At 41.6% G+C, this 144,179-nt stretch overlaps 4 protein-coding genes across 4 annotated transcripts in view; all 4 read right to left on the bottom strand.

Moving 5' to 3' along the window:
- Nucleotides 1-8,918: 8,918 nt before the first annotated feature.
- DCAF7 (DDB1 and CUL4 associated factor 7) lies at nt 8,919-41,805 on the bottom strand. Its single transcript, XM_020997312.2, has 7 exons — nt 41,397-41,805; nt 22,792-22,950; nt 21,492-21,603; nt 18,444-18,562; nt 13,156-13,365; nt 11,388-11,505; nt 8,919-9,570 (listed from the first exon to the last, which is right to left on the bottom strand). Exons 1-7 carry the CDS (start codon nt 41,532-41,534, stop codon nt 9,398-9,400), a joined length of 1,029 nt encoding a protein of 342 aa, XP_020852971.1. The 5' UTR covers nt 41,535-41,805; the 3' UTR covers nt 8,919-9,397.
- Nucleotides 41,806-41,900: 95 nt separating this feature from the next.
- Nucleotides 41,901-88,719, bottom strand: KCNH6 (potassium voltage-gated channel subfamily H member 6). Its single transcript, XM_078155747.1, is given in 14 exon segments — nt 41,901-42,068; nt 51,566-51,800; nt 53,168-53,348; nt 53,512-53,793; nt 57,918-58,115; nt 61,678-61,769; nt 61,771-61,928; nt 64,244-64,443; nt 66,360-66,759; nt 71,626-72,051; nt 76,404-76,615; nt 76,895-77,056; nt 87,670-87,900; nt 88,644-88,719. Coding segments are annotated over 14 exon segments (3,021 nt in total).
- Nucleotides 88,720-95,355: 6,636 nt separating this feature from the next.
- LOC110215742 (angiotensin-converting enzyme-like protein Ace3) lies at nt 95,356-119,330 on the bottom strand. The gene is given in 13 exon segments (XM_020997473.1): nt 95,356-96,156; nt 97,590-97,783; nt 105,281-105,403; nt 106,218-106,316; nt 108,614-108,758; nt 109,692-109,915; nt 111,503-111,675; nt 111,848-111,978; nt 115,683-115,826; nt 116,620-116,707; nt 117,361-117,519; nt 118,525-118,691; nt 119,205-119,330. Coding segments are annotated over 13 exon segments (2,127 nt in total). The 5' UTR covers nt 119,308-119,330; the 3' UTR covers nt 95,356-95,779.
- Nucleotides 119,331-130,406: 11,076 nt separating this feature from the next.
- Nucleotides 130,407-144,179, bottom strand: part of LOC110215741 (angiotensin-converting enzyme-like) — a 38,120-nt gene continuing 24,347 nt past the window's right edge. The window contains 6 exon segments of the mRNA XM_020997471.2: nt 130,407-135,572; nt 136,519-136,706; nt 137,673-137,795; nt 142,623-142,721; nt 143,053-143,197; nt 143,632-143,855. Of these exon segments, the coding sequence (XP_020853130.1) occupies nt 135,358-135,572; nt 136,519-136,706; nt 137,673-137,795; nt 142,623-142,721; nt 143,053-143,197; nt 143,632-143,855 (994 nt within the window). The 3' untranslated portion in view covers nt 130,407-135,357.

Genomic DNA, 144,179 nt, shown 5'->3' on the forward strand with positions numbered 1-144,179 from the left:
CATATCCCACTGTAGTTCAGAACTCTCGAGCTCAAATGATCCACCAGTCTCAGTCTCCCTGGTAGCAGGGATTACAAGCACCATCATGATTAGTATTTCCTCCACCTTATGAAGGATAAAATTTATCATTAAGGCAAGTCCAGAAGTTATATACTGTTTCCTATCCACCATGCTTTCTCTCTGATTCCTAGATATTTGCACATAAGAATACCTTAGTAATAAAAATGAAAGAGAAAGCCAACATAGCCACTGATATTTTACAAAAACAGAAAACAAAAAATAAAGAATAGTTCAAGCAGTTTCCTTTCCACAGTGTCTCTCAATTTTTTTTTTTCATTTAAGGAAATAGAGCCTTGGAGAGATTTACCTCAACCAGGGATTATAAATAAGACTTAAGAACTAAAATGAGTTTCTAACCAAAAGTTAAATCATAGTTGAACTGAGAGCTCCAGGCAAAGCAGTTAAGTTTGGAGAGAAGTTTAACATTTAGTAGTTACCAGAATAATTCAGAAGAGAAGCAATTTAAGAGTTCTCAAGCTAAATCTGATCTCAGTCATTGGTTGAGAGGAGTGTGATGAGAAGACTGCAGAAACCTTATATATTGGCTGATAATGCTAATTGAAGATAATGGTAACCCTCCTGCTTACTAACCACAGCACCTCCAGTAAACCCATATTAGAGCTGCAGGTGGCTTGTGAGATAGTACCTCCACAAAGGACTATAGTCGAGGGGCAAGAGAAAGCTGAAAGAGCAAAGAGCTATAGCCTCTTCTTAGCAGGGGTGAGAATTATTAACCACAGCATTCCCAATTCCAAGGCCTAGGGATGATGGAGGTGTATGAAAGAGCTCTAAACACAGCATTAATGGAAGTTATTAGAGGGTACTGGGTGACCCAGAAAATAGCCAATGTTAATGACCAGCTGAAATAGGAAGCCCCCTATTATGGAACAACAGAAAGCAACACTTGGCAGAAAAAAGCATCATTATCACAGAAGACCCAGGCAGCTTTTCAGTATTGGAGGTGTGAGTTGCCCTTATTACACTCCCTCACATATGAATGCCATGGAATAACGTGGTTCTTTAGGTATTAGTGACAGCTCTGAGGTCAAATTTGCCCCTCTGCTTTAGGACCTACAGTTCATCTTGCTTGTTGCCTAAATTTGAGGCATCTGTGTATAGCAGAGGCAGGTTAGGCCCTCGATATACTAAAAGTTTCTTTCTTGTATTAGAAGAAATGAAGATATACATAAATACAAGCTATTACTACAATGGCTAACCCTCCCCCAGTTGGAGGTGGCGGGAAGTCAGCCCAAGCAGGTCACAGGGACCAAGAGACCTCTATTTAAGGAGCTTTCACTGAGTAATACATGTGATTTCCATTTAAGGAGGTTTCCATAACAAGGTCCTAGGGAAACTTACCTTACTTTGGCCATTCTACTAACTTAATTGGCTATAGTATGCTATGAATGTGTTCCCTCTCTTTAAGTCCTTACTCATAAACCCTCTTCATGGCATATAGCCCACAAGGCCTTCTAGAAAGAGCCTATTATTCAGCAGTTGCTCCCCATTTATGCCTAGTAGCTTCAGGTGTTCTCTCCTAATTCAGCAATGCTTTCCACCTCCATCTTTCAGAGAGAAAGGCATTTTTATTTAAGGTACATAAAGTTAATTTATATTTGTACTGGGACACTTGTGGTCACTGCAGGGAAAGTGAGATGTGAGCATAAAGATGTAGATATATGTTTATTTTACTGTCACAGATAAAGTAAGATGGACTGCCCTGTCCCATCCATAATCAGAAAATGGATTTTTCCCCCATGTTAATATTTTGTTTTCAACTGTATTAGCGCCAATAGCCAACATTCGATACATATCAGAAAAGAAATATCCTACTCTTCCTTAAAAATCATGGTCTAGCAACACTTAGATGACCATGTGCACACCTCAAGAAAAACAGGAAGAAGTCAAAGAAGGCCCATCAAGGGACATCATCATCCAAAAGGATAAAGAGAAATTAACCTGAAAGGGCAGTCTTCAGAGCAGTTTCCAGGAATCTATGCTTGGCTCTGTCTTGTTTAACATTTTTATCAAAGGCTTAAATAAAGGCATGGCTTATCAAATTTACAGATGAAATAAATCTGGTAAGTACAGTTAACACCCTGGATGCCAAGGGTCATGATTTTAAAAGTTCTCGACAAACTAGAATGTTGGGCCAAATCTAATCAACATGAAACTCAATACGGATAAATGTAAAGTCTTACATTGGGTTTTAAATTTTCGCTTTTGCCAGGGTGGTAGCACACACCTTTAAATCCCTTCTCCTGGGGAGACTGAGGCTGGTGGATCACTTGAGTTCTGAGATGTAGTGGGGCAAAAACCAACTGAATATATGAATTAAGTCCAGCACCTATATAGTGAGTCTGTGGAGAGCCACCAAGCTGTCTAAGCAAACGCTCATGTCAAAAACAGCAGGTTAAAAGCACTCATGCCAATCAGTTGTGAGTGGCCCTCACCGCAAGCTGGGGCAAGGCAAGAAGATCTAGTTTCCAAAAAAATAAAAATAAAAATAAATTACTTCAAGTACAAAATAGGTATGGCATAATTAGGCAAAAGTATATATGAAAAAGATCTGTGATTTAGTGGACTACAAGCTTGGTATGTATTAACAGTGTGATATGGCAACTAATCTTGGGCTGCATTGAGAGGCACAGTTTCTAGGAATAAGGAGTTATAGTCATCCTCCTACCCCCCCACCCCAAGTCTAGCACTTGATAAATCTGGTTTGGAAAAGGGAGGTCGGTCTTCTTCTGGACTTGTAATTCCTAATTACATCACTATACCCAATCTATTACAGCAGATTATTGCCAGGTCTAGAAGACTGAGACCTAATCTCAACTTGTCCCCTCAGACTAAGGCTTCATGAATTAATTATCTACCAAAGAATGGCTTTGGTGTCAAAGAAAGAAAGCTTGAATGCAGGTATGAATTGATCACAAGAAGAAATGCAATTAATCTACAAATGTTCAAGTTTTATTACAAAGTATGAAAGGCAGATAAAACTGTACTTCTTACAGAGGTGGCTGAAACTTAGAATAAAAAGGTCAGAAATATGAATAACCTACTGAAGATACAGAAAATTATGAAGTATTATAAAGAGGTGCAACACTGCAGTGTAAAGTACCTTCAAAACTGCCTAAAATGTATGGAATTTCAGTAATGTGGTTCCATTGTGGAGTGTTAAAATTGGTTATCACAAAATCCTGTATCTGATCAATCCCTGTAAAAAAACAATGTTTTGATAAGTGAACATTACGGGGGAGATGGAGCAAGCTTCCTTTCTCCCCTGACCACAGTGTGCCACAAAGACTACACTACAGTTTAAGCTATAAAATATAAATAAGTACATAAAAAAAAGTATGCAGACACACTAGACTAAAAGGGAAAGAAGTCCAGTTGCTATTGCTAAGCCTACTTCAGAGAACAAGAAATCTGCATTTTCTGTATAGAGGTTTGTATAGTCATGCTACAAATTCACACTCTGGGAAAATGAAAAGGGTCATCTCACAAAAGGGTTATATGGCATAAAAGAATACAAAGAAACCAAAGTAAATGTCTCCTTGACTAAAATAACTCAAAGCTTCAGCTCAACAAGTTTAATTAACATACTATACAACACTAGCAACTCAAGGAGAAAAATTTCTTTTAAATAATGTATCATGAGTTCATATTCACCAGGTTTTCCCAAAAGATATTCTATTCATCACTTCTGTATTACCCACCATGACAGCTTTTCTCTTTGTTTTTTAGTGTCTTCTCATTCTGTTGTTCTGCATTAGTCTAAGTCAGTCTCTCTCTCTCTCTCTCTCTCAGAGGGCACCTGTATGGTTCGTTATTTAAAGATCATGCCCAGGAAGCAATCTAAAGGCCCATAACCCCATCCTTTGTGGCTGCAATGCCCTAATGAAGCCCAGCATCAAACTTTATAGTGGCTAGGGGAAAAGGGAAAGGAAACATATACGGATAGAGACAGGGTATCATTGTGCTATTTTTACTGCAGAAAGACAACAGTTTGGACTGGTCAAAGTCAGTCAAGGAGGTAGCTGGCAAGGGAAGGCAAAGAGCCTCCTGTTTATTTCATTGACTATTGCTCTAAACAGGCTTTCTCCCAGGAAAAGTCTACTTTAAGTATATATCCCATTAACATTCCCCTTCCCGACAATACCAAAGAGTCAATGCAGAGAAAATTAGCTCTACTTTCTAAAACTTTCTCCAAAGATCCTTCAAACCACGTATCCCTAGAAAAAGATGCCACATGCTATATTTTCAAAATAACAAGGCATAAAGACTAAAGGGGTAGTGGTATTAGACTGGTCCCTCCAGAGTGTGCTTAATACTACAATACCCACTCACTAATTTATTTCTTCCCTGACAACAAGAAAGAAGTTACTAGAAGATCCTAGAGAAGGAAACTGTACACATGTACAGGGATGGGTTGATAGGAGAAGGGGTAAAAAGGAAGAAATGAGAGATAAATTATGCAATAGTGCACAATGTCTCCTCTCCATGATGGAGGGAAGCCATGGTTTGGGGAAAGGTAAATAGAGGTTTACTCACTAAATGTCACCTCTAAGTCAGTATATTCTACTCAAAGGCAAGGCTTCCAAGAGCTAAAGGTCAACAAAACTGACTAGAACAGCAGGAGTGGAGTACCCATCACCTCCATGTAGACATCAAGATATCTAGAGGATTTTAAAAAAAAACCTGAAAATTGGTCCATTCTAGTCATTTTTTCTCTTAAATTCCTCTCATATCAATATATATACACATGTACTCTGGTAATCTCTAATACTCTGAAGACCCCTTACAATAATTAAAACAATCTCTGGGACTATTCTACTCTGTTCCTTCCCAAGGTTTGTTCCCAAAACTTCTGAAAGCTAAGAATTTAATGGAAAAAACTGCCACCAAGACAACACATACTACCCCTTTAAGCCCTATGCTTGAAGGAAAGTAACTTTTGAGTATAAGTGATCAGATTCTCTACCTAATTTCTAAATTTGTAGAAACAATGAAAAGTCTTGAAGGATTTGTGTTTGTTTCTATTCATTACCTGCTTCTCTGGCCAGATCTGAAACTTTGCTCAGTGATGGATCAGGAACAACATAAAAAAATCTCAGCCCAGAGTTGATTTCATTCCTCACCATAATAATCGAGAAGAAATAGACTTCAGACAAGAGTCATTTATGGGAGAAGCTAACTGGTGCTCTGGAGAATGGAGCATTACAACTGGAAGTCATTCCCCAGAAGGACTGCTTTCTTCGTTGACCTAACAACATATTTCAAAATTGGGTGGGCCCAAAGCTAACTAGCTCATTTTTCCTGGTTGAAAACTACCAACTTGTGTGGCCAAATGAAGTCAATATAAATCTGCTTATTTTGATACTGCAGAAGGTCCCTCTTTCTTATTGTCCTTCCTAAGAACAAAACATTGGCCTAGTCCTGTTCATAGAGCATGTTAACTAAAAAATAAGACAGAGTATTTCTACTGCTAAGGTTACAGGTTACAAAAAATCCTAGGTTTTATTAGCAATAGCATCAGATCTGGTAAACTTAGAGCAGATATTTATGTTTTGAGACTACGATGACTACAACAGGAGAGTATAAAATCTAGGCAGAAGTACAGTAAAAAACTAAACATGTAAGAGTGCAACCTACTGAGCTGAACTAATTTTAGGCCATGGAGCTGCTATAAAATAAATTCTGTGGTTTCTGTTATACAGATACACAAAGGGGTGGGGAAAAAATCAGCTGTTGAAGGAAAGGTCCAACTTTATTGAGTTAGAAGGAAAATAGGAGGATAAGATATAATTGAGGGTGTCACTGAATACACATAGATGGAAGAATCCAGCTAATGAGACCACTAGGAGCTACTGATTTTGGGGTGGGGTGGAGTGCAGCCTCAGATGAAAAGTTTTAAATTCTAATTGCAAAGTCAAAGCAGATTTCTGCAGGCCAGAAAGAGTAAACCCATCTGCCTAGTTATGATATCTGTTATGTGTATCTTTCCCAGGTAGTTTTATGTTGGCTGTTGTTAGGAGTTCTTTGGGAAGTCTGATAGAAGATGTTTTAAAAACACAATTAACAGGCTGTATGGAAAAGGTTGCTTAGACTCCAGCAAAAATTGCATCACTACTGTTACAGGAAAGTTTGGTTGACTTACTGGCTAATTGCTTCACAGAATCTAATAAAGGGACTGAGATAAGATACCGGTAGTGTGATGAAACTTTTTAGTCTGTATCAGGCTCTAATAACTGAAATTAATCCACACTAAGGATATACAGCTTTTAGGTAAACTGGCTTTCCACACTGCCAAAAAGAAATAAAATAAAAATAGTGCTTTAATGTCTACCCTCCCTGGCAAAAAGTCTACAGACATTTAGATTTTGCTTATTTGGAAAAAATAAGATGTTTTCATTACATACAGGGTGTCCCAAAAGTCTTCATGCATTTTTAAGCTACTAAAGCTTTTTAAATGAACTAAGTCTTTTAGGATACTGTATATTTTGGGAACAGGAGAGAATGGATACAAAAAAAGAGAAGAAAAGTGTTCTTTCAAACAGGAGGGAAGGAAGCCAGACCTGAGAGAGGCATGTTTGTAAGGCCAAGAGAGACTCCCAATATCAGCCAAATGGTGATACACTGGAGCAAGAAGGAACTCTGGGTGGTGTAGAAAAAGTGGGCCACAATGGTAGGAAGACTGGAAGGACAGCAAAAACTGAATGATGAATATTCTAGGTTAGAGCAAGAATAATGAGAGTGGAAGACAAAATATCAATAAAAATAATTCTTGATTTAAAAAGTTTAATTACCTTTGTTCAAATATATTCCTTGTTATTAATTTTTAACCTATGTTTCTTTTAGCTTCTAGTTACCACCAAACTTCTCATCAATAATTCTAGGTATAAGTTGAGGTAGGATAAAGAATCTTAATCCAGAGCTCAGCTAAGTCAGATACCTTCTTTCCCTGTTTTTAACACAATCATGCAGCAGACACCTTACAATACTGAGTTCCATTTCAGTCATATTCCCATTGGAAGGTAGTAACTTTAACCTCCAAGACTGGACAACACAAAGCAACCAACATCAGTCAGGATTCAAGGTCTTAAGTAAAACCTGACTTCATCATCATCATTAAAAAATTACATGTTAGGTGTAAAAAGGATTTTGGGAAGAATTGTTTACTCCAAACTCACAGATGATCTGAACACAAACCTAGAAATAAATGTGGAAAAGAATTTCATGTTACAAAGAACCACAAAGTCAGGAATTAAATATGACTTTGGGGAGAGTAGTACTGTACAATACCCAGAACTCAAAGGAATCGTCCTTTTAACAAGTCTATCTGTAATAAAGAAAATTAACTATGCCCTTCACATCACATACATAACTATTAAGACTCTCTAAGTGTCCTATAGAGCACAGTAAGCTGTTTAATTTCTCAGCAGCAAGTGATGACAGAATAGCAGGAGTGGATGAGAACTGAAAAGTTCAAATACTGACTACTATTTCCAGATAGCAGTCTGTGGGTTAACTCCTCTAACTCTTTTCTGAAGTTCTCCAAAACCTCTGAAACAAATCCATTCCCAGGAATCATTCAACAGGAGAGCTCCACACAATCCTCACTCTATGGCACAAACTCAATGGCTAAAAACCAACACTTGCAGCTTACAAACCATAACACTTCCCACATGTTCAGCAGGGAGGGGGAGGACATTTTCGGATAAGATTCTTTTAAATAGTCACTTACTATATGTTTAATAGGAATGTATATGTAAGAGCCTTTATCAGATTGCATGCCATCTTGGGGAGGGAGGGGGAGAAAATTTAAAACTTAAAAGCTTATGGAAGTGATTGTTGAAAACTAAAAATAAATTAGTTAATAAAAAAAATAGTCACTTTCTTAGTGGGCTGGGACTTTTAAGTGTGCAATGGACTAATTAGGTATCTTATAGGGGACCTTATTCATGGATTAAAGTGAAGGACCATGGTTATTCTCAAGAAGGAACTTCATCTCCTGTAGGATTCAGTCTCCAAAGCTGTCAACACACCATATTATATGCCACATTAAATCAAACAAAAAGAAACAATTAAATCTGACTTAGAGATTATTTTTGCCAATCAAACAAGGCAGAAAATGGAAAGCTTTGGGGTATGTGTCCTGGCAGGAAACAACATTATGACACTAATGGAATTCAGTGAAACTTTCCAAACTGGAAAATTACCCCAAGCTTAGTTTTTTTGTTGTTGTTATTGTTTTACTGACATTCCCCAGAGAGCAGAGGTGTGAAACACACAGCCAGTGACCTAGATGCCCTAAACCACATTAAAATGTAATTGGGAAATATTTAACAAAGCAAATAAAAATACAACAAAACACAAATAACATTACATCTTAAAACTAAGTCCATGTGCTGCCCTCAGAGATCCTTATGCAGAGATTAGTAGTCTCCATTTCTAATTAAGTTTGACACCACAGTCTTACAGGATGGGCTCCAGACAGACAGCCTATCTGCCTAAGCCCTAGTACCATTTCTTTAAGTACCAGATAAGACATGGTGAAAGCAGTACTTCAATTTGCAACATAAAACCGTACATAATCTTTTGTGGAAGCAGGTATCCCTGGCTCAGGCAGAGCCAAGTTAAGACAAAAGTGTGACAATTCAGATCAACAAGTTTGTTCAGGCCAGATTCATACAGCTCAGGAAATGACCCAACAAAGCATGGAAGCTCAAAGCACATCAGGCCCAGTTGGGGACCCTGCAAGGCACAGGGCAGAGCAGAAACAGAAAGGACTCAATAACAAAGGAAGAATTAGGAAGAGAAAATTCATTTCATAAAAACTCAGTCAACAGATTAAAAAAAATACAAACTTGAAATGTATTAAAGACAGCAAATGACAAAAGGAGAGACTCCTTCAAAATCTGATATTTTCTTTCCATTTAAGAGCTAACAAGCGAACTGGATTTGCTGCCTCAGGCAGCTGACAGATACAGATATATGCAGTAGATTAACACAAACACAGCTAATGCTTATAATGCTCATTAACACAACAGCTGACAAACAAATATACAGAAATTTTTAATTGAGAAAACAAGGGAGAATAGGGGAGAATAAGAAACCCAACCTCAGAGGCCAAGGAGGCTCCACACATTACTGCGTTCTGAGTCCAGCACAGGCAATGGGGAGACGGGCAAGAAACTCCTAGAGCAGCTTCTGGGAACAGTGGATGCAAAGCAACAAAAGACATACTGGCCACTGGAAACTTGTTCTTACTTTGGGGATAGGGGTGGGGCAGAAAACATAGTCCCTGCCTCTTCGGCATGGACTCCCAACAGCATTAAACTCTCAGTATCTCCAGACAGTTGTTGTAGCAGATGGCTATCCAGTCAGGCTGAGTTGATGCCCACTGTACATTGTTGATTTCACCTTCTGCCGTATAGGCTAAGATAGGGTCCTCAATGGCTCGGGGCATTTGCTGGATATCCCAGATGAGAGCCTGATGGTCATCCGCTAAGACAAGTAAAAACAATAAATTGAGTCAAAACTCAGGCAAGACACAAAGATATTATAGCCATTGTTTCCCAATGAATTAGAATGCGTTCCTCCCAGACCAATTTCAGGAACTCAAGGCAAAAGACATTAGTATTGAGCCCCTTCTCAGAAAAGACCTGTGGACTTCAGGACTACTTGCTTCCTAAGTTTCACCAGAGCATGCCAGATTGGGAAACCCTTTTCAGATTCAAGGGTGACCTAAGAAAACTCGAACTAAAACTTTTTAACTAAAGTGCTGTGGGTAATACTGAACTTTTTACCGAGGCAGTATGACAGATCTACCTCTTGACTCTGTGTGTAAGAAAAATCTGAGGGCTCTAAAAAATAATAAAGTTGGATTTTTTTGCAATTTATAGTAAGAATACCAGGACATAACACTAAATATTTCCCTAAGTCAAGCAAACTAATATTCTCATCTCACTGAAGGACCATACTACTGTCTGACAAGTTGCTCAAAGGGGAAAAGGCCCACAGACTTGCAAGAGAAAAGCACCCTTCCCAGACCCAGTAAAGAGGAGACATTCCTTGGAACCTTTTATTCTCCAAGAGTACTATCTACCTCATTCCAATTTTCAAAAAAAGACAGAATTACCAAAGGCAACTTGAAACATTTGTTACCTGACTTTGAAATCAAAAGTTAAAACACAAATCCTATAGAGGCAGCAAAAAATTGTTTCTAAGGATGTAAATGAAAAGATTACTGAAAGGCAGTAAATTCTAAGAAACTGAAAAACCCAGTAACAGTTTTGGAGAACAGATAAAGAAAAATACTTTCCTGCTCTCAATAGGAAGGCAAGAGCCCACTAGGGCAGTCTGTTTTCTATATTGTCAGAAACAGTCACTATATCAGATATTTTTGCTTACTTGTTTTCTTTGGGTTCAATTTGGCAGAGGGAGTATTTCTGGAAATGAATTATATAAAAACAAATGGCAGCAATACATTTCAATTGCTCCTATGTCCTATATGGCTCACATAAATATGAACTATTATTCTCTTAGAAGCAACATAATAGAGGGGGACAAAGTTTAATGGACTTTCACATTGTTGAAAATTCCACATAAAACATTACAGTGACATCTTTTACTTGGTAACTGAAGTGATGAGCTCACTACTACTGATGAGGAGAAACTATGCCAGAAAGGAAAATGATGAACAAAATTCTGAAGTTGAAACACCTGAATTCTGGAGTCAATACTTCCTCCAAAGGTAAGCTAACAAGTTAGCATTTTTAAAGGGGTAATCCTTCTGGCTTGGTAAATACCAAAGTAAGAAGTACAAAGTACATTCTACTACCCATCTAAGTCTATTCTGGGCCACAGTTAACATTCAGAGATCCACAATGGGTCAAACCTAAGAGAAATATTTTAGTTTGGTAGGGTCCCAAGTTAGTTTTTATATAGCCCCAAAGGAACCTCTGTCCTACTCTGACAGATATAAATGCCCAGGACAAACTATTTGCTACTTGTGTGGACTTGGGCAAGTGACTAAACCTTTCTGTGCCTTAGTTTTCTAAACTATGAAATAAGAGTGCTAGAGTAGTCTCTATCAATTCTAAATCTATGTTCTTATATGCTGAAATGATCTACTCTAAGTGTAAGATTCCAAAAAGAAGGCTTAGCCCCATTTTACAAGTGTGAGGAAAGTCCTGGTTAAGTTACTTTATATAACTTATGTAACTGAAACTCACTGTTTTATTCAGATAAATTACAGTTCCAAGGGAAAGAAAGACAGAAACTCTCTCACCCCTCCTCTTGCTTTCTCTCCACACGCTTACCTGCTGTACAGATGTGGCAAGATGAATGTGGGGCCCAGGCGATGCCATTGACACATGCTCGGTGGTTGTTTAACCTGGCAACAGGAGTGCAGGGAACTCGTACATCCAAAATTACCACCTGTAGGAAAAGGGCAAATAAATAATAGCATTAACTTCAGTGTGAAGAAATAATACAGAATACAAAAGGAAACATTTCTTTTTAAAACAGCTTTTCTACACACACACACGTGTGTGTGTGTGTGTGTGTGTGTGTATATGTATATATATATATATACATATATATATATATGTGTGTGTGTGTATTTTTTTTGGCAATTGGGGTTAAGTGACTTGCCCAGGGTCACACAGCTAGTAAGTGTCAAGTGTCTGAGGCTGGATTTGAACTCAGGTCCTCCTGACTCTAAGGCCGGAGCTCTATCCACTGCACTTTCTAGCTGGCCCTCATATTTTTCTGTATATATTTAAAAAATACTAGGTATTTGTGGGCTTCTGACCACTTAAAAAGGCTTCCAGAAGCAGCTGGAATGACAAGTGAAGAAGCACTAAGCAGGGGAAACAAGCAGCATACAGACAGTTCCCACTTCATGTAAATTCACATTTCGCAAATTCAACTTTACATAAAGAATTCAGAAAGAAACTCTCATTCCAAAAAAAAAAAATCTATGTTATCTTCACCTTGTAGAGCTGTGCTCTCTCTCTCTCTGTTCCTGCCCCTCAGCTGAGTGCTCCATTGGTCTCTCACCACCCCACCAAAAACAAAACAAAACAAAAAACAAAAAAACAAACTTCCAAGTGAAAGCAGAACAAACACATGGGGAGACTACCACTGGACTGAGGGCTTGGTTTGAGACCTTTGCCCCACTGCACCCAGCTGCCCAAGTGTCTGGCCCCTGTGCGTCAATCTATGGTTGGTACCATTTGTCCACCCCTGGCCTCTGCATATTGCCATCTTCTCCTGTATGTGTCCATTTCTGGTTCCCATGTATCTGCCCCCTGTGTGTTCTTCTCAGTTCCAGAAAGGTTCCCATGTGGCTGGTCCCAGCCCTTGTCTCCTGCTCTTGCTTCTCTGTTCCTGGTCCCCCACATGTCCTTGAACTGTGTACCAGCCCCCCCCCATGGGCATGAGACCCCCTTTTATGCTTTCTTCCCTTTGTCCTCTACATACATGGGCAAATTTGCATCACGTAAAAATCGTTTTATGTAGAGGTCTGTACAACAGTCCACTTGTAAGTGGACAAGTGCAGGATATTTGCTGTTACACACCCCATTTAGTTGCCTATAATAGGAATTATGTGCAAACTCAAGAGCTTAAGATACCAAAGTGTTGGTTTCTGCCAAAGGAGTCAAAAAAAGGAGCCAAAATTTTCACTTGCATTTAGACAATATGGAAGAAAATGGAAATCCTTTTTGTGGTGACATTAACATTATGCTATATGCAGCTGTTACTGCTTTATCTCATCTCTATCTGTAACTCATTTCTTTTTTCAAAGGACAGGATACAGAAAGGAAGGGTCATGTCTATTTCAGCTGGGTGAACAAAGAAGGTCCCTGGAAAAAAAAAAGAAAAATCTTTCCCAAATGACCACAAGCATACTTATCAGAATTATAGGGGAGGACAAGAAGAAGGGTTTTTTTGGCTGTAATTTCCAGTCCACAAAACAAGACGCAATGAGTTATTCTGAGTAGAAAATAAACTGAATTAGTGAGGCACAACTTCTGCCAACTTAACAGACTAATAAATAAGTTCTCACAAGGAAGAAGAACTCACCTCCATTCCATCCATGGCCATTGTGGCTAGATAGTTAGGGTCTTGCTTGTTCCAGCACAGACGCAGCAGGGGGTGATGCTGTGGATCTTCATAAATGATGGTACTGTGTTCCAGGTGGCGGAGATCAAACATACGCACAGAACCATCTGCACCCACTGAAGCAAACATGTCCCTGCCGCCCCCGGCCCGACTAAATGCAATGTCATAGACCTGCTCAGAGATAAGAAAAAACTGTCAGAATCAAGACTAGCTCTCTTTTTCTTCCAGCAGGGAAATCTGTAATTTCCAGGTCATCCAAGTACCAGCGGACCAACTCTGCTAGAGTTTTTGGCACAATAGAGGTAACCACTATGTAAACGGAGAGTGTGAAATAAGCTCTCCTGCTGTATGAGACATAAAGCCTAAGACTAATGACAGTCTACAGGCCACAGACCACTGCACCAGCACTTTCCTCCCTACCTCACCCCCCAACCAATTTACATAGCATAAATATTTTAAGCATTATTTTTCATACTTGGAACATAGTGGAATTGAGGGCATATAACTAGACTCTGCCTTGCTATTAGATTAACAAGCTTATACTATCGGAGGACTATAATCCCTCAATGGGTTTCACTTGTTTGGGCTCAGAAAAATAGTCCCAGGAAGTCCATGACTAAAACACAATAACAATATTAATACTGAGGATCACAGAATGAGATGGAGATGTAGTAGTCTCATCAGTTTAACAGCAGAAAAACTGGAAAAAAAAAAGAGTAATGAAGACTAATAACCATTCTAATTCTGTTGTGAAATCTCCAACAAAGAATCATTAACATGGAGGTGAAAGAAGCAGATTCAAATCGTTATTTTTTTAGGTGTTTCTACACTTGCAAATATATTTAAGAGTTTCATCTTTTCCTATGACACAGAATCCTTTATTTTAAATTGCGCCCATTATTCTTATTGTATGCTTATTCCACTACCCTGAAGGTGGAGGGGAAGGGGAGCACTTGAGTGATGCCCTTAGAAAACATAAAGAAGTCAGAGACATTGGTAAATTGAGGGAGGAAAAGCTTTATCAGTCATTGGCTCAACACTTAATAATCATCTGTGCTATGTATGTGAGCTGAGAGTTAGGAGCTGTCTCTAAGATCAGGAATAGGAAATTAGTGGGTGACTCAAAAGAGAGTGAATAAGGGATCCAAAATAAGAAGAAACAAAGAGTCTTCTTCTGGCTATTTAGTAGAGTTGACGTGATTGCACACAGACCAAGGGTAAAAGGTTGTGACTCACCTCAGAGGCCACATGGCCACTTGAGGTTAAAAAGCCAAGACCTAACTTAGAACAATGTGTGAAGTTTAGCTTTGCCAAAGGGTAGAACTGACCTGAATAAGTAGATAATGAATGTAATTCAGACAAACCAAGAAAGGAAGTAAGACAAGCATAAAACAAAGGTTAAAAATTTCAGGCGTCCTAAGCCATAGATAACCCCAGAAAAGTGTGAATATACATCCAAAGTCAGTAAAAGATGGCCTAAAGTGCAGGACAGGAATCTTTGGGAACGTATTAGGCAGCGTCATAATTAAGAAAGCCAAGAGGAGAACGAGCAAAAGCCAGGAAAGATGAGGAGTTAAAAGTACAGCCTGAAGCCACAATGTGGGGAGCTCCTGTCTTTAATTTAAAATTAGGAAACAGATACTTAGAGGAACTGAGGATGCTACCATATCTGCAAATAGGATCTGGGAAGAAATGAGGATATCACTTGATCTGAAATTTCAGTTGGTGCTAATCTAAATTATCCTGGACTAAAAGTTTTCAGATCCTTTCATTCCAACTACACAGAAATAAGGAATCAGATCTTTGACACTGCATCAATCACACAGATCTTTAGCTAGATCACGTGTTTTTAACCTTTTTTGGTATTGTAACAGCTAGCATTTATATAATACTTTAAGATTTCCAAGTGTTTTACCAATATTGTCCCATTTTATCCTTCCAACAACTCTGAAGTAGTTGCTATTATTACACCCATCATACAGATGAGAAAACTAGAGTGAACAAGACATTAAGTGCCTTGCCCAGGGTCACACAGCTAGTAAGTGTTTGAGGCTGGATTTGAACTCAGATTTTCCTGACTTCATGTCCTGCCCTCTATCCATTACACCACCTAGTTGCTACGGTAGTCTGGTGAACCCATGGACTCTTCAGCATAATGTTATTACATGCATAAAATAAAATATACAGTACAAAGGAAATCAATTTTTATCAAAATACAGTTATCAAAATATTTTTAAAATCTGCTTATGGACTCCAGGTTAAGAACTCCTGGGCTAGCTGTTAAAGATAGGACTAGAGAGAAAGACTAGACCTGTAATTCATTGGTATGGAGAAGTCCTATGTGAGGAAATTCCCTCAACAAATGCAGGCTGGCAACTTCTCTATCTCAGAAAATTGCCAAGGGCACTGAGAAGTTAAGTGACTTGCCCAGAATCACAGTCAGTGACAGAGGTAGGACTTGAACCTGGGTCTCTTGAATTCCGAGGAGCCCACTATTCACTTTCTCACATTTGTTTCAGATGTTAAAAGTTAGGGATCATAAATGTGCATTCTATAAATTAGCTCATGTCTCTGTTTTTGTATATATGTGGTTTTTTTTTGTTTGCCTTGCCTTACTTCCTAGTCTAATACTTCTGAAAAACCTTTTGTCTCAGCTCCATAAAAAGGAAAACACTGATTTTACAACAATTTAGTCAGGACTGAGGTCATGGGATTCAGTGCACCACTAAAAGTTTGAAGTAGATGTGAAAGAAGCAAAGAGAGCAGTTTCAGAGTCTGTGAAAAGCTAGAGGAACTGAGATGTTAACAGAACAAAGAACTAGAAGGGAAGTCTAGGAAATAGCTGTGGAAGAGCATGGAACAAAAAGCAGAGGAGGGAGGGGATCAGAAATGCAACACTGAGTACAACTATGTCACACAGTAAAAGAAGAAACAGACAGCCATATTCTACAATGTTAGAGGAAGAGTTAATAGCTAAGGAAAAAATAAAATCAGACATCAATTATGAGAACTGCACAATTATTGAAATGTTTGTTGATACTAACAGCTCAGTATCTGGATAAAATACATTAACTACCAGGAGAACACAAATTCAGAAGCTCTAGATCATGACACCTGACCATGCTCATTCCCAAGTGTTAGCCTAAGGCCAATGGCAAGAGAAGCTTGGTCAGCTGTAAGTCACTTCAACGCTGTGTTTCACCACAGTCACAAGAGAAGATACTCCAGTACAGGGTCTCCATCAGCCTTTATGACTTTAGCTGGGAAGCACTTTTACAAAAATCCAATTGGCAAGAAAGACCTAAAACCAAGATAAGAAGAGACCAAAGGTTCCCTGATTTTAACATGGGGGAAAAATAACAACCCCAAAGCTACCAGGAGGCTCAGATCAATTTCCTCAGAGCAACTACTCTCTAGTTTAACTTCTTCTAGGCCAGCAGTCCAAAGAGATCACTGCGGGCTATTGCTACATGATCAAGATAAAGAAATCTTTGCCTTGAGGCCCAGAAGCTTCTTTTCAGTCTTCTCAGCTGGGCAGACATCTTTAATTTAAACCCTGGGTAACCTGATAAAAGTTGAGTCATCTTACAACAAAAAGCTTACTATTAGAAGTTAGAGAGAGATATGGGCAGGGGAAAGACCAATGGCCTTGAAATCAAAAGACTTTCAGCTCAACCAGTTACATGACCTCATGTAAGTCACATCACCTTTGTAAGCCTGTCATTTATAAAATGAGGGGGACAAGCTGCTGATCTCTAAGGTCCCTTCCAACTCTTTTGACTAACTGGAGAAATATGAAAGGCTGGATTTTAATTAGTAGCCAGCAGCCAACTCCCCACAGTAACCAACAACCTAAAGTCTCTGCTTTGAGATTTAAAGCATAGCTCTTTAGAAGAGACATTTAATACCACCTTCTGGCAGCTTAAGATAAAGTGAGAAAGAAGAGCAAATGCTGTATGAGGAAATCAGAGTAGGCAAGTGAGCAGTCACAACAGTAAATATTTTAACTAACCCAGAAAAATGCTTGGATTTCAACAATTACTTTTGCCAAAAAGAGTTATCTCTGTCTCTACTCATACTGATACAGAAATGTCAAAATGGATTTAAGTCTGAACAGGAATAACAACTATTAAGCAAACAAAAGATCTATAAAAACTTATCTAGAGGGGGAAAAAAATCAATGGTTAAGGCTGGTCTGCCAAAAAATTATTTTTTGTCCAAATGCCAGGCTTTATTAAGTTGATTATTTCTATACCAAAGTTACTGAAGAATGATGCTTAAAATAAGGTAATAACATTTTAATCACAAGAGGTCTCAATCTGACTTTAATAAAGCAAAAAAACAAACAAAAAAACCCACAAAACACCTGTCTCAAAAATGCTGCAACTTCTTGCTTAAAGCAGTTACTTTAAAAGTTGTAGTTTTTATGGTTAATATGTTTAAGAAATATATCTGTGGGACATAGTGCCAAGGCTCCTCAACCTAGGACTACAGAAATGAAGGCTAGGGGAGCACAAATGAGCACTTTCTTGTAATTTACTACAAAAAGGGGTCAAAGTGAAGGCATAATGCTGGGGATAAGATGTTACTCCATATATGAAGTGATGGGGAGAGGAAAGAGGAAAGGGATATGCTCACTGTATTCAATAAAGTTTCTCCAGTTTAAATTACATGAGTTTTTGATTGGTGTGTATATATATATATTTTTTTCATTAATTTATTTTCAAATACTTTTTCAAAATATATTTTGATTCACCATCAAGGTCAAAAATTGATAAAGTATGCCCAGTCCCTGTACCTGCTTTTCTATGGCCTGTGAGCAAAGAATAGTTTTTACATCTTTTTTTAAAGGCAATTGGAGTTAAGTGACTTGCCCAGGTTCACACAGCTGGTAAGTGTCACGTGTCTGAGGTCACATTTGAACTCAGGTCTTCCTGACTGTGGGGCTGGTGCTCTAGCCACTTGAGCCACCTAGCTGCCCCATTTTTAAATAAAGTTTTATTATATTTTAAAATGTAAAAACCATTCTTAGCTCTTAGGTTATACAAAAAGGGAGGGCCCTGATCAAAAGCAATAAAACACAGAATCTTTTTTAAAATGGGTCTTATTTTTAATTTAATCAGGAAGGTAAAAAGTACAATATAATTAATTCCCACAAGCTGTAAAACAGATAATGGAAGAAATTTGACGTGCACAACAAAGCAAATACAAAGCTATAGAGAAAAAAGAAAAAGAAAGACAATTATCACCTCTTTATCATGTGCTATCAGCTGAGTCTTCACATGGCCAGATACCAGATTCACTCTCCCTAGAACCTGACCAGTCTCCAGACCCCAGATAGTGCAGGTTGTATCAATGCTTGAGGTACCTGAAACAACCAATATAAATCAGCTACTTGAGGTGAGACTATTTCATTCTAAGTTTTCTTTTCTTTACCTGACTAGCTCTGTAACAGCATTTATTCAAATATTTCTTGAGTTCCTCCTCAGTACAAATTACTGTGTTAGGCACTGAGAGGGATAATGTATAATACAGTACATGATAAAAATATTAATTCTTAATATAGCACTTTAAAAATTTGCAAAACACTTTCCTCACAACCACTCCGTAAGATATCGCAAGTATTTTTGGACCAGACCTTTGAATTCATTGGCATAAGGAACTTCCAGTGAAAGGAAACCCTCTAATAATGAAGATAAAACTGCTACATTATTCCTAGCAGCTAGGTAGGTGGTATAATGGATACAGAGTTGGACCTAGAGTCACGAAGACCTGAGTTCAAATCTCACCTCAGAAAGTTACTAGCTGTGTGACCCTGGGCAAGTCACTTAACTTCTGCCTGCCTCAGTGTCCTCAACTCTAATACACAGTTAATAATGTCACCTACTTCAAAAGGTTGTTGTGATGATCAAATAAGAAAATATAGCACAGCGTCTGGCACATAGGAGACATTTAATGTTCTTTCCCTCCCTACCCCAACTAATTTTATAGAGAAGGAAACTGAAGCACAGAGTGGTTAAATTAATTAAGTAAAATGATTAGTACATAGTCCCTGTATTCAATGAATTTAGAACCTAGTCAAAAAGATAAGACAAAACGTAAACACCTGAAAAACAATAAGGGGTCAAACAATATAATCCTGTATAGCTGCTCATCCTCACATAGCTATACTGTAAAGCACTTAGCAGAGTTCCTGGCACACAGAGGGTTATAGGTGCTTTCCCTCCCTGCTACTGAGATGCATCTCAGGCCCACAGTTAGAAAGAGGCTTGGGGGAAGGAGGGGGAGAAAAATTTAAAACTCAAAAGCTTATGGCAGTGATTGTTGATAAATCAAAATAAATCAATTTAAAAAAAGAAGAAATTCAAAACAGTATAGAAAGAAAATGCCACTCATTGGAAGATATTCACTGGAATTTGCTTTTCTAATTGAGCTGATCTACTGTTCCCTTTGAATAATCTATGGGAAAAAAGTGAAATGGATTAATAATATGGATAGTATTGTATGTGTCAGAACAATGTACAACTAACTTAAGAGAAATAATTTTATAAAGATTCCAGTATATTGTTAAAATAAATGATACTAATCATAAAAAAAAAGGAAACTGAGACTCAGACAGGCAAAGTGACTTACCCAAGGTCACATAGCTAGTAAGTGGCCACTTACCATCAAATCCATGTCCTCGGTTTTTTTTTTGCTATTTGAACTTCACTGAACTTGAGTGAAGCAACAAACATGGCATAAATTTATTTTTTCAAATATTGAAGGATAAGGAAAAAAAAAGTGGTGGCTGGATACAATATGCTATTTACACCATCACACTTAGATTCCTGAAGGAGCCATCTGTAGCCAATGACAGTCAGTTTGGGAATACAATTGAATCTTGATTTTCTTGAACTAACAGAAAGTGGGAAATATGGGGAGTTAGCTGACAACTAATCCAATCATCATCCAACTGTGTTCCATTGAACCCATATGTTCTATGCCTTGCATTTCAGGGTTCCATGAGGATATACTGAGGCCGGCAATATTTTTGCCTCTGAAATACTGAGTATGAATTGTTTGAATAAAAATATTCACAGTATTCATCATTTTTCAGGATGAAAATGCCCTTAATTTTCTTGACTCATTCTCATATTCCCATCTCTATTCCGAGGGTTTTCATAAAATATTAAGCTGAAAAGTAATTTAAGAATCATCTAGTATAGTCTCCTTTTTTAGAAAACTGAGTCAAAGAGAAGCAAACAACTTTCCTAGGTTTCTATAATCAGCACCAGGACTGGAATTCAAACTCACATCTTTTCACTCCAAATACAGTTTTTCATGTCACAGCTGTCTCTCAGGTATCAATATCCTCATTTTGTAGATGAGGAAATTGAGGCTCAGAAAGTTAAGTGTGTGACCAAAGTCACATGACTAATAAGTGACAGAGCCACAGCCCAATTTCAGGACTTCTGGTGCCTGAGCACTGTTCTTTCTCTACTATCACATACTAGTTCCGGAATGCCTATGTAGTAATGGAAAGAAAATGGGCCTTGGAGCCAAGAGTGACCAGAGATCGCACCTTGCTTGTGCTACTAATTAGCTTACGTCCTTAGACAAGTTGTTTAACCTCTCTACTCGATAATAATATCTGCCTCTCAAGGATCACAGATTTTTGTTGTTGAGTCATTTCAATCGTGTCCAACTCTGTGGTACCCCATTTGAGATTTTCTTGGAAGAGATAGTGGAGAGGCTTGCCATTTCCTTCTCCAGCTCATTTTACAGATGAGGAAACTGAGGCCAACAAGGTTAAATGACTTGCCCAGGGTCACACAGCTAGGAAGTGTCTGAGGCCACATATGAACTCAGGGAAACAAGTCTTGCTGATTCCAGCCCTCCACCTCCAACACATGCACTCTTTCTCAGGGGAAGTGAACAGATTGACTTGAAGAGATCAGGGGATATCTTTATGGAGGAGTCATGGCTTGAGCTGGACCTTAAAGACTGGATCAAACATGAGTAGGTGGAAGGACAGGCTGACGACAAACGTGGGGGACAGTAATGATACAGGTCGGCCTAGAGCAGAGAGTTCATGGAAGTTAGTTGCTGGCTAAGGTGGTGGGACAGATTATAGATGGCCTTGAAAGAGAGGCTGAGAACTTTAGATTTAATGGGGATAGACATAATCATTGTCATTGCTGTCACCATCATCATCATTTTAAAAAGAAAAAAAGAAAGAGGCTTGGTTTTTACAATTCAGAACACGAATTCTTCCTTTTTCTGTCACATGTGCTATAACACCTTACTTCTCTTACCTAAGAGATAAGGATCTACCTCATTCCAGTCAAAGGAGGTCAAGGGAGCACAGAAGTCAGAGTTCTTGTTATTGTTTAGCAAACACTCTAGTCTGGTCTCTGTTTCACCAACCTGCAGGCAACAATAAAAATTGCTAATAATAACCATTCACAGTATCACTTAACAGATGTATTCATTTTTTTAATTAAATTTTTTTTCAAATGAAAATTCACCTCTCCTTCCTACTTTCGTTCCCCCACACCCACTAAGAAAGCAAGAAAAACAAAAACCTTGTTACAAGTCATTCATAGTCAAACAAAAGAAATTCCTACATTGGTCATGTCAAAAAGAAAGGATGAAAGAAAGAGAAAAAAAGTCTCAATCTGTACTGTGAGCCTACCACTTCTGTATCAAGTAGGGAAACATGATTTCCCAAGTCCTCTGGAATCATGGTGGGTCACATGGTGTTAATCAGAGTTGCTAAATCTGTCAAAGCTATTTGTCTTTACGATATTTTTGTTATTCACAGAGTTCTATAAACCTTATATCTCACTAATAAACAATATGGAAAAAATAATTATGTCAAAGAAGGTGGCAATAAAACTCAAAGCTCCCAAGTCTCTTTCCAAAAAGGTCCCTCTTTCTCAATTTACCTAATGACTATTCAAGCTTTTAAAATCCCGTCCCCAATTTTCTTTAGAGTAGTAAGAGGTGAAAAGATCTTCCCATAATCTCAAAGCCAAACAATTCTGCTTGCATCTTCACTACTTAGTTGCCCTCTCTGCTATTCTGATGGCACAAGCTCTTCTATGCTGTGTACATACAAACAGATATAGTATTTTGTTTAACTTACTAAAAAAAAATTTGGTTGTAAAGAGAATAAAGGGCTCTAGACACACACACACATACATTTAACTCAGTAACCATCATTTTTATATAAGGTTACCTAAACTTGTAATTTTCACAGCTGCAGAAAACCAACACTTCTGAGAATGGAGTCTGGGTTGCTTAGAATCTCCTTGCCTTGGTTATTTTTACCCCAAGACATATTATGTGAACAGAGAGTCTTTGTCTCTCTGTTCACACAAACACTAGGGAAGCTACATAAAGACTTAGACAGTACTAGAAATACATGAGTAAAATAAACATAAAATAAACCTTTAACTTGAATTTTGAAACTTCCTGGGCTAGAGAAACTAAGCTTTCCATTTATTCCAGGTTATACTGACAAAGAAAACTAACTTCCCTCCCAGTCTCATGTCTCTGGGAAACCATGTTGCTATAAAGTCTAGGTTAGCTGTTAATCAATACCATACTTACCCTCCACACACGGAGATAGTCACCACTGGTTGCCAACAGATCTGGGTAGACTCCCTTTGTGTCAGGAATCCACATCAGCTTTGTGGTAGGGTAAGGATGGTCAAAAGTATTTCTGCAAATAAATTCGGAACTCTCCTCATCTAAACCTACAAGCTGGACCTGGAATACACAAAATTTGAGTAATATAATAATGTATTTGAGAAATAAAATAATGTTGGATTTCCCCCCCATGAACTAAGTCAGCCAGATGATGGTAGAGTACTGATACAACAAAGGTCCTGATAACCTTACTACTAACTGAGACTTGTAAAGAAAGTTATCTTGGTTATACAGCTATCTATATAGTTTTACATAGGTTTCTTTAAAAATGGAGCTTTTTATACAACATATGATGCAAAGGCAAACACTCATTCCAACTAAAGTTGAAAATGGACAGTGCAAGATAAAAAATGAGAAATTTCCCTCTGGTTTTGGCTCCACACTTTTCCGTGGAATGGATTTTGGTCACCATTCATTTACATGCTTTGCTATCAATTACTAAACTGGATCAGAGGGTTCTGCTACTTTGAACTGTCAAGAAACTGCCAAGAAGACCCTGTCAGATGGAATGGAGGTAATTCTTAGTAAGCAGCTATTATAAGACTGTTAAGTCCTTACTCTGCAAATAGGAGATTTTTTAAAAACTAACTTTCTTCCCTCTACTTCTGAGACTAAGCCACAAAAGCATTGCTCTTTCTCCCCATTTCTAATTTTGTATTCATTTGATAAGCCCAGGCTATTATTGAGTACTTACAGTGAGAGGGAATAGGAATGGGGATACAAAGACAGAGTCTAAGAACCAGTTTCTACCCTCAAAGAGTTTATAATATAGCTGAAAAGAAATAACAGAGTGAAGTTAAATAATGATAAACCATTTAGATTACAGCTCAATAAACAAGAAGAGCTGTCACAAGAAACAATATAGGCTTGACTGTCAAATGAACTGTACAAATGATAAATGCTATACCAGTGAGTTTCAAGGAGACAGAGGTCACTTTAGAGTGGGTGATGAAGAAGAGAGTAATTATTTCTTGATTCTTCAGATTGTAGAAAAGACTTCACAGGTCATTTAGCTCAATACTCCCCCCCATTTAAAGATGAAGAAATTGAGGCTCAGAGAGGAAAAGTGATTTGCCTAAGATTAAACAGGTAGTAATGTAACAGAGCGTGGGTTTAAACCCAATTCTAATGCCAAAATTAACTGTTCTATTATACCATGATGCTCTAACGGCAGTATGATTTGGAGAGGGTAACATGAAAAAGGAAGGTTTGGAAAGTAGGTGAACAACATGAACAAAAGTAGATATGAGAAAATTCAAGGCTTAATGAAGGTGAATAAACCTGTCTTGAAGGAGAAGTTTCATGTAAGAGATACAGCTGGCTAAGGAGTTGGGACTTTACCTATAGTCAAGTTAAATCAACAAGCATATATATTAAGTGCCCACCATGTGTCAAGCACTATGAAACCACTGAAGATTATTTTAATCTCCAAGCGTTATGACCAAAGAGAGGTTTTTGGAATACTATTCTGCAGTGGCAGTTGGAAGGGGAAACACTGAAGAATAATAAAGCATTTAGACTATTGTAACAGTTCAGAAATAAGGTATGAACTAGGAACTTGGTAACAGGAATATAAAGAGACACTGAAAAAGAAAAATTGTTATGATTTGATAAACCAAATGGGTACCCTTTGGTAATAAAACAGCAAGAAATTAATACTGAATATACGGAAAACTAAAGATGAAGCAGGGGAATTGGGAAGCAAGGGCTCAGGCAGAGCAGCAGCAGGACTCAGCTGGTCCTCAGACACAGATTTAGTGCACAAAGAAGCTTCTAGTACTAAGGTACAATACCAATTTCACAGGTTGGCACCAGTACAAAGAGAAGAGTTTGGGGGTTGGGGGGGGCTTAATAAAGCGAATGCTCTATTTCAGTGTGTGTATATATATATATATATATATATATATATATATATACACACACACACATACATATATGTGTGTGTGTGTGTGTGTGTGTGTGTGTGTGTGTGTGTGTGTGTGTGTGTGTGTATAGGCTAGGCAACAGAGTTAAGAGACTTGCCAAGGGTCACACAGTTAGTGAGTGTTATGTGTCTGAGATCGTATTTGAACTCAGGTCCTCCTGACTCCAGGGCCAATGCTCTTATCTACTGCACCACCTAGCTGCCCCTCCAGCAAATATTTTTTAAAAAATCAATTTCAACAAGGACTAGTTTCTTAGCTGCTAACATCACAGAGATATTAGCTCCCCATTCGTCAACAGCTCCTCATTTCAAATTCCTTAGCCTGGCATTCAAGGTTTTCTACAAATAATCTCAGACTTATCTTCCACTTCTGCTTCAGTCAAATTGATCCTTTAAGCGCCCCCCAAAAGGGTTCTCCCTTTCACCATGTCACCATATTTTCATGATTAGTCTCTGAACCTATCTAAATTCTACTCATCCCTTAAGTCTAAGCAGCTGTACTTATCCAGCTCCAAGAATATGACAGCAGATAACTCCCCCTACTGAATCTATAATACTGAAATATACCAATCATTTGGTAATTAATTATATACTACTTTGTGAAGTCTCTTATGGTCATTTTCCTCCCACATTTGTGACCTGTCTTCCTAGCTTTACTATAAGCTCCTTGAGAGGAACGAAAACATTTTCTTTTGGTTTTGTTTTGTTTTCATGTATTGCACCTAGCTGTAAATATCTGTTATTTTACATTTGGAAAAGTTTAGCTGCTTCAGCTGAAGAGAATTAATTGCTTCATGTACTAGATAAGTTAAGAACTAAGACATCCTTCAAGTTTGGAAAAGGCTGAGGAAATTAAAGTTTCAAGTTGGTAAGATCAACATGTAGATAGCTTAAATGTTCCACCTGGATTTACTGCCTTTATCCAAATTTCCTTTACAAATGCTGACTTAAAGTGGCCCAGGATTGACTGGTTTACACTTTTAGTTCCTCCTATTCATTTGTTAGGTAGTCTGTTTTTTATTTGGTACTTACACAGTAAGGAATGATTTAAAAAAAAAAAGACAACTTAAGACAAGACAATGAAAGCCACATGGCAGTTCCTAAGATATTTGGGAACCAGCTCATTCAACATGGAAGATGAATACCTAGAACATTCTAAAACTGGGGGAAGAGAATGTCATAAATGATGAATTGGGAACTATATTGTCTCCCTGACACTGTTTTTACTAGGTACTCCCCATGGTTAGAATATACTCTCTCCTCCCCTTTGCCTCTTAGAATCCCCTAGTTTTCCTCTAGATTCTCAGGTACTACCTTCTACATAAGGCTTTTCCTGCTCACCCCAAATGCCAGGCCCCCTCTGCCCCAAGGTTACCATATATTTGGTTTGTGTGTAATTGTATATACCTATATATGTCCTGATTGTCTCTTTCATTAGATCATAAGTTCTTTGCAGTTAGGGACTGTTTGCTTTTATCTTTGTATCCGTATCACTTTGTACCTGGATTATTTGGCAAATAATTAGTAATAAAGTGTCTGTCCTATAGTGTTTTATAAATGTTGAGTAAGAGCCAGGAAAACTGGGTTCAAGTGTAGCCCTTACCGCAACCTGGCTGAGCGACTATGGGCCAGTCACATGATCTCTCAGTGCCCCAGGCAGAGAAGGTTCACATATTTAATGGCAGAGGACTTCCTCACAGGGAGTTAGTTCCCTCTACCAATGAGACCTCTAGTACAGTCCCTTATTCTTATCCTTATAAACTCAACATGTCCATCTAACAGACTTTTTCTCCTTTTGTCAGAAGAGCAGCCAATCCACAGCACAAAGTACAACAAAACAAATTCAAATAAACATCAGTTTAAGTAAATAATTACTGAACAGAATGTTGGCAAAAATGAACAGTGTAACAGCTAGTTTCCCACAAGAGAATGACCCTTAAGCCTTGATTTTCAAAGTCTTGACTTTGAAAAAGACAGACAAAATTCTCAAGGAAATCTGAAACACATTAACCTTTGCCCCAGGTTAGCCCTTAGACTTTTGTAGCAAGAGGAAAGTGTGTGTCAGCTGGAAGCCTGGGAGAAGCTGGCAATTCAACTGCAGACTAACCACAAACAGATTCACAAGAGAGCAGTAGGAGTTAAAGCACATTCATTCAGCTCTATCCAAATTAAACCCAGGCTAGTGAACTCCCAGTGATCAACACTTCTCCATAAGCAGGAATCTTCTCTGCCCCCCAAATACTCTAGGAGTATGCACACGACCCTGGAGATTTTGTTCTCATTTCCAGTACCCTGAAGCATCCAAAAGCAGAATAGCTAGTCTTACAAAGGAGATTCAAATAATGTTAACTTTTAAGAGTTTATTAGAATAACTAAAGGTGAAGATACCACAGGGAAGAAAAACAAAAAGGATTAAAAAGTTCAATAACCAAACCAAAGATTGTACCTCTATAGAACATATTCTGTAATTAAGTCCCATGGAGTCAATTACCATCCTTATGCAAATGATCCTTGGATCCTACCTCTTTCCTGACTTCCAGTCTTGCATATCCAACTGCCTAGTGGACATCTCATGGACACCTTAAACTCAACAAGTCTAAAACTTAATTCATCTTTCTCTCAACCCCTCTTCTTTTTCTAACTTCCCTATTACTGTTGAGAGTACCACTATGTTCCAGTCACCCAGGCTGGCAACCTGAGTGTCATCCTCTATGCCTCACTCTCACTTACCACATCCAATCAACTGTCAATTTTTATCTTAACACTTCTTTTATGTGTTTCCTTCTCTCCTCTGACAATGGCACCACCCTGATGCAAGTCCCCATCATCTCATACCTAGACTATTGTAATAACCTTCTGGTTGGCCTCCCTCCCTCAACTGTCTCCAGTCCATCTGCCTCCGATCATCTGACAAATTAATCTTCCTAAAGCACAGGTCTGACTTTCCTATTCAATAAACTCTAGCAGCTCCCTATTACTTCTTAGATCAAATATAAAAATCATGTTTGGTTTTTAAAGCCCTTCATAATCCAATCCCTTCTTAGACCTTTGCAGTCTTTTAAAAATCATTTCCTACCACCTACTCTATGGCCCAGTAACACTGGTGTACTTGTTCTCACTCCATTTTCCAACATTCCATGCTGGGAACTCTTTCCCTCCTCATCTCTGCCTTCTTTCAAGTCCCACCTCAAGTCTCACCTTTTGCAAGAAGACTTTCCCAGTTCTCCTTAATGTTAGTGCCTTCCCTCTATGATTATCTCCAATTTATTCTGCAATGTTGTTTCTGTACATAATTGTTGTATGTTGTCTCTCCCACAAGACTGTGAACTCCCGGAGTGTAGGGTATTTTTTGCCTTACTTTGTATTCCCAGCACTTAAAACAGTGCCTGACACAAAGCAGGTGCTTAAAAAATGTTTGTTGACTTGATTTGACATTTAAAGAAAATTAAGGTCTTTTCCAGAAAGGTTCAGGTCAGATCCCACTATTTTCCCATATAAAAGAGTAACTTAATATAAGAGGCCCGAAGGACGGGTTTTGAATGCACCTACCCTTTTCAACAACTCCAGGTAAACTTTCATCTCTTTTATTATTAGTAATAATAACGACAACAATAGCTAGCATTTATATGACATGTGATTATATGGCACACATGATTTGCCCATTCAGCTAGAAGGTGTCTTAAGACAGGATTTGAACTCCAGTTTTATTGACTCCAAATCCAGTAGTCAACTACACCACCTGTGTTTCCTGAGAATTCTAATTTTGTAGGTACCTCCTGAATTGTGGGTGCTTCTTAAAAATTTACTAAGGCATCATATTCTCTGAAGCTAGAATAAGGAAACAGATGTAGAAGGTTTGATGACAAATGGTTATCTACCCTCACAGGATTGGTCTTTGGATATGTTCTCCCTTTCTCCTGCTGAAGCTTCAAATGATTTTAGAGTCTAAGGATAAATGTCAGAAATCTGACATTTTTCACATGCCAGCAGATTAAAGCAGATCAAAACAGATTAGTAAATCCATTAGAATCTTTGCAAACTTCTTAAGACAGAGACTGGAAATAAGTATCTACATATATATTATACATTCTGCCTTACAATTTTAAATATACATTATAAATTCTGCTCCCTTTTGGCAAATCTTCCTAATACAACACACTTTAAACTTTGCTTTCGTTTTCTTGAAGATGACCAATCAGTATTTATTAAATAGCACCTATTATGTGCTAGGTGCTGAGGGCAAAGACAAAACTGAAACAATCTCAGCCCTTGAAGATTTAGCCAGGAAATAAGGGAGCTGGGATATTGGGTAGACTCTGTGGTCACCTTATGAGAGGACATGAACTACAGTTGCACAGGATTATTGGGTATTAATTGATCACAACTGATAGCAACAGAAAGAATCCCTGCATCAAGGAGATCACAGATCCTTATAAATATCTGAGTCGTGGGAGGAGAAATTACACCTGAGCTACTTGACCCCAGGGGGGCAGAATGAAGACTAATGGAAGCAAGTTGCAAAAAGGCAGACTTAGGCTTGATGTCAGGAAAAACTTTCGTACAATTAGAGATACCTAAAGAAGGGGTAGGTTCAATTCAATTTACCAAATATTTATTAAGTGCCTCCTGTGTTCCAGGCCTGGGGTGGGGGTCAATGTTGGGACTATGAAGCCAAAAGAAAACAGTGCCTTCTACCAAGCAGCGTTACTTCTACTGGAATTCTTCAGGTAAAGACTGTGTAGCTACTAGTCAGGTATGTTACAGAGGGGATTTATTAAGTGCCTGCTATGTGCCAGGCTAAGAGCTTTTACAAATACCACAACTGGCCTCTGAGGTGCCTTTTAACCTTGTTATTTTCTAATTTCCTGAGTGAATCCCAGATATGGGAGACAAATGGAGTAAATGTAAGGAGTGTCATGTAGGAGAAAAGTAAGATCACTAGTGTGGCTAGACCACAGTGTGGGTGAACGGAAGAAAAGTATATGTAATAGGGATGGAAAGTTAAGATGGAGCCAAGTTGTAAAAAGTTTTAAATATCCAATAGAGTAGTTTTTTTTATTCCAGAGGCGTGAGGGAATCACCTGAGTTTATTGAGTAGGAAGGTGACATGGTTACATTTGTGCTTTAGGAAAACCACTCTGGCTGTTGAGTGAAGGATGGTGTGGAATGGAGAGACTGTTAGGAAGACCAATTAGGAGGCTACTGAAATAATCCAGGTGAGTGATGAAAAGGGCCTAAACAATGGTGATGGCTGAATGGAAAGGAGAGAACAGAGGAAGCAAGGGATGTTGTGGAGACAGAAATTACAAGATTTGATAACTAACTTGATATGTGGAGTGAGAGTGAGTAGTCAAGACTAACACTAGAGGGGCAGCTAGGTAGCGCAATGGACAGAGGACCAGCTCTGAAGTCAGGAGGGCCTGAGTCCAAATCCTGCCTCAGACCAAACACTTGACACTTATTACCTGTGTGACCCTGGGCAAGTCACTTAACCCCAATTGCCTTAAAATAAATAAAATAAAAGGCTAACACTAGGGTTTTGAACTTGGGTTACAAGGATAATGGTATGGCAAAAATAGGGAAGCTTACCGGACTGGGTTGTGGGATTGGGGGGCAGGAGAGGTAAAGGATTCTGTTTTCTACATGTTAAATTTGAGATGTCTACAGAATGATTAGCCTGATGAACAGAAGTACTCTTTCATCTGACTCAAAATTTTAGGATAAAATGGATGCCATCAACATTCTAAGCTCCATATTTGCAAGTGATGAGGAAAGAAGTCCACAGTAGTTTCACAGATATAAGGCTTTTCTTTTCCTCCATCTCCAGCCTCCAAATGTCCCAATTTCCTCATTCCTTCTTTTTCTAGCCAGTTAAGCAAATATATAGTTTATCTATTTGAAGGTTCACATTAAATTAACAATCTCCTTCTGTGTCTTCAAAGAAAGGAGGCCCTTGGAAACATCTAATTCTTTTTACTAATTTTTTTAAAAAGCACTAAAGGAATTCAGAGTTTGCCAAGCTATTACTTAGCATAGAGTAATTATTTTTAAACTAAAATAACCTGGTATTAGCATACCAGGATTCACCCTGTCCTCAGAGGTTAAAAAACCAAACGAAAACTAAAACCAAAGCCAAAAGAAACAAACAAAAAAAAACCCACAAAAAAGGCACATGATACTGACACAAAGACACTTCTTCCCCTAAATCAAATCTCTCTCTAGAAATAACTATTTATTTTAGTACTCTTGCCTCAGCTAAATAAACTCCAATGCTCACAATTCTGCAATGTACTATCACTTTTCAAATATTTCATGCCTATACAAAGATGTATTTCCTTCTAAGCTGAATGGATTGTAGTAAGTTTAAATACTGAAACAAGAATGTCTCAAGTGTTTCACTTAGTGCTCATTGCTCTTCAATTTTTAAACCATCAAAACACTCTCAAAAAAATTTTTATTTTCATAAGCACATGAAATCTGAGGCACCTTGGGACCACCCAAGCTATGTTTTTTATCTATGGAATCCTAAGGCTAAATTTAATGCCAACAGAACTGTGCAATATTAAATCCATTTGGAAGTAATTATTTTCTTCATCCAAAAAATTCTTTTTTTTTAATTAATTTATTTTGATTTATCAACAATCACTTCCATATGCTTTTGAGTTGAACATTTTTCTCCCTCTTCCTCCCCCCCACCCTCCCCAAGACAGCGCACAATCTGACCCTATATAGGCTTTACATTTACATACCCGTTAAACATATTTTCACATTAGTGAAGTTATAAGTAAAAATTAAAACCAATAGGAGGAACCATCAGAAAGATGAAACAAAACTCAACAGAAGGTAAAAATAAGTGAGAGCGATTCGACTTCCATAGTTCTTTCTTTGGATGTGGACAGCATTTTCCATCCTGAGGCCTCTGGAGATGTCTTAGATCCTTGTAATGCTGAGAAGGGTTCAGTTTAACAATATTAGTCATCGCATAACGTGGCTGTTACTGTGTACAAAGTCCTCTTGGTTCTGCTCACTTCACTCAGCATCAGACCATATAGGTCTTTCCAGGTTTTTCTGAAGTCAGCCTGTTCATCATTTCTTATAGCACAATAGTATTCCATTACATTCCTATACCACAACTTGCTCAGCCATTCCCCAATTGATGGGCATCCTCTCAATTTCCAATTCTTTGCCACCACAAAAAGAGCTGCTATGAATATTTTGGTACATGTGGGTCCTTTTCCCCTTTTTATGATCTCTTTGGGATATAACCCTAGAAGTGCTATTGCTGGATCAAAGGGTATGCACATTTTTGTAGCATCCACAAAATTCTAAGTAGACATTCTAGACAAGAGCTGTGAAGTACCAACTAGAAGTGAAATCAGGACAGTGCTAGGGGCAGTATACAGAAGATGATAACAAGATTTTAACAAAATTTATCATCTCTGCTTCTGTCTTTATGCTGTTGTTTTTCTTGCCTTTCTCTTTGCTCCTTCTGCAATCTGATCTTTGCTCAGTATAACATTAGACATCCTTTGATCCGTCTCCAGATTCAAGTTCTTCTCTATAAACTTTGTTCCACAGTTACTTACTTGATATTCTAGAAGAGTGAGGGGAAAAAAGCTTCCAAAACAAAAAGGTTCTGTAAAAATAATTTTATTCATTAAAAAATGTGTACACATATTAGACATTAGTTTGAGGAATATCAATGTTTGTCCAATGACCAAAAATTGACTTAAAAATGTGAAGTCTGGATGTGGTAAATTTCTCAGTTTCATTTTTGTGGCTTTCTTAAACTGACCTTGCAAATTAAGACATTCAGTTCAATTCAACAAACACATATTTCTTAATAGCCTACTATGAACACAGCATCATGCTAAATGGTAAGGGAGGTACAAGGTATGTGTGTGTATGCATGTAATATATACATACAGGCACATATATATGTGCATATATACACACACATATAATATGCACATGTGCACGTGCACACACACACACACACACACACACACACAACCATAATATCAAACAACACATGATAAGGACATAATAAAGGTACAAAGTACTATGTGAAGTCAAACATAAGGATCTCAAGTATGTTTTCTTGCAAATTGGAAAAAGTATATCTATCTATCCTGTCAACTGGATTCTAGTTTGATTATAATCAATGCTAACATGTAGGCTCTTTTTTTGTTGTTCTTTTTTTTTTTTAAGGCAATTGGGGTTAAGTGATTTGCCCAGGGTCACACAGCTAGTAAGTGTCAAGTGTTTGGTCTGAGGCTGGATTTGAACTCAGGTCCTCCTGACTTCAGGGCCGGTGCTCTATCCACTGCACCACCTAGCTGCCCCTCATGTAGGTTCTTAAATATATAAATTATACTCCAAAGAAATTAAATGGACATAACCTAAATTCAGTGTCAGTGGGGGTTCTGTAACTATTACACTTAAGACATCTCTTAAAAACTTCTAACAAGTTCTTTTCTCTCTCTTCTAACAGAGAACATCACTCTAATTTTCCTTACTGTCACGACCTCTAACTCAAAACCTCAACTATAAAATTATGAGACTATACTACCAGCTTCAAAATCTTACTGACTTACAGTGGAATTGACCAGACTATCTATAGAGATATGTCAGCTATCAATCACACTGGCAAAAAGCACCTCTCCAATGCACTTTGGATGATTCTACTTAAGAATAAATTTCAGCATATCACACCTCTGTTTCCTTGGCTCAGAGGCTCTGGTAGTGTTACCTCATGGCATGCCAGACAATGCTAAAGATTCATTTCTTGCTCAAATCACAGTATGTATGTCCACATGAACAAAGGTAAAGTGGGAAAACAACAAAGAAATTAGCAGTTTACCCAGAGAGCCCCAGGGCATATTCCTCTCTCCTCAGTCAGCCACAGGAGGAATTGTTATAAGAAGCATCATGTTTGTAGTCTAAATTTTAGCTCCATTTCCCACTGACTTTCCAGGGAGATCTTTCTGAGGTTGTCATAGTAAAGTCCCAAACACCTGAAAAAGGCACACATATGCTAAATGGCTTTCACCAGAAAAATTTTAAAAACTCAAAATATATATGCACTTGCTTACCAATTTCTCACCAAGTCTCTAAATGCAGGGAACACTGTTAAAGATCAAAGTCAAAGGCTGCCACAAATTTTAGGAAATAAAATGTCATAAAGCAGAGTAAAAAACAATAACAACAAAACTATGTGCTGCACCTGTAAAATATTCTTCTATTAAAATCCTCAGAGGAATTAGCAACAGGTAACTATTTACACAACACCAGGCAAAGGCTTAACTAGATTCACTGTCATATTTTTTGTTATAAAAGCACTGGTTCACCAACTATAACACCTCTCACTCACCTCAACTTTTCTTTAAAATGTTTAACTATAAAATTAGTAACTATTTAAAAATCAAGCAAAAATAAAATCATACACAAAGTCATAAAATCCAAATCACTTCAGCATTTCAAAAACCTCTAAAAATTCTAAACCTTGAGGTTCATAGAAAATAGATATTTTTCTACACTGAGAGAAAATAAGACAACTACCTTATTAAAAATGCCTTAAAATATAAATATGTAGCATCCTTTCTGGCATACCAATCTGGAGGATGGTAACAACTCCTAAGTTCCAGAATACTTTGTGAGTCTGTTACTCCTAAAAACCAGAGTTCATGAGCCCTCACACAGTCAGTCAGTAGACAATTAGATTGAAGGTATTTACTAAGATGGCACTGTAGCTACAAAATAGTTACTCCCCTAGTAAACCTAAGATAATCTCCCCTACAAATACAGTATTTTGGGGAAGTATGGGCACAAATTCAGGATATATGGTAGGTTAGATGGCTAAGGCAAACCACTGCTAAGGTACTACATGGCCTGAAGCTACTTTGTCTCCTTGTATGGCACTACTCCCCACGGATTTGATTTTCTCAGTAGCTTGACTCAATTGCCAGGCTATCTTCTCTGCTTCCTGAGCTGTTTTCTTGTTGCCTTTATTTGTATGGAGAGGGGATACCTCTATTCCCTGTCTCTAGTGGTCACTTTTCTGTGTCTCTCTCTGTAGAGTGTGTGACATTCTCTCTGCTAGATGTAGTATATTCTAGTAGGCCAATAGCACTGTCACAAAGTGGGACTGCTGATGGTGAGGTAGCAAGGAGAAATTCTCACCCCAAAGCAATTCTCTCAAAAGCCAGGTTTTTCCTGGACTACTTGTTTCTGCCTGAGCTAACTTTCAGAGTTGGTCTGTGCAGCTTTCTAAGAAGCCATCAAAGGCTAATGTTCATCCTACCAATGGCAATGACTTTTCCAATTCAACTAAGGACAACTCTTCTATACTTGGAAAAGAGATGACAGGGTATTGGTAGAGGTGTCTCTCTAGTCCAATCAAGAAAAAAACTTTTATAAAGGGTTAACAGGATGTTAATGTGTTTTTGTACTTCATTAATATATTAAAATCTTTTTACCTCTTATTTGTCTTTTGTTTTGTACTTGGATACGTTCAGCATATTTGCCCAAAGCCCCAAATCCGAATTTTTTCCCCAAGTCATTTGAGAGCTGAAGGCCTTTTGAATTTTTTCCCTAGTGCCTTGTACATAAAAGTTTTAGCCAAGTCCACATAACACAGTTCTCAAGTACTTTGGAAATTAACATCCCTCTAGGATGGAAGAGACCTACCTTCACTACTAATGATTATACTCACCTTCAAATTCATGGTTGCAATGGGCACAGTAATAGATTGCAGTACATTAGCATTCAGCTATTCAGAAGTTGGTTAAAAAAAAAACCAAACTAGTCTAACTTTAACCAGAAGCTGGTTAAAAAAACCAGTCTAACTTGTACAGTCTAGTATAAAACACTAGAAAAATGTTCAATTATATGCCAAAACAAAAGGAAACAAAAAAGATTTTTTTTTTCATTGAATTCCTCTAACACTAAGGTTAACACCAGGAGAGCAACTGGTAGAAAATTTCTCCAGTGGATTCCTGTAAACGTACAGAGGATTCAAATCCTGGAAAAATTCCCCATATATGTTCTCTGAGCTATCTTCCCAACTTGGCACTCACAGATTTGTAGTTTGGGTCTCCAGGAGGGTCACTGTGACTATTCTAAGTTTCTAGGTTGTTAGTACTCTTAGTAGGTTAGTACTCTTAAAATTATAGTTCACAAGCCCCCATCAGTGAGATTCCCCTTAAGAATAGACACAATTAGAACAAATCAAAGGCATTTACTAAGATGGTTCGGTAAGAGCAGCAGCCCCCTATAAACCTGGGGAATACTATCCCATAAATACAGTGTCTGTGGGAAGAATAGGCACAAACTTGGAGTATACTGGTAGTGAAGCACACAAGTAGAAAACACATGTGGCCAAGGCAGCTCACTCCTATGGTACTGCAGGGCCTTGATTCCCCTTTTCTCCTTATGGAATCCTTATGATACTTTCAACCTTGGTTCTAGTAGTATCTCTGCTAGTCAGGTAACTTGGCTGAATCCCCAGAATCGGCTCTTCTCCATGGTAGTCTCTTTTCTATGATGCCGGAGGGCATTCCTTCAAGTTGTTTTCTTATTGCTTTTCTGTGTCTGCCTGGAGATTGCTTGTCCCTGTTCCCTGCTGGATTTGATGTGTTCTACTAGGTAAAGCATCTCTATTTCAAAGTATCATAGGCAACAGGGAGGAGAGAGGGAAAAAATCTGCCTTTCCCAATCCCCCTACCCAGGCAACTTCTTTTAAGGTCTAGCTTCTTGTTCAGTTGCTAGTTCTGTCTGTATTGACTCCAGATCAGATGAATTCAGCCCTTTAAGGGCCACTAAGACTTTTCAGTTCAATCAAGAAAAACTTCATTAAACTCCATAAAAGGATGACAGGTTAGATAGGCAGTTTGATGCTCCCCTAATTTCACTTAAAAAAATCATTTCAAACTTCACAAAGCAAAAATATAAGTATTAATACTTTATCTCATTATCTGATGACTGCCCTGCGCTTTCTGTGATTACATTAATGTGAAAGTCAGAGACCAACTACTGCCCCCTCCCCCCACACATATAAGTAAAACTGAAGCTAACCCAGAAATTTAACTAAGCACCTTAGCTACTGGTACAGTCTGAAGCAATGTTATTAATGCATCTATAACATGAAAAAGAGAAGAAAATGGGTTTAAAATATAGCAAGAGATATTTAGATATAGCTAAAAGAGATTCTAGACTCCAAAAAGGGATTTAAGAGAGGTCAAGGAATTTACTTCCTCTAGGTCTTTAAAAGCACAGATTGCCTGGAATGGTAAAGGCATGTGTAAAGGATCTACAACTAGGTGGCAGCTAGGCGGTGAAGTGCCTGGCCTGGAGTCAGGGAAGACTCATCTTCCTGAGTTCAACTCTGGCCTCAGATACATACCAGCTGTGTGATCCTGCGCAAGTCACTTACCTGTTTGCCTCAGTTATCTAATTTGTAAAATGAGCTGCAGAAGAAAATGGTAAATCACTCCAGTATCTTTGCCAAGAAAACCCCAAAAGGAGGTCAAGGAAGAGCTGGACACAACAACAACAACAAAACAGCGACTGAAGACAACAAAGGAACTAAAACTGACTTGGGGACTTCTTGAGGTCCTTACCTGCCCTAAGATTCTGATTCTTTTCTGAAGGAAAAAAAAAGGAAAACAACAGAATTTCCTCCTCAGTTATTTATGGTCTTAATCTCATCTCTAGCAGTTAACATTTATGGTGGTGGAACCGGAATGCTCTTTGTTTCCCACTGTCACTTCTAATCTCCCTTTACTACCGTTACTAACAATTTCTCTTCTTAGTGGCACATTTCCCCTCCTTTCTCAACGAGCTCAGTACCTAGCTTGTAATGTGCCTCTCTACCCTAACTAATTTTCCCCCATTCTAGGAGACTTCAATCTATGTTAATGTTCCTTCCAATTCCTTAATCTACTCTCAACTCCCATGACCTTACTCCTCTGTTCTACCTCAGCTATACACAGAGATAATCACATATCTTTAATCTTACCACCATCCACGAGTGTACTGTTTCATGTTTAGGAACTCTGACCTTCCTTTGTCTGATCATAATTTTTTATCTTTCCATTTCTCCCGATGTCTCATTCCAAAACTTGTTCTTCAAACTCAAAATGATCTCCAATCCCTCAAAAATCTTTCAGGCCCACTGTGGAATCAGTTCAACTCTACACTATCCTCTACTCTTGAATCCCTTGCTCCCTTGTTCCATCACAAGTAAACCTTGCCAAAACCCAACAGTGAATTACTTTACTTTCTTCACTTCTTAATTTACTAACTGCTGAATGGAACTGGAGGAAATTATGAAAACTATGTACTCAGTCCACTATAAATTTATGCTAGCTAATTTCAGCAAGGCCTCACTAAAACAAAGCAATCCTACTACTCTTTCCTAACAGATTCCCTATCACATTCACCAAAGCCACTGTTCTAAATCTTTGCTACTCTTTACAAGTCACTCCCTCTCCCCACCCTCTCTGCTAAGGATCTCACCTCACAAATTACTAAAGACAAAAAATAAAACAAAAAACCCTCTTCTCTTCTAACAACCAACTCAAACGTATCCCTCATTATCTCCTCCCCTTCACTCCAATCTCTGATGAGATGGCCCTTATGTTTGTCAACGCCAACTCCTCTACACGTGGATGCATGCCATCCCCTCTCATCTTCTTCTCCAGCAGAATACCCCCACTATCACTCCCACTCTCTAATCTTCAATGTCTCCCTATCAACTGGCTCCTTCCCTGCTGCCTACAAACATGGACAAGTCACTCCCCCATCCTTAAAAACAAAACAAACAAAAAACCCCCAACAACCCTCACTAGATCCCACCATGCCTAAACAGCTACCATCCTTTATCTCTCCTGCTCCTTCTCAGCTAAACCTATTTGGAAAAGCTGTCTACAAATGGTGCCTCCACTTCCTCTCCTCTCACTTCTGAACTCTCTGCAACATGACTTCCAACCTTATTATTTAACTGAAACTGCCCCCTTCAAAGTTACCAATTATTGCTTCATTTCCAAATACAATTTCATCTTCTAGATACTCATCTTCTTAACCTTTTTGTGGCATTTGACATTACTGACAACTGTTCTCCCTCCTGGATACTCTTTTCTCTCTAGGTTTTCCTCTTACCTATATGACTGGTACCTCTACGTCTCTTTTTCTGGATTTTCACATTATGCCCACTAACTGCAGGTGTCTCCCAAGGACTTGTAACAAATCTTTTCTCTTTTCACTCCATACTCCCTCTCCTTTGATCTCAACTTCCATGGGTTCAATTATTTTATCTATGCAGATGATTCCTGCCTCTTGGCAGAGTTAGAATCACATTATCTCAGACTGCCTCTTGGACATCTCAAATTCAACATGTCCAAAACAAAATTCAATCCCTTTTCCCCCACCTTAGTTCAGGCTCTCATCAGCTCTTGCCTGCACAGTTGCAATAACAGCTTCTAATTATTCTCCCAGCAAGAAATCTGTCCCCACTCCTGTCCCATTCTCCACTTTCCTAAAGCATAGGTCTGGATCATTTTGCACCCCCCACCCCCAACTCCAGTGGTTTCCTGTTACCTCCAGGATCAAATATAAAGTCCTCTACTCTAATCTCCTTACTACATTTTATTCCCCTTCACAAACTCTATGATCTAGCCATACTGGTCTATTTGCTGTTCCTCTGTGTCTTTGGACTGGCTGTTCTCATTGCTTGACTAATTTAATCTCCATTACTGCTGTTGCACTAAACAGACATCAGAGATATTTACAGCATGTCCCAAAAGTCTTAATGCAGCCTTAAGTTCTAAACACTATCTTAAGCTTTAATAGCTTAATTAAGAGCTTAATCTAATAAACTATTAGAGCTTAACACTGCACTAAGACTTCTGGGACATCTGTATAAATTTAGGCTAACACCAAGTATAGAATGAATTTTTACTCTGCCCCACCTAGACAAGACCCTCTTCAGGAAGCAATTAAGTTAAAAGGTTACCCTGCCCCTGTCATCTATCATATCTCCTTTGTGATTAGGAGAGTAATTTCTTAAACTCTTTTATAATTTTCATTTTTTGCACATGATTAAAATTGAGCTTGATATGCCTATAGGATACATAGGAAATACTCCCCCAGTAGGTTGGGGGGGGGGAGTAGAGTTCAGAAGAAAAGGTAGGACTGCATAGTTCTGGGAATTTCTGAATCGAGAAGATACTTGAAGCCATAGAAGCTTGGCCATCAAGGAGAGAGTATAGATAGTTTAGAGAAAATGTCACAGGACAGGGCCCTGGTGGATACTTAAGCTGAGAAGAGCAAAGCTGGATAATGATCCAGCAAAGGAGACTTGAGAAATAACAGGCACGTAGTAAAAGAGCAGTGTTATGAAAGTACCCACAACAAGAAAAAGAGTCAAGAGTCAAAAGATATAGACTGGACATGGAGTGAAAAAAAGTCACAGAATCAAAAGATATAGACCAAAAAAAAGTCAATCAAAAGTTACCCTGGAGAGAGCACTGGGGTCATTAAGAAGTCAGATTACAGTAGGATGGTGAAAAAATTGAGGTAAGGAATGTGGAGGGTCCTTCCGAGCCTTTCCACAACGGAGGTAAAATATATATGTATGTATATAGCGTGTTCCAAAAGTTTTAGCGCACTTTTAAGTTGTATTTGCACGTTTATGAGTAATATTTGTCTCTTGCCCAGCAACAATTAGTGTACAGCAGCACTTTTCTTTGACCTGTGATTTCATTGGTACAGACAACTCTGATGTGGAAAGAAACTCCCTGCCCTGATGTTACTCTGTTACACACAGCCTTAGAGCTGCTGGGGCACTGAGAGCTTAAGAGCCTTGCCCATGAGCTCATGAAGCTCCCTCCACAGATGCTGCTCTAATTTATAGACTTTCAGAGCTATGTGGGGCACTGAAAGATTAAGTGACTTGCCCTTGACCACACGGCAGTATGCCAGGAACGGAATGTCGTTTTCCCCGCGTCTCTCTATTCACTATGCCAAGCTGCCCCTTCCCCTTCACAGAGCACTTATAAGAGCTTGTTGCAATAACCGTTCACCTCTCTAAAGCTCCTCTTCTAAAAAGTTGAGGATGGAGCCCCTAGTGACATCAAGAGTGGAAGGAGCCAGAAAGAGAATAAGAGGCCTTTACACAAAGCAAGTGATTTTACAGTCTTGTTTGAACCGCACAGGAACACCGAGAAGTTGGTACTACGGATATTATCCCCGGTTTACAGAGAGGAAAACTCAGGAAGGTGGGAAACTGAGGAAGGAGGGGAAGGAAAACTGAGGGAGAGGGAAACTGAGAAAGGAGAAGAAAACTCTGGAGGAGGCCGTCTAGAAGACAACGAAAAAGTCAGTTCGGTTTTTAAATCTTCAAAAACTCCCCCGCCCACTTCCCAGTCACCTACCCCAGGGGACCCCGGGGCAGGCCGAAGAAAAGGGGACGGGCGCAGCGCAGCAGGGGTGCGAGGCTCGAGGGGAGGGGCCAGCGCCGGTCAGTTCCCTTCCCTCCCCTCCCCCAACCCGGGGGTCTCGCGCCGCCGGGCCCCGCCCCCACCTTGTTGTTGTACTCCTCCACAAAACTGCCCAGCGCCAGACGGAAGCGCTTGTCGGGCCGCACGCTCCAGTTCATGGCGTAGACTGTCCATGGTGCCTCATACTTGTAGATCTCCTTCCGCTTTCCGTGCAGGGACATGGCGGCGGCAGCAGAGCCGCCCTCCGGGCCCGAAAAGCCGGAGCGGAGGACAGAGGCCGGGCCGGACCCAGCCGAGGAACTCGAGGGGGAGGTCTGGGGCGGGGGGCGGGGTAGGGATGTGGGACGGGAGGGAGGAGGGTAGGGTCAACAGGGACCGGTGGCGGGGGGAGGGAGAGAGCCCCGCCGCGACAGACAACGGCTCTTGTGCTCGACCCCCAGTTTCAAACCTGAGGCATTGACAACAACCACCTTCCGTTTGGGACGCTCCCCCGCCCTCAAGGAGCGGAAACCACGCGACCCTGTAAGAGCAGTAGCCGTTGGCGGTCTCACACGTCGTTTAGAACGGCCCTTTCCTTCTATTGGCTGTTAGTCCCATCGTTTCCGAGGTACTTCTTCCCATTGGCTGTACTCTTTGTCATTCCACCGAGTCTCTCTCCGCCTCCTTGGAGGAGGGGAAACAATTTTCATAACCCTGAAAATCCGTTGGCTGGTAGGGATGTCAATCAAAGAGATCCCCGAGCCTTCCAGGCTGGGCTGGAGGGGGAGGTGGGGTCTGAGGTTGAGGGACTAGCATTCACGAGACCTGCTTGAGCTAGTGCAGTTTACATCTAGAGGCTCAAGCTTTTTCAGGTACCTGTTCCCGGGAGAGGGGCCTCTAAGTGACTTACATTGGCCTCCTCTGTCTCTCTCTACCAGGAGACTGCAGGTCATGATATAGAGTTACTTAATAGTATACCACGTGGAACCCACAGCTCCACTACTTTTGTCTGACGTACCCTGCCTCCTTCTCTTTTAGGGCACACGTACCCTCCCCTCGCTCCCCATCCCCCGCCATTGCACATCTATTCCCTTTTTGCACAGCATTTCCCTACCTTCGAAGACATCCTATTTCCGTGAGCGTGACAAGTCAACCTTGTCTGATCTAGAAATGGTTGGAGAAGCTTTGTTAGACCATGTCCATCATCTGAAAAATAAGGGATAGATTAAAAAATTGGTATAGGAGCTCATCAAATAGTAATTACAAACTGTCAGTAACTTAACAGTTTCAGAGAACTTAGGCCCAGGGAGGTTACCTAACTTGCCCATCTGTAGCTAACAAGTATCAGACTCTAGGTCTCAGTTTCTTCATCTGTAAAATGGAGACGGGGGTGGGGGTTGGGGGGGTCGGGAAACAGTGACAGAAATAAGTATCCATATAGCACCTACTATGTGCTGGGAACTGTGCTTAGCACTTTACAGATATTAAGTCGTTTGATCCAATCAACAACTCTGCAAGGTACGTTACCCCATTTTACAATTGAGGAAACTGAGGCAAACAGGTAGATCACTTGCTCAGGATCACAGAGTTAGTGTTTGAAGCTTCATTCTAAATCAGTCCTTCTTGACTCCCAGCCCAATCCACTTTGCCATCTAGCTTTTTTGGGGGGGGAGGAGGTGGGGGGAGGAGGTGGGGGGAGGAACCAGGCAGAGGAAGGAGAGAGGGTGGATAAGATCAAGGTTTCTTTTCTTTTTTTTTTTTTAGGCAATTGGGGTTAAGTGACTTGCCCAGGGTCACACAGCTAGTGTTAAGTGTTTGGTCTGAGGTCGGATTTGAACTCAGGTTCTCCAGACTTCAGGGCTGATGCTCTATCCACTACGCCACCTAGCTGTCCCCAAGATCAAGGTTTCTTAACATGGGACCAGGAACATTTTTTTTTTTGAGATTTTGATAGAAGTTTTTCAATAGAATTGATTTACTTTTAATCTTTCTCTTTATGCATTTAAAAGCATTTTTCTGAGAAGTAATCTATAGTCTTCACCAGGCTGCCAAAGGTGCACAAAAAACCCCATTAAAAACCCCATGGGCTAGAATTGCCTCCAAAGGCCTTTCTAGCTTTAAATCTTGTGACCTATGATTTTTGGCTTTACCAAATGATTCATAGTTGGAGTCCCTTGAAAATGAGAACACTCTGTGTCCTGAATCTACTTATTTGACTAAGAGACTTGGGGTAGGTTAAGATGGGAACTGACCCAGAGTGTTAGAAGCCAGTGCTAATAGAAGACTAGTTAAAAGAGAAGACAAAGTAACTCTGAAAGGATATGTTTAATAGCACTTATTAACTGTGAGATTATGGGCAAGTTACCCCTCCTTGAACCTGAGGTAATTCTCTGAGGCTGTAAGTTATTGAGAGCTTGTAATTGCCATTGATGGGAGGCTTCCTATACCAATGAATTCACAAGTCTTTTAATCTATTGACCCTTTTTGTATAAAGATGAGACAGACTGGAATTGTGTGCACTTTCTTAATTTTAGTTGAAACACAATGATACAGAAATACCTTAACTCCTTTATTTTAAAATAAAATTTTCATTATGAACTTGATATCCATCAAACACAAACATTTCCATTTACTAATGACAAAAAAAGGATTGCATTTGACAGTGAATCTACCATGTAAAGCTTATCATTTCTGAAGTATGCATCCACTTTAGCATGGTAGTATGGGTCCCCCATACAACCACCCTTGTTGTATGGGTCTTCTTTTGAATTTTGTTCTATGTACTTTTTACATATTTCATTGAAGTTTTTCTTCCTTCCTATCCTTTTTATCTTCCTCCTTTCTTGCCTCAACATCCCCCCTCCAAAAAAAAAAAGCTATCCTTTGTAATAAATAAGTATAGCCATCAAAATAAATGAGTGCTATTGGTCCTGTCTGAAAATGTCTCATTTTGCATATATAGTCTATCATCTGTCTACTAAAAAATGGAATATGTGCTTCATTGTCAATTTTCTGGAACCACAATTGGCCCCTGCGTTATCAGAGTTCTTAAGTCTTTTAAAATTATCGTCTTTACACTGTTATAATTATTTTTCAATTATTGATTATAAAGAGCATAATAACCAAACTAGGATTTTATTTTAAAACTTGAGTTTGTTTCTTTGCTAAACCTCAGCAAAAGCACAGCAAGACAATAGGCAAACTATCTAAAGTGTGACCTTTTCCCTTCTACCTGCACCTCTTTTTCCATTAGAAGTCACCCATGGGAGGGCAGCTAGGTTGCACAGTGGATAAAGCACTGGCTCTGGAGTCAGGAGAACCTGAGTTCAAATCTGGCCTCAGACACATAACACTTTAACCCCAATGGCCCTCACCAAAAAAAGAAAAAAGTCACTCCTCTTCATATATCAAAAACCTTGGTCTCTTAGGTTTACATCAAAGTTCCTAGGCACACAATTTATTAACAGGATGATAAATAATAACATGGATATAAAATGATTATTTACAATATCTTAGCTCTCATTCCAAAGTTACCAATGATCTTAATTGCCAAATCCAATCCTTTATTCTTTGTGCCCTTTCTACAGCAATGACTCTATAGACCATCCTTTCTTCTTGGACATTCTCTCTGAGTTTCTGTGACATTGTTTTTTTTTTGTTGTTGTTCTCTTGCCTGCCTGACATGGAAGGTCCCTCTTTTCAGTAGCCTCTTCTAGAGCATGATTTATGTCATGCCCTCTAACTTTGGAGATAACCCCCATAACTGTCCTGGATCCTCTTCTCTTTTTTTCTCTATACTCTTAAAAAATTTCATTTATGGAATAAAACAAGCGTTTTTATAACAGTATAATAAAAAAAAGATTGCACATGAAACTGCAAATCTATTATGTACAACTTGCTATTCCTTTTAAATATAATAAACTTATCATGTAAATTTCTTTTTCTTTATACTTTTTTACTTGGTGACCTCATCTACATCCATGATCTAATGTTTTTTGATAAATTTTTATTGATATCTTTTGTTTTAATATTATCTACATTTCCCACTGTATCCCTCCGCTCCTCACACCTTCAACATCTGGTTGGTAAGAACCATCGCCTATAATAAAGAAGAAAAAAATCCAACAAACTAACCAACATTTTGTTTTCATTTTTGTTTTTTGGTGAGGCAATTGGGGTTAAGTGACTTGCTCAGGGTCACACAGCAAACTTACCAACATTTCAAAAAAGTTTGATATTATAAAATGTTACACACTCTGTCAAAGGTTTAATTGTCATCTCTATCCTAGATTCTCTCCTGAACTAGTCTTGCCTCACCAATTGCCTGTTGGCCATTTCAAAATGGATGTCCTCTGGTCATCTCAAACTCAACGTGTCCATAACCAAACTCATTTTCTTTTCTCCCTAAACCCACGTATCTTCTGAGCTTCCCTGTGTTTGTCAAGGGCACCATCATCCATTCTTACAATTTGTCAGTTTATTAACTTTGATGTTATCTTTTACTGTTCTCACTCATCCCACTTATCCAATAAGCTGGCAAAATTTGTCATTTTCCCACAATACTGTACAGCTTAGCCAAACTGTCCTTCTTATGGATACATGGTGTATTATCTCCCTTCTCTATGCCTTTACCTAGAATGCACTCCTTCCTCATCTCAGTCGATTGAAATTCCTGGTTTCCTTCAAGACCTATCTCACACTGCATTTTCTGCATGACGGTGTTCCTGATCATCTGAACTCCTAGTACCTTCTCCCGCAAGGCTACCTCTTACCAGGTTTGAATATACCTACAAATTTGCATCTTGTTCCCCCCCACAGTTTTAGAATGTAAGCTTCTTTAATAAAAAGGACTATCCACTTTTTTGCATTTCCAGCATCTAGCACAATGCCTGGCACATAGTAGGCACTTAATGAATGCTTATTAATTGATTGATTTCCTGTTCCTCTGCCAGTATTGAAGGAAAACTAGTATGTGGCGGGGGAGGGGGAAGGTGAGGGAGTTGGGGAGGGGGAGAGGTCCCAAAAAGAGAAAATCCTGCAAGACCCTCATTCCTATACAAAATTCACATTTCCCTAATCTCCTAGTCTTCAGGAGTGTGTGAGTTAAATTATTTTGTATCATCTTAATTTTAGTACCCTAGGGACAGAGCTCCAGTTGCCCCCACCCTAGTTACAGCTCTGCCATACACTCCTATTCCCAGGACTCTATAATGTGACTGCTCAGAATATGAATCTCTTACTACCTATTTAAGCTTGTCCTTTCCTCCACATTGTTAGGTTGTTTTTTTTTTTTAAAGATGATCTCAACTGATATGATTGTGGGGCTGAGTAAGTTACTAAGCTGGACAATCCATAGCTACACACACAACCCACACATACAATCCAGTATGAGTTTTGACGGATTTATTAGCTGCCTGAATGCCACAACTTTCCCAAAGGGGCAAGTGGCATTTCAGATCTATTAGAAAAGTCACTTTGGGACAAACATCAGAGGAGTGGAGACTGAGGAAAAGCCATTGTGAATGGATTGGAAGCTATGCCTTTCCAGGGAAGTGTTAACCATGGAAGGCAGCCTGAGTTTTCTAACCAGAGACAATTTTTTTCATGGTGGAAGTCACTCAGAACGTGTACAGTTAGTTCTAGTTGTGGGGGAAGGGTGGTGATCTCATCTCTCTTTCTGTATTCTGAATATCTGTCAGGGAAGACCAGAGAGCTTTTCTTTTCATCCGACTGATCCTCAAAAGCCTGGCCCTCCAAAGAATTGGAAATTGAGAGAATGCCCATCAATTGGGGGATGGCTGAGCAAGTTGTGGTATATGAATGTAATGGAATACTATTGTGCTATAAGAAATGATGAACAGGCTGACTTCAGAAAAACATGGAAAGACTTATATGATCTGATGCTGAGTGAAGTGAGCAGAACCAAGAGGACTTTGTACACAGTAACAGCCACGTTATGCGATGACTAATATTGTTAAACTGAACCCTTCTCAGCATAACAAGGATCTAAGACATCTCCAGAGGCCTCAGGATGGAAAATGCTGTCCACATCCAAAGAAAGAACTATGGAAGTTGAATCGCTATCACTTATTTTTACCTTTTGTTGAGTTTTGTTTCTTCTTTCTGATGGTTCCTCCTATTGGTTTTAATTTTTACTTACAACTTCACTAATGTGAAAATATGTTTAATAGGAATGAAAATGTAAAGCATGTATCAGATTGTGCGCTGTCTTGGGGAAGGTGGCGGAGAGGAAGAGGGAGAAAAATTTTCAACTCAAAAGCACATGGAAGTGATTGTTGATAAATCAAAATAAATTAATAAAATTTAAAAAAAAATAAAGAGAAACTGAGACCCAGAAAAAAAAAGCCTGGCCCTCAACAACAAGATGGTTCTTTCCTCTATCACTTGGTAACATTCTTTCTTTCCCCACATTGCAGGAGAACTCCTCTTCCATGATAGCATGATTTATGAAGATGGCTACTGAGAATATGGGAAAGATGTTGAGTGCTTGCCTTACTGTCATGAGACAAAGTTGCTTTGGGGTCATCTTAGATGTTACTTGGAAGCCATTTTTCTAGGGAAAATGGTCATTAGAGACCATGCTCTGGAGAGGTTAAGGGAGCCTCCCTCCAAGCCTTGGTGATGTCTTCCTGCTTTTCAAACCCCTATCCTGCATACATACATATACATATATAGGACACCCAGTCCTATCAGCAAGGGTTTCAGTTGTTATGGAAATCAGTGAGTCAGATTCCTAGGTAGATCAGCCATGCTGCTAAGCCAGATCTGAGGGGTGCTTCTGGAAGTCCAGCTGTTTGGGGGAAGGTCAAAGTATTCAAGGAGTGAGGGGAAGTGGGGACAACATCTGAATCCCTATACTCAATGCAGTCTCAGAGGGGGTGACTGAGGGGACAGAAGTTGGTCAGGATGCAGCTGCTCATAAAAGAGGGTCAGAGTATCATCTGATGCCACCAGAAGCTAAACGTCACTGGATGAAGAATCTCTTCATTTCTGAATATATTTTTCCAGGTCACTGTAGCTTGGAGTCTGGAAGGGGGAAAAAGAAAGTGTGAGTGATAGGTATCCTTCAGGTCATTCCAAGGAACAACAGGACTGGGTCTCCCCACTTTTGAAAGGACCTCCTGCTCCTACTTATGTGTCTACTTAGAAGTCTCTCAGAGGTCTACCTCTCCACATCCAGATGACATTACAGATTGCAGGAGTTGGTAGAAATGTCAAGAGATCCTCTAGTAAAACCTCCTATCTTTATTTATTTTTAAAATTAAATTTTTTCCAATAAACAAAAATACCTTTTTTTCCCCTTCCACTCCCCTCTATGGATTAAAAAAGAAAGAGAAACAAAACCCTTGTAACAATTATGCATAATCAAGCAAAACAAATTCTGGAAGCAGCAAGGTGACATGGTGGATAAAGCACCGGCTCTGGAGTCAGGACGACCTGAGTTCAAACCCCACCTTAGACACATGAAAAACTAACTAGCTGTGTGACTCTGGGCAAGTCACTTAACTCCAATTGCCTCACTAAAAAAATAAATAAATAAAAATTCTATCCTTGGACATATCTAAAAAAAGTCTCACGATCTGCACCCTCAGTCCATCACAGATCTTTGAAGAGGTGGGTAGTGTATTTCATCATTGGTGAAATCTTCCATCTTTAGGCTAGAGAATGTTAAACTAAGAATTCTTAACCTCAATTTTGTAACATTTCAGGATTTCTCTAATTATCTCAAGGAGTATTATAAAATTCCCTCTTCTCCCATGAGTTACGATGAACTTTCATTTAAAAATAAATATGCATAACACCCTGCTTACCTTATCAGACCTCTAAGTCTCTTCCTGCCCTAGGAAGTAGGAGGGAATATATGAACATATAAATCGAGGATTCAGTCTTTGCTGAACTCAAAACCTCAAATTATTCCAAATTTTTTCCTATTAAGTGCAATGCCTGTCTAGTCACTGGGCACACAACCTGAGGTGCCCTCTCCCTGCCCCAACCCTAAATTCAAAGGACAAGAGAAATAATAGACACAAAATGGAAGACACCTGGGACTTTTCCTTTGAGATCTATTTCCCAGAATTAAATAGCTCAGTTGATGAAGTGTTAGAAAGGTTGATTTCCAAAAACCAGGCGTGGAGGTCCTACCTCTTTTTCTTGTTTTTAGGCAATTGGGATGAAGTGACTTGCCCAGAGTCACACAGCTAGAAATTATGTGTCTGAGGCCAGATTTGAACTCAGGTCATCCTGACTCCAGAGCTGGTGCTCTATCCCCTGCACCACCTAGCTGCCCATTGCCCCTTTCTTATTAACATATACTGGCTCAAGGAAGCTTCTGCATGAATGGGAGGCTGGGTATTCCTCAGCAGCTTCCTTCTACCCACCCTTCACCTGCTCCATCCCTGCTAGTCTAACAATAGGACTTTTACATGGGGAAGAATATGTTACAGAAGCAAACCCACAAGATGGAATAGAGGTGTGACGAATGAGACAAACATTTTTAGACATGGTCAATGCACCGATTTGTTTTGCTTAACTACATTTAGTTGTTCTGAGGGAAGAGTGTGTGTGTGCCCATGAATTAGTGGGTAGTGAAAGAAATGAAATAAAAGAACATCAACATAATATTTATAATACACAAGAAAACAAACAAAAGGTCAGACAGACACAGATGGCGCAGTTTCTTACCATCTTGTTTAAAAAAACTAACATAATCAGAAGTTAGTCATTTCATACACAATCTTTTTTTTTTCTTTCTTCTGTATACAATTCTGTGAGCTCCTTGAGGGCAGGGTCTGTCTTTTGCTTTTTTTTTTTGTGATCTAAGCATTTAGCACAGTGCGAGGCACATAGCAGGTACTTACTAAGTACTAGTTGACTGACTACTGAAATATTGTTTGTTGGTGATTGTTAGTTTCACAATAAAAAAACAAGAAAAGAAAAAATCCAATAAAAGATTGGGAAACACTGATTTGTGTCCTGAAGATGTTCAAGTTTGGATCTCTTTTGCTAAAGCAAACCTAGAAGTATTTGATTTGTAGAATCTTCAGTCTCCTGCTACATGTTTTGTTAAGACCCCAAACCACCTCCCCTGGACCTCTTTTTAACACTCTGCCTTGGAGAGGTTTGTTGTTCAGTCATTTATAACTATTCATGACTATTCTTGGCAAAGATACTGGAGTGGTTTGCCATTTCCCTCTCCGGCTCATTTTACAAATGAGAAACCTGAGGCCAACAGGGTTAAAGGACTTGCCCAGGGTCACACAGCGAGTAAAGTATCTGAGGCTGAATTTGAATGCACGTCTTCCTGATTGGAGGCCCAGCACTCCATCCACTTTGCCACCTAGAAGAGGTTATCTCTATGTTAATAGTTTGCTGGTTCTATAGGGGCAGGGGCAGAGAAAGGAACAAAGGTGAAAACCTTAGAGAGAGAGAGAGAGAGAGAGAGAGAGAGAGAGAGAGAGAGAGAGAGAGAGAGAGAGAGAGAGGCAGGAGTCCAATCAAGTCTGCCAGGAGTGGAGATAAGGACTTATCAATAGCAAAAGACTTACTGACCGGCTTCCCCAACTTGAGGCAAGCAAAGTGCCAAGGGGCTGCTAAACTCAGTAATTCCTACAATTTGACACTGCTCTAATAGATCTTTCTGTTAATAATCTGTAACTTCTCGCCTGGACTAGGATTTGAGCTGTCCTCAACTTCCTTTGTTACCTTGTGAAAGGTGTCTCACCTGCCTAGGATAAACTCCTCTCTCCTAAAGGCATTGGATATGTTTGTGTGGGTGTGGGGGGAGGGCATTTCTTGACCTATGACCCCAAGGGCATTTACTTTGTCTTCTGGCTCTCTAGCCTACAGACTTTTGCTCCTCAGATGACCTATCTGGTTCCTCACTGGCAAGTCCCATCCCTGTCTCCAATTGGGGTTTTCCTATTCCTCACTGGAAAAGAATAAGAAGTCCTGAGTCTCTCTGCAGTACTCTCTGACCACAGTAATCAGAATCTAAGCTCTGGGACCCTGAACTAGTTAAGAAATGTTTTTTGCAACCTCTTCTGAATAATACTTGAGCTCCCACGCTCTTGCCCTACTTATAATATTAGTAGAATCTAGGACAGAGAGCAAAGCAAGAATCAGTGTCCGGGCCCAAGTTGCTCTGGGCCGCATGTATGTGTGTTAGTGTCATTGTAAATGGATTCTGATTGTGAGCGAGCAGTGGCCATCCTACCACAGCCACTGAGGAAGGGAAATGCTCTGCTCTGCTCACCTGTCCGGGGGGTGTGGGATCTTCTCTAGACAAAGAAACCTGCAGCTTCGTGGGTCCAGGGCCCTGAGCACCGCCAGCAGCAGCAGGGGTAGCAAGAGGAGGAGGTGGCAGAGGAAACAAGTCCACGGACTCTGAGGCTGGAGAGACAGGGTCGTAGGCAGGGGGTCCTTGGGACAGATGGTGGTGCAGGAGCTTCAGAATGATGCTGAGATCTGATGACATCTGAGATTCCAGCCTGCCGGAGAGATCCTGGAGGTCAGAATGGGGCAGACACCAGGGAGCAAAGCAGATTGGGAAGGATGGCTCTCTCTTCTCTTCCTTGAAGGCTATTCGCGACAGTTTTGCCTCTTAGCCTTCATACCAGCCACCATTGGCTCACTACTTATTATTGTCACTGCTCATTATTTATTATTCTCACTACTCTGCAATGCCTTAGCAGAACCCTGGCACCAGCAAGCTGGACCGCTTTTACCCCATGAAGGACTGTGGGGCTGACCATTCCCCTGGCTCTCTTTGGGGCTGTACTGAATGAAATCATATGGCTAATTATGTTTTAAGGTGTTTGGACTGGGAAATTTATAGGCGAAGGAAAGGTATATACATTCAGGCAATTATCTCTACTCCCTCCCCACCTGAGAAGGGTATTCTGCTGGTAGAGCCACCCTGGGCTTTCTAGCCAAACTACTACGTTTAACCCACACCTGCTGTCTTACTCCCGGATTCCTCCTTTTGTTTTGTTGTTTCCAGCTGCTGGGGGCTAAGGGCAGGACTGTCTTGCTGGCTTTTATATCCCTAGCACTTGGCACAGTGCCTGGCACACGCAGCCTAATAAATTCTTCTTTTATGTGTGCATGTATCTATGTGTATATGTACCTATCTATTGTTTAATCCAAGGGTTCTTAATATAATATCCATAGACCCCTTAGATTTCAGGGGATTAGGGAACTTGAATGGGTAAAAAAAATTACATCCTTATTTTTACTAACCTTTGTTTTGTTTTTTTTTGGTAAATCTATGTATTTTATTTTTATTTTTTAAATATTTATTTAATTTTAACTTAATGTTATTTATGCCTTTAAAAGCATCCTGGGATAGGGTCCCTAGGCTTTACCAGACTGACAAAGAAATCCATGACACAAAAAGGTTAAAACCCATTATATAATCTATACATCTACACAATTGTATAGTTCTAACAACTAAACAATGTAATAGGAATAGCATATAAAAGACTCCTGCACTGGGAGGGACTAGATGGCCCTCTAAAGTCCCATTTTTTTTTTTTGGTGAGGCAATTGGGGTTAAGTGACTTTCCTAGGGTCACTTAGTAAGTATCAACTGTCTGAGGCCAGATTTGAACTCAGGTCCTCCTGACTCCAAGGCTAGAGCTCTATTCACTGTGCTACCTTGCTGCTCCCCGAAGTCCCATTTTCAATTAAGATTCTATGGTTTGTCAATAAAAAGTGGTCATTGATCCATGAGATTCACCGTATCCCTGCTTGACCAATAGGAGGAGCTCTTGCAGCACTAATTCCAACGCCTATCTTTTAATTTCTTGCTCCCTCCTTGCTCCCTACTCAAAACATCCTGGAGTCAGCATCTCACCTGTTCAGCTGGGTCCTGAGACACTCCAACCTGGAGCCCAGATCTCTTGGCCAGCCATCCTGGCCTCCATCCTGGGGACTGTGCACCAGGGGTATGTGCTGGGAAGTCATGCGATGGAGAGCTGCAGCACGGTCAGCCCAGAATTCAAACACATCTTGGGTGCCGGGGAGCCTGGCTTTGGCTGTAAATGAGAAGAGGAAGCCAAGGGAAGGAGGCAGGGTCTGGCTTGATCTGACCAGTCAAGGCTAGTTTCTGCCTACCTAACCTTCTTCCTACTCCTCTCACTTTCCTCCCTCCCCTGCCATGATGAAACCAGTCTGGGAGAAGGCAGTAGAGTTACTCACCTGAGTACTTCCGGCTATTGCTGCCTGCCTGAGCTAGGGAATCCATTTTGGGATTGATGAGGTTAAGGCTGGCAGAGGAGAACTCTTCCTGGGAGCGAGGGTGGACCCTGGGTCTGGAGGAGTTGGAAGGGCTTGGAGGTCTGGTCTCAGGCTCACTGCTTAGGGAACTGGTCAAGGAGCTGCCACAGAACTCATCCCATGGGGCCTTGGCAGGGGACCCCTGCAGGTGGGCCAGTGGTGACTTCCTCAATGCTTTCGTGCCATCCAGCCCTGGAGAGATACCTAGAGAGAAAGGGGTTAAGGGAGAGGGCCATGGAAGTCCAAAGGAACTGAAGGGTTCAGAAATATGCTTATTCCCAACTTACTCTGAGTTTCTAACCCAGAGGGAAAAGGTTTCCACACCTTTACCACAGGTGTTTGTTATTGATGGAAAATAAGAATCAGGGGTTGAGTGACCAGGCTTTTAGAGGGCCCTTCTTCATGCTGGTTCCTTCAGGGTCAGGAGCATCAAGGAACAGAGGTTCTTATTCACTAAGGGAGAGAGAACCTCTCTGGTCCCTTCTAAGCTAACCCTCCCCCAAAAGAGAGGATGAGATTGAAAAACTCCTGGGAGGGGGAAGGGACTGGGGAACAACACTGACAGAGGCTGGGGGTGGGGAGAAGGGCTCTGCTTACCAAGCTTGCATCGTTTTAGAACAGATTGAGGAGACCTGGCCCAGTGGTAGGGGACCTCCTGGTCCTGGCTGGGTGGTGATCGGGAAATCCTGTCTACCTTGGGGGAACAAGAACTTTGTATAACAGGTAGCCAGATCACCTCCTCGATGGAGCCTTCCCTGATCACACTCCCACTGCCTTGTTAAGGGTTCTTGAGGTCCTCCAATTTCCTTGCAGTTACCTATCTTTGTATATGTTTTGTTCCCCTACCCCTAACTTCCAATACGATGTACTTGAGGGCAGGGATGTCTACTTTTGCCTTTGTATACCCAACCCTGATTACAATGTCTTATACATAGTAGGTGCTCTATAAATGTTTTGATTCTGTTCATTCCCTTCCTGATCCTTTCATGATTCCCATAGGAAACAGATTCTAAGTGAGAGATACACAGTTCAGAAGCCTAGAGTAGTGATTTCCAAAGTGGAGGACTGTAACATGAACTCAAACACCAATGTGAACCTTGAGTATTCTAATTAGGGATGGCCTAGTAAATGGTTAACAACTAGCTCTCCTTAAAAAGTGCATGGCATGACACACTTTTGAATATGCCAGGCACACTTGTAAATTTAGTCAGAATCATCATGGGAAGGAAACATTTATATAGCACCTACTATGTACCAGGTACTTGGCTAAGTGCTTTTACAAATATTACCTCTTTTGATCCTCACAGCAACCTTGCAAGGTAGGTGCTATTTTTATCCCCATTTAACAGTTGAGGAAATTGAGGCAAATAGAAATTAAGTGACTTGTAAGGGGAGCATGGCTGGCAAGCCTCCTCTGGAGACCTCTGTGATATATTTCATAGGATCCTGGGTCTCTCATCTCTGATAGTCTTTCTGATGATTTACTGGGAAATTCAGTGCTTTATAGAGAGTCTCTTCCAGAGAGAGGAAACTCTGCTCAGGGCTTTTAAGGGTATTAGAGAGGAACCCTAGTTCCAGCCTCTGTCTCTTCTCTGACTCTCACTGGGAGAACAGACCTAGTAGTCTATGAGATTTTGAGGATGGTGGCTGGTGGGGCCCTAGTTCCAATAGCAATGGATAAGGAAGCCTAGTTTCCATACCAAGGACAATATCAGTCAGGACTGGTCATCCTTGGTCAAGCCAGTGGGCTGACGAGGCCCTAGAATCAATATTCCATCCTGGCATGTGTCTTAAGGTACTTACTGCTCCAGGGTAGACCACTCTCTGTAGCAGTGGGGCCCAGAGTTATGATTCTTACCAAGTATCTGGTACATATATATGTATATATGAGTGTGTATACATATATGTATATATGCACACATATGTCTGTCTATATCTATCTATCCATCTATCTGTCTATCTATCTATCTATCTATCTATCTATCTATCTATCTATCTATCTATCTATCTATCTATCCAGCTTTTGTGATCATAGGGCTGGTGATGAGTCTGGGCCTGATGTCACTGGTTTTGGAGGAAGCAAGCCAAGAATTTCAACATGGTGGGTGGGGAGTTGGCGGCATGGTGGAGAATGGTCAAGCCCTCCAGGACACAAACTTGTAAAGAAGGCCCTGCCTGATTAGCACTGGCAGGTAGCCAGTCCAGATGTATTAGGGCCAAATTCTCCCAACTGTGGTTCGAAAAGATTTGTGAGTGTGTGTTCAGGGGAGAGGGATGGGCAGCAGAGAGAACAGGAGGGAACTGAATGTCTTAGAAGCAGGGTTATTATCCTTCAATCACACAGCCAGAGACAGAACTAGAAACTGAACTCAGGGGTCCTGGCACCACCACTACTTTGTCAGTCTGCCAAATAGCCTCCTAGCTTTACCAATGAGACTTTATGGTAGTGGCCTTAGAGATCATCTAGCTCCGGGGTCCTTAACCCTTTTGTGTCTTGGATCCCTTGGGCAACCTTTCCAGAATAAGGGTTTTTTTGTTTGTTTTTGAGGCAGTCGGGGTTAAGTGACTTGCCTAGGGACACACAGCTAGTAAGTAAGTGTCTGGGCCAGATCTGAACTCAGGTCCCCCTAACTGCTGCTCTATCCATTTGGCCACCTAGCTGCTCTCAGAATAAGTTTTTAAATGCATGAAATAAGATAATGTGATTACAAAGGAAGCTGATTATATTGAAATACAATTATCAAAGTGTACCTATTTTTAAAAACAAGTTTGTGGACCCCAGGTTTAGAACCCCTGATTTAGTCCAGCTCCCTCATTTTACAGATAAGAAAGTGAAGGCCCAGGAAAGGACAGCATAGTATATACAGTGCTTTGAACTAGGAGTTAGAGGACAGTGGTTCACTTCTCTGCTTATGCATAAGCCTGGTATGTAGGGACCCTCCTTGCCCTATATTAAATTTGCCCTCATCTGCAACATAAAACCCATGTGAATTTCTTCTTGGCTAATTCAGAATGTGTGAGCATTCAGACCCATTGCTAACTCCTTAGCAAGTCTTTAAATCCATGGGCTTCAGTTTCCTTATCTCTAAAATGCATGGGGTATGCTAGAATTCACACTTCTTCTTTTTTTTTTAGGCAATTGGGGCTAAGTGATTTGCCCAGGGTCACACAGCTAGTAAGTGTCAAGTGTTTGGTCTGAGGTTGCATTTGAACTCAGGTCCTCCTGACTTCAGGGCTGGTGCTCTATCCACTGCGCCACCTAGCTGCCCCTAGAATTTGCACTTCTTAAACTATAGGTCATGACCCATGGTTTAAGAAACACTGAAGGGGTCACGAGTGGAAAAAGTTTAGAAGACCTCTCAGGTCCCTTTTAGGTCAAGATGGATGGCCATAAGAAGTGATTAATCTCAGGTCACATAAGAAGCAACAGGGCCAAGATTTGGATCCAGGTCAAATTCAGTGTTCTTTCTGTGAAATATATCATGGTTTTCACACTGGGCTGAATTTTCTTCTCCTCTTGGACCCCCAGGGTAGTGGGAGTGGGGTGTCACTCACTTTTCTGAAGCCTTAGATTGGGAATTTTTAGTGTATAGTAACAGCATTAGTGGCCGTGTCAACTACACCATCTCAAACACTTGGTACCCCCAAACCAAACCAGCTGGAGAAACTCAGGCTCTCTGACATTATCTCCCTCTATTAAACACCTGCTTGGCAGGATAGATAGTCATCAACAAAGACCTTCTGAGATGAGTGCTCCAGGCCCATTTCAAAGGTGATGGATGGGCTATGGGAGCGGTAAACAGCCAGCCTGATGAGGTACCCATAATTAGGGTGGGGATACTAGAGTTTTGGCACAGCGTTAATCTAGGGGTTACTGACATTTGTTCTTCAACTGAGCTTACTTAGCACCTGGCTAGCAAGAATTATAAGTTAACCTAGAAGGCTACCAGAGGGTACCCCTACTCTACTTCCTCCTTTGGTACAGGTTTTTTCCCTTGAAATGACCTCATGTTATCCCAAGGTCTCTGTGTTTCTTCCCCTGCGCCCCTACTCCTCCCCACCCAACTGATGCAAGAGTTCAAGGGTGTCTATTCACCATGTATAGCTGGGTCCTAAAGTCTGAGGTCTTTCCCTGTGCCACACTCAACTGAATTGTCTGAAAAAGTTGGCTTGAATGTGTGTTTCATGCTTCTTGTCCCTGGATACCTTTTTGTAGTGCTTGCCCTGGGTGACCGAATTGTTAGGGGATTGCTTTGATGGGCTGCTGTGTTGACCTACTCTCTTAATATCCCTGCCTCGTGGTGTGCCTCCTGGGCAGTCCCTCTGACTCACATCATGCAGGTTGAAGGTGATCTCCAGTTTGCTCCAAAAGCTCTCAGAGAAGGCAGGGTACATTTCTAGCACCTCCAGCAGGTCTTCTCTTTGGATCTTGTGCAAGTCACAGTAGGTCAATGCCCGCACATCTGCATTAGACTTGCCTGGCTGGGTGTAGAGGCTGATGGGCTCCCCAAAGATGTCATTCTTTCCTGCTGGCCCAAGGTGAAAACAAGTGCTTGTGGGCAGGGACCTGGCATAGGTCCCTCCACTACCAAGATGTCACCCCCAGAGATAGATGTCCCTCCAGGTTACAAGCACTTCTTCCCCGATTTCCCTCCCAGTCTCTCTAACTTCTGACCCACCCTCTCCCAGGATTGTTGACAGACTGGGGAACTTGACCTAGTCCCAGTATGGCTCTTTTGGGGTGAATTCCGAGGAAAAAGCTGGGTGACTGACTGGAAGATACTTCTAGGCCCTCAGGGACCATAGAATCCTGAACACTAAGGGACAAGGCCTGTATCCCTTCTTTTTTCTCACCACATTACCCATTTTTATTCATACTGACCCAGCGCCGAGCATCCTCATGTTGTCCCCTCGCTGCCTATAGTACCTCAGTGAAGCCTGCTGACAATACCCAACAATTCAAATCCCAGCCCTTCAGTCCTATCAAGACCTACTCTTCTGTGTTCTCAGGGATCTGCTATCTGGGAAAATGGGTTGTAATAGACCCTTAACCTTTAAGGAGTGGGTGATTAATGGTGAAAATTCCAGGTCCTGGGGCAGGTCAATGGAGGAAATATTTGGGGGGAGAGGGAGACCTTAGAAATCTCCCAACTGTTTTCTGCTTGTATAGGCCTGGTAATTAGGAACACTCCTTATATCATATCAAATTTGCTCTTAGTTTCAAAACAGAATTATAGGACGATAGATTTAGTGTTAAAAGGAGCCCAGGAGGTCATCTAGTTCAACCTAGAGGAGGAAACAGAAGCCCCAAAGGGAGAAGCAACTTGCTAAAAATCCTCTATGGATTATTGTTTACCAACTCAGAATGTGTGACCATTCTAACACTGCCCTACCCCTCAGTCCCCTTTGCCTTTCCCACCCCAAGCCCCAGTTTGCTGCATCCTGTTCACCTCCCTCTTTCTCCTACTCAAGTGTCTGGAACAATCAGCTGGTTCCAGGCCAGACCTGGTGGTACTTCACTGGAAAAAGCAGTGGTAGTAAAGGGCCTTCTTTTTAATTTAAATGTCTGTGCATTTATTCCTCTTGAAAGAAGATAAGGGTTCTAGACTCATCCTTGGGGTGAACCCCTTGGGGGCAAGTTTCTGGCTTCATTAATGCGCCCTCTTCCCCACACCTCCAGGGAACTTTGAGGGGATTCCTGCATTGAGCTGCGGGCTGTAACAAATGCTTTCAACTTGGAAGATGCTAATTTATTTTAAGGTATTATTTTAGGGTATTAAAATTAATGCTTTGTTCCATATTTCATGTTTGGACACATCACAACCAGCATGTATATAACACTTTAAGGTTTGCAAGGCATTTTACCTATATTATGTCATTTGATTTTCACAACAACCTTGGGAGGTAGGTACTATTATTATTTTACAAATGGGGAAATTGAAGCTGAGAGGTATAAAAGTGACTTGTTCAGGGTCACATAGTTAGTGAGTGTCTGAGGTTGGATTTGAACTCAGGTCTTCCTGACTCCAGCTCTATCCACTGAGCTACCTAGCTGCCCTATATATATGTAAGTAGTCTTTCTGTCTACCTGGTTTGTATGTTTTCCTAGAGCAAAAAACTATGATATATATAATATATGTGTGTGTGTATATACATACACACACACATATAATCATAAATATATACATACAGTCATGCAAACATAATATAGTCAAGTCAAGCATATGCACATATATAGTCATGCATATATACAGTCAGGCACACATATATATGACCATGCATATATAAAACAGTCATGTATATGTACAAATAGTCACACATACATATAGTTATGCATACACAATATAGTCAGGCATACAGGAGACATAATACTGTCATACATACATGCATATACAATACAGTCATGAATACATAATACAGTAAGACATACATGCATGCATAAACATATACAATCATATATGCACCCATGTAGCCAAGCACACATATCTGCAGTAATGTGTACATACATATAGTTAGGCACACACATACACATACATACATGCATACATATGACAAACGTGGCACAAGGGAAAAGGCACTGATTGAATTCAAATCCTGCCTGTGCTGTTTATCTACGTGACCCTGGGAAAGGCACTTTGTTTCCCTAAGCCTTAATTTCCTCATTTGCAACATGGCCTCTGAAGACCCTTCCTGCTCTATATCGATGGTCTTATAATCTTACATCTTTATTTCCCCGCTTCCCTTCCTCCCCTCCCATTTCCAGTCCAGTGGAAAGAGCATTGGACAGACAAGGAGTCAGGAATCTTGATTCTAATCTTGGCTCTCAGACGACAAGAATTGTGTGGCTGCTTAAGGCACTGCACCTCTTGAGCCTCAGCTTCCTCGACTGTTAAAAAAACAAAAACAATAACCTTGAAACCTTCAGGGATCTGTGATTGCATCAGTATGAGCCCTTTCCCCATCAGTACAGATCACAACCTTTCTATGCTTCAGCAGATGGTCTTTGTAAGTGGCTGTGACCCAAAACCCTCATATCTGGGCAACTAATCTTTTGGGGATGATCTCTCACTGGGAAAAAAAGGAATGATAATATAATACCTTAAAGAACTATATAAACAGGACCTGTGATTATATGGGTGGCCTGGCAGACCAATACAGTATTCCATTTGAGGTAAGAAAGACCTGGATTCAAATCCCATCTTGGACATATACTATATACTGGGTTCAAATCCCATCTCCAACATATACTTGCTTTGGAGGTGAGCTTCTAGAATGACCTTGGACAAGTGATGTAAGCTTTCTGAGTCTGAAATAACTGGACTTACCTGTTAAGTCACAAATGCAATCATTTGGTAAAGTACCAAAATGTAGCACCTAGGACTTCAGAGGTAAATCCTAGAGGAGTTCCCAGTACCGACAAAGTCACTGGTTATTTGTGTGTTGTTTCTATGTACAATTGATATATAGAGAGGCAGCATGGCGTAAGGGATAGAGGAGCTATCAAGCATGAGCTGTCTCTATATAGGAACCCCTTCTGCAACATCTCTAACAAGTGGACATCCACCCTTTGTGTGAAGAGGGAGGAACCCCTAACTTTTGTTCCATTTTAGAGTTGGCTCTGATTTTTGGGAATTTTTCCCTTACATCAAATCTGCAATTCCCACCCATTGTTTTTAGTTCTGGCCTCTCAGGCCAAGCTAAACAAATCCAATTTCTCTTTCATACGGCAGATCTTCAAATATTTGAAGGTAGTTTTCATGTTCATACTTCACTCTTTTCTTCTTCAGGCTAACCACTCTCAGTTCCTTCTATTGATCTTTATACGATATAATTTCAAGGAGGATTTCAACTACTATAGAGGGAACCACCCAATATGACCTGTCTCTTCCCAGAGGAAACCCCAACATCTCTGACATATGTGATGCTGCCCCAAATGACAAAGTAATCTGGCCAGACACGGGCATGGGGCAGATGCCAGGACATGTTCTCTAGGAATGCATGAGCACGATGGGGGTACAAGAGTAAAAAGGGCCCCTCTTTCTCTTGGTTCACTGAGTTCCCTATCTTGGGCTGCCTAGCCCACCCCACCTAGAATGGCCACAACAATGTCCTCACGCAGAATCTCAATGGAGCCTCCGGAAATGAAGTAGAGTGTGGTCAGCACGTCCCCATAGTGCACCAGTGTCCCCTGGAGGTGCATGTGTGGTCTTGAACCTCATGGCTAAGGCACGAAGGCAGCCCTTGCTGGCACCCTGGAAAGCCTGGCAGTGTTGCAGCAGAGAGCGGTTCAGATGCAAGCATATGTCAGCCTGCAAGCACTCAGGAAAACCCTTCAGCACCTGAGGAATAGGGCAGGATGTAAAGGGGTAGGGGAGCAGAATCAGGGGCGACAGGAAAAGCGGGGTTAGGAAGAGCCTAATCTTTAGGGAAAGGTTCCCAGGAATGGAATTGGGCAACTTTTGGGGCCACTGCCAATCAGAGAAAGTCATTAGTCTTGAGGGAACCCTAAGGAGCGCTATATCAGGTGTCAGAATGGCTCCTAAAATAAAGACCTCATTAGCTCAGTTCTGGATTTTGGAATATTTTGGGGAAAAGACTAAACCAGACCCCTCAACAAAGGGAAGAGAGGGAAAGGAATTAGGGGAAAAAAAAGGGAAAGGAAGGATAGTAGAAATCCACATGGATTCCTTGATCAAACGCTGAGCTTTATGGCCACCTACTACCCTCCATCTCCACCCCTAGAAGAAAAGGTAAAAATATTAAGAATGGACACAGAATAGAATATTTTTTTTGTTGTTTTTGAAAGGGACCTTGCCATTGTTCAATCATTTCAGTTGTGCTGGACTCTTTATGATCCTGTTTGGGGTTTTCTTTGAAAAGATCCTAGAGTGGTTTGCCATTTCCTTCTCCAGCTCATCTTGCAGTTGAAGAAACTGAGGCAAATAGTGACTTGCTCAGGGTCGCACAGCTAGCAAGTGTCTGAGGCCAGATTTGAACTCAGGAAGATGAGTCTTCCTGACTTCAAGGCCAGCACTCCATCCACTGTACCACCTAGCTGCCCCCAAACTGTGGAGTATCCTATCACAAATAGGAGCAAAGAAGAAATAGGAATAGTTCTCTCCCTCACACCTTAGCTACCAGTTACTCACTTGTTTTCTCTTCTATCATGTTCATTCATTCATTATGCATCTACTGTGTGTGCAGAGCACTGCACAAGGCACCAGGGATGTGGGAGAGATAAAGTTAAGATCTTAACACACTACTCTTCTACCTTCTCCTTGCTCTTGTTCATTTACTCATTCAGGGGAAGAAAAGATTTTGCCTACCTTAAAAAGCTAAGTGGCTGCCTTTTTGGCCCTTAATTAAATGGAATCAAAACATTTCACACCTCCTAGCAAGTCTATTATGGTACTTCAGGGCATGTGACTCAAAGGATCCTTCCTTTTCTTTTAACTGCAAAACCTACCATCATCAGTGCTAGCCTGTTTGCACCTTCTCTCAACTCCTAATCTGGAAATTTGGGCAGCAAAGAAAATGGCCACTGGTGAAATAATTAGCTTGAGGTCATAAAGGCAATTAATAGCAGAGGTGGTACTTGAACTCAGGTCCTTTGAATCCAAATCCATCAGGTCTCTAAGACAGAGAACTCTGATGATGATGGTAATGCTGATAGCTCTTCTCTTCCTTGCTGGGTACCTGCCTGGGTTTGGGAAGCAAAGAGACTATATTTTCAAACTACCTAGAAAGGAGAGTCCAAAGATTCCATTCTGCCTAAAGGAGGAAAGAAACTCTCAGAACTATGAGATACATTTCTAGTTACCAGATTATCCCTAAAAATGCTATAAGCAAAATCTAGAGTTCTGGCCCCTGATCTGTGGCTTTTACCATGGTGCTGTTATTTTTGTACTCACTATGCTCTCCAAGCAAGCCCAAGTTAATACTTCCTCAGTTCCCTCTGGTAAGTTATGGCTGGGCTGAGGGTTTTGGGCCGTAAGCATAGCACTAAACAGGGTCAATATGTGGATTTAGTGTGCAACTGCAATTTCACTGGTGTAGAGAGCACCTGATAGGGCAACTCCCTTCTACCAATATAGACAAGTAATGTAACTTATAGCCTCAGAGAGTTATTGTACTAAGAGGTGAATTGCCAGGGTCACACAGCCAATGCGTCAGAGGCAGTACTAGACCCCAGGTTTTCCTAAGGTCAGCTCTCTACTAGATGTCTCTCACTATGTCCATATCACAACTAAAACCCAACCTTCAAGTAATAGTCAAAGTGAAGAAAAACAATTAGCAAATCTATGTATTGTACTTGTGTTTTGCCTTTTCTTCCTGATGGTAATATTTTTTTGTGTGTTTGTATTTTCACACCAAGGATCCTGGTTCAGCAAATGAACCATCATGTCCTAGCAGTAGGATAGTCAAGGAGCACTTATTGAAACAAACAAAAACCCATTTGAACAGATGTCTCAAAAAAAAAACTCCATTATGTGCTTACTAATTGTTCTTTCCTCATTTAGTTTAGACATCATTGTTTTTTAGCTACCACCATCATATTATATAGTCAGTATGCCTTGCCCTACACCCCACCTGAATACTTTCTTCATTTTCCTACCTTCCTACTGTACCTCACCATGTCCAGTTTCCAACTTACCGCATTCATATCAATACCATTTGTGTAGGACCAAGCATGCTGAAAATACTCCTCAAGGCGTTGGCGTAGTGGATTGGGGATCTGGTGGAATCGGATGAACTCCTTGACCCGAAGCATCTGGGTGTGATAGCGAGCAGTGCCGGAGTAGAGCCTTTGGATGATAGCAGACACATTGCCAAAGATACTGGCATACATGAGAGCTGAGGGGAGAAGCAGAGGGTGAACCCCCAATACACAGCAGTCTCAATATCCTGGGTTGTGAGGGATTGAGGGTGAGCTCCTAGACCCACTGAGGCACTTTTCCTTTAGGCCCTCTGCAACTTCAAATGACTCCTTCATGGCAGCACCATAAGTAGTTAATTTTGCACCCAAGGCAAAGAATATAATTTTGCCAACATTTTGCCTCCATAACCTAAAGGCATGTCTTGCTTGGGAAAGTGTAGACTTTCTACTGGGAAGCCTTTCCCAGCCCTTCTTTATTTTAGTGCCTTCCCTTGGTTAGTTATTTCACATTTATCCTATAGGTAGCTTGCTTTGTTTCTCCCTCCTCATTAGGTTGTAAAGGCAGGAATTGTCTTTTGCCTTTTTTTGTATCCCTAGTACTTAGTATAGTGCCTGGTACATAGTTGGCACTTTATAAATGTTATCTGATTGATTGATTTTTTTTTTACCTTGATTTTGTATGTCCCTCATCTTTGGGCATCTGAGACAAGTGCCTAAAGCCCTTATAATAGTCATGTTGCCCAGGTTTTCTGAAGCTATTTTTTTTAGGTTCCCAAAGAGTTTCCTTGGAGCCAGGTACTCTAAGGGCCCCATTCTCCCCAGGTTCTCATGAAGACTGAGGAATAAAAAGTCGAGGACCATCAAACACTTCGGTGAAACAAAAGACCTTATGGATTCCCTAACCTACCCATTTCCACTTGCTGCCTCTTAGCCCTCCAAAAACAACAAAAACAAAAAAAAAAACACCCCACCTTCCCCAAAGCATAGTAACTTTCCAAGGCACTTGAGAAGTTTTTGGCAGAAAATCACTATAAGTAATCAGTATTTCCTCTTCCCTCTCCTGTCCTCTCTCCTGGGACCTCCTGGACTAGACATATTTTGATTCAAGGAAAAAGGAAAACAAAAGGTGGAAAAAGATTTTCTTCCAATTGTGTACATTTTGTTCTTACCCTATTCAAAACTTCTTTTCCTGAAATTTTATCTTCAACTCTGCCAAACATGATATTGTAAATAAACCAAATTATACACAATAAGTTATAGGTGTTACATTTACAATCCAGATTAGAGGAGGTGGTGGTGGAGGATCCAACATACAAAATTATTTTTAAATAGTTAAAGGGCACAAACAAAAAGTATTGAGAGATCACATGATATAGTGGATAGAGGGCTAGTCTTTGTTCTGGGAAGACCTAGGTCAAGCCCTATGTCAGATATCTATTACCTATTTGATTATAGACAAGTCCCTTACTTCTTGGAGTGCCAATCAATCCTCTAAGACTTAGATGAGTTGCTGATCTGTATTGGTGGAAGTAATTTCCACATGCATCATATCAGAGGTACAGACCAAAAAAATACACATACTTCAATTTCCCCCTCCCCCCCCCCGACAAACTTCCAATTTCCCTCCGATATTTGCTGTTCCCCCTTAATTTGGGAAATGCTTACATCTCTATCCCAGACAATAGCACTCCTTAAGTTGTGCTTGGTAATATCTCACAGATCACTTTGAAGCCTCCTACCCCTCTTAACCCCCATCATACCACTGCCAGGGAAATTTTTTCTATTTTCAGGTCACCGTGGTCAGAAAAAAAGATCTCACAGAATACCCAGGACTATTATTTCAAATGCAAATAACCATAAAAGTAGAACTTGCCTGAATCAGTGGGAAGAATGAAGCTTTTTTTTTTTGAGATACCAGTGAGAACTCCATCTCAGAAACAAAGATATAGACACTGACATACTAGACATAGTCACTACCAGGGACCAATTTCAAAGATCTGCTTAACCAACATTGCCTAACCATCCCCAAGGGAGTAAGTGGGTAGAGGATGAGCAGAGGACAGGATGGAACAGGAGGGAAGAAGTCTTTGCCCCATTGGGAGCCCTCACTCACAGCCAATGAGCATGACGCAGATGGAGAAGATCTTCTCCGGGTTGGTGTTGGGGGATACATTGCCGAAGCCCACACTGGTGAGACTGCTGAAGGTGAAGTAGAGGGCAGTGACATACTTGTCTTTGATGGAAGGGCCTGAACCAAGATCACTGTCATTGTAGCGCTTGCCAATCTGGTCTCCCAGGTTGTCGAGCCATCCAATCTTGTGTTCCAGGTAGGGGCGCTCCACATTGCCAATAGCATACCAGATGCAGGCCAGCCAGTGGGCGATGAGGGCAAAGGTGCACATGAGGAGAAAGAGCACAGCGGCGCCATACTCTGAGTAGCGGTCTAGCTTCCGGGCCACTCGTACCAATCGCAGCAGCCTTGCTGTCTTTAGAAGCCCAATCAGTGTGGTAGTCTGGGAGAAAGGTAAAAGTGGAGGATAAAGGGCCCTGCTAACGGTGTTGGGCAAGCAGCCCAGGGAAACAATACAGGCATTCACTCATTCCCTCCTTCACTCATTCACTCACTTAATTTCAACAGTACATTGTTCAAACACCTGCTATTTGCAAAGCACTGTTTAGGACATTGGGGAGCCAGAGATGAAAACTGACACAGTCCTTGTGCTCAAATGACTTACACTCTACTAGAGATAATAACATATCAACACAAATAAATAGGATACTAGGTAGAATAGATAGGGGACAAGCCAAGCTAGGAAAAGTGCCAAGAGAAATGTGAGGAGGCAAAGGGAGAGATGACCTTCACCCAGGGAGGGGAGTGGAGGGGATCACAGAGGGGCTGATGGAGGAGGTGAGAGATGAGTCAGGCCTTCAAGGAAGACAGGTGGCGTTCCACAGATGGAATTGAGCAGGAGAGTCTATTCTAGACATAGGGACTACTTAAACAAAGGAGCAGGATGAGACTGGAATGGAGAGTATTTCAGTATGGGTAGAATAGAGGCTATGTGAAGGGGAGTGATGTAAGATAAGGCTGGACAGGTAGGCTGGAGCCAGGCTATGAAACAGCTGAATGACTGGAGAAAGAGTTTAAACTTTATCTGATAAGTACTCATTCATTCATTAATTCATTTGCTGATTCATTCATTTATTCACTTATTTATTCACTCCTTCAACAGCTGCTAGCCACTGACTCAGTAAACAAGAATTCAAGTGGCATATTTCATATACTCAACTCTGTATTAAGCACATGAGAGGACATGAAGGAAGGGAAGGGAAAGGGAAGAAACTAAGCATTTATTAAGTGCCTGCTATGTGCTAGTCACCGTCCTAAGTGCTTTACAAATATTATCTCATTTGACTCTCATGACAACCCTGGGAGGCAGGTGCTTATTATTGTTCCCATTTTATAGTTAAGGAAACTGAGGCAGGCAGAGATTAAGTAACTTGCCTACGGACACACAGCTCATAAGCTCATCTGAGGCCAGATTGGATCTGGGATCTTCCTAGGTCCAGGCCCAGTACCACCTAGTTGCTATATCTTGTTATTGTTTACTCATTTAGTCACATCTGACCCTTTGTTACCCTGTATGGGGTTTTCTCGGCAAGTGGATTAAGGCAAACAGAGATTAAACAAATTGCCCAGGATCACACAGCTAGTGAATTTCTGAAGCCAGATTTGAACTCAGGTCTTCTTCTTCTTCTTCTTCTTCTTCTTCTTCTTCTTCTTCTTCTTCTTCTTCTTCTTCTTCTTCTTCTTCTTCTTCTTCTTCTTCTTCTTCTTCTTCTTCTTCTTCTTCTTCTTTTGGCTAGGCAATGGATTTAATGACTTGCCCAGGGTCACACAGCTAGTAAGCATCAAGTGCCTGAGGTCACATTTGAACTCAGGTCCTCCTAACTCCGGGGCTGGTGTTCTATCCACTGCGCCATCTAGCTGCCCCTTGAACTCAGGTCTTCTTGACTCCAGGCTCAGAGCTCTACCCACTGAGCCACCTAGCTGCTTTGGCTGCTACATCTACCACCAAGGAAATTGTAATTTAGTTGGGGGAGATGAAACAGAAATGATAGAAACTGTCTCTCTTCAGTCTTTTCATTCATAACTGACTCTTTGTGACCCTGTATGGGGTTTTCTTGGCAAAGGTACTAGAGTGCTTTGCCATTTCCTTCTCCAGATAGAAACTATAAGAAGAGTTACAATGCAACAGATGAGATTGTAAATAATAATGTGCTTATGTTAGTGCTGGGATGTAGCAAGACATAGTAAATTAGAGAGTGGGACTTGAAGTCTTGTATTCAAATCCTGCCCTGGACACTTGATCACTTATCGATCAAGTTACAGCTATGTTGTGATCCGAACAGCTTATATGCAACTGTTAGGGTTTAAAGGGCACAGAGTAGAGGTTTAATCAGAGTGAGGCAGTTTGGGAACACTTTTCAGAGAAGGTGAGTTCCAAACTTGTGGTTTTCCTTCCTAGGTCACAGAGGGAGTATGGTTTAAGAGGCTGAGAGCTGGGATGGTGGAAGAGTAAGGGCCTTGCACTTCTATATCCTGGAAATAGGACCTTGGGGAAGGGGTAGGGGAGGGTAGGATAGAATTTTGGTCCCCTGCACCTGCTTGAAGCCTGCTGTTTACCCTACCCTGGGAAGGAGGAACACAGTCTTATAAAAATTGTGCCAATAGCACGGAAGCTGCCTGCAATAGCTCCTATGGAAAACTAAAAAGAATGTTGTTTAAGTTATGGATGTTATGGCTAACGTGCATAAGTTTTGTATAATGCATATAGTATTTCTTACCTTCTCAATGGATGGGGGTGGGGAGTAGTGGGAGGGAGAGAACTTGCCAATGAGAAAACAATTAAAAATAAAACTTTAAAAAATGAACTATGTATGTTAGGGGCAAGTGGAGGATCTTGCCCTAGGATGGCTGACGGATGAGATGATGATAACAGATGACAGTGAGAATGACTAGTCAGTTCCTATCTTGTTTCTGTGTTGTCTTCTAGGGGCAATGATTTTAGAACTGGGAAAGGATAGACTAAAAATGTTTAGTGGGAGTGGAAACCTAAGATAAATGAGGAGATGATTGAAAAGCACTAATTTGACATTCAGGTTCAACTTTTTTTTTTTTTTACTAATGGATCAAAGTCAAAAAAGTTTTGAGACCTAAGGCAACTCATAGATGTAGTTGATGAACTTTGAAACAGTTTAGGGTATGGGAGAGTTTCTGCAAGACTGGAGAAAGGCAAATTTTCCAATTTTCAGAAAAACAAAGAGGTTGTATGTTGCAAATTATAGATCAAGGATAGTGACTTCTATTCCTGGAAAAATTAACCTGGGATATTCTTAACCCAAGGTCCATACTTGATTTTAAAATATTTTTATAATATAATTGGTATCTTTTGTAATTCTTTGTGTTTTATTTTATGCATTTAAAAATATTATTCTGAGAAGGGGTCCATAGGCTTCACCAGACTGCCAAAGGGGTCCAGGACACAAAAAAAGGTTAAGCACTCATGTTCTAGAATATATTATTAAGGGAATATGGGAGTATAGGAATATGGGAGTACTTAGGAGTAGCTAGGTGGCACAGTGGATAGAGCCTGGAGTTAGGAAGACTTGAGTTCAAATGTGACCCCAGAAACTTACTAGCTGTGTGACTCTGGGCAAGTCACTTAACCCCTATTTGCCTCAGTTACTCATCTGTAAAATGGGAACATGCTAGAGAAGGCAATGGCAAACCACTCTGGTATCTTTGCCAAGAAAACCCCACAGACTTTGTCCATGAAGAGTCAGAAATTACTAAATGATTCAACAACAACAAGCAGTGATATCAAACTCAAATAGAAATAGGGCCACTAAATAAATCGTACATGAGGGCTCTCTGGGCAGCTAGGTGGTACGGTGGATAGAGCACCAGGCCTGGAGTCAGGAAGACCTGAGTTCAAAAACAACCTCAGACGCTTACTAGCTGTGTGATCCTAAGCAAGTCACTCAATCCACCGGAGAAGGAAATAGCATACCACTCCAGTATCTTTGCCCAAGAAAACACCAAAAAGAGGTCACAAAGAGTTGAACACAACTGAAAGGACTCGACAACAATAGGCATTTTAAAAAATTTCTCAGGCTGTGTTTGTGGATAGGATGGAAAGAGATGATAGCAGGTAAGTGATTTCTTTTTGAAGTTGGTTGAATAACTGGACCTGTATGGACAACAATGACATATATAAACTTAGAGGGAGGTCTTGGTAGACTGGGTCAGGGATCTGCCCTTGACCAGTACTTATCCGTAACTTGGATGAATACATTTGTGCCTGTCAAATTTGTGGAGGATACAAAGTGTAGAGGGAAATTTGACATATTATCTGGATGGTAGTGCCTAGCACACAGTAGGTGCTTAATAAATTCTTATTGATTATTTGACAGATTCTAGGTCCAAAAAAGATTTTGACAAGGTAGAATCCTGAGCCAAATAAAATTTGGAAGGCGGCAGAGTATAAGGAAAGCTGTGCTTGATTGGAAGTCTGGATACCTTTATTCAAATCCCACCTTTGCCACTTATTGGCTGTGTAAAATTCATTTCACACCCTTTGGCCTCAGATTGCTTTTCTGAGAAGTTAAGGGACTGGACCAGGTAGCTTCTGAGGTCCCTTCTAGCACTAAATCTATGATCATATGAATAAGATGAAATTTAATTGGGATAAATGCAAAGTTCTAGCCCAAGTTCTTAAGTACTTTGTCCACTGGCCTAAAATCTGAAAGCTACAGCTAATTGGCTTTGGAAAAGGCATTGCCAAATATGGATTAACAGCACTAAGTCACATGTGGGTAGGGGCAGCTAGGTGGCACAGTGGGTACAGCACTGGCCCTGGAGTCAGCAGGACCTGAGTTCAAATCTGACCTCAGACATATAACACTAGCTATGTGACTCTGGGAAAGTCTCTTAACCCCAACTGCCTCACAAAACAAAAAAACAAACAAACAAAAAAACCATGTGGGTGACAAAAAAAGAACTTTAGAGATGTCCAGAGTGCTTGAAAGAAGGCCCCATATTATAGTAGAGAAAATATTAGATGAGAAATCAGAAGACCAGCACAGAAACTATGCCATTTACTTGCTTTATGAATTCATTTTTCTGGACCTCAGTTTTCCTGTTTATAAAATGAGAATATTTTATGATCTTTAAGATCCTTTATAAATTTAATATTTTGTGAGCCCACGATGGAGGAAACCCTATGGGGGAAACCGTAGGAACGTAATAAATGTGTCTCATGATAGCTAAGGGAGATTGGTAACCCAGTATCTTTCCTGGGGCAGGTATCTCTCACCTCATCAGAACCAGTGTGAAAGATGAGAAGGTCAAAGGGAATTGCAGCCACCATGTCGATGAGAAACCAGCCCTTGAAATAGTGCACAGCGATCTTGCCCGGGTGGCTGACCACTTCATCATTGGAATTGACATAAGTGGTTCGGAAATTGATGACAATGTCCACGATGAACATAATATCTACGATGAGCTCTACCACGGTGAGGGGATTACAGGAGTAGCCACAGTTCCAGTGTCTGGACTCCTCTTGATCATTGAGTAGGAAGGCAGCGGAATAGGGGGTGAAGACGGCTGTGTAGATGACCAAAAGCAGGATCAGCCAGTCCCACACAGCTTTGAAGGGACTGTAATGCAGGATGGTCCATCGGTGAATTCGGGGCGCCTGCAGCTTGTACTCAGGAAGCACATCTGCGCCCAGGGACAAGACCTATGTGGGAGGAACAAAGGATACAAGAATGGTCTCTGTGGTAGAAAGGGGATCTATGAAGGGTCAGCATGAAGAGAAAAAGTATGTGAAGGCGAGTCTGTGTTGGGTAAGTGTGAGGGGATGAAATCTGTGAGAAGTTGGAGTCTAAGAGGAGTGAGTATTAGTGAGGAATGAATGTGAAGGATGGGGTCCGTGAGGGGTGAGTGTGAAGGAATAATGATAATAATAGCATTTAGGTGGTGCTCTACATTTTGCAAAGTGCTTTACAAATATTATTTCATTTTATCTTTGCAACAACCCTGGAAGGTAGGGGCTTTTATTAGCCCCATTTTACAGATGAGGAAATGGAGGTAAGCAGTGTTGAAATGACTTGCCCAGGATCAAATAACTAGTAAATATCTGAGTCCAGATTTGAGCTCATGTCTTCCTAACTCCAGGTCTAGTGCTCTAGCCACTGGACAGGGTCTATAAGAGCTGAGTGAAGGAATCTCTGTCAGAGGATGGATATTAAAAGGAGTGAATTTGAAGGGATGGTATCTGTGAGGGATGAGGTCTATGTGGGGATAATAAGTCAATGAGGGGTTAAGTAGGTGGGAATAGGATCAGTGAGGCTTTAGTGTGAGGATGGTCCTTTTGCTACACCCAATCTTCTTTTTCTTTCTTTCTTTCTTTCTTTCTTTCTTTCTTTCTTTCTTTCTTTCTTTCTTTCTTTCTTTCTTTCTTTCTTTCTTTCTTTCTTTCTTTTTTTGGTGAGGCAGTTGGGGTAAAGTGACTTGCCCGGAGTCACACAGCTAGTGAGTGTTATATGTCTGAGGTCAGATTTGAACTCAGGTGCTCCTGACTCCAAGGCTGGAGCTCTATCCACTGTGCCACCTAGCTGCCCCTTATTTGGCTTTTAAAGTCCTTCATAAACTGTCCTCTTCTTACTTTTCCAGTCTTCTTACACCTCCATCTCCTCCATGGATCTAATGTAATTAGCCTCCTTGATGTTCCTTATGCAAGACACTCTATCTCTCACCTCCCTGCATTTTCCTGGGCTGTGCCCCATGCCTGGAATGCTCTCCTTGTCTTTGTCTCCTGTCTACCCTGACTACCTTCAAATCCCTGCTAAAATTTTACCTTATGCAAGAAGTGTTCTTCCCTGTCTCCTTTAATGCTAATACCTTCCTTTTGCTTATCTCCAATTTCTCCTGTATGTTTGTACATAGTTGCTTGTATGTTGCCTCCCCATGATGGTATGGGCTCCTTTAGAGCAGGAACTCTCTTGTTTTGTGCCTTTCTTATATTCCCAGCATTTATCACACAGTAGGCACCTAAGTCAACTTGGTTTGATTTGCACCCCCATTCCCTGAAGCCATCAGCATGCTCATGTCTGCCTTCTGCCCAGATCTTCCTTGATTGTAGGTAGAGCTGACAACCTGGAATCTTGCTCAAAAGAGAAATATTTCCCTCCCCCCAATTCCCACCCCCAGTCTCTCCTCAATCCTCTGGGGTAGGCATGTGCTCTGTTCACTCTATCTGGACATCCTTCTAGCACTTGTTCTTTAAGCATCACCTCTGAGTGCTCCATCTCCCACCCCATCCCATGCCAGTGGAGAGTAAAAGAAAGAGAGGGATTTTCTGGGTGTGAGGAGAATAGGGCTGAAGAGATGTGGGACTAGAAGAAAGCATCATGATATAGGCATGCAACAAGGCTCTGGATGGATGGATACAAGGAAGGAACTGATTTTTCCCCTGCCTGATATGGTGGCCTCCAGGGTCAGATGAGAGGAGTCCCAGGTCAGGGAAGGAACAGAAAGGTCCTCATGCTTGGAGCAAGAGCTTGTCAATATTTATCTAGTCACCCCTGTCTTTTCTCTCACTGACCAATGACCCTTCATTCACAGAGAGGTGGCAGTAGCCAACAGCACCAATGAGGGAAGTAGCCCATTGCCTAGCAACTGGGGGTGCTCAGCCTGGTTTGGGGGGGTTGTTGTTCATCCTTCATTCTCAAAGAGGACCAATGACATCAGGAGGGTGATGTCTTGACTTGCAAGTGAATTGGATTTAAGTGAGGCAGAGCTGTGCAAAGTCATCAGCCTCACTCTCTCCTACTCTGGTTCCTCTTTTCTGGGAGGTAGGAAAGAAGTGAGGTATCCCACCTGCTGATTGCTGTCATACAGCCCCTTAGCTATTTGGTCGTGGGGAGACTTGAGGTTTGGAGAGAGGAAATTACTTGCCTGGGTCATAGTACTAGAACACAAGTCTATCTAACTTGACCAAATAGCTAAGGAGCAGGATTAGGGCAATTTCTAAGAGTGAGGAGTGGAAGGCATTCCAACATAAATTCAGTGTAGTAGAAAATGTCAAGCTCTCCTGAAAAGTAACTGCATGCTACATGCTTCATCTTACACCCCTTCGTCCCAGCTGGCTTCCAACTCTGAAGTCAGACGTTTCCTATCCTAGAGCACCATGATACTGGGATAGGATGTGAGACTTACCGATAGGAAACTTGGCTTCAGGTCCTGATTCCAGCACTCATGAGCTGCTTAACCATGATAAGCTGTGAAGTAGCCGTGAGCCTCAGTTTCCTCATCTAAACTTCTTGATGGAAAGGATGATTTCACTGTCTCTGCATCCTCACCACCTAGCACAGTTCCTGGTACACAGCATGATGAATGCTTTTTGACAATCACACTTGCATGACCTATCCCCTAGGGTTGTTGTGAGCAAAGTATACAGCAGTGCGTGTGGGATTTGAAGCCAGAACACCTGGGCTCACATCTAGTTCTGTCTCTTGTTTGTGTGAATTTGGGCAAGCCTCTTCTCATCTGTGGCCCTCAGCTTCTTCTTCTACAAAGTGAGAAGGTTAGCTTCACCTACCTCTCCACTCCAAATCTATGATCTCATGACCTTAAAGGGCTATCTAAATGAGCTGTTAAATTATTAGTAGTAGACCCTGGAGTCAGGAGGATCTGAGCTCAAATCCAACCTCAGACACTTACTAGCTGTGTGTGACCCTGGGCAAGTCACCTAACTTCTGTTTGTCTCAGTATCCTCATCTGTAAAATGGGAATAATAATAGCACCTACCTCCTATTATCAAATGAGATAATAGTTATAAAATGGTTAGTACAGTGGCTGGCATATAGTATGTGCTATATAAATATTATTATGGTGATTTATTATGATTATTCATTATTATCTTCTCAACATTCATTTGGAATTGGCAGCCTCTAAAGTCTCTTCCAGCTCTAAATGTGTGACCCTATTATTTTCCCAGGACAAGGAGGATGGATCCAAGTTTGAAACCCAGGGGGAAAAGAGGAGGCGGTTAAAGGAGAGAACCCTTCCTTTCCTTCCTTACCCTATTCCTCATTTCTCTTCCCCTCTTACTTTCCCTGGCCTCTGCCCTGTTCCATCTGCTCACTCGTTTCCACTGGAGATGTCCCCTGGTCCCCTATATGATTCATCTTTTTCTCTGCTCCTGGGAATAGCTCCTTCCTGGCAGTGGCCATGGCTGGCAGCCACAACCTTCTGCTACCTTCCAACAGCCAAATGTTCCCTCCCATTTGCTACTATCCTTATCTTCTTCTTGTTCTTCCCACTACCTCCAAAACCCAGAGATCAGGGTACTGGTGGTAGCCATACCCTGGAAGAGAGGCAGAAACTAAAATGAGGAGGCTTTAGCTGAAGTTGTATCTTTCCCAAGCGGGCTTAGTCCTGCAGAATGTTCTCAGGAACAGAAACCCAGATGATTTTCAGGGTGGATAAGGAATGTTTTTGCTCTGAAATCAGGCTTTTCGCCTAATCTTCCCTACCTTCCTTCATACGTACCTTAGACTCATCCTACATGAGATGGTTCTGTTTCCTTGGGGCCAGAGTTGAACATAGAACTGAGAACGGTCACAGGGATATTGGCTCATCTGTCAAGATTGGTCCCTTGTGGGCTTACTAGCATGGTACCATAGCCTTTGAGATGCTTGAGACTGTCTCACATAATTACTGAGCAGCCTGCAGAATCACGACCCTTGCTATAGACCATAGGGTGTAGCAGACTATAAATTGTCAGACAGGACCAACATGTTGGTTTGTTTTGCTCAATTTGTTACATGGGAGGGTTATATTAATGTGGTAGGTCAGAGATGGATGGCATTGGGACATGACAGCAATGTGGACAAAAGCTTTAATAAAACAGAAAAAAAAGAGTGGGAAAAGAAGACCTAGCTCCTGGGTAACCATTGGTATGCCAGCCCTTTCTCCTCTCCCCTTGGCCAGAGCATGAGTTGCTGTGGGTTCTTTCACGTTTTTCCCCTTCCCCACCATCCTCTCTGGCTAAGCCTAGACAACGCTTGCCCAGGCTGCCTCCATTACCTGAGTGACCTTCTCTGTGACGTTCTGGGTGCGTTCCACCACTTTATGTGGGGCAATGATCTCGATCTCAGTGGTAGAGCTGGATGGATGCTTCTCCAGGTTAAACTCCACAAAGTTGAGTGTGAACTGGGGAATTTGGCTGATCGTGCGATACTTGAGCTGGTCTGTATCAGATGCAGAGCTTCCTCGACTTAGCTTGCCCCGGGAGCACTCTGAAAGCATTGTCTCCATTAGAGCAGGCAGTTTCATGGCCCAAAGGGCAGGACGAGGAGGCTGAGATTCTCCACCCCTTTCCCCACCCCTACAAAAGAAGTTTGCTTGGGAATTTTGTTAGGGGGCTCTCTGAAGTCAAGGGCATGGGTAGAGTAGGGAAGTGGGGAAGCCATGTACAACATGAGCAGAACAAGATGACAGCGTGAAGATTCCCCCCTCCCTGCTGTGTAGTGATAACTCTGCCTCGGACATTCACCTTCCCCCTTTGGCTATCTCACCAGAGTTTAGGAAGCCCTGGGACAATAGATGTCGGGTCAGACTTCGGCTACTGCTCTTGGCCAGGAGCTGTGCCAAGTCTTCAAAGTTGAGAATGTACATGATGACGGCTCCTTCTTCATTCTTTATGGGCACCACATCCACCAGGCAGCGGAAGCATGAAGCTGTGGACAACCAAGGAGCACAAAGAAGCTGGGGATACCAGTCCAGCTAGGCCTCCTAACCCTTAGAGCCAGGACAGGAACCCCAACACAGGGGTTATCCTGGCCTCTTCCCTGCAGTGTGACAGAAAAAGCCAGCTCAGCTTCAGAGATGACATGGCCAGAGGTGGGAGCTCAGGGAGGTGGCTGGGCAAGGACCTCTGATCTCTCTAAGGTTCTGGTCCTAATGAGGTCCTAAGGATGGAGACTGGAGAAATGCAAGGGAACTTTCCTACTGTCTTCACTCACTTACAAAAGAAGTTGACCTGGGGAGTTTGGTATGGGCCTATGTCTGAGACAAGTTCAAGAGAGTAAGTAGAGCAGAGAAACAAGACTGTCATGTACAACATACATCCTACAGGCTGAAATCCCCCAAGGATTGTGCAATCCTGGGCAGAATCCAGGGCCTGGCAGGATGGAAGGTGTGTGTTGGGGATAGGGCTGGGCCCCAGCTCCATGGGTAGTGGCAGGGAGAGCAGCTAAGCTGGTCATTAGTGGGCTGAAGTGGCATCAGGGCTTGGGAGGACTGTGCTCAGCTCCGGTGGCTCAGAGCTTAATCTTCAAGGTTTGTTTCTGTTTTAATTAAAATTGAACAGATGGGGATTAGATTAATGCAGTTGGGCGGTTGTGGGAGGAGGAGATTTAGAGCCCCCCGGAACCTCTGGCTGTCCTTTGCTCTCCTCTGTATCTCTCCTTTCCTTCATTTTCCACCCAAGCAGCTCTCTACCTCTTGGATGGTATGCTTTGAAGGTACATCATGTCACATTCCTGCTCAAAAAATTTCAAAGGCTCTCTCCTTTGCCTACAAGAGTGCAGGCATTCAAGCCCCTCTACAATCTGCCTCTGGCCCACTTTCCAACTGTGTCCCTACTACTCCCTCTCATATACACAGCAATTCATTTCATAGTTCTAAAGAGTTCATATCCTCATGAGTATGGGTCTACACATAGCTTTATATAGAGTGGAAAAAGACCTTAGAAATCACCTAGTTCTGTCCTCTCAATTTAAAGATGAGGAAACTGAGGCCCAGAGAGGTATGGTTAAAGCTGAAGACTATATAGGTTGTAAGTAGCAAACTTGAACCCAAACTCTGGTCCTCTGACACCCAACCCAGGGCTCTGTATTGTAGTATTTCAATGGATCAGCTATCTTGTCTTCATGAGTATTGCCTTCAACCATGTAGATTGCAGCCCCTTCTGTGCAACTATGTCCTCTTATAAAACCTACCAGGGTCAACCCAAAGTGCTGAAAGCCTCTAGGCCCTACCTTCTTAATGTATCTTCTTATGTCTCTCCTCCCATTCACAACTAAACTCCCAGAAAAAGCCACCTCCACACATTGCTTCTACTTCTTCTCATTCATTTCCCTGATCTTTTGTACTTACTAAGCCAGGCACTGTGCTAAATGCTAAGGATACAAATATAAGCAAAAAGACAGATCCTTCCCTCAAAAAGCTTACATTTTAATAGGGGAAGAAAACCTAAAAGGGAGAGGCAAAGTGAGGGGTGGGAGAGTAAAGAAGATAACCATAAGGCGGCTAGGTGGCAAAGTGTAGTGAATGAGAAGCATAGATGGAATGGGAATGAAGCATGGCTGGTCGGGGCCCATTTCCAAAATGGAGGCCCCCAGAAGGAACTTAGCAGTGGGAGAAGAGGGTCAGCATGGCAGAGGGATGTGAAGGGATCCAGGAGCTAAGGAAAATTCCAGGATAAGAAGGCAGCTGAGGCATGGTGGTGAAGTGAGGGAAATGAGAAGATAAGGCTTCCAAGTCCTCATCACTCAACTGATGCCACTTTTTCCAAAGTTACTAGTGATTCCTTAGCTGCCAAAACCTGACAGTATTTTCCCAGTCTTTCTCAACACCTCTTCAGTGTTTGATGCTATTGACCACCTTTTCCTCTCAGATGCCTTCTCTCCTGTGGGTTTTTATAATGCTTCTTTCTTGTTTATTTTCCTAATTTTCTGATTATTCTGTTTTCTTTGCTGAATCACCGTCCTCTCTATCATGCCCCTTAACTGTGGCTATCCTCCAAAGCTCTGCCACTGGCCCTCTCCCACTTGGTGATTTCCTCAATGCTTCATTAGATCCCATGGGATGAATTATCACCTGTGTGCAGATGGGGGGCAACTAGGTGGTGAAGTGGATAGTGCCAGCTTTGGAGTCAGGAAGACCTGAGTTCAAATCTGGCCTTGAACATTTATTAGTTATATGATCCCAGGCAAGTCACTTAACCGCTGTTTGCCTGTTTCCTTATCTGTAAAATCAGCTGGAGAAGAAAATGGCAAACTACTCCAGATCTTTGCCAAGAAAACCCCAGATGGGGTCACAAAGAGTTGGACCCAACTGACACACACAACAATAACATGCAGGTGACCTCTAATCAATATGTCCAGCCCTAGTTTCTCTTCTGAGCTCTCATCACCCATATCCAACTTTCTATTGGATATTTCAAACTAGATGTCACATAGGCGTGTCAAACTCATCATGTCCCAAATGGAACTCATTATCTTTCACCTCCCACAAACCCATTTATCTTCTCAACCTCCCTGTTTCTTTTGGGGTGCCTCCATCCTTTCTAATCATCCAGGTTCCCAAACTTGACTCCACTCTCCTTCACTCCATGTAGCCAGTTGCCAAATCTTGTTCCTACCTCTACAATATCTCTCACCACTGTCCCCTTCTCTCTACTGACATGGCAACTACCTTATTTCAGATTCTCTTCACCTTTCTCCTGAACTGCTACCACAGCCTTTTAATTGGTCCCTTTGCCTCAAGTTTCTCTCATCTATTTATTTCACCTATCTCCCAAAGTGATTTTCCTAGAGTGTAGAGCTGATCAGGTCCCTTCTCCACTCAATAGACTTCAATGGCCCCTATGTCCTCTAAGATGAAATACACACTCCTCTGTTTAACTCCTAAAGCCTTTTACAACTTGGTCCCAACCTCAAATTCCATCTTTAACATACATCATTCCCTTTCCTGCACTCTATTGTCCAGTCAAATTATTTTTGTGGTTGTTCCTCACACATAGCACTCCTTTGTCCTATAAACATGCCTTTCTACTGGATGTCTCCCATGCCTGGAATAGACTCCTCTCCTCTCCACTCTTAGAATGTCATGTTTCCTTCAGAATTCTGCTTAAGCACCACCTTCTACATGAAACCTTATCCTCATTTGTTCAGATGCTACTATCTTCCCGTCATCAAGAGTTTGCCTTGTACTTATCACATGTACATTTATGTACGTTCATGGTGTACAATAGAATGATAGAATACTAGCCTCTTTGGTGGAATGCAAACCCCTTTTTTTGTCTGTATTTCCCCCTGACGTCTCTCCCCACATATATACTACCTGGCACATGGTAGGTGTGCCACTCCTAAAACGAGGGGCAGCTAGGTGGTGCCATAGCACATAGACTCTGGAGTCAGGAAGACCTGAGTTCACATCGGGCCTTAGACACTTACTGGCTGTGTGACCCTAGGCAAGTCACTTAACCTCTATTTGCCTCAGTTTCTTGAAATGTAAAATGAGGACAATAACAGAAACTACCTCACAGGATTGTTGTAAGGATCAAAGGAGATAATATTTATAAAATGCTTAGCACAGTGCCTGGTATATAGTTGGCACTTAATAAATGTTTCTTTCCTTTTTGTGTTCACAGGAGCCATAATGCCTCTGTAAGACTTAGCATCTCTTCAGTACGTTTTTTTTCCCGTGACCTCCAGACACATTGAGCCATTTGATTATATACAGCTAATGTCTAAGGCAGGATTTGAACTGAAGTTTTCCTGACTCCAGGTCCAGTGCTCTATCCATTGTGCCAGCTTCCTTCTTCCATCCCCAGCTTAACTTCTACACATAGCCCAGTGCCTGATTGTGGGTCTTCACAAAGGGCAAGCACTTCTCATAGCTCACCCCACTCTCCCTTTCTATACTTCCCTGCCTGAGCTATATGGCCCTAAGGTATGAAGATGGAATGGTGCTCATTTGACTATGGAACTCCTTTACCACATTTGTCTGATGAAATCAGCTATGGCACAACTTAGTGGAACCATGCCCAAGGTCTGGCAGGAACAGCCAGACTGCATAGATTTGAGTTATTCTTCTGAGGTGCCTTGGTATCTCCCCTCTCTCTTTGGCCTCAGCCCATGGGCACTTGACCAAAGGAGGGGGCAGGTCCTAGTCCTCAGCTGTTCAGAGACAACAGCAATGGGGACTCAGAGGCAGGATTGGTAGAGAGACCAGATGCAGCTAAGCAAACCCAACAGAACAAAACCCTCTCCTTTTCTCTCTTCCATTCCCCTTCATCCCACCCCTGTGAGCAAGAATCTCTAAGGTCAGATTCCAGACTCCAAAGCCCCAGATACTCATTCACCAGCCGCTGGGCTTGGCCTCACAGGGAGACATTCATACAAAAGAGTTCAGAGACAGAATTTTCAGGTCTAAGTCAAAGGGGACCACTTGCTGCCTGCTCCCTTGATAGCCCAGATTTCTGGGCCTGCCATATCCTACTTTGCCCCACAATTGGCCTTGGGATAAGCTTTCTGTGCTCGGTTGCAGTAATTTCATAGAACATGAGTTAGACAGAGTCAGAAGCTTTAAGAAAGTCACTCCCCATCTCTGTATCATTTGTATCGCTGTATCTTTATGAATATAAAGGGATTGGATCAGATGCCTTCTGAGGTCCCTCCTACCCCTAAAATTCTGTGATGAGATAATTTTTAAGGTTCTTTTCTATTTTGACAGTCTCTGGTTCTGTGATACTGATTTCTTCAGCCACTGAACAACCTGCTGTAGCTGGAGTTAGAATTTTGCCCTTTTCCCAGACCTGTGGTTCTGTCCCTTTCTGGTTAAGACAGTGTCAGTTGGGACTGCTTCCTAAGCTTGGGGCCCCTAGGAAAAGGTGGAGGACACTGCCCCAGTAGGGAGAGGGTGGTGGGGAGAAGGTGATTAGCGCTTTGTCTCTGTGGAAGTCCTCTTTGCTGGTGTGAGCCTGCTGTGTGTCCCTGTTGGTGAGTTATGGAATCCGAGAATGTCAACAGAAAGGCATGAGGGCATTCTGTCACATCCCATCTCCATTACCTGTGAAGGAACTGAGACCAGAGAAGTAAAATAACTTTTACCTAGGAAAGGCAGCCTGGAATGGGGGAAAGAATAGTGGTCTGATTCAAGTTTTACTAATAAGCTTGGTGACCTTGGAAAAATTACAGCTCTTTCCTGAATTTTAGTTTACTCATCTGTAGAATGAGGGTTTGGAGCAGATGATTAGATAAAGGGGTTAGTTAGTGAATGAATTAGAATTCAGGCCTCCTGGATCCCAGGTCAGGGCTTTCCTCTCTGTGTTGTTTCCATAATACTCTCTCATCAGCAGCAGATTGCAATACAAGAAGTCCAGGGACTATATAAATCCTATAGCATTCAACTCTCTCCCATTCCCGACTCCTAAGTGGTTCCTGAGAAACGTTCAAACCCAGTCTACACAGAAGCACACTAATGTATAATTATACAGGTACATAGTCACACATAGTTGCTCACATAAAAACAGAGTTGTACTGACAGACATAAGCCCCCAGTTGTGTGAATCCATGTCCCAAGAGGAAGCAGATGTGATTGGGATAGAGGGAGAGACGGAACTTTTATCCAAACTCCTATAGTACTACTCCATTCATATTTCATTTCACTCCCCAGACTGCCAAACAACATAGGATAATAGTATATCTGAATTATAAATAATTGAGTATATCCACTTCATTTTTACAGGAGAGGAAACTGAGACCCAGAGAGAGGAAGTGACTCCTCTGAGATCACATAGTCTATGAGTAGCAATCAGGATTCAAATCCGGTATCTCCGGTATTCTTTTCTATTATACCACACTGCCTCCATTTTGGCTCAAAGTCATTGCCACACTGGGCTGATCTTTGCCTCAGTTTTCCCAGCTATGAAATTAAGTGGCCATCCACTTTAGCTGCAAGTCTTTGTAGCCCTAAGGAGGGGCTTAGAGAGTCCTTAGCTGCTCGTCCCTCTTCCTTTACCTGTCAATCTAATTGGCCTTATCCTTAGCCCTATCCCTGTTTCTCTGTCTGTGGCTGTTTCTTTCCCTGCTTGGAATAACTCTCCAGGGGAGATGGGACTAGCCCCTAGTCTCTGCCCCTTCCATCCTCCGATGGGCAGGAACTCCTTTCCTCTTCCATCTAGAGTCTCAAACCCATTTGCTCAGATAGGTGCTTTCCTCTGTGCCTGCCTATCTTGTTTTCTCGTCTTTCTCAGTTGCCTTTTTTTTCCTTTTCCCTCCCTCCTCCCCTCTGTTGCTCACACCTTCTCCCTTTCCTTGCTCTGTTTTTCCCCCACCCACCTCACTCTGTCTCTCACCCTTTCTGTTCTCAGCCACTTCCCCAACTCTGTGTGAAATGCTCAGGGGTGGAGAAGGTAATAGAAAAACAGAAAAATCTCCACCTAGAAGATGGATTCTTCCCATCCTGCCCCACCTCTGACCTCCTCTGTCAGCTGTGGTATTGGGGGTATGTGCTGGATAAAGTATTCTCTAGCATAAGGAGGGAGCCCCTGACATTGAGAGGAAAATGCCTCTCTCAGAAAAGGATCCTGGTGTCTTTTCTTCCAGATAACCTATGCTAAGCTAGTCCAGGCCAGGCTGCCTGCACTTTCCCTTCTTCCTTCAGGGTTGTTCTGGGATCATAGGCTCAATCCATTCCTCTTTAAAGCACCTGGGCAAGCCAAACCTCTCTGTCTTCTAAATGGAGCTATGACTGATGAGCCTGAAATTTTATTGGCCATCTGAGTTCTCCCTCTCCCTCCCTATGCCAGGAGCAATGACCTATCTTCAGCATTGAAGTCCTACCTTAGAGGCTGACAATACCCAAAATGCTTTTAAGTCAATAATTTACTCATAGAAGCTTGGGTCTGGAAGGGACCAAAGAAGTCATTTTTGTCTGACCTCCTCATTTTATAGATAAGGACTCTGAGTTCTTCAAGGTTATACAGGAATTTCTGGAGATCAAGGATTAGAACCCTGCCTCACTCCAAGTCTAGTTCTCTTCCTATTGCAACTCATGGATATCCAAGACCCAATCTTTATGAATGTTTTTAAGATCCCCTAACCCAAGAGCAAACATCCCCTCTCCATCTGACCTTTCTAGTGGCAGTGGTCATATTGGTCGTATCTTTGCCATGACATTACCCCTTAGGTAGGCCCCAATCTGAACTTGTATCCTGTGGTGCAATGAGTCGTTCTGGCAGAGGGGGAGGCTTCTGAAGCCACAAACTTTCTTATACCTAGGCATCTCTCAAATAAGAGAGTTGATTGACTTGGGTGGGAAAGATAACCTGATAAGTCTGATTTCTCCCAGCTTCCTCTTCTTTCCCCTTACTCTTATTCTGACACCTCTTGCCCTCCTGGCTTTCTCTCTCTAGGTTACTTTACCAGGCTTTCTTTTACCCTTTGATCTTGAATTTTTTCTTTTTGTTTCCCCAGGACTGGAAAAGGTATGTCCATGGAGGAGTCTCTGAACCTTATCCTCATGTCAAGGTTTGTCAAACTGCCATCTCCTACTGCTTTTCTATGTTTCATGGATAAATCTCTGGCTTGAGCCAAGAAAATGAAGTGAGGGCAAGGAAAGTAAGGGTGGAATGCTATGACCTTACCTAAGCACTGGTGGGGGAAGGAGCCTTAGGGTTTCTAGGAGAAAGGACTGGCTGAATCCATTCTTTTCCAATAGACCCCCCCTTTCCACCCATTCTTTCTTCCATTTTCATACCTCCTCATGTCCCCCCAGTCCCCATCAGGTTCCTCACTAGCCCTAGAAAGCACAACATGAGGGCTTAGTGCAAGATGAGATAGGAAGGCTAGGTTTAAAAGGAAAAGGTTGGAGGGTCCAATTTTTGGCTTACTGTGTCATCTTTCATTTACCTGCCCTCTTCTGGTTCTTATTTTTTCCAGCTAAATAATAGGAAAGACAGCAAGGTTTTCTGGGAATTGTTAGGGGGACATTCATTTATCTGAAACCCTAGGAGGATGGGGCAGAAAAAAGAGGCTTGTCAATGGTCAATTAGTGTTCTAAACTGGATCATTTTTTCCCATCCCTAGGGCTCTTAGGATGAAGTGATGAGGAGACATATGGAGGCAGGGTACTGGGGAAGAACACTTTGAACTCATCACTATGACTAGGGCAATAAATAAAAGGTAAAAGAAGATTGGCTGTGTATGAACATGGTGAAAACGACCATGTGATCAGAGTAGACCATAAAGTTAACATTAGCTAGCAGACCCTCAAAACTTTCCCCCTGGATAATGCTTTAAACTTCATATCATAAACACTTAACTCAGAACTAGACGTCAAGATGCTTCCAAGAGTAAAAAAGGAACAGATTGTTATAAGAACTGGGGGGCAGCAAGAGGTTTTGTAGGTATCCAGTTGTATAAGTAGTTGCCTCTTTCCACTCCTGGAAAGTCTCCAAAATACCTGGAATGAATTTGGTACACATCTACCTTGAGTCAGAATGGTTAAGATGATGTTGGAAGTCTTTCTTCCCTCTCTAATTCAGTATTTCCTCAACTTCTTCCAGGTCAGGCTGAGTAGTCTTAGCTGAAAGCCACCATAATCTGTGGGAACATTCTCATTTTATGGAAACATTTATTTCTCACTGCCTTGGGATCTTTCTCATTTCTCTGAGACTCCTTTCATTCCCCCAAGACCCTTTTCACACTCTCTTCTCCCTTCCTCCTTCCAATATCTGCCAGCTGTTCATTAAGGCAGCAAAAGTAGCAATTCAGCCTGAGTCCTATATTTGGAAAAAGGGTTCTTTATACATGGAGCATAAGTTTATTTCACGTCCATAACTTATATTACATGTATGGACCATAGGCTTTTACACGTATTATCCAATACAAAAAGCCTGAAATTTTCTGCTGGCAGAAATAGGAAGTTCAGAATCCCTTCCATTAGCCGGCTTCTCAGCCCCAAGATATTTCTCCTGTATGCTCTACAGAAGAGGGATTGTGGTGTAGTAGAAATAATACAAGATCAGGAATTAAGAACCCTCAATTCTAGTACTGATTCCTATGTCTTCTTGAATAAGTCATTTCCTCTCTCTAGGCCTCAGTTTCCTCCCCTGTAAAATGGGAGAGGTAGGCTGGGGCTAGATGATCTTTAAGGTTCCTTCAAGCTCTGATAGTCTATTATTTTAAGCTTTGACTCACTCTCAACTCCAATGGGGTAACTGGGTCCAGGTAAGAGATTAGTGGGGTATGTCATGAAGAGTCTGACTCCCATGTCCTACTCTGCCCTTCTGCCCAAGCTTCCTCTGTCCCTTCTTGAAGTGCTGACACCTTTTGTTTTTTACAGTAATCTACTTTAGGGGGCTCTCTGGATCTTGGGACAAGTAAAAATTAGTCCCCATCACCCTGTTGTGGAAGAGAAGGAAGGGTAAACTTTTTGCTGAAGAGCCCATGGCTTAAGAGCTGAAGCTCATCCCTATTTTATATACCACCTTCCCAGCAATCCTAGGAAGCTGGGGGTATGATGGAACTTCCAGTTCAGGATCCTAAATTTAGAGCTGGAATGGACCTCACAGACCGTCTGGTCCAATTACCTTATGTCACAGATGAAGAACCAAATCTGAGAGAGTTTTAAGTAACTTACCCAAGGTCACTCAGGTTACTTAACAGAGGTTCGATTTGAACCCAGGTGCTCTCACTAAATCCAGCGCACTTCCCATTGCATCAAACCCAGCTCCTCCTCCCCTCTGCCGGTCTGCCCTTTCTCAGGCTCTAGGATTGGTGAAGGCCCGAGGGAGAAGATGAATGACCTGAGTGCCTTAATCCCTGCCCATGCAGAGGGAGATCAGGGAAAGTTAATTTCTATCCCAGCTGTCAGATAGCTGGGGCTGATAGTGACTGAGGATGGCAGGCACTTCCTAGGCTTGTCAGTCAGTAGGTTAAGGTTTGATGGGGTGGGAAGGAAAGGCTAGCACCAGAAAGATCCCCAGGATACAGACCTTGACTACTAGGTGGTCAAGTACTGATCAGACCAAGCTTGCATGAGGTCTGGCCCCATTTCCGGCCATGAAGTCTTTCACCACTACAGGGATAGGGAAATATATCCATAGATGGCTTGTAGGGTTTTTTAAAAAGAGATTGAAGGGACATTGGAGATCATCTAGCTCAACCACCTGATTTAAAAGAGGAAGAAACTGAGGTCCACAGAAAGGAAGTAATTTGCCCATTGCCAACTGACTAGAAAGTAGCATAGCTGGGACCAGAACCCAGCTTTTCCAATTCTACATCCAGAGTTCTTTCCACTCTATCTCTAAATCCCCGATCAAGGAGTAATGGTAGAATTCATCATCTGGCTGACCCTAGATCCTTGCTCCAAGTCCCCCAACTCAAACATTGACTGTCTGGCCCCATCACCTAAAACTCAGAGAGAAATCTAAAATTGGAGAGAGCCTTAGAGATGATCTAGTTCAATGCTCTCATTTTTACAGAGCAGGAACTGAGGCTCAGCATGACTCTATCCTTTCCTCCTCTCCCCTACACTCCAACAGGAGTCCTGATCTTACCATCTTTTCTGTAATAGAGGATCTCCAGCTTGCATTCCTCAGCACCCAGCAGAGCCTGTGCCAGTTGGGACACAGCACTCGGTAGGGTGTCAGGGCCAGTGAGGAAATCACAGGTACAGGGTCGCTGCATCACTTCCACTCGGGAGTAGCCGAAGAGCTGGCAAAACCCATCATTGCAATAGATGATGGCGCAGTTCTCTATCTGGGCATTGGCGATCAGGAACTTTCGGCCTAAGAAGTAGGAGGAGATCACTGGTTGGGACTGAGGTTGGGGTTAATAAATGGGACAGGGAGAGGGGCAAGGGAGTGGGGGATCAAAAATGGGGGGCTTGTGGGTGTCAGCCAGGTTTAAATCAATAGGTAGTGACAAGAAATAAGTGTCAGGGACTGATGGGAAGACAGTGGGGAGCAGGGATGAAGGGTTTGTTAGGGGAGAGGAATGTGGGAGCTGTAGGATCCCTCAGAAGGGCTGATTCATAACAGGTCCTGGGAAAAGAGGAAAGTGGACAGGGACAGGGACAGGACAAAGGCACTATTCTTGTGCATGATGTGCATGATGAATAATAAATATTTGTTGAATTGAACTGTAACAGATTACATTTTGTTCTGTTGAAAAAGAAACAGTTGAGCAGAGAGAGGAGAATCCTGTTTATCTGCTCTCCACACCTGGGGAAAGAGTTTAGGGATGATAATGCATAGAGAAGCAGGATAGGTTGCTGGTAGGTTGATGCGGGGGTTTCAAGAGCTTGAAACAGGAAGCATCCCACCTGCCCCCACTCCCACTCAATTGGAAGAGTTGTAGAGAGTACCCCAGAACACAGAACAATCCTCTCCTGCTCTCCCCTTTCACTGTTCTTCACCTTTTGGAACTTTCCCAGACCTCTCATTCTTCCTGATTCCTCCCGACCCCCGACCCTCCACCCTTCCAGAATACCTATCTACCCTCACAGGTTCACAGGCTCTCACACACTTACTCTGGCCCTCGAATTTTCGAATGATTGTGTCCAAGTAAGTGTTCTGGGGCGCCACATGCCCCCTACGAATCGGCATCCTTTGACTGCATGGGCCCAGGAGCCCGGAATCTCGATCCTCCGACGCCTGGCTCTCAGTCGCGGGCCAGCACCTACGCCTGTCCAGCGGCTGCTAGTTCCCCGACTTAGGTGGATGCTGCCTCCGATGGAAAGGGCTTTCCCTATCCTGTCAAGGTGCAGGGATGCTGCGGGCTTTAACCTCCACCCGCAGCTCCCCTGAGGTCCTGCCGGGTTAGCCCCACTTTACTCCTTACACCAGAGGCTGAAGACAGGATGCCAAGACCCCAGGAGCTGTCCCTATCACGGTGCTGAAAGGAGGAGCTAGGGCGGGAGAAGGGGCAGGATCGTGGGCGGGACTTTTTGGTGGTAGGATATCTGGAAAGGGCTTAGAATAAGCATGTGTTTCCTTCCCAGCCCCTCCCCATTAGGCATAATGCCTATGGTCCTTCTGGATCTGCCTTGACCAGTCTCTGATACTTCACCTCTCTGGACGGATTTTTGAGCAGAATGGAAAAAGATAAGTTGGGGAAGAACCAGTAGTTCACAGAATCTTTGAATGTCAGAATTGAAAGGGACCTTAGAGATAATCTAGTCTTCTTCCTTCGTTTCAAAAGAAAGGAAATAGGCCTAGAAAAAGATTTTCCCAAGGCCAAACAGCAGTCAGTGGTGAAGCTGGAATTATAATAATAGTTCACCTAGTACTTTTCTTCACAGCAATCCTGTATTTGTAAGTTGGTTTTTGTATCTATAAAATGATATTATTGGATTAAATGGTCTCTAAAGTTTCTAATAGCTTGAAATTCTATAGGTAGAGGGTGAATCCCTTCCTTCTTGGTCCTGCAGCAGTTCACTGTCTAAGGTATGATCCCTTCCCCCAAACCTACCCTTTGCTGAAGACCTTGGGATTATTTGGATGAAAAAGTATGATAGTTACTTAACAAGCAAACAGAGCATTGTCCTGGGTTCTTTGGGGGGCAAAGAGAGAGAGGCAAAAGATTAAGATTATAGATTGTCCTGGAAGGGACTTCCATCCAACCCCCTCATTTTACAGACATGGAAATTAAATCTCAGAGAAATTGAGTGACTACTCAAGTACTAAATAGAAGAGCCAAAAATTAAATCTGGGTTCACTGATTCCAAGTTCAGCATGCTCACCACTTCTCCCAAAAGAGCTCACATTCTTATTACATCAAAACAAGAACAATAACAAATTAGCCTATCAAAAAGGCAAAATAATTTTTAAAAAAATTCAACAGACTGAAAACAAGTGTTGAAGTGTAAAGAAGTGGTCGGAAGAGAGTAAGATTAATCTGAAAAAGATTTTTAGAAGCAGTCAGTTTTGACCAAGGTCTTAGAGAGGAGATAAAAGGTTTGGGGTGTTCAGGTAAAAGGGGAATTTCTTGTGATGAGAAATGCCCTGTGCAAAGGCATAGATATGAATGATAATGTCATGTGCAGGGAGCAGCAAGAAGATCATTTTTTAAAAAATGGAAGTGCTGGTCTGGAGAGCTGGAGGTGATAATGGAGAGATAAAGGGCCATTCAATGGAGGATCCTGAATGTCAGTGATGGCTGTGCAATGTAGATGCCACACTGAGGACCATCTCAGTCATCCTGATCTATATCTGGCCACTGGCTCCAGATGACTCCAGAGGAGAAAGTGAGGCTGATGACTTTGCACAGCCCCCCCCCCCATTTAAATCCAATTCACTTGCAAGTCATAGTGTCACCTTCCTGATGTCATGGTCGTTTTTGAGAACGAAGGACAAACAATAACAATATGCTACACCATGAAACACCTAGGGTACTGTCATAGAAGCACTGCAGTACAACTGGTCCAAATTAGCTAGTGTGCTTCTTTCCTTAACCCCATAGAAAGGCCCTCTGTGTTCTGCTGATTAGTCACAGAATGTAATATGTAAATTGTTTACCCGGTAGTGCTACTAGCCCAGTAGCCCCTTCAGTTCATTTTTTGGTCAATGCATTGTAGTCTCCCAAGAGGCTCCCCATTGGCCACTAGAGATCACTGAGCCTGCAACCGCTTGTACTCATCTCGTTTCCTCCTTCTCTTTCCCCCGACCTCCCTGCATTTCCACAGCATTAAATGGAATGCTAGTCAGCCAAGTCATGTAAACTAGGGGATTATGTGAAATATGTGCTTTCAGTGATTAAAATAGGAACTTGATGGTTGTAGCCCCATCTTACACCCGGAATCTTTTGTCAAATGACCCCCTACATTTACTTATACTGTGGTCACATGGTTTATTGAACATAACGTAAATAAAAGGGAAAATGTTAAGTACTTCTACATGAAGCCCTACAACCATCTCTTGAAAGTCCTTCCACATGGCCTCCTGGGTCTTCGGGATTCTGGGGGATAAGATCCAAACCCGCAGGTCATGGAAAGGATTAAGGAAGGGATTGCAAGTCTGGAACCCTTTTTGGGGTACCAAAAAGAAGCAAGGGAAGCAAGCGAGAAGGATCTGTCCTCTACTCCATCTCAACAGTGGATGAGATTTTCAATATCTCCCAGTTGTTGCTTCTCAAAATCAATGAAAAAGCATTTATTAAGCACCTACTATGTACCAAACACTGTGCTAAGTGCTAAGATTCTCCCAGACTTATATGCTTTTACACAGAGCTCTTCACTTCCCTGTTCCCTCTCTGTCTTAGAGAAGATTAGGGCAATTTTACTTCAGGATTTTATCTAAGGATTCTGCTTCCCTCTGTGGGAATGTCTCCGCTCACTACAGGGATGAAATAGTGCTGCAGAGACACCCGCTACATCAGATTGCACTTAGAGCTGATATTATCAGCAATATGGAAGTATTGGTTCTTTTTTTATGTGCCATGATTTTGTTTATTTAGGGGAAAGAAGGATAACAAATGCATTTTAATTGACCCTTCATGCCCAGATACCAATACTTCTTTTTTTAAAAAAATAATTAATTTATTTTAGTTTTAAACTTTCACTTCCATAAGCTTTTTAAAATTTTCTCTTCCTCCCTTCCCACCTACCTCCCAAGATGGCATGCACTCTGATATAGGCTCTACATATACATTCCTAATAAACATATTTTCACATTAGCCATGTCGTAAAAAAGAACTATAACCAATAGGAGGAACCACAAGAAAGAAGAAACAAAACAAAACAGAGGGGAAAAAAAGAACAAATAGTATGCTTTGATCTGCATTCAGACTCCATTGTTCTTTCTCTGAATGTGAATAGCATTTTCCATCATGAGCCTTTTGGAGATGTCTTATATCCTTGCATTGCTGAGAAGAGCTAAGTCTGTCAAAGTTAGCCATCCCACAATGTGGCTGTTACTGTGTACAATGTTCCTCTGGTTCTGTTAACTTCACTCAGCATCAGTCCATGCATGTCTTCTCAGGTTTCTCTGAAGTCCTCTTTCTCATCATTTCTTATAGCACAATAGTATTCCATTATATTAATATACCACAACTTGTTCAGCCATTCCCCAATTGATTGGCACACCCTCAACTTCCAAGTCTTTGCCACCACAGAAAGAGCTGCTATAAATGTCTTTGTACATGTGGGTCCTTTTCCAATTTTTATGATCTCTTTGGGATACAGCCCTAGAAGTAGTATTGCTGGGTGGAAGCATTGATTCTTAAGATAGGAGATAAAGTAATGAAGATTGTATTTGGGGAAAGCAATGGTGAGAGGGAAAGGAGGCAAAGATCCTCACGTATAAAATAGGGTGGGGAGAGAATGGGCTAAATTATTTCTAAGGTCCCAACTCTAATAGGAGGTTTTTGTAGGAGTACAGATTTGAGAAATGGAGCTCTGGACTAGAGAGGGTAACTGGGAATGGAGAGTGAGGGGAAGGAGAGTAAGGAATCTTTGGGAGGCCATAGACAAATGTAGAGTAGTGGTATCCAACTCATAGGAATGGGGTCACTAATCCATACATAAGGATCCTGGTGGGATGCATATAGACTATTTTAAAATGTAATATTATCTATGTTTTATTATATTTTTATTTTGTTAAATATTTCTCAATTACATTTTAATCTGGTTTAGCCCTAGCTTGGGAGTGTCTTGGGTATCACGTAGCTTGCTGGCCATGCGTGATATAGGGGGCTACTTCACTCTGATTCAATCTCTGGGCTTCAGTCCCTTTTCTTCTGCTGCCACCTCATCCTCTTTGATCAGACAAATCATGGGAGCATGGGATTTAGAGCTGGAAAGGAGCTCAGATATCATATTGTCTATCGAACCTACCTCTTTTTGCAAATGAGGAAGCTGAACATTTGAAAGTAAAATGACTTGCCAGAGGTACAAAGGTAATAAAAATAGAGCCAAGATTCAAACTCAGGTCTCGACTCTGAATTCAGTGCTTTTCCCATTACACTAGTAACAAGATGGTAGAAAAAATGCCCACTAGTGGACATTACCCCAGTATTCCCCTATTCCTGCAGTTCTCAAAGTGTGGTCCAAGAATTCCTGAGTTCCTGAGACCTTTGCAGGGGTTCTACAGGGTCAAAGTTATTTTCATAATAATACCAAGACATATTGATATAACCCACATGCACAAAAGCTCTTTGTGGGGTCCTCAAGAATTTTTTAATAATGTAAATGAATCCTGAGACCAAAAAGTTTGTGAACCTCTGCCTCCTTTGGGGAGGCATTCAATTCTTTGGGGAACCGTTATTACCTGGTGACTGACAACCCAGTCCCTCCTGTTCCTAAGGGAAAGTATTGTGGGGGCAGCGGAAGGAGAAGCCATGGAAGAGGAGAGTGTAGAGCCAAAGGTGAACAGATGCTGTCACTTACCTTTCTGTATCTTTGTTGTTAGAGAAGAGCAAAGTGGAGGGAGTCCCACCTCCCATTCCATTCTTACATCAGCCACTGGGGATGAGGGTCAGAAGTGTGTTTGACCTTCATTTGTGTACCATAGATGATAGCTTGCTGTTATAATGCCACTATCCCTGTCTTCTTAAACAGGTAGTAACAGTATCATAACTCCTCAGGAGCCTGGTGAGACCCAGAGTCATTCTATACTTACTAGCTATGTGACCACTTAAGTGTCACTTAACTTCTCCTGACCTCAGTTTCCTCATTTGTAAAATGAGGGCAATTATAGCACCTACTCTCATTTCAGTCATGTCCTGTTCTTCCTGACCCAATTTGGGGTTTTCTTAGCAAAGATACTGAAGTGGTTTGCTATTTCCTTCTCCAGCTCACTTTACAGATGAGGAAATTGAGGCAAATAGGGTTCAGTGACTTGCCCACCATCACATAGCTAGGAAGTGTCTGAGACCAGATTTGAATTTAGGAAGATGAGTCTTCCTAACTCTAGGCTTCTGTGCTTTATTGATTGCACCACCTAGCTGCCTTCTCAAGTTATGAAGATCAAATGATTGTGTGTGTGTGTGTATGTATGTGTATGTGTGTGTGTTTGTAGCACTTGCAAATCTTTTTGGTTTTTTTTTTTGGCTAGGCAATGGGGTTAAGTGACTTGCCCAGGGTCACACAGCTAGTAAGTGTTATGTGTCTGAGGCCAGATTTGAACTCAGGTCCTTCTGAATTCAGGACTGGTGCTCTATCCACTGCGCCACCTAGCTGCCCCTAGCACTTGCAAATCTTAAAAGTGCTGTATAAATACTAGTTACTTTATCATCATCATCATCATCATCATCATCACTTTTTATCCAGAGATGCAAGAAATTCAGAGCAGCTTTTCCTGCAAACAAATGGGCAGGTATGAGGGCAGAATGAAGAACGGTTTCATTTTTCTGCTTTGCAAAGGGTGTCTGTGTTTGGAAACATGGGGAATAGGTCAGGGATTAGGACCACAGTGATGAGCCTGGGGCAGAAAGAAGAAGCTGTCCTAAGGGTTTCCAAATTCTTGAAGGTAAATTTCCTTTTTGATTTTCTCAGCATGCTATTGGAGGGCAGTTGGAAAAAGACTGGGCTGCTGCCTAGGGATATCTTCAAAAAGCTTACCTTTTAAGTTTCCTAAATCCCTTTATCAACTTCATTTCCCTTTCTTCTCCAAACCTTGCCTCTCTCCCCACCCTTCCCCAGTCTCCCTCACCTCACAAAATTTTTATAAGACACCAGGAAAGATATTTGCTTATCTCTCTCTTCCCAGGACAACAGGGAATGTGAATGGGGGCCAGAGGATGGGGAGGAGGGGTGGGGAAGGTGAGCTGATCAGAACCATCTTTTGACAGAAATGGCCACAGATTAACTCTATTTAAATATTAAATAAGTCATTTATTATCTGGGCCCTGGCTTCAATTTCCTAGGTTCCGCCGGTTTGATTTGGCTCTTTAGTACTTGGGGTCTAGGAGGTTTGGGAGTTGAAAGGGATGTGAGCCCTACTTCTGGAGCCACATATATCTAGGTGACACCTAACATGGTATTCTGCTATACTGCAGGGGCTTTCAGGCCAGGAAAAAGGAAGGGATATATTTGGTGAGTGCACTGTGATATTTATAATGCACACAAATGTTATGCCAATAAAGTAAATAATATATTTACTTTTTTTTAATAGAGGGGCATCAGCAATGTCCTTTTTGATGCAGGACTACCCTCCTCCTCTCCCCTCCAGCCAGTTTCCTGGGGTTCAAGAGAATAGAAAGTATGACTGACTTGAAGACCTAACCCTAGGAATTTTGGGGGTAGATGGAGTTGGGAGGTGGACAGAGCAATCAGGTGATCAGAACAGAGGTACCTGAGGTCCCGAAGGAGACTGGGAGATAAAGCTTGGGGCCTTGGGTACATTTGCGCGCGTGCGCACACACACACACACACATATCACAGTCATACATATGTACATAGCTATAGTCTCATACATACCCCGTCATACCTATCACACACAAAATGACACACACAGTCATGGTCCCCATAGTAATACATGAGCACACATAATCATAGCCATCCGTAATCACCACCATACCCAGAGCTATATAGTCACAAATATAGATACAGCTCTACAATCTGAAGTCAACCTCTACTCTTGGTCTTATATCTGCCTTCTCCCTGCCCCCCTCCCCAGTTTACCCTTTCATCTCTGCCCTCCCCGCACCCAAATATAAATACAGTTTGCATCACTGGGGCAGGTCTTTGTTTCTGGTGTCTAAGATGAAGGCCTCTACTTTTTGCTTTGTAAATGATAGAGGCTGGTCTTCCAGGCTTTCTTGCTGTTCAGGAATGAAGACAACTAGAATCATCACAGACAGCAGCATAAGCAGGATCAGACCGAAGAGAAAGTAATGACTCCTGATAACATTCTGGATCTTCATGTGGATGCCCTGAAACGCGTCTTCCTTGTTTGGACCAGGCATCTTGCTCTCGTATAGAAACTTATAGAGCAGAACTGCTATGACCAAGACTAGGAACAGACATAGGATCAGCAGCACCCACTGCCCAGCAATGGCATTAGCATAGTCCATCTTCATAGACAGGAAGCTCACTTTTCTTTTCCCTAGAGAAAACACAGCAAAGCCAGGGTAAGTGCTAAGGAAAAATCAAGCCCTCCTCCCTCCTCCTTCTCCCTAACTAGCCTCTGTGGGACATGGATTGGTTGTAGTATGGGGGAGTTTCTTGAGTACCTCCTAGGACACTTGCTGAAGGAGGATGCTATGGTCAGGACCCCTCCCCCCCCTTCATTATACTTATAGCTATTAAGCACCTACTCCCTACGTATATATGTATACACACACACACACACACACACACACACACACACATATATACATATAAAATGTATGTGTATACAAATATAAATAGATATTCTGATTTCAGAATAGTACCAAGCTATTCTATGTATGTATATATAATATTTAAATATACAGAATATAAAGTTTTATTTAATATCTAAATATATACTAAATATAGTAGTGTATAGATAAAATATTTATGTATGCATCATATGTGTGTATGTATATAAATATATATTCTAGTTTTGGACTGGTACCAACCCATTGTGTGTGTATATATATGTAAATATTTAAATATATTAAATACAAGAGTATTTTAATACACAAAACATATTTAAGTATGTTTAATACAAAATATGCATTAACTGTAGAAATATTTAGTAGATAAAATATTTATATGTATCATATATGCATATGCATTGTGTATATATACACATATGCATTTATGCATATTATGTACATGTTACATGTATGTTATTGTTCAGACGTTTCAGTCACCGCCAACTCTTTGTGACCCCATTTGGGGTTTTCTTGGCAAAGATACTGGAGTAGTTTGCCATTTCCTTCTCCAGCTCATTTTACAGACGCAGAAACTGAAGTAAACAGGGCTAAGCGACTTGCTGAGGGTCACACAGCTAATAAGTGTCTGAGGCCAGATTTGAACTCGGGAAGATGAGTCTTCCTGACTCCAGACCCAGCACTCTGTAGATTGCATTACCTCGCTGCCTCTGATGTGTGTGTAAATCTATGTACATAAATATATATTATGGGGTTGAAATTTGGGCCAGAATTGAGGCCCAAAATTAGGGGCAGAGTCTTGGCTGGACCAGAATTAGTTAGATGGTGGAGTAGATAGTACACTGGACCTGGAGTCAGGAAAACTCATTTTCCTAAGTTCAAAACAATCCTCAGACACTAGCTGTCTGACCCTAGGCAAGTCGCTTAACCTCTGTTTGCTTAAGTTTCTTCATCTGTAAAAATGGAGATAATAGCACTTGCTTCTCAAGGTTGTCCTGAGGATGAAACACGATAATATTTGTAAAGTGCTTAGCACAGGGCCTGTCAAATAGTAGGTACTATATTAACTAGTATCAGTAGTAGTAGTGGTAGTAGTACTAGTAGTAGTAATAGTAGTTAGTAGTAGTAGCAGTAACAGCAGCAGCAGTTGTAGAAGTAGTAATAGTAATAGTAGTAGTACCATTATCATCAGAGATGAAGCAGTTAAACTCAGGCCAGCCCAGGACCTCTTCCTGACGCACATTCTGAGCAACGAGCCAGTCCAGGAGGGGCTTAAAGTACTTCATGAGTGATTTTGCTGACATATTATACTGTCCAGTGATCATCTTCATTGCTTCTGGCCATGGCTTGCTGAATCCAAGTTTCATGACGTCCCTGGTGTGGAACAGGCTTGTCATCAGTAATGCCAGAGCAAGCGGCGTGCACCCCACTCCACCTCACACTCTGGCCCGGATAGTCCTGGCCCTTAGCTTGCCAATATCTCTTTTCCCCAGCTCCCTGACTCCAACTCTCCCACCTGGTCTCTCCCTGAAGTGAGTGGGCTGTCTAGCTCTTTGGACTGGAGGGTGAAAAGAACAATGATGAAGAGGAAGCATATAAGGACTATTATTCTCATGACCAACATATTGCTGGGTACAGTGAGTCGAAAAGTGTTCCTTTACCTTTGTAAATATGTGAAACCTTTCTTGAGCCCTACAATTGCTTTTGCTCATCCCAAACTATCTTATCTTAAACTACTTCATATTCATTTTTATTTATTCTTCATCTGTATATTTATTGAATATATATTTATCTATGTACTCATTTTCTGCCCACCCCATAATGTAATTGCTTTAAGAGTAGATATTGTTGGGGCAGCTAGGTGGCTCAGTGGATAGAGCACTGGCCCTGAAGTCAGAGTTCAAAAGCCGGCCTCAGACCAAAGACTTGACACTTACTAGCTGTGTGACCCTGGGCAAGTCACTCAACCCCAATTGCCTTAAAAAAAAGAAAAAGAAATAAAAGGGGGAAAAAAGCCTGTTTTTAAAAAGGAGTAGATATTGTTTCATTGTTCGTATTTTTATCCTCATCCCTTAATAAGCATGTGCTTAATAAATGTTTGTTTACTGATTAAATTCAATTCAAAAAACATTTTAATTGTGCTTACTATATGTAAGGCCCCTAAGCTCAGACTTCTTCATCTATAAGAGTCCACAAGGACCTACAACTCTCAATGTACAGTTATCCCTCCCACATTGAGACTTTCCCCATTGAGGTTTTGATCTATTGCAGGTTGGCATAAGAAATTAGATGAGAATATTTTGGGAGTTTAGTGGAAGCTATAAACAACATGTGAAGGCCAGCAGATGACACAGAAGAAAGTATTTTTGCTTAACATTGACCTACATATAGCCTATGACCAAATACTTAACCCAAATTTTACAATAAGGTGCTATAAACAGCCCACAAAAGAAAAAAAAATCAGATTTCTTCTCTGTAGAGAAGGGAGGGTCAAAAGATTTTACTTGAATTTTCCAGATCATGGTGGAGCATGTGCTCCTATGACGTAGAAGGGGTAACTGTACTTTCATGACAGCCCCAGGCAGGATGTGGATTTAACATTGGGAATCCTTTCCATTGTTGGAAGTAGAATTGACATATGTGAGATGTCCTTCTCAGCTTGACTTTTATTAATAGAAAAGAATTCATTGAGGATCAAAAGGTAGGTGGAAAGGTAGAAACCTCAGAGGAAGCTTCAGAAAACAATTATTTTCAAGATTTTTTTTTTGGTTGGACAATGGGGTTAAGTGACTTGCCCAGGGTCACACAACTAGCAAGTGTTACGTTTCTGAGGCTGGATTTGAACTCAGGTCCTCCTGAATCCAGAGCCAGTACTCTATCCACTGCACCACCTAGCTGCCCCCTCAAGATCTTTGCAAGATGATATGGTGGGAAGAGTCCTAGAATGGAAATGGAGAACCCTGGGCTTTTGTTCCAACTACTAACTGCTATGTGACTTTGTTCAAGTCACTATTCCTTTGGGATCTTCTGCTTCCTCATTTATAAAATGAGGCAGTTGGATTCCAGAATTTTTCAGTGATAAAAAGATTCTATAATTCTATGCCACTCTCACAATTCTATAATCTGAAGGGAAAAGAGATAAATCAGTAAAGGAGGAAATATTAGTAACTTTAGGTAAGAGAAATTTGCCAGAATTAGGTAGGTAAGATGGGAGATAATTTGTTTGAAGAGAACCTTTAAGGAAGTGTTTTGACCTACTGAAACAAATGTGTTATAATTAATAAGTGCAGTAATATCTCTTTAAATAAACTTAAATAGTTAATAATACTTAATAATGAATAAATAAACTTTAAATCAATCAACTATTGTTTATATCTTTCATCATTATCATTATCCATGCCATCGTTACCATCATACCATATCATTATCATATCATCAATTGAATAATGGCAAACGTGTGTTCTCTTATAGGATATAACTTGTTGAAGTTTGCCTGTTCTTTACTACCTTACTGAGGATGCCTTTAATTATTATGGTGACTATCATAAAATTGCAAAATTCCTTTAATCACTTCTTCCAGAAACATATTGAATACCAAATATTTATTTAAATATTTGAAACATTTAATACTAATATTCTGCTATCGCTGTTATATGGCTGCCAGATAAGGGAATACATATATTTGGAGTCAGATGACTTGAGTTCAAATCTTCCTCTGACAGTTACTACTATGTGACCATAGGGTCTTTAGGCCCCAGATTCCTCATTGTAAAATGAGGAAGTTGAACTTGATGGTCTTTGAGGTTTCTTCCAGATTTAGATCTATAATCCTATAATTATAGTCCCTGAGAAATTAAAAATGGGTTATCACACAGAGGGCAAGGAGAGATACTTGGCAGACAGAGCAATCTGCAGCATACTACAAATAGGGAACTTTGAAGACCTAGAGTAAGGTGGTCCTGAAAGAAACATACGATCCAAAAAGATGGGATAGTTATATGGTAAGCTTGAGGTCTAACAAGTGAGCAGACTGAGTACGCCACTAGTATCTTCTAGACGTCAAGAGAAAGGTTGTTGTGTGGACCCACTATGACAAATTTATGGAAGAACATGAAATAAACGATGAGAAGACATGGAGAGGTCGGAGGGAATTTCCAGGTCTATAAGATTACATATCGCTTCCTGAATTTTAAATATTTAAGGAAGTAAGGACCCAGTGGGAATAAAAAGGTAGGTAGTTCAAGTCCAAGTCTCCTTATTTTGTAGGTAAAGAAAATGAGGCTCGGAGACAATATGTGACTCACTCATGTCCACCTGCCTTATAAGTATCAAAATTAGAACTTGAGTCTAGGTCTTCTGGCTCCAATTCCAATGATCCTTTCTTTTTCTTTTTCTTTTTAAAATATATTTTTATTCTGATTATTTTTGGTGACATTTGAGTTCCAAGCTGTTTCCCTCCCAACCTCCCAACCCCACACTAGAGAAGGCCAACATTTGACGCAGATACAAACATTAAACTACACAATACGTAGTTCTGTAAATTATTTCTTTCTCTGGAGGTGGCTAGCATCTTCCTTCATAGGTCCTTTGTAGTTGATTGAATATTCACATAACTCAGAATAGTTAAGTCATTCACATTTACTCTTTCGAACAATATTGGTGTTCTTGTATATGGTGTTCTCTTGGTTCTGCTCATTTTCACTCCTTTTTATTTCTTGCAAATCTTCCTATGTTTTCCTAAAAGTCAACCTGCTCATCATTTCCTATAGCATGGTAGTATTCCATCATAATCATATACCACAACTTATTCAGCCATTCCCCAACTGATGAGCATCCCCTCAATTTCCAGTTCTAGTGATCCTTCTATTGTACCACAGGAAGCACAGGGGCCTAAGAAAATTAGCTGCTCAAAGACAAAGTTGTCCGTGGGATGACAAATAACCTACAAGAAAGACCAGACAGTCTCCACAGGCCAAGCCAACTAAACCCAGAATGCAACAGTGAGTTAAGGACAAATGGGAAAGACAAAAAGATCAGAAATGAGGCTCAATCCTTAAAGGAATAACTTGATTGTCTAGGGACAAGTGTAGAGATGCCTGCCAATACTAGAAAGAAGATGCATAGGACACTTTGGGACATAAAATATAGAAATTATTTAAATATAATTTATTATTATTTAAATATATTTAATAAAATAAGAGAAGCCACGAACTTCAATCTTCCGATAGACAGGGAGAGCTCATTGTTTCCATAATACTTTAAGATTTGTCGGGGCAGCTAGGTGGTGCAGTGGATAGCTCTAGCCTTGGAGTCAGGAGGACCTGAGTTCAAATCCAGCCTCAGACACGTGGCACTAGCTGTGTGACCCCGGGCAAGTCACTTAACCCCACTGCCTCACCAAAAAGCAACAAAAAAAAGAGGGAAAAAAAAGATTTGTCAGATGCCTCATAGACATTATCTCATTTCTTCCTCACAACCAATGTGTGAGGTAGTGTTTGTATTACCCCTGTTTTATACCATACCCAGCTGCTGCTTTATCAGTAAGAGAAGCATACTAGTATTTGTGAATACTAGTGGTGATTATTTCTTTTTTGTGTTTGTATCTGCAGTACCAACACAGAGCCTTGAAAATAAATGTTTATTAGATTTAATTGAATTCACTTTCCTTCTCTGCACCTCCATTTCCTCTCTCTAAAATGAAAAGTGAAAAGGCAGAGCAAAAATAAGGTTTTCTTTATTTCTGTAATCTCAGAAAAGCTCAGATGCGAACTGTTGTTTAGAACAAGCAAAAATAGAATGGTAAGAATAGAAAAAGAGCAGAGGTTAATGAAATAAAGAACTCAGGCATGAGGAGTCCTAGGGTTCGAATTTATTGAGCCCGGAAATATCCATAGACCATTGGAGCTGGAAGAAGCCTTTGATACAATCTGGTCTAAACTGTTCATTTTAGAGAGAGGAAATGGAGGTGCAGAGAAGGAAAGTGAATTCAATTAAATCTAATAAACATGTATTTTCAAGGCTCTGTGTTGGTGCTGCAGATACAAACACAAAAAAGAAATAATCACCACTAGTATTCACAAATATTATATCACTTGCTTATCAAAAACAACCCCAAGAGATATGTGCTATTATTATCTCCATTTTGTGGAGTATCTGGGGCTGGGTGAATTCTAGGCCAGGTGCTCTATCCACTGCACCATCTAGGGTTTCAGACACTTATTAGCTGTGTGACCTTGGGCGAGTCACTTAACCCTGTTTGCTTCAGTTTTCTCATCTGTAAAATGAACCGGAGAAGGAAATGGCAAACCACTCTAGTATCTCTGCCGAGAAAACACCAAATGGTGTCATGAAGAGTCGGAGTAAAATAGGGAGTGCGTTTTAGGCATGGGGGTAGCCTATGTAAGGACACAGAGATAAGAAATGGAGCATTGCATTCAGGGAATGGCCTAGTTTGGCTGAAATACAGAGTTCATGGAGAATAGTATGAAACATGATGGAACCATATGGTACAGGGGTTTAAGAAGTTTGTATTCAATCCTTGAAGCACTGGGGAGCCTTTGAAGGTTTTTGAATGACATCATTAAACTTGTGCCTTAGGAAAATTGTTTTGGAAGCTTCTTGGATAAAGAATTTAATAAGGGAAATAGAAGTAGGGAGATCAATTATAAGAGAAGAGGTTCAAGGAGAAGAGGATGTCTGCAAGTGAGGTTATCAAACAAAATATGGAAATTGACTGAACATGAGATGGAAGAGTCAAGGAAGACTCGGAGAATATAAACCTGGGTGATTGGAAGGATAGTGGACCTGCATAGGGTTATCTAGACAAACTCAACAAACTTCAGAGGAGGAAAGTGATGATGGTGGAAAGAACATCTGGAAGTGTCAATGAAGAGCACAGAGCATGCCTACTTCTCCCCTTGACCTACTGTATTTTAGGGAGGGCATGAGAGAGTATAAATCCTTTGAACATGAGGAAGAAGGGAATAAACATTTATAAAGCACCTACTATGTGCAAGGCACTCCACAAATATTGTCTTGGGGGCACAGTGGATAGAGCACCGGCCCTGAAGTCAGGAGGACCTGAGTTCAAATCTAGTCTCAGACCAAATACTTGACACTTATTAGCTGTGTGAGTCTGGGCAAGTCACTTAACCCCAATTGCCTAACCAAAAAAAAAAAATACAAATATAGTCTCATTTGGTCCTTACAACAACTCTATGAGGTAGGTACTGTTATGATCCTCATTTTACATTTGAAGAAACTGAGAGAGATGGAAGTTAGATGACTTGTCCAGGGTCACAGCTAATAAGTGTCTGAGGCTACATTTGAATTTAGGCCTTCCTCACTCCAGGCCCAGTGCTCTCTATCCATTATGCCACATAGTTTCATCAGCTACAGCACAGAAAGAGTATGAAAAGAAAATGCTATCCATCTACAGAGAAAGAACTGATGGCATATGAATGCAGATTGAAGTATACTTTAAAAAAACTTTATTATTCTTTTTTTGGGGTCCTGTTTTCTTTTACAACATGACTAATACAGAATTGTTTTGTATGACTGCACATTTATAATCTATGCCTAATTGCTTGCCTTCCCCAGAGGGAGGGAAAGAATTTGGAACTTGTCAATTTAAAAAACAAATGTTGAAAAATTTTTGTTTACATGTAATTGAGAAAAGAATAAAATAAAAATAAAATGGAAAAATAATAAAAAGTATAAAAAGTAGAGATCTAGGATGAAGGGGAGTTTGTAATGATAAAGCAGAGCTCCAGTCCAGCAAGAAGGAAGGGCACAGTGGTGAGTTTCAATAGGATAGACATGAGAGTACACGGATTGGTAACAGAAAAGATATTTTTCACCTTGGGAGATGGCAACTTTGAATTAAAGAGATTAAAGCAGCAAGAGATCTGAATTTGCTAGTCTTAATACCAGGAAAGTACTAGTACTAGAAGGTACTAACCTTCTTTCCTCCCTGTGAAAAAGGATAGTTTTAATAGTTTTACTATTTACTTTAATGTTTACTTTCAAGCACCAGACATTTGTCCAAGGTCAAGCAGTTAGTCAAGGATTCCCAGAACAGAGCTCTTTTCCATTCATTCTTGATAACTCACGTGAAGCAAGCTTGACTTTGCCCTCAAATTTGCAGACAACACAATTGGGCATAGTTACTACCACTACTATGCCTGCATGATAAGAATGCAATTCCAAGCCACCTTGATGAATTAGGGAAAAATCATTACCCAAAGCAAGAAAAAATTCAATAGTAATAGGATCAGTAAGTAGTTAGACCAGTAGTTAAGAATAACAACAACAACAAAAAATCAACTAAAATAACAGGATGGGAGAGCTTTGGATTAGAGACAAAGAAAGCAGAGGTGAATCTGAAGATTATCATCGACTGGGAACTGACTATACTCAATTTCTTTTTTTTTTTTTCCACTATCTGAAACTTCCTTGTGAAGAAAAGTAGGTGGTATGATCTTAGGATATATTAAAAGGTGTTTTACATGTAAATATGACTGAGGGAAATAGGAAAGGACCCTGTTCTGGGATCCAGTAGACCTGGGTTTATGTCTTAACTATACCAACTAGCTGCCCAAGATGAGCTTGGGTTTATGGATGATGACTAATAAGTGATAATGTGATTTCCCCCACCCTGTTGACTCAGTTTCCTGGGCTATAAGATGAGAAGCTGGACTAGATACTCTTGAGGGCCCTTTAGGTTCACCTTCTATGGTTATGAAGTCACATAACTCTTAGGAGATTACAAGGTGAATAAATTCCTTCCACCTGCCCAAGGTTAGGACAACTCTTCCAGAGAATGTCTTTGAGCTTCTTGGAGAATCAAAATAGGCAGGCGAGCACACTCACCCTAGGAGTTTTCCTGCCTCTTGGGACCTATAGATATTACATTTGTGCAGGGGACCTGAGTTTCCTGAGGCTCGACATAGGGCCTCATGGAATTGGAACTGGATCACATAGCTGATAAAGTACCTAAGCAAAGGAGACAGAAGGGGGCAGGAAAAAGGTAAGAAGAAGCTCTGGAAGCTGGGACCATCCTGAAGCCTACTGTGATATCTTGGAAGACTCCTGGGAGATTGAGTAGGGCTGTAAACTCCATCATGGCCTCCATTTAGCCCAGGCTCATCAGAAGTGTCTGAGTAAGCTTCCTAGGTCTGCTGCTCCTAGTGTGGGCTGCACCTCTATGGGGCTCTTTGGCTCTAGGATCAGCTTGACCTGAGAAGTCGTGGGGAAGTATAGAGAATTTTCCGCAGCTAGTATATTCAAGAAGCTGTTCCTCTTTCCCCAGGGTGAGATGATGTTGGCCTTAATGACCTTCCTGAAACTTGATAACTAGTTTTGAATGTGATGTCCTTGTGTGGTTCTGGTTGCTTTATAAAATGTCCTTTCCTGGTGCAGACATTGTCCCCTCCTCTGATTCCTGGTCGCATATTTCCCCTCTACCTCCCTGATCTCTTCCCAAACAGCAAGGAAAGAATTGGCAAAATTCTGAAGTAGGAAAAGCCATTTTTAGTTCACTTCAGGATTTCTTCTTGAGCGCCTTTCCCCTTCTGGGCCCCATCTGATGTCCTGAGCTGTCTCTGCCCATCTGAGGTGAAATTGGATCTCAGGGTAGGATTTAGTTGCAAGAGGCAAAGGAGGTTCCATGGAGGGCCTCTCTCAGAAGGGATTTGTATCCAATAGAAGAAGTGGGAAGTAGCAAACCTGTTATCTTTGAACCATATGGGAGTTTGCCTAATCAGAATCTTTGATTTATGGGCCCTGTGTACAGAACCCAAAACTTTACCTGATATAAGGTATGTTGGCAGCAATGTGGAACTGAGAACCTGGGTCAAAGTCTTCCTCTGACCTTGGCACTGGTGGGCATAATCCCTGATATTTTAACCTGGCAAGGGACAATATAACAAATGATTATGTTGACAGCAGCAGCTTTTGACTATGCAAAGTAATTTCATATCTATTGTATATAAATTTTTTCTTTTTCTTTCCAATATTGTGCTTTCGTTGGTATAGGGAATTCCTGGTTGGAAAAATTCTCAATGAAGATCAACTATGGCTCTGTAATCTATAAAGTTAGAGAATTAGAGGGTCACTTAGGACACTGGAAAGCTAATAATAAGAGCTAGCACTTATAAAAATGTTTTAAGTTTTGCAAAACACTTTACATACTTTATCTCATTTGGTGATCCCAACAACCCTGTGAGTAGGTGCTATAATAGTCATTTTACAGAAGAAGACACTATGACTAAGTTTAGAGACTCACATAGCCAGTGTGTGTAAGAAGTGGGAATGTGAACGTTTTCCTGGGAGTCTCTATCTCCATTCACTATGCCTCCCTGATTCTTTTATTATTTCATTTGATCCCCCAAACAGTAGGTATTATTCTCCCCCACCTAACAGATAGGAAGACTGAGCTGTGAGGAACTCGCCAGGGTTGGTGGCAGAACCAGAGCTAGAATCCTGATTATCCCAACTTCCCAATTAAGGATCTTTCAGTTGGAGTAGTCTAGAGGTAGGTTCATAAGATCTTATATTTAGAATGGAAAAATCACATGGTTCTTTTGACTCCCTGACATCCCCAAGACCCTTTGAGGGAGTCTGCGAGGTCAAAACTATTTTTATAACAATACCAAGATTTTTAAACTTCTAATGTAGTTTCAAACATTAATAGATATAAGCCACATAAGCAAAAATTCTTGTGGGGGGGGGAACCTCAATAACTTTTTGAAGGGTAAAAGGGTCCTGAGACCAAAACATTTCAGAACTGTCTGCATAACAGATAGAGTGCTGGATTTGGAATCAGAAAGACCATCTTCAAAGCTCACCTCTAACAATTACTAGCTGGGTAACAAGTCATTTAATCTCTGTTCCTCAGGAAATTCCCTCACATTTAGCCATTAAATTATAGAAAGTTTGCAGCCTGTGGATAGATCTCCCATACCAGGAGTTCCCTGAGCTGAAGAAATCATAGTTGCTTTTTTGGTTTGTATTTTTTAACATATGTCATGTTTATAAAATGCTTCCCCCCCTCCTAACAAACCTAAGTGGTTGGTAGCACAAGTATTAGCCTTATTTTACAGATGAGGAAACTGAGGTTCAGAGAGGTTTAAGTGTATCTTTCCAACCTTATCTGCCACTAATACACAGCCCCTTCCTTCCCAAACCTTCTGCTCAGGCCAAAGTGATTTATTCAATAATGCATCTTGCCTCTATACCCTTGCTTAGATAATTTCCCATTTGGAATGCTCAGGCCAAAGTGATTTATTCAATAATGCATCCTACCTCTCTACCCTTGTTTAGATAATTTCCCATTTGGAATGCCCTCAATACAGCTAGCATCAGAGCCAGCTCTCTTGATTCCCACCAAATGCAGTATTTTTCCCATTCCACTCATGTCAATTATGTGGTTTGAAGACTTAAGAAAGGTGGGGCCGTTCTCTTTGGCTTACTATTTGTCCACAGTTGGAACATGGCCCTAGAGCCTGCTACTTAGGCCATGCCTTACCAGCAGAATGACTTGGAATGGCATGGGAAGAAATTTCAGGTGCCCTTCAAATGAGTGCTGATGGTGGAGAAGTAGCAGAACAGATTTAATGTTGCCACAATCCACCCTTTCTTTATACTGTTGCATAATCTAGGTGACAGCCTAAGGCAGAAAATGAGGCCTACTTATGCAGAAGGGTCCCAGTGAAGACTGGCTTCTTAGAAAGAGGTTCACAAGGCAGGACTGGAACAGCAAATAGAGAAGAATAGTAGGAAATGGAAGGAGCCTCAGAAGCCATTGAGTCTAACCCTCTCATTTACAGGTGAGGAAAATGAGATCCACTGAAGGGAAATGATTTGCCCAAAGTTACACTGGTGGTGCAGTGAATAAGAATACCAGGCATGGACTCAGGAAGGCCTGAGTTCAAATCCTGCCTTAAACACTTACCAGCTGCATGATCCTGGGCAAGTCACTTAAATTCTCTCTACTTCAATTTCTTCAACTATAAAAAGGGGATCATAATAGCACTTACTTTCCCACACTCATACTAGGACTACTCTGGACTGAGACTCAGGGGGCACACCAGCTGTTAGTATTTGGGCAATTAACCTTACCCTGAGGAAACCTTGAGAGGCTTCTCTATCACCACCCCCACAGGAGAAGTCCCTGAGGTACAAAAAATCAGAATAGTCCCAGACCTCAGATTCCACCATTCCTGATTGTAAAATTCCTTGCTGATTTGGCCACCAAACACCTTCCATTGAAACTGGTCCACCAGGTAGCTGAAGGGGATGAAGGCAATCTTTTCCAATGCCATGTTCATAAGGAAGTTGATATCGCTTTCTGTAGATAGAGAGCAGAGCTCAGCCGATTTAGCAGCTCTAAAAGTCTTAGAACCTTTCCTCCTTCAGTCATAGGACCACAAACTGTCAAAAGGGACAACCCAATATCATCTTTGTCTTCTAGTTTCTGCTTTCATCACTTTGACTTTTCAGGGAGGTGTTGAGAGTTCAAATGCCCTAGAAGGGACCCCCAAACCAAGTGTCTGAGCTGCCATACCCTATCTAACATCCCACCTTCTACATGAAGCCCTCTCTAACACTTCTTACTTCCAGAGCTTTTCGTCTTTTAATTACTTCCTATGTATCCTGTACGTGGCTTGCTTTTGTGTGTGTGTGTGTGTGTGTGTGTGTATGTGTGTGTGTGTATGTGTATGTATATGTATATATGCATATATATGTATATATGTGCATATATATACACACATGCATGTGTGTGTTTATGTTTGTGTATGTGTATATATGTGTGTGTATGTATCTATTTACATGCTGTCTCTCTCCATTAGGTTGTAAACTCCTTGAGGATCCTTGAGGGTAGAGACTGTCTTTTGCCTCCTTTTGTGTCCCCAGTGGTCAGCACAGTGTCTGCACATAATGGGAACTTGACTGAATGATTGCTCTCCCTTTCTCCACCTAGTTTCCTCTAGTAAGCTTTTCGTTTGCTTTTTTGTTTTGTTTTGTTGCAAGGCAATTGGGGTTAAGTGACCTGCCTAGGGTCACACAGCTACTAAGTGTCAAATGTCTGAGGCTGGATTTGAATGCAGGGCCTCCCGACTCCAGAGCTGGTGCTCTACCCATTGTGTCACCTTGCTGCCCCTTTCTAGTAAGCTTTTGAGCCCCTTTTGTCTTCTCACCCAAGACCTACAGCTTCCATTCTCTACCAGCCTCCCTTCCTAGACCTCCTCCTGAGGAACCATCCCACCCACAACCCAGTCACCGTAGTCCTCTGTTTCAGCAACCGTCAGCTCTGAGTTGTAAAGGTAGTTGTAGGTGGAGACGGAGAGGGCCACCACATCCCCTATGGCCTCATGGAAGGCTGGGTTGGCACCTTCTCGGAGTGCCAAGGACAGATTCTTGTACTGCATGAAGTACTGGATATGGCCCATCTCATGGAAGATGGACAATAGATCTTCCATGTCCACCTTGGTGCAAAGCTTTACCCTGAGATGAAAGGGAAAGGGAGAGAGGAAAGTGAGGGTTCAGTTGGAGATGAGGGAGCCCATGCAAATCTTTCTAATGTGGGAATGTTAAAATGACTAGGATTGATTCGATGTAGAAGAGAAAATAGGACACGGTATGGTGAGTAGAGCACTGGATTTGTAATCAGAAGACCTGGGTTGGAACCCTGACTTTCACTTTTACCACCTGGGTGACTTGAGTGAATTTCTTCCCAGTAAGGGACTGAACTAAATGGCTTTAAAGTCTCTTCCAGCTATAAGTCCCAAATGTAAGTGAGTAACTTCATTTTTTCCTTTAAGACTTTGTTATTGTTGTGGAGTCGTTTTCAGTCATGTCCAACTCTTTGTGATCCCATTTGAGTTTTCTTGGCAAAGATAGTGGAGTGGTTTGCCATTTCCTTCTTCAGCTCAGTTTACAGGTGAGGAAATGGAGGCAAACAGGGCTAAGTGACTTGTCCAAAGTCACACAACTAGTGAGTGTTGGAGCTAGATTTGAACTCAGAAAGATGAGTCTTCCTGATTCCAGAATCCACTGTACCACCTAGGAACCAGAGTGTTACCCATCCTTTAAGATCCAGCTCAAGCCCTCTTCCTCCATGAAGCCTCCTACAAATAGTCCAACCCAGGGATTTCTCTCTTCTCTAATCTCGTGGTATTTATTGTGCTTCTCAACTTATGTCACTTACCATCTGTATAATTCATTTGACAATTTACCATGTACTGTCTTGTAATGCCTCTTGTATGAATGCCATCTTACAGTAACTGTGGTGTCCTTATATCTCGCTTCTTCAAATTGGCTGTAAACTCAATAATCATATCTTACACTTCTTTGTATTCTCCACTGGGCTCTGCATAGAGTTAATTCTAAAAAGAAAGTGTTTCTTGCATTCATTTAATCTATGGAGAGTTTTTATGAGGGGAATACCAATTAGTTCCACCTAGAATCACAATGCCTTCATGAAAGTAAATGATGTTTTATTAAAGCAGCAGAGATTTCCATCCTTCAGAGAGAAAAGCTTCTCAACCCTCAACCCAAAGGTACTAAAATGTTAGGTTGGGTGACTAAATAAGAAATGGATACAGAGACTGTGGAGTCTCTGTTCTTGATATTACATAATCATAGACTATTGGGGCTGGGAGGGATGGTAGAGTTTACCTCGTCTATTTTTTATGTTATAGATGGGAAACTGAGGTTTCAAAAGAGGAAGTGACTTGCTTAAAGTCACATGGCGAACTAGAACCCAAATCTCTTGACTATAAATCCAGTGTTTTTGCCACTGCACTTAACTGCCTTTCATTGCTTAGATGACTGAATTAAATTATCAAAAAGATGTGTGAGAGAGACAGACAGAAAGAGAGAGAGAGAGAGAGAGAGAGAGAGAGAGAGAGAGAGAGAGAGGGAGAGAGAGAGAGGGTGAAAGAGAGAAAAAGAAAGAGAGGGACAGAGAAAAAGAGACAGAGAGAAAGAGACACAGAGAGACAGAGACAGAGACCTTTCTGATGCCAGAACCAGGCTGGCACACACACCATTGTTCTTTGAACTCTAAGTACCACCCTCTTCCATGAGCACCTGAAGTCCTTGCCATCATAGAAGTCTCAAGCAGAGGCTTGGCATGCCACATCTCTTCCATCCTGTGGCTTCTCCAGCATTGATTTTTCCCAGAATTCAGGGAGAACAGGGAGCAGCCCCAGAGACTGGAAGAATTTGTCAGCCTCCTCAAACATCTTAAAGGATGTCCAATGCTATAAGTCCAGAAAGGAAATATGGGTTATTGCCCTCTCCAGCTTTTGAGGGCAACAAAGAACTTATCCCTTCTCCATTCACTGGGACAGTCTAGAAAAGGGAGAGTGTGAGAGGTAGCTTAATAGAGTTAGAGATCAAAGCAGGGGACACAAAGTCAAATCAAATACTGACCTGGCTCCTCATGGCCATGGTGGCATCCATTCTGGTGGATGAAGGAAAGGGTGTGACTAGGTCAATGATGTTGGTCCAGTACTGAGCCCACATGTTCCCTTGGAGGTGCAGCAGCAGGGCCAAATATAACACTGAAGGTGAAAGGAAGGAAATAATAAGGGATGGGGAGAGAAATGTGCTTCTATTTACCCTCAGGGAAAGAAAAGGAGCACAAGGTCCTTTCTCTCCCCCACTGCTACCCAACCTTTTTGGTCACTCTTACCTGGTCTTTCTTTCTTTCTTTTTCTTTTAAATATTTAATTTTTTTCTAATTACATGTAAATTTTCAACATTTGTTTCTTTAAAATTTTGAATTCCAAAATGTCTCTGTCCCTCCCTTCCAACCTCATTGAGAAGGCAAGCAATTCTCTCTCTCTTGTGTACATATATATATATATATATATATATATATATACACACACACACACACACACACACATATATGCAGTCATGAAAACATATTTCCATATTAGTCATGTTGTGAAAGAAAACACAGACCAAAAAAAAAACCCCAAGAAAAATAAAGTTTTAAAAAACATATGTTTTGGTCTGCATCTAGACTCTATCAGTTCTTTCTCTGGAGGTAGATAATATTTTTCATTCAATATTTCATAAACATTTTTCATTCCAATTCCTTTGGAATTGTCTTGGATCATTATATTGCTGAGAATAGCTGAGTCAACAGTTGATCACTGTACGGTACTGCTGTTATTGTGTACAATATTCTCCTGGTTCTGTTTACTTCACTTTGCATCAGTTCATGTAAGTCTTTCCAGATTTTTCTGAAATCATCCTGCTTGTCATTTCTTATAGCACAATAGTATTCCATCACAATCATATACCATAACTTGTTCAGCCATTTCCCAATTGATAGGCATCCCCTCAATTTCCATTACCTGGTCTTTCTAACCCTCCTCAACACCAGTTTTGATCCCAAATACCTGAGATAGGATCAGAGAATATCAGAGTTGGAAGGAACCATACAGTCATGTGCCAGGAGTCCTTAGCTTGGAGTCCGTAAACTTGTTTTAAAAAATATTTTTCTAACTGTATTTCAATATAATTGGTTTCATTTGTAATCCTATGTATTTTATTTTATGCGTTTAAAAACATCATTCCAAGAAGAGGTCCACAAGCTTCACCAGACTCCTAGAGGGGTCCATGAGCCAAAAAAGGTTTATGCCAGAACCTGTGATTTAGTCCGACCTCTTCATTTTAAAGATGAGGAAACTTAGGTACAGATAAGTGACTTGCCCAAGGTCACAAATGCAGTAAGTAGTGGAGTCAGATTTCAAATCCAGAATCACTGATGTCAAATCTAGTATTCTTTCCACTATTCCACATTGTCTATCTTCTCTCTGATAACCTCTATTTATTCACCAGCCTCAGGTCCTTGTTCCTGTGTGACTCTCCATCCCAGTACCCTCTCTTTTTAAATTTTTCTGGCTCTCTCTTCAGATTCCTTTGCCCTTGCTCCTATCCTCAACTTATCGAATAAGTGGGCAGGAATGGGCCCTTTTAGGCTAATGAGTTGAGACCCATAGTAATTGTAAGAGCTCGGCGCACATAAGCATGTAGGTTTAGGTAGAGTAGCTCTATTTCTTGGTAAAGCTTCTCAAGGTCTTTCTCCAAGGTGGGTGACTCATATACCTCTCTCCACAAGACCCCTGTATCCTCGTGACCTGGCATAGAAAAGATGGGAAGAGAAAAGAGAAGCTCAGGTCAAAGGTTCCTGACATTTCTTCTAGGCCCCTTAACCATCCATGGCATGGTTACTGATCTAGAGCTAGACATCCTGGAGTATGAAGTCAGGTGGGCCTTAGGAAGCATCGCTAACAATAAAGCTAGTGGAAGTGACAGAATTCCAGCTGAGTTATTTAAAATCCTAAAAGATGATGTTATTGAAGTCTTGCACTCAATATGTCAACAAATTTGGGAAACACAACAGTGGCAACTAGATTGGAAAAGACCAGTTTGTATTCCAATCCTAAAGAAGGGTAATGCCAAAGAATGTTCAAATGATCAAACATTTGCACTCATTTCACATACCAGCAAAGTTATGCTTAACATTCTACAAGCTAGGCTTTAGCAATATGTGAATCAAGAATTAACATAAGAGCAGGATAGTTTTCAAAGAGGCAGCGAAACTAGAGACCAAATCATTCTCAGGATTATGGAGAAAGCAGGGGAGTTCCAGGAAAAAACAAACAAACAAACAACCACAACTGCTTCATTGACTACACTAAATCTTTTGCCTGGTTGGGTGGATCACAACAAAGTGTGGCAAGTTCTCAAAGAGATGGAAGTTCTGGATCATCTTACTTGTCTCCTGAGGAATTTGTACGTGGGCCAAGAAGCAACAGTTAGAACTGAACATGGAACAATCGATTGGTTTTTAGATTGGAAAAGGAGTACAACAAGGCTGGATATGTCACCTTATTTAACATATTCAGAATATATCTTGCAAAATGCCAGACTGGATGAATCAAAAGCTGGAATTAAAGTTGCTGGGAGAAATGTCAACAACCTCAGACGATGTCTGCAGACCATACCACTCAGATGGCAGAAAGTGAAGGAGAGTTAAGGAGCCTTTTGATGAGGGTGAAAGAGGAGAGTGTAAAAGCTGGCTTGAAACTTAACATTAAAAAAAACCAACCCTAAGATCTTAGCAAATGGCCCCATGACTTCCTGGCAAATAGAGGGAGGAGAAATGGAAGAAGTGTCAGATTTTATATTCTTGGGCTCAAATATCACTGCTGATGGTGATGGCAGCCATGAAATTAAAAGATGCTTGCTCCTTGGAAGGAAAGCTATGACAAATCTGGACATCATACTAAAAAGCAGAGACATCATTTTGCCAACAGAGATTTGTATTAGTCAAAGCTGTGGTTTTCCAGTAGCAATGTATGGCTGTGGCTGTGAGAGTTGGACTATAATGAAAGCTGAATACCACAGAATTGACACTTATGAACAGTGGTGCTGGAGAAGACTTTTTTTTTTTTTAATTAGGCAATCGGGGTTAAGTGACTTGCCCAGGGTCGCACTGCTAGTAAGTGTCAAGTGTGTAAGGTCAGATTTGAACTCAGGTCCTCCTGATTCTAAGGGTAGAGCTCTATCTACTGTGCCACCTAGCTACCCCTGGAGACAGCTTTTGAAAGTCCCTTGGACAACAAGGAGATCAAATCAGTCAGTACTTAAACTAATTCAGGCTATTCACTGGAAGGTCTATTGAAGCTGAAGCTTAATTACTTTGGCCACATAATGGAAAAATAGGACTCAGTGGAAAAGACCCTGATGTTAGGAAAGACTGAAAGCAGAAGGGAAAGGGGATGGTGGAGAATGAGATGGATGGATAATGTCATGGGAACAATGAACATGAACTTTGAAAGATAATGGAGGATAGAAGGGCCTGGTGTGCTGTGGTCCATGGGGTCATGAAAAGCTTGACCCAACTGAACAATTGGACAACAATGGGAAAGAACCTTGAAAAGTATCAAGTAATAAATGCATACTATAATCCTCATCTTATCTCCTGCCCCAGCTCTTGGACCCGGGGAAAGGAGATCAGGAAACTTGGAATTCTCTCCCTAGGGTTCCTTCCCGCTATGGTCACCCTCTTCTAGGTCATATCTCTAAGCTTTCTTTCCCTTTTATGGGATCAATGTCTTCAGTGAGCAGGGGGTCACTGAGAAACCATGTCCTCAACGAGCAAGGAATTTTTGAGGAGGCTTAGGGGAGTATTGAATCCAAGGGGCCCCTGGTGAACTGTGGGAGTTTCAGGTTCTATTTGACTTACCACTGAGCCTGGCAGCCTTGTTGCTGAGCTCCACATACTGACTGCAGATGGGGCGAAGCTGCCGACCCACAGAATCCCGCCAACCTTGCCAGGCCCAAAGTAGTTCCTCCTGCTTTCGGGAGGAAGCCATCAGCTCTGTAAGATCTGAGCCCAGGGAGGAAGAGATTGTGACAGGGATCCAGGTTCTACAGCCCTCTTCCCACCCCAACCTCACTAACCTTCTCTGGCAAAGCCTTTTGGGAAGAAATGGCCCCCTACTCCTCATTCCATTTCTTGCCCTGCTATGCCCTCCCCTCTAGTATCCACAGAATTTCCATAGTTTCTCATAGTCTCCCTCTAGGCTCACATAAGATGAGGACAAAGACTAAAAGCCCCATAAAGGTAGTGTCAAGGTAGTAAGCAAATACACACTAGAGCACAGGATCTTAACCTGGAGTCCATGGAATCCCCAAAGGTCTTATTAATTGATTTCAGAGGGTTCGTGAATTTGGATAGGAAAAGTTATTTTTACTAACCTTTGTAATTCTATGAGTTTCATTTTATGCATTTAAAAACCTTATTATGAGGAGTCCATATGCTTCACTAGTCTGCCAAAGGAGTACACGGCACAAAAAAAAAGGTTAAGAACTAGAGGGTAAGGATGAAGGCCACCAGAGTTTTTTCCTCTCTAGTCCCAATCATGTCATGGATACTTGGGCTCTCTGCCAATAATGCCCTCTTCCTACTCCCTTCTGTACTTATTCTTCTAGACCCTGGGTGTTAAGGTAGGATCAGTGATGCCTCTCAGGCAGTGTCTACACCTCCCCCATCCACCCTATTAGGAAGCAGAAGAGTAAGAAGGTGGAAGAGTGTGTATTGATAGGAAGCAGGAGGAGGACAGGGACCCAGTGGAGGGCAGGAGAGTTGTGCCTCTCTCTGCCTTTGTCCCTAGGCTCACCAGGCTCTAGGATCACGCAAGGTCCCTCTTCTAAGCACACATCAGCCGTATTGTAGATTGTCTCCATATCTGCTAGAAGTTCATTGTACTGGAAGTGGGAGGAATAGGACAGATGTTACTTCCAAGCAGGATTCACCTTGCTCTTCATCCCCATCTCACACTCTCTACCCTCAAATACATGTGCCTCCTACTCCTCCGACTTCCAATCTTCCCCTATGTCTCATCAAGAGGAATGTACTCATGATCACTTGAACCCTTTATGCCATCTTCCTTCCTCCTTTGCCCACTCCCCACCCCAGTCCCAAGGTTCAGAGGAAGGGTACAGTTTCCTACAAATGCCAAATTTTTGCTGCCTCCCCCCGCCCCCCCCGTGACAACTAAAGGCAGTGAGGAAGGATACTCATCACAGATGCCACCTGCACATCTATTCCTTCTTATCCCACATTCAGGTGACCAATGTGAATAATATCAGAAATGAAATCACTCTTCATAGGCCTATGTCTTTCTCAACTTCTCTGGGTTCCCAATTTCCTGTCCCTTTTCTTAGACTCTTCACTTTGGCTCCCTCAACCTGTCTGTTTCCAAAGAGCCAGTCATCAATAGATTATCACTGAGCCCTGTTCATTCTTTTATTGGGCAGGGAAGACCATCAACAGGGTCTGAGCTCCACAACAGCCTGGCATTGAAGGGACAGGCCCAGAAAGAATCTGGGGATAGTGGCCCTTGCCCTGAACCTATCACCTCCTTAAGGTCATTCTTGGGTAGGCTGGCCTTCTCCATTTTCCTCAGCTTCCACAGGATGCGCTTCAGTAGTGGGTTCCTAAAGTTGGTAGTGTTAAAGTGGTGAGCCTTTGTGCCATAATACGATGTATGCTGATCCATCACGAAGTTCTTTTCCAGCTGGGGAGGGTCCAGGAAGGAGGAGGTCATAGGGTGTCTCATGGGAGAGAAGAAAGGGGAGCTCCCTGGGAGCTTTGAAGGGAAGAAGGGGTCTTGGAGAAAAAAGCACAGTGCCCAAATTTAGCTCTAGACACACTTCATCCTCTCTCCCTCCTCTCTGCCCCCACCCTCACTTCTACTAGCTTTTTCCTTATTCTTGTCCTTCCCCTGCCTGGATTCTCAGCTTTGGGAGGATCAGTTTAGGAATATTATAGATTGGATTAGAAAGGGGACCTGGGAACTCAGATGCAGGATGCACAGGCAGATGGAAAAAAGCTACAGGTTCTTGTCTCAGAGTCCAGAGAGGCCCTGAGAAGCTTGAGTTGTGCCCTCATTTGAATACTTAATCCTAGTGTAAGAGGCCACATCACCCAGGATGCTCTGTCCCCTCCTAGAAAGCCTGAGAAGACAATAAAAGGGCACATGGAACATAGATTTAGTGTTGGAAGGAACCTTAGAGGCCATGAGTCCAACTCCCTCACTTTACATATAAAGAAACTGATTGAAGCCCAGGGATGTTAAGTGGCCAGAGTCACACAGCTATTAAGTATCTGAGGGTGATCGGATTTGAACCTACATCTTCCTGACTCCAAGTCCAGTCTACTTTACACACTAGACTGGCTCTCAAAAAATCCGGGAGATTGGGAGGTAGTGAGTCCTGCATCTGTGTCCCATTGCCTTTAGATTTCTCTTTTCATCATCTCAGACCTTTGGAAATTCTCAAAGAACTGGGGGCATTTAAACCTGGACAAGAGAAAACTTAGTGGGGAACAATTCTAGAGGATTTGGGGCTAGGTATTTCCTTTCCCGCATACCCTGGAGCAAGTAGTGTATATTACCCAAAGACTTACTGGGACATTGATATTAAGGGTAAAAATATAGGACAGACATTTGGGAGTGGATGCCATAAAGAGGAGAGAAGGGAAGAGCCTGGTGTTGGGGGAGGGCAGGGGTAAAGGGGCCCACCATCTTCTGGCGGTTATACTCAGTGATGTTGGTGCTGTATTGCCAAAGGGCCAATATGTACTCATTCCACACTGCTTGAGCTGTCTGATCATACTCTTTCATGAATTCATTTGCCGCTGACTCATTTCTTGTTTCATTTTTGGTGATGTTTCTTAGGGCATCATTTCCTAGGAAAGAATGATAGAATCATAGGTCAGAACAGGAAGAGTCCTTTGAGATCATCTAGTCCAATTGCCTCATTTTGTTGTCACGTCCAACTCTTCATGGCCCCATTTGAGGTGTTTTTTTTTTTTTGGCAAAGATACTGGAGTGGTTTGCCATTTCCTTCTCTGGCTCATTTTATAGATGAGGAAACTGAGGCAAACAGGGCTAAGTGACTTGCCCAGGGTCACACATCTAGTAAGCCAGATATGAACTCATGGAGATGAATCTTCTAACTCCAGGTCTGACATTCTATCCACTGCACCCCCTAACTGCTAATTTTACAGAGACAGAAACTGAGGCCCAGGAAATGGGTGTAGCTTGCCTAAAGTTATTCACCAAGTTAGTGGCAGTACCAAGACTAGAACCTAGAACTTCTGACCAGTGCTCTTTCCATTACACCCCATTGCCTCGGGAGAGAGTCCTGCTCAGACCTTCCCTTTGACCCCCTATCCAGCCCTCCTGCTCCTTAGTCCTACTTGAATTCTCAGCTCTCCCCATGCTGAACAGTGAGAGGGACTGCCCACAATAGCAAAATAGAAGTATGGAAGACCAAAGGGGAATAATCCAATGTCTGCCCATAGCCAAGGGATATCCACACTGGGAGGCTGTATGCCTCATGGCCAATCAGAGCACATCCCATCAGTGTGACCTCACAGACAGAAGTCGGTTAAGAATCTGGAACTCACAGGGAAGGAATTTCTGAGACAGCTCACTGTCCACGCTAGGATCAATACAGAAAAGGGAAGGCTTTTGCTTAGGGGCTATAAGAGATGGCCAGAGTAGGCCATGTGTCTGATCCCTATTAAGAATCCCAGGGAATAAGAAAGGTCCTGGAATCAGGACTGTGCCAGGAACTTGGGAGGTAATAAGTCCTGCATATGTGTCCCATTGCTTTTAGATTTCTCTTTTTATCCATCCCTGCCTGATGGGAATTTTCAAAGAACTAGAAGTGTTTAACCTGGATGAGAGAAAACTGACAAGAAAAAGAAACATAAAGGCTATCTTCAGAGTTTTGGACTTGAAATCAAGAAGACCTAAGTTCTAATACTGCCTCAGATACTAGCTTATGTGCTCCTGAAAAAATTACTCTCTTAGCCTCAGCATCTCATCAAATGCTTCATCAAATGGGATAATAACAACACCTAACTCACAGGGTTGTTGTGGGGATTGAATAAGTTAATATTTATTTTTTTTAAAATTAATATATTTTTAGTTTCCAACAATCACTTCCATAAGCTTTTGAGTTTTAACTTTTCTCCCCCTCTCTCCTCACCTCCCTCCCCAAGACGGCATACAATTTGATATAGACTCTACATATACATTCCTATTAAACATATTTTCATATTAGTGATGTTGTAAAGAAGAATTTGAACTAATAGCAGGAACCACAAGAAAGAAGAAACAAAGCAAAACAGAAGGGGAAAAAGAGCAAATAGTATTCTTCGATCTGCATTCAAACTCCATAATTCTTTCTTTGGATGTGGATAGCATTTTCCATCATGAGACTTTTGGAGATGTCTTAGATCCTTGCATTGCTGAGAAGGGCTAAATCTATCAAAGTTAGTCATGGCATGACATGGCTATTACTGTGTACAACGTTCTCCTGGTTCTGCTCACTTTACTCAGCATCAGTCCATACAAGTCTTTCCAAGTTTTTCTGAAGTTCACTTGTTTATTGTTTCTCATAGCACAATAATATTCCATTACATTCATATACTACAACTTGTTCATCCATTCCCCAATTGATGGGCATCCCCTCAATTTCCAATAAATAAGATAATATTTATAAAACACTTCACAAAACTTAAAGGGCTATATGAATGCTAGCTCAGAGGTGGGGAACCTGTGGCCACATGTGGTCTTCTACGTCCTTGGGTACGGCCTTTTGACTGATTCCAAATTTTACAGAACAAATCTTTTTATGAAGGGGATTTGTTATGGAAGTTTGGATTCACTCAAAGGGCTGCACTTGAGGACCTAGAGGGCCACATGTGGCCTTCAGGCCATACCCCTGTGCTAGCTCTTATTATTAATTTTTTTAAGTACTTGAAGGTCTGTTATATTGGAAGAGGAATTGAGCTTAATCTATTTGACCTCAAAGAGCAATGAATAGAAGCTGTAAAAAGATTTGACCTTAATATAAGGAAAAACTTTCTGACAAGTAGTGCAACCCAGAATGGAATGGGTTTCCTCAGCAGATCTCTATCTCTGGAGGTCTTAAAATAGAAGCTATGTGACCAATTGTCAGGGAGACTGAGGGGGATTTTTGCTCAGTTACAGATTGGATTCATTGACCCCAGAATGTTCTTCTGAGATTCTAAAGGACTCTGGTTTAATAACAATGATTACAACAATTCAATTCAGCAGACTTTTATTAAGCATCTACTAGGCACGATCATCCTTCTAGTCATCTGGTTCGGGACCTTGGTATCATCCTCAGTTTCTCACTCTCAATCACTCTACATATCCAATCAGTTGCCAAATCTTATTTCTATCTCCAAAACATTTCTTGTACCTGTCTTCTTTCTGCTTACATTTTCATGACCTTAGGTCCTCATCACCACTCACCTGGATTATCGCGATAACCTTCTAACTGGCCTCTCTGACCATTCCAATCCATTCTCTGTGTATTTGCAAAGTGATTTTTCTGAAGTTCAGGTCTGACTATGTCACTGTCATACTCAATAAACTCCAGGGGCTATCTATTGCCTCAAGGATCAAATATAAACTCTTCTGTTTGGCATTTAAGACACCCGGCCCTACCATACCTTTCCAAACTCATTATAAATGAATCTCCTTCATGAATGGGAAGTCAAGTCGAACTGACCTTTATGTTTCTCACACATGGTATTCCATCTCTATCTTTGTTCCTTTACACAAATGGGGTGGTTAGGTGGTGTCATAGTACACAGATCACTGAGCCTAGAGTCAGGAACACCTGAGGTCAAATCCAGCTTCAGACACTTAGTAGCTGTGGGACCCTTGACAAGACTTTTAACCTCTCAGCCTCAGTTTTCTCAAGTCTAAAATGGGTATAATAATAGCACCTAATTCCTAGGGTTGTTAGCATCAAGTGAGATAATATTTGTAAAGTGCTTAGCATAGAGCCTGGCACATAGTAGGCTTAATAAATGTTTCTTCCCTTCCTTTCCCTTTGCATAGGCTGTACCCTATAGCTATAATGCCTCCTCACCACTGCTCATTAGAACTTTTGGTTTCCTTCAAGACTGAACTCAAGCATCACTTTCTCTTGAAGTTCCAGCCACCTCCCTTCCCCACCCTTGCCCCATCTCCCCAGCTGCTAGTGCCTGAATCATCTTCTATCTATCTATCTATCTATCTATCTATCTATCTATCTATCTATCTATCTATCTATCATCTCTCTATCTATCTATCTATCTATCATCTCTCTATCTATCTGCATTTGTTGCTAGAGGACAGGAATGATTTCACTTTTGCCTTTCAGTTTTTGCACCCCCAGTATCTACTCCTGTGTCTGATGCATAGTAGGTGGTTAATAAACGCTTGTTAATTGATTGATTGCTAGTGCCTGGGAATGAATTACATTATTGAGGTGTAGGTAGCACAGTGCTAAGTGTTGGGCTTGGAATCAGGAAAGCCTGAGTTCAAATCTCATCTCAAATACTTACTGGGTGTGTGACCCTGAACAAGTCCTTTAACTTCTCTCAGCCTCAGTTTCCTCATCTGTAAAATGGGGATAATAATAGCACCTACCTTGCTGGGTAGTTGTAAGGACTGAAAGAGAAAACACATGTAGAGCATTTGCAAACTTAAAGGACTAAATAAATGCTAGCTCTTATTGTCTGGGTATTTGTTAGCACTCTTTCTCTGACGAAAGTCAAGTAGCTTAATTTTTTTTGTCTTGCCTTAATAATAATTTCATCCTTCTAAAAGTGGAGGAAGCAACAAAGGCAACTCTTATTCTAAGCCTTATTCTGACCAATAAGGAAGAGCTCATTGCTGAAATGGAGATGATGGGAATCTATCTTCTGGGGAGGTGACCACTCTATCTTAATGTAACCACTAGGGGGTGCTATCTTGAAGGAAAAAATGAAAGGAAGCGATAATTATTTTCTCCTCACCTGCACCTTTGAACATGATCTTGTCCACCCCTTTCCAACTCCTCCTTAAGCTGGAATCAAGGGTTTGGCAAACCCTTAGTCAATCCATGCTTCCATTTTGACTCTCACTCTGCTGAAATCCTTTGAATTGCCTAGGAAAGGACTATGGGGGAGAGGGAGAATTGGAAAGTGTAGAAGAGGAGAGCTCCATTCACTCCAAACCTTCCATTTTCATTTTCATTTATAGCACCTACTGGAGCATCTGTACCTCCTCGTCATCAGACTGTTGTCCTTCATTGTACTGCTAGTGTCCCTATTTCCCATAGCCCCTCCGACATTTGTCATTTTCCTCTTTCATCATCTTTGCTAATCTGATAGGTGTGGAGTGGAACCTCAGAATTCCTTTCATTTGCATTTCTTTAATAATCAGTTCACAGTGGAGCTGTGACCTAGTCCAGTCATTCTGGAAAGCAATTTGGAACAATTCCCAGAAGGTTACCAAACTGTGTGTTCTCTTTATTCCAGCTATACCACTACTAGGTCTATACCCCCAAAGAAATCAAAGAAACAGGAAAAGAATCCATATGTGCAAAAATATTTATAGTAGCTTTTTTTCTTCTCATGGTAGCTACAAATTGGAAACTAAGTGAGTGTCCCCCATTGGGAAATGGCTAAACAAATTTTGGTACATGAATGTAATGGAATATTAGCATACCATTAAGAAATGACGAAATGAACAGTTTCATAGGAAACTGGCAAGACCTTCATGAAATGATGCACAGTGAATTGAGTAGAAACAGAACAATTTATATAATGATAACATTATAGAGAAAAACATCTTTGAAAGACTTTAGAAAGTTGATTAACACAATGATAAATGAGTCCGAAAGAATGAAGATGAAACATCAACACTTATCTCTTGACAGTGAGGTGAGCAACTTAAAACTTTTGGACACGGTTAATGTGGGAATTTGTTGCGCCAGACTATGTGGCTGCTATCTATTGAGGGATTTGATTTTCAGGTTAAACAAATTTGCTTATTTTGGGGAGGAGGTGTAGTAAGAGGGACAAATTAATTAAAAAGTACTTGTTACTTGAAAAATAAAACTAATAAACTATGAAAAAAACCCAAAGATGCATGAATGAATGAGAGTAAAGTGAGCAGAATAAGGAGAACATTTATACAACAGTAACATTAAAAAGAAAAGCAACTTTGAAAGATTCAAGCACTCTGATCAATGCAATGACCAACCATGATTCCAAAGGACTTAAGATGAAGAACGATACCTGCCTCCTGAAAGAGAGGGGATGTACCCAGTGTGCAGAACAAGAATAGATTTTCAGAAATGTCCAATGTGTTTTGTTTTGCCTGACTATGCTTATTTGTTATGAGGGCTTTGTTTGTTTGTTTGTTTGTTTGTTTTCCCAGTTAGGGGATGGATGGGAAGGAGTAGAGGGTAAGGAAGCCAAACAAACAAACAAACAAAAATAATGGAGTCATGAGCACAAGAGGAAAGCCAGAAAGAATCACAGTTAAGTAGTGATAATCATTTAAGATCAGTTGAGCTCCATAAAAGGCCAAAAAACTGAATTAATCTTTTCTTCCCGAGTGAACTGAGAATGCCCCTTCCTGTGTCAAGAGCTAAAGCCGACCAAGGGCATTCATATGTTTATGACCACTAAGGCGCCTTCAACCCAGACACTACCTTGATGGTGGTAAAGGAAACACAGATATCCTGGATCTGACATTTGCTGATCTTACTTAAATTTCCTTTCTCATGCTCTGGTTAAACATATGAAGACCATAAAACTGAGTAACACAGACATCCTGAGTCAGGGTTTAAATGTCCTGTTGATTGCTTGATTCAGTCAGAGTTAAAGCTCTGATTCTATGTACATGCACTAACTTAAGGGAATAAAACAATATGAATTTACTTATCACCTAGCTTGTCTCTTTAACCAACGTTTCAGGTCAACATTAGAAAAGCTTTGAAAGTTAGACATTGAATTTATGTTATATATACTATAATATATTTTAAAGGCAAAACAAGAGGCAGCTAGATGGTACAGTAGATAGAGCAACTGGCCCTGGAGTCAGGAGGACCTGAGTTCAAATGTGACCTCAGACACTTACTAGCTATGTGACCCTAGGCAAGTCACAACTCTAATTACCTCTGAAAGAAAAGCAAGCTGTTTATAATAGAGATTCACAACTTCATAAACAATCTTCTTTTTTTTTCTGTTGTACTATGTTTATTAAAATGTCCATTTTATTGGGTGTTTATTAAGTTTAGAATATAAAAATTAAATTTAAAGACTATGGAGACTGGGAGGCATCTCAGCAGGATTGGAAAAGAACAAATATCTCAAATTTCAAAATAGGGAAGAAAGTGGAGTCTGAAAACCATGGGCCAGTGACCTTGGTTCCCATTCCTAGGAAAAATCTAGAGCAGAAAAAGGAATGGTTTGTGGATTTAGCAAAGGAAAGAATGATGGTAAACAGCCAAATGGGTTTCTTCAAGAACAGGTCATGACCGATGAATCTCATTTCCATTTTTGACAGTGTTAACAAGAGACTGGCAGATCAGGGGAGTGCTATAAATAGAGTTTGCCTAAATTTTTAGCAAATCATTTCACAAAAACACTCATGCTATCACTGTAGAAAAGATGGAGAGATGTAAGATAGACAATAATGCAATTACATGGATTTGGAACTAGTTGAATAGCTGCTCCCAAGAGTACTCATTATTGATTAGAGGTCAACTTGGGATGAAATCTCTAGAGGAATACCCCAGGGATCTGTTCATGGCTCCGGGTTTTTCATGAAAGCTCAAGTGGCAAGTTTATTAATTTTGTAGAGGCTACAAAACCTAGGAGGGATAGTTAATATTCTAGATAACAGAGATCTGGACAGAGTAGAGATTTCATCTAAGATGAAATTTAATACAGGTAAACAGTTATATTTGAGGGTTAGACTTGAGGACCTCAAAAGCCCAAATCCCTTCTATACATTTCTTATATTCTGCCTTGTATAGCTATTCAAATTTGTGTCTTGAGAGGATAATGATATAATAGAAAGAGCACAGGGTTGAGTCAAGGGCTGGGTTCCAGTTCTGGCTATGACTTTTTAGTACCAGTGAAAAAGCTAGAGGCAGTAAAGATAGTGTTCCTTTTTTTTTTTTTTGCTTTTTGGTGAGGCAGTGGGGGTTAAGTGACTTGACCAGGGTCACATAGCTAGTAAGTGTCAAGTGTCTAAGGCTGGATTTGATCTCAGGTCCTCCTGACTCCAAGGCTGGAGCTCTATCCATTGTGCCACCTAGCTGCCCCGAAGATAGTATTCTTGATTGAGAGTTGGGGGACTATGGGATCAGAATGCTGCAGCCCCTTTCAGACTCTGTTGTTTTATTGTTTGGTTTTCCTTAAGTGTTTTTCTTTCTTATTATCAAAGATTCAATGGGGTGAGGAGAGATCTCTCCCAATACGAGGAAATTATTTGAGCAGAAAAAATGCATCAGTAAAACTTTTCTTAAAAAGTACTAGACAGTCAGAAAATATGGATTTGAATCCTTCATCTGACACTTACTATCTGTGTGACTTTGGGCAAGCTACTTTATCCCTCTGAATTTCTCCAACAGTAAAATATACTTCACAGGATTATCTAAGGAGAGTGCTTTGAGCTGGAAGTGATGGTATTTGCCTGTGATCCCTGCTTTAGGGAGGCTGAGGTTGGTGGATTGCTTGAGCCTGAGAGTTCTGAGCTACAGAAGGCTACACCCATCAGGCGTCCACATTAAGTCTAGCATTCATATGGTGAGCCTGGGATCATGGAGGGTCTCCAGGCTGCATAAGGAGAGATGAATCAGTCTAAGTCAGAAACCAAGCAGGTCAAAATTTCTGTGCTAATCACTGAGCTGAGGAGCAGACCTTGCATTTCCAGACTGGGTGACCTAGGAAGACACAGTCTTTTAAAAAATAATGGTTTGTACAAGTTAAAATGTTCTTGGAACATAAATTATTTTCTTTGAATCTTCCTTTTTACTCACCTCTCATATCCAGTTACCAAGTGCTGTTCATTCCATCACCACTACAGCTCTTAGATCTGCCCCTTCTTCTCTGTTCCCACTGGCTTCCACACTAACAAAGGGCCCTCATTACCACCTGCCTGGACTATTGCAATAGCATCCTAATAGGGCTTCTTTCCTCCAGGATATCTCTGCTCCGATCCATCCTTTATACCAGAGGTGTCAAACCTGGACCGCATGGCAGCAAGTGGCCCCAAAACTCCTGAGTGCAGCCTGACCCAGATTAATGTTGGGTTAATTAATAGTTAATAGATTACTTAATTAATTGGAAATGTGAAAGCTAACTGAGATCAATGCAATTGATATTGGGAAGAACACACCGAATGTGGGCTCATGAGCAATACATAAATGCAGGTCTCTTGTTTTCTTATTTGGTTTTCCTTAAGTGTTTTTCTTAGGGCTACCCCCCACTCAGAATCCAGAGGAGAGAAGTTGTCGACTGCCTTCTGGGGATCCAGCCTACCAATTCAACAGAAAATTGGGGAGGTAGTTTCTGAAGAGGTACTACACTGGATTACTGTTTCTGAACATGTATTTGTACATCCCAGGCACTAGTTTTAGAACGTCTTCCTTCTCACTCTTTTGCTGTTACATTCTTACGCATTCTGTAAGATCCGAGCCAAATACCACTACTTACGTGAAGCCTAATTACCCCAGGTCAAGAACAACTTTCCTCCTTGGAAATCACAAAACGTTTATTTTGCACCTCACTGATACACTTACAATGTAATGTTGTATTTCATATTCATTTGTGCTGTTGTCTTCTCCCTCTAATAGACTGCACTAATAGAACGCAAAGGTCATATCTTTTTGTCTCCCCTTGGGCTTACACAACAAGCAAGGTTCCAATTCTATTTCAGATTTTGGAGATAACCACAAATTCTCTATCAGTTGAGTAATATTAGAGCACGAACCAGCAATATCCTTCCTATTGTCCTTGGTAATACTGGGTCATCCAGTCTCAGTGGCATACACTGATACCTACTACCACCTCAAAATCTCATCCCCATTATAAGTAGCCTTACTCTTCCCCAGGCCCACTTCTATCCTGCTTACCCACCGTCTCAGCCAATCTACATTGTCTTATGCAGCCTCTATTTTCCTACTAAAAAGTCAACATTCTTTCCATCTCCTTGACTTAATAGAAGCCTAATTTTCACCTAAGGACACCACATCTTTTACAGCCCTCTCCACCGGTGGCCACTCATCCTCCTGTTCACCTCCTATGATGAAGCTAGTGGCACAGTGGATAGAATGCTGGGCCCGGAGTCAGGAAGACTTCAAATTTAAATCTGACCTTAGACACTTATTAGCTGTGTGACTCTGGGCAAGTTGCTTAACCTCAAGTTACTCCCCCCAGCTACCTCAACTGTAAAATGGGGATAATAATTGCACCTATCTTACAGGATTGTTGTGAGGATCAAATGAGTTAGCATTTGTAAAACTGCCTGGCACATATTAGGCACCACATTAATGTTAAATTAAATCAAATTGTTTCTGATAGATTAGACTACACCACAGATTGCATCACTACACTAATATTTTTTCTTCGACAATACAAGCACAAGGAAGCAAGACAGTTCTTTTCCTCAAAGAGCTTACATTCTAATGGGGGAAGATTACATGTGAAGGGGAGCTGAGAAAGGGGAGGGCACTGTAACACATGGTACATGAGTAAAACCAATTCACTGCTGCATATACTTATTAGGGCAGATGGTACAGTAATAAGACTTACACTTATCAGTTCATAAAATCAATCTTTATTGAGTATTCAATAATGCAAACCTCAAACCCTCCAGGAACAAATCCCCGACTGGACTCCTAAATGTTCCAGTAAGTATGCCTCACATCAGTGCTCATGACAAGGTTCTGTCCTTGCCCATCCCGAGATTGTGTATCTCCCTCTGAGATGGCATTCTGGCATGTCTCCATCAATTAGTACTTCTCTCAACTGAATGTAGGATGTTCACATTTCCAAATATGAGGAAGGTAGGAGAGTTTGTCCTAGTCTCTACCCAGTAGGCTGTTGAGTTCTCTGGCTAAGGATGTTTATAAATTACATCTAAGTTGGTTGGCAATAGATTACCTAAGCTTATAATGAAAGGAAACTATCAATAAAAGTTTTAGTTTCCTAAATTAGCAAGTATTTATCAATTATCTACCAGGTTTGGTACAGGTGCGCACATGTATACATTATTAGCAATTGTTTACCAAGTCCAACACACACACACACACACACACACACACACACACATCATTAATAGTTGTATACCAAATTTGGGGAACACATATATCATTGCCAAACTATACCATTTAGGTCTTTATTTCATTTTATTAAGAAAAACAATAGTTGCTTATTCTAAGTTAACATATATGCAGTATGTGCAATGTGGCATGATTTGGAAAGGAGGGCTTGGGAGCAATTTTGAGGCCTAGTTCCAGGAATGATATGGTGAAAGCTCACTTATCAAAACCTACTGTCCTAAGGGCAGAATTCAAGGTGTTGGTTTTGGGAGAAGATAATGATGTTAGAGTGCATATTACCCACTGGAGAAATGTTGACTTGGCATAGTGGGTAGAAGTCTGGCCATGGGGTTAGAAAACCTCAAGTCTGTGTCTGGCACATTCTGAATGGCCATGGGCAAGTCACTTAACCACTCAGTGTTCTAGGCAATTCTTAACTACAAGTAGATTTGCAATTTGCATCAGTGGAAGTTGTTTTCATACTCACAACACTCAGGAAATTCCAAATCCAAACCTCTTCCACCCCCCCCAAACCTCCCCATTATCTACAAGTGTTCTACACATAGCAAGCACTTGATGCTTGTTGAATGAATGAATCTATCTTTTATTAAGTGCAGTTAACTAAGTAATTTAACCCAAGAGGCAGCATAATGCAGAATGATACAATGGAAAACTTTGGAGTCAGAGGGCCTGGGTTAAAATCCTTTGGAGTTTTTGTAAGACATTAATCTTCAGTTTACTTATTTGTAAAGGAAAGGGGACTTGACTAGTTGACCCCGGAGCTTCTTTTATCTGTAGATTACTCATCACTCTCTAATGAGCTACAATTTTGTAGATTTGGATACTCCTTCCCCTGAAATAAATTTTAAACATGCTGCCACTTAAGTCAATGGACTTTAAGAATTACTGTGGCTTGAAAAACTCATCCCCCTGTGGCCAACCTGGTTGATGGACTTCTCCAAACTTAGCCAGGTTGGTCCTTAGATAACAGAGTAAGGGCCTGTACTTGAAACCTTCCTGCTTCATGGGACCTACCCGACCTTAATCTCTGTTGGTATAGCCTTCAAGCTCATTAAAAGTAGGTTTTTTTTAATATCCTCAGTATCCACAGCAGTGTCTGGCATATCATAGGTGCTTAATAAATGCCTGTTGAATGAATGAACAGAGGCAGTTAATTAGTTATTCAATAAACATGAATTAAGTGTCTACTATGTGCCAGGAACCATGCTAAATGCTGAGAATACAAAGAAAGGCAAAAGACAGACCTCGCTCTTAATAAAGCAGCTCACAGTTTAATGGGGGAGATAACATGCACACAACTATGTATAAATTAGGTATATACAGGATAAATTGGAAATAATCAAGAGGGAAGGCACTAGAATTAAAGGGAAATGGGAAAAGCTTCCTGTAGCTGAAATTTTAGCTGGGACTTGAAGGCATCTGGGGAAGCCTGGAGCTGGAGATGGACAGAAAAAGAGTTATGGGAATAAGGCAAAACCTGGAGTTGTGAGACCGCAAGGAATGGCAAAGAGACCATTGTCATTAGATGGCAAAGAATGTATGGAGAAAGTTGGAAAGACTGAGGGGAGACAGTTTGTTGAGGTTTGGGGGTCCTGGGACCCAAGAATGCCAAGGCAGAGTTGCCTGGAATGAATTCACACACTCAAGCCTTCTCTTAGTCAAGTGGCAGAACATTTATTGTTTTACTTTAGCAAAAGTGGGCAACCGTCCTTATGGAACCTGTGAGAGAGTGAGGATGGTGCAGTGGCTTATATGGAAAAGGGGCATGGGAAAGGAATGCCAGGGATGCTAATTAGGTAATCTAGGGGTCTGGGTGTCTTTGGGAGCTATGGATGGGAGAGTATAGGAAATGTACTAGACTTTGAGGGAGTTGTGAGAGGCATGGACCTTGGGGATCTCGCAGGAGGGAGAGTCCTTGGGCCTGCCAGGAACAAAAATCCTTGGGCCAAGCACCCCTCTGTCTGTTCTGATAAGAAAATGCGTTTTGCAACAAGGGAAATTTTTCTCACAGGACAGGGGCTTCCTGAGAAATTGGGAGGCTTCCAGAGACGTGATCTTAGGTCTGGGGCCTGAGCACCCCATCAAGGTTACCTAGGACTCTGAACTTCAAAATGAGGACTTTATATTTGATCCCGCAGGTGATAGGGAGTCACTGAGTTTATAAAGTAGGAGAATGACATGGTCAGAATGGGATCATGTGTGCAAATAGAGGGCCTCACAGGTGCTCTCTGCCACCATATTCTCTTTGACCCCCGAAGTGGCCTAGACACTTCATTTTGTGAGACAGGGATCAAGGTGCAGATGGTAGCAGAGAGCACCAGTGAGATAAGTAAAGGAGGAGGGTAGAATTTTTGGTGATTTTTTTTCAGGGAAATGTGAGGTGGGGTATGGCGACCTATAGGAATTTATAAGAGAGATGAAAAATTGGAAAAGCTGCTCTGGTGAGTAGAAAGTGAGTTAATTAGGGAGGTGTAAAACAATTGCCTTGTTGCAGTGAGGGCCCAGTTAAGATTATGTAACATTTAGCTTTGTTTAGCTGTGAGTAGGAGTTAAGGTTTATAGGGTTAATCCAGGGTTGAGACTTGGCAGTGGGTAAGGGGACAAATTAGGTACAGCCAGGTGGTGCAGTGGATAGAGCTCTGGGCCTGGAGTCAGGAAGACTTTGAGTATAAATCTGACCTCAGACACTTAATACCTATGTGACCCTGGGCAAGTCACTTCACCTTGTCTCAGTTTTCTCATCTGTAAAGAGAGCTGGGGAAGGAAATGGCAAACCACTCCAGTATCTTTGCCGAGAAAACCCCAAATAGGGTCATGAAGAGTTGGACCCTGCTGAAATGACTGAATGAGAAGAGGTTAAGAGATTGAGAAGAGAGTGTAGAGTTGAACTGGTTCACCAAGTTATCAAGATGGGAAAACGGGGACAGTGCAAGGGTGATGGCCTGGGAAAGAACTAAGCACTCGAGGGATTAGAGAGGTCATGGTGATGATGACGAATAAGGTTTGGGTGTGCAAGGCACAGGGCAAGATGAAATGACAGCAGATTGCAAACAGGTAAGGCAGTTTCTGTACAAACACGGAAGGGGTATATTTACGAGTGATGGCAAGATCTAAATGTATAAACACTCAGTTTTATTTTTGTAGAAAAAAAATCAATTGAGTCAATAGCATACTTTAATTTCTTGTCAGTGTCAGTTATGCATATGTGGGATGTAGAGCCTGAAAAACAGTGGGAGGTACTGGGGCTCATGACCTGGAGGTGGGCGGGAAAGCTGCAGCAGATGTAGCAGCTGTACCCAGTCAAGCTCACTGGACCAGAAATGGGAAATGGAGCAGAGAGGTGGCCTACAGCTCTGGACTCCAGAAAACTTGTTGGGCAGTTCTTATCTGGATGGCCCTGAGCTAGGAGAAAACGAAGCATTGGCTTGGGAGTTTTAAATATTTTTATTGCAAAATTTATCTAGATCCTGAAAAGGGTCAGAATCGAATACAAAGACTTTTACCCTCAAAGCACCTCCAAGCCCACTGGGAAAGTCTTAGAAACCTGATTGAGTCATTGACTGGGTCTTGAAGACAGAGAAATGACGAATTCCCAGAGTGCACAGGCTGTGTGGGATGTGGGCAACGAAAGGTTAAGGTCCATAGGTCCATTACACTCCTTGACCATCATCTTACCAACTGCTGGCTGCCTAGGACAGACACTATCTGGAGGAATACTCCCCAAAACCCCTGCCCTGGGCCCCACTGTCTTCATCCATGGGTGCTTAAGTTGACCACATCTAAGCCTAGCTCCAGCCATGCTTCACTTCACTTCCCAGGCCATCTTCTTAGCAAAAAAATGACAATCATATCTGCCATCTAGTACTTGAACCATAATCATAACAATTCTATCATAGCTCCTAGAATGATTGTGTTATCTTTTCCATCTGCTTCCTATCCCAGTAACTTACTAAGCCAAAATGCCCCTCTCTTGTCACTTCTCATCTTAGAATATAATCTGAGGGCAGGGACTACCTTTGCCTTTGTATGCCCGGTGCATAGCATGGGGCTTGGAAAATACTGTTTTAATAATTTATTCTCCCATTTATTGGTTCACAGGGAAAAGGACAGTAAATGAGCATCTATTCTTCAGCCCCCGCAACTGCAGCTGAGGAAAGACCCCTGCAACACAACAGGGGATCATTTTATGGGGTCTAGGATTGAGTAGTGGGAACAGGAAATGAAGCCACAGACAGGGAAGTCAGCAATATCCCTGGCACTTGTTTATAAAGGCCTTGAGTAAATCTCAGGTATTTTGGAGTGAACTATAATTGGCACCCCACGGCTTGGAGTAGACTATAAACTCCATCTGAACTTCATGTCTCCTGTGCCCCCTACATCTTGGCAGGGTGCTCTGCTCACCAAATGTTTGCTGTTGCTTAATTACAATCTGTTGGGCATAGAACTATAAGGGATTGAAAAAGTAATTAATGCCAGGAAGTCAGATCAATCTCACATGTCTCAGTCTCATTCACATCTTGAGCTGTCTCCCTCTCCTGGCAGAGCCTCCTTCCCCTAAAGAACAGGGACATAATGAGGACCCCAAGTAGACTTTGGGACCACCCTTACTGTCATCCCTAACCTGCTCAGGACATAGACCTGGGTTGGAGTGAGCTCCAGGGGAGTGAGGGGCAAGGACTTGGCTTGAAGCCAATGGGAGACATTCCATGAAGGGTATACAAAGCATGTAAATTCACAACTAATCACACTCTGGGCATTTTTTTTTTTCAGAATACGATGGCGACTGTGACAAGGCACTTTGAATTTTGGCAGGAAGCTGAGACTCACTTAGCTGTTTTTGTGTCCTGGGCAAGCAGCATGACACTTTCCCTCAATTCAGTTGAGGGGGTTGTAGCAAAAATACCAGGACATCACAAGGCCGCTGCTGGGGAAGAGATGGCCATGGATGGTGGCAGGGCTAGGCTAATGAAAAGATCACTTGAGGTGTGGCTGCGTGGGTGGAGGAAGCTTCCAGCTTGTATTTTCCTGTCTTAATTCTGGCTAGTTAGCTGCTAGGCTCAGTTGTTTCTGTGTTACGGAAGGATACACACTGCTCTCAGTGCACTATTTTTTGGCCACTCCTCCCACCCCAGACAAAGCCTCAGTCATCCAGACCTAGTTATGGCTTTCCAGGAAGCCTGTATCTAAGAGCCTCCCTACTCAGTTTGACCCAGATATCTTCCCAAATTCTCTTCCTGGAAGTCACATTCAGTCAAGATGTGTAATACTTCTTCTAGGTAGACAGTGTGCAGCCAGGGCCTTTGGTCTTAGGGGGTAAGGGAGTCCCCCATTTTCCCTCGACTTTTACAACAGAGAGACAAAAGGGTCTGCAGAGAAGGCTGGCTAGTGGGAAAGTAGTGCTTTCAATACAGCATGCTAAATGGGTGCCAGGTTGGAGGGGTGGTAGACTATTTCTGTTCTCTGTAGTACTTCCTGTGTCCTTCTGTGGGAGGATGATTCAGAATTGGGGGTAGATGCTTGGGAAAATGGGATATGAATAGGAGAAGACTGGACCTCAGTGCTTGCTACCTTCAGGTATTACAAGTCCCAATCTCCCAAAAGCAAGTATTTACTATTTTGGGGGCAAGGGCGATTAGGGATTATGGGATGGGATACAGCTTAGGAAAATGAAACAGAATCTTTAATTTCATTTATATAGGTTCTTGGTAGTGGGTTTCTTTGAAGGGGGAGAGGCTAGTTAGCTCCTACTGAGGTTACCTGACCTAAGGAGGTTTTGTTAATAAGCTACAGGAAATTAAACAAGCTCTCTCTCCCAATTCCAACTCCATCCCCCTTCAGACATCCACCATGGAAAAAGTGTTTGGGGAGGTACCTCTACTGTTGCCTGTTGAGATGGAATGGTCCTATAGCATCTTGCATAGTTAGGAAAGCTTGACTTAATCAGAGAAGCCAGCCAAAAAGAGGAAACACAGGAGGAAGGGAAGAAAGTGAGAAGAAAGAAAGAAGAAGAGAGTGGTAAAGAATAGGATGGAGGTGGGGCAGTGTAGAAACAGAATACAGTCCAGAGTCCAGCAGACTGAGTTCCCTCAGTCTTTAGTAGCCAAAGCTCTGTCCTCAGCATGTTTTCCATTTCTCCCCTCCACCATTTCCCCCTCTTCTCTCCACATGGTTTTCCATTTCCTTTCAGTTCTGGTTCAGTCTCAGGAGTGTCTCAGTTCCACCTCAGAGCCAAAGTAAGGCTCCTGTTGACGTCTGAGGTCATACATCTTATAGGCCAAGCCCATTATAGCCACAAGCAACACCAGGCCCAGGAAAAGCAGTATCCACTGCCCTGCCATGGCCTGTCCAGGCTCCAGCTCCATTCCTAAGAAGCTGACTTTGCCACTGTTGGGGGCACTGGAAGCACTGGAGGCACCTGGGGGTAGGGAAGAAAAACATATGAGAAGAGGAGGATAGGAAGAGGGGAGAATGAGGTTCTGGCACATGTGTGGGGATCAGGGCAAGGAAAAAAGGAGTGGAGCCCCAGGCCCTTGGGAAAAATGGCCATATCTGGGCACTGGCCTCCAGCCTACCGCCCAGCCCCAGTTGCAGGCTCCTTGCCAATGCCCGATGAGGGACTCATATAAGCGCTGGGCCTAGTATTCACAGAAAGTTAGAAGCAGAAGGAACCTTGGAGATCTTTTAATAAAACTCCCTTATTTTATTATTAATATTATGTCTCCTTTGGGGATGGGAGTAGAAATCAGGAAATTCTCATGGAGGAAGTGGTGCCTGAGCTAAGCCTTGAAGGACAATATAGATTTTGAGAGGTGGAGAGGAAAAAAGTTTCAGGAAATTAATCTAGCAGTGCTGGGGAAGACAGATGGAGAAGCAGTGTATGCTGAAGCAAAAAGGCTGTAAGTAGCATGGGGGAGTGAAAAGAAGACTGGATATAGGAGGCAGATAACCTGGGTCAAAATTCCAGTTCTGCTACTTATTATCTATATGACCTTCCTGTCTCTGGACCTCAGTTTCCCATTCTGTAAAATTCAACTCCTTCATTTTACAGTTCCAGAGATGGAAAGAGACTTTGCCTAAGGTCCCAGAGTGAGTGAGCAACAGACCTTGAATCCTATTGGCTGAGGTCTGACCACAGAGTGTTGTCTAGGGGAGGAGGGCAGATAGGGTACCACCTCTACTCCCAAGTGGAGTGCATCTCTGACACTCTGATAGCAGATGCGGACTGGGGTCAGGTTTGTAACAGTTAGAAAACTCCTTGCTCTGCATTTGCTTGGACTCAAGCCTGTGTCTAGGTAGAGAAAAAAACTACAGCCTTGGGTGAGACGTAGGGGTTGAGGCCAGAGCAGGGATGGGAGCAGTACCAGAATATGGAGTCCAGTCATACTGAGGCCAGCCCAGTGTCTCCTGCTGTTCCTTGTTCTGGGTGATGAGCCAGTCCAGCAGGGGCTGGAAGTAGTTCACAATAGCTGTGGCTGACATGTTGGGCTGTCCTGTAAGTAGCGTCATAGCCTCTGGCCACGGCTTACTGAGTCCCAGCTTCATAGCATCCCTGGGTAGGGTTTGAGGTTTGGGGAAGATGAAAAGAAGAGGGAAACAAACAGTTAGGGCCCCTGCCCTGTGACTACAATCCCCATACAGTGATCTCTCCCTCTAGCTTAGATTCCCCATTGAGAAGTGACTGTGTCTAGGTCCTACAGGATCAGATTTAGAACTGGAAGTCACTTAGTACAAGCCTCTCATTTTATAAAAATGAGTAGTCAGGGCAGCTAGGATAGAACAACAGCCCTGGATTCAGGAGGACCTGAGTTCAAATCTGGCCTCAGATGCATAACACTTACTAGCTGTGTGACCCTGGGCAAGTCACTTAACCCCACTGCCTAGCCAAAACCAAACCAAACCAAACCAAAAAAAAAAAAAAAGAAAATGAGTAGTCAGCCAGTAAGGTAGATTCTAGCATATTTAAATAAGATTTAGGATGATAGAAAATTAAAAATAAGCAAAGGAATTAAGCTAATTCTCTAAAGAAATACAATTTTGGGGGCAACTAGGTGATGCAGTGGATGGAGCACCGGCCCTGGAATCAGAAGGAGCTGAGTTCAAATCTGGCCTCAGACACTTGCCACCTACTAGCTGTGTGACTCTGGGCAAATCACTTAACCCCACTGCTTAACAAAAAAAACCCAAAACCCAACCCAACTGAACAAAAAAAGAAATACAATATTTTAAAGAAAGCAAGCATGTGGCCCCAAGGATCCTTTACTTCCCCTGCCCAGAAAAGGGATCATTGTCCTTATCTTACACAGAGACACACTGAGGCACATAGCTGGCTCGGTTTAGGCGTGGGGTGGTGGGCAGACCAGGGAAGAAGCTAATCTTCTAGGCCCACATCCATAATCCCCAGTGTCAGATGATTCAGCAACACCTGTTGGGCTCCCTCCCCAGAGGCTACAGACTGTGACTGGAGGTTGGGTCAGAGGGTGGAACTTTAACCAAAGGACAAAGGTGGAGAACTCACGCCAAGAGCTGCCCGGCCTCCTCTGATTGATAGATATCACACTTGTGCAGTGCGCCGTCGTGGCCAGCAGCTTGGCACAGGGCCTCATGGAACTGGAACTGAATCACAAAACTGACAAAGTATCTGGGAAGAGAAGACAGAACAGGGTAAGACCAAGCCAAGGGACCCAAAAGCCCCTCTTCACAGTGCTACGTATGCAGTCCTATGTATTTTTTTTTTTGGCTAGGCAATGGGGTTAAGTGACTTGCCCAGGGTCACACAGCTAATGAGTGCTATGTGTCTAAGGCTGGATTTGAACTCAGGTCCTCCTGACTCCAGGGATAGTGCTTTATCCACTGCGCCACCTAGCTGCCTCCCATGCAGTCCTATGGTCAGGCATGGCAGCTCTTCTCTATCTATAGGTCCTAAATATTCTGTGGGCAGCTAGGTGGTGCAGTGGATAGAATACTGGGCCTGGAGTCAGGAAGACTCCTCTTCATGAGTTCAAATCTGTCTTTAGACACTTACTATGTGACCCTGGGCAAGTTGCTTAACCCTGTTTGCCTCAGTTTCCTCATCTGTAAAATAAGCTGGAGAAGCAGATGGCAAACCATTCCAGTATCTTTGCTACGAAAACCTCAAATGGAGTCACGAGATGACTGAAAACAACTGAACAACAACAAAATATTCTGCTGTGGTTTAACAGTATGATATAGGTGAACTGGCTTGGAGAGGCCATTCCTGGGAGCATGTCCAGATCTTCCCTTCCTAGTTCCAGTCTAGCATGGGGAAACTTGGAGGGGCTCTACTTCTGGCCACATACAGGAGCTTGTGTTGATAGATGATGAAGAGTTCCCTAACTGGCTGCCAAGTTGAAACTCAGTAGATATATAAAGACAACCTCCACCTCAGGCATGACAGACCCTCTGAGCCTATGATGATGGATATGACATGTGAGGTAACAGGAATTCTCACACCAATTCTGTGAGGTAAGCAGTACAGGTATGATTTTACAGATGTGAAAATTGGGGCTCAGTAAGCAACTTGTCCATTGTCACACAACTAATAAGTGTCAGAGGTGGGATCTGAATCTAGATCTCTTACTTTCTTACAATTACTGTAACAGTAGGAACAACAATAATAATAGCCACCAGCATTTATATAGCACTTTTAAGTTTTACAAAGCATCTTACAAATATGATCTCATTTGATTCTCACACCAACCCTGGGAGGCAGGTGCAATTATTATCTCCATTTTATAGATGAGAAAACTGAGGCAGACCTTGATCTTGCCTTCAGTGACTTGCCCAGAGTACCACAGCTAGTAGCTCTGGGCATGTGTACAAAAACATACACTTTAAGACATATGTATGTAGACTTCCCTCTTTAAATGGCCCTGTCTAGGGGCAGCTAGGTGGTGCTGTGGAAAAAGCACGGGCCCTGGAGACAAGAGGACCTGAGTTCAAATCTGGCCTCAGACATTTGACACTTACTAGCTGTGTGACCCTAAGCAAGTTACTTAACCCTACTGCCTAGCCAAAAAAACCAAAACCAACCAAACAAACAAAAATTAATAATCTGAGAGAACAGGGAACAGGCATCAAGCACTAGGATAAGGATACAGCAATACTGGGCCTACAGAAGGGAAAATACTGGTGGTAATAAGCCCATTTGCAGCAATAACACCATAGAATAACCAGCAAGTGATTCAGAAAGATAGACAAAACATAGAGAGATTAAATCAACAAACGTTTGAAGAAATAGTCACCTCAGTGGACAAGCACTTTGCAACAAAGGACAGATCCAGTCCCCTCAAGAAAATGATAGTATTATACCAAACTCTTACAGGTTCCCTGAAATCACCATGAAGCAACTCCAAGAACTTCCAGAATATTTCAGAACAGTACAAAGAATTAAATAAAAATCTCAAAGAAATAACAATAGAAATTAGAGCTCTTACGAAAGCCACATCAAGTGTAACCAGACCCTAGAGAATTTAGAACAAAAGACAGATATGCCATATAACGGTAGGTTCTCTGAAAAACAGAATAACAGAATTGGAATGGAAAAATTCAGAAGCAAAAGAAAAATGAATGGAACAAAATAACAACAATGAAACAAATAATAGAACTGGATTAACATATAACTCTACAAGAATACTTGAAAATAGGGTGTGAAGAGATAATATAAGAACTACAGGATTTTCAGAAAGGTTCCTTGAAACAAACTGACCTGAGTAGTTCAAGAAACCACACAGAAAAATTGCCCAGTAAGCCAACAGCAAAGTATAGCTCAAAAGAATCCACAGGAGACCAAGTGAAATTTAAAGTGTGATTTATCAAGGAATATTTTAATCAGTATCTAGAATGATAACATTAAAAACACATTTTGGAAGTAGCAAGGCAAAACACCTTTTGCATTCCAAGGAGAATGGATCAAAATAACACAGGATTACTTCATGTTTATAAAAAGTCAAAGGAAAAAATCAGAATTCGAAATTCTGAAAAGCAGAGTAATAGAACGGAGGGAAGCTGGGAGAAGAGACCAGGACCACTTCAGTGTAATTAAAATAAACTGCAGGGACTAAGTAGAGTCTTGAAAGGGAAGAGGAGAGTATATATGCATATGTAATATAATAGTAAATAGTATATATGTATGTATAATATATATGTGTGTATATACATATATACATATATGTATATACATATGTATACATACATAATTCCCAAGAGGGTACTTAGAACTTTGAGAATTTAGAAGGAGTACCAGCTCCTAAACTATAAAGTTCACAAGCCTCCATGATATAATTCTCATTAACAGTTAGCCAGTAGATATAATTACCTCTAAGCAAAGATGTTTGCTAAAATGGCATAGTGAAAAAACATCTACAAAACACCATCTTCACAAACCTAGGGCACGCTCTCCTTCCTAGACACACACCAATCACGACAAGGGTGGGTTCAAATGTAGAGTACAATGAATGGTACTGAGGCAATGCTTGCATAGGGTTTATGGGTAGCAATGGCAACTCACGACTCCTGCTATTGCAAGGCCTGTAAGGCCTTTCTTTCTTCACAGAATCATTATACAGTTCCTATCGCCTAGAGCACCTCTGCTATAGAAGTTGCTCAGCGTCTGCTCATCTCCATAGCTGGCTCTCTTCTTCCCTGCCAGAGGTCTCAGTCTTTGAAGTCGCTTCCCATCCCTTGAGCAACACCCTTTCTGTATCCATGTCTGTCTGGAATGTGCATCTGCTTCCTGAATTCTCCCAAGCCAAAAGAACTGTAGAACTGCCAGATTAGGTGTCTCTTGCGGTATTGCTAGATATCATGGCTAATGGGGGAGGGGGAGAAGAGAGAAATCCTTCCCCTGCCAATTTTTTTCAGTAGTCTTCTCCACCAAGTACTTCTGAGCTTTCACTTCTATTAACTCCCCAGCTCTTAGCTATTTTAAGTCCCCAAGGATGCATGATTAATTTGTTTGCTCAGGCATAGAGGTTGTTCCCTTTAATCTACTCAAGAGAACTATTCACACCTCACAAAAAGATTTATCAGCACTCTGCACCGTTTTAACATATGAATCCCATGCACTTCATGAATTCTGTTATATCTACTGAGCTAGGGGGGAAAGCAAATCCCCTCCCCCTTACACATTTAATAGAAGAAAACACAAGCTTATAACCAAAGGCTTTTAGTTAAGATGAAGATATGAATGTAAAGAAGCCTCAGCATTCAGCCAGAAAATATCTAAAAAGAACTCTATAAAATCCAATGATAAAGGAAACTGAAAATAAAGCAAAACCAAAACAGAAGCAGACCCCTTTATCCGGTCCAGAGCTACACAAAAAGAAAAGAGAGCCAGAAACTTGCAGAGGTGGGGAGAGGGTCCCATCAGGGATGTCAGCCAGGGATGTCTAGTGAAGGGCTGGCAGTTAGCAGAGGTGGGCAAAGGAGCCATGCCAAGGAAACCATCTCCAGCTCTAGAAACTGGACCTAAAACCTGCCAATCCTCTGACCAGGGTAGTTTCAGGTCAGCACAAACACCAATAATCAGGGATTTAACCGAAACAGGGGGACAAATACGGCATAGCCCACTGTGCTGGGATATGAGGTTCGACTATATTCTTCAGAGCACTGGAAGCCTCAACAGTAGACCAGAGACCAGGAGAAAATGGGAACAATAATCCAACCAATATTACCATCGCTACTACAATTAATTGCTCCCTGACTCCACAGTGACTTTTTAGGCCAAATGTCCTAAAGGGGTGGAATGGGGGACCCTACAAACTTGGTTTTTTAACGTTTTGATAACTGATTCAAAATATTGGTCTCCTTTGTAACCCTAAGTATTTCAGTTCCTGTATTTTATAACATTCTGATACAGGAGTCCACAGGCTTCCTTTGTAATCCTAAGTATTTTAGCTTTTGTATTTTAAAGTCTTCTGATAAGGAGCCCACAGGCTTTCTCAGACTGCCAAAGGGATTATACAAAAAAGGTTAAGAATCTCTGGCCTAGACCAAACCTACCTTTTTTGGTGGTTGCTCTCCAATATGTGTTGTATCCCCCTAGAAGTTCCTCAGGGGTAGAAACTATCAGGCTCACTTTTGCATTTTTAGCACCTATCACAATGCTTGGCATACAGTAGGAGCTTAATACATGATTGCTGATTTTTTGGAGCACTATCACACTATCATCTCTCTCTCTCTCTCTCTCTCTCTCTCTCTCTCTCTCTCTCTCTCTCAGCACTTGGGATTAAATGACTTGCCCAGGGTCACATAGCTGGTGTCAAGTTTTTGAGACCACATTTGAACTCAAGTCTTCCTGACTCCAGGGTCAGTGCTCTATCCATTGTGCCACCTAGCAGTCTTCACTGTCATCTCTTTTTACATACTCATTGACATTAGCTCCTTCCCATTAATGCCTCTTAATAGTTCCCCTCTTTTCCCAGATGGCCCCTGATCCTTTCTTTACCTGAGATAGGGCACATTTGCAGGTATGTGGAACTTGGCACCTGGGTCAAAGTCTTCTTGTGTTCTGGGCACCGGTGGACACAGACCCTGGTATTTTAGCCTGTGAAAAGGAAAAAAAGCATTGTTGGAGGGGCAGGAGTGGGTTTAATCCTGTTGTCTTGGTAAATAAAGTATGTGAGTTTAGAAAAGAGTGTGTGTGTGTACTTATGTATGTACAGTGAAAACTGACCAGCCTTGCTGGCTTAGAGGTGGATCTCTTGTACCCCAGGGACTGCCCCAGTCCTTCAGGTTGGGTCAAGAACCCGACACAAGGCTGCCCAGGTCCCAGCCTCCAGGGGCACCTGAACCCAGGGGTTCTGTCCCTGAACCATGACCTCCTCTCATATACTCCCTACACCCATCAGTACCAACAAAGCCTTGCCCATGCAGACCTGAGGTTCCACCACTCCTGGTTGTAATCTTTCTGATTGATGCTCCCATCGAACACCCGCCAGCGCCACTGGTCAATGAGGTAACCAAAAGGAAGGAAGGCAATCTTGTCCAGGGCAACACTCATCAGATAGTTGATCTCACTCTCTGGTAAAGAGGATAGAGGTAATCAGCTCAGGAACCCCTCTCCCTGTCTGTTTCTGGTTTCTCCAATTTATTCTCAATGGCCTTCCTCCCAGCAGAACCAGAACCAGGAATCTGTGCTCTATGGGCAAGGTTTGGAGCTTCTGCTGTAATGCATGTGGATTGACTTGCACACCACCAATTCCTATTTGTGAAGAGTGGGATTTTTTGGTATTAAAAATGTACATTTCTAAAAGGTGACATTAAAAAGCATCTTCCTTCACCCCTTATTTCATAGGCAGCTTCTGATCTTGCTTAATCCTTATCCCAATTCTGCTCCCTACATTCACTTGATATTTGCTCCCACACCTGTACCCTGGTCCCCAAGTCTCTCCCTAAGCTTCTGCTGCCCATCTTTGACTTTTTATTCCACTCCTGAGTCCTCACCCCCAGCTTACCATAGCCCTCGCCCTCATTATCCAGCAGACCAATACTGTGTAAGTGCTTGGGGGTGGAGACAGAGAGTGCCAGCACATCTCCAATAGCCTCATGGAAACCTGGGTTGGCACCATCTCGGAAGGCCAGAGGCTGATCTTTGTATTGCATGAAATACTGCACATGGCCCATCTCATGGTGGATGACGATGAGGTCCTCCATGTTCACCGTCGTGCACTGTTTGATCCTGTGTGCAAAAGAGACAGAACAGGGGTCAGCAGAAAAGAGTATGAGAGCTTGCTAGGCAGAGGGAGTCAGGAAGAGGGACAGATTGACAGACCAACAAAGTCGGCTGGTTGGACTGTACATGGAAAGGATTTTCTCTTCTCTGTTGCTATACCAGAAAGATGATATGATTAGAAAGCAAGGGAAGAAAACGAAAAAGAACAAGAGGGAGAATTCTGGGGTTGGAACCATCTAAAGAGGTTAGCTGATCCCCTAACTGCTCTCACTATGTTTGCTCTCTCTATAAACACCTTGGTATTAGATGAAACTCAGTATTATGTGTGAT

Source organism: Phascolarctos cinereus, unplaced genomic scaffold (genome assembly GCF_003287225.1).
Source record: "Phascolarctos cinereus isolate Bilbo 61053 unplaced genomic scaffold, phaCin_HiC Scaffold_5;HRSCAF=322, whole genome shotgun sequence".
NCBI classification, from domain to species: Eukaryota; Metazoa; Chordata; class Mammalia; order Diprotodontia; family Phascolarctidae; genus Phascolarctos; species Phascolarctos cinereus.

What these genes read in the sequence shown, in the direction of transcription:
- DCAF7 (XM_020997312.2), bottom strand. Translation starts at nt 41,534, where the DNA reads ATGTCCCTGCACGGAAAGCGGAAGGAGATCTACAAGTATGAGGCACCA. An exon ending in GGTAGATCCTTATCTCTTAG is followed by an intron (nt 18,563 to 21,491) that starts GTAAGAGAAGTA and finishes TGGTTGTTTCAG; the next exon opens with GTACCTCAAGCATTGATACA. An exon ending in TGATAGCACATGATAAAGAG is followed by an intron (nt 13,366 to 18,443) that starts GTGATAATTGTC and finishes ATCTCTGAGCAG; the next exon opens with GTCTATGACATTGCATTTAG.